The sequence below is a fragment of the Colius striatus genome, chromosome 1, assembly GCF_028858725.1.
Source record: "Colius striatus isolate bColStr4 chromosome 1, bColStr4.1.hap1, whole genome shotgun sequence".
In the NCBI taxonomy this organism is placed as follows: domain Eukaryota; kingdom Metazoa; phylum Chordata; class Aves; order Coliiformes; family Coliidae; genus Colius; species Colius striatus.
Window position 1 is genome coordinate 158451 of NC_084759.1, and position 121896 is coordinate 280346.

At 51.3% G+C, this 121896-nt stretch overlaps 8 protein-coding genes across 14 annotated transcripts; all 8 read right to left on the reverse strand.

The window, feature by feature from the left end:
- Window positions 1-26336: 26336 nt before the first annotated feature.
- Window positions 26337-31863, reverse strand: LOC133629616 (SUN domain-containing protein 3-like). The gene is made up of 10 exons (XM_062020305.1): window positions 31417-31863; window positions 30926-31029; window positions 30644-30719; window positions 30216-30295; window positions 29602-29663; window positions 29039-29114; window positions 28364-28479; window positions 27811-27978; window positions 27365-27454; window positions 26337-26672 (listed from the first exon to the last, which is right to left on the reverse strand). Exons 1-10 carry the CDS (start codon window positions 31509-31511, stop codon window positions 26559-26561), a joined length of 981 nt encoding a protein of 326 aa, XP_061876289.1. The 5' UTR covers window positions 31512-31863; the 3' UTR covers window positions 26337-26558.
- An 8452-nt stretch (window positions 31864-40315) lies between these two features.
- On the reverse strand, window positions 40316-45680 carry LOC133624866 (uncharacterized). Of its 2 annotated transcripts, XM_061989654.1 has the most exons (9): window positions 44907-45680; window positions 44625-44700; window positions 44197-44276; window positions 43583-43644; window positions 43020-43095; window positions 42345-42460; window positions 41792-41959; window positions 41343-41432; window positions 40316-40651 (listed from the first exon to the last, which is right to left on the reverse strand). In XM_061989654.1, exons 1-9 carry the CDS (start codon window positions 45490-45492, stop codon window positions 40538-40540), a joined length of 1368 nt encoding a protein of 455 aa, XP_061845638.1. In that variant the 5' UTR covers window positions 45493-45680; the 3' UTR covers window positions 40316-40537. The 2 variants fall into 2 exon arrangements, with proteins under 2 accessions (XP_061845638.1, XP_061845646.1); XM_061989662.1 differs by lacking the exons at window positions 40316-40651; window positions 41343-41432 and adding an exon at window positions 41577-41628.
- A 3132-nt stretch (window positions 45681-48812) lies between these two features.
- On the reverse strand, window positions 48813-54583 carry LOC133624873 (sperm-associated antigen 4 protein-like). Of its 2 annotated transcripts, XM_061989674.1 has the most exons (8): window positions 53386-54583; window positions 52934-53115; window positions 52157-52218; window positions 51594-51669; window positions 50919-51034; window positions 50367-50534; window positions 49918-50007; window positions 48813-49197 (listed from the first exon to the last, which is right to left on the reverse strand). In XM_061989674.1, the coding sequence occupies exons 1-8, from the start codon at window positions 53478-53480 to the stop codon at window positions 49093-49095; spliced, it is 894 nt and encodes a 297-aa protein (XP_061845658.1). In that variant the 5' UTR covers window positions 53481-54583; the 3' UTR covers window positions 48813-49092. The 2 variants fall into 2 exon arrangements, with proteins under 2 accessions (XP_061845658.1, XP_061845667.1); XM_061989683.1 differs by lacking the exons at window positions 48813-49197; window positions 49918-50007 and adding an exon at window positions 50152-50203.
- A 5767-nt stretch (window positions 54584-60350) lies between these two features.
- LOC133629617 (uncharacterized) lies at window positions 60351-72877 on the reverse strand. The gene is made up of 16 exons (XM_062020306.1): window positions 72804-72877; window positions 72560-72639; window positions 71946-72007; window positions 71383-71458; window positions 70784-70823; window positions 70155-70260; window positions 69701-69795; window positions 64722-64942; window positions 64440-64515; window positions 64012-64091; window positions 63398-63459; window positions 62835-62910; window positions 62160-62275; window positions 61607-61774; window positions 61158-61247; window positions 60351-60464 (listed from the first exon to the last, which is right to left on the reverse strand). Exons 1-16 carry the CDS (start codon window positions 72875-72877, stop codon window positions 60351-60353), a joined length of 1536 nt encoding a protein of 511 aa, XP_061876290.1.
- A 109-nt stretch (window positions 72878-72986) lies between these two features.
- On the reverse strand, window positions 72987-89724 carry LOC133629618 (uncharacterized). Its single transcript, XM_062020307.1, has 15 exons — window positions 89685-89724; window positions 89042-89103; window positions 88479-88554; window positions 87804-87919; window positions 87251-87418; window positions 86797-86891; window positions 81818-82038; window positions 81536-81611; window positions 81108-81187; window positions 80494-80555; window positions 79931-80006; window positions 79256-79371; window positions 78703-78870; window positions 78254-78343; window positions 72987-73063 (listed from the first exon to the last, which is right to left on the reverse strand). The coding sequence occupies exons 2-15, from the start codon at window positions 89063-89065 to the stop codon at window positions 73058-73060; spliced, it is 1374 nt and encodes a 457-aa protein (XP_061876291.1). The 5' UTR covers window positions 89066-89103; window positions 89685-89724; the 3' UTR covers window positions 72987-73057.
- Window positions 89725-90082: 358 nt separating this feature from the next.
- LOC133624874 (sperm-associated antigen 4 protein-like) lies at window positions 90083-104447 on the reverse strand. Of its 3 annotated transcripts, none has more exons than XM_061989699.1 (10): window positions 104347-104447; window positions 103898-103987; window positions 98632-98707; window positions 98204-98283; window positions 97590-97651; window positions 97027-97102; window positions 96352-96467; window positions 95799-95966; window positions 95350-95439; window positions 90083-90159 (listed from the first exon to the last, which is right to left on the reverse strand). In XM_061989699.1, the coding sequence occupies exons 3-10, from the start codon at window positions 98703-98705 to the stop codon at window positions 90154-90156; spliced, it is 672 nt and encodes a 223-aa protein (XP_061845683.1). In that variant the 5' UTR covers window positions 98706-98707; window positions 103898-103987; window positions 104347-104447; the 3' UTR covers window positions 90083-90153. The 3 variants fall into 3 exon arrangements, with proteins under 3 accessions (XP_061845683.1, XP_061845690.1, XP_061845699.1); XM_061989706.1 differs by lacking the exon at window positions 104347-104447 and adding an exon at window positions 104075-104115; XM_061989715.1 differs by lacking the exons at window positions 90083-90159; window positions 95350-95439 and adding an exon at window positions 95584-95635.
- LOC133629619 (uncharacterized) lies at window positions 102802-108172 on the reverse strand. Its single transcript, XM_062020308.1, has 10 exons — window positions 108096-108172; window positions 107454-107674; window positions 107172-107247; window positions 106744-106823; window positions 106130-106191; window positions 105567-105642; window positions 104892-105007; window positions 104347-104514; window positions 103898-103987; window positions 102802-102831 (listed from the first exon to the last, which is right to left on the reverse strand). The coding sequence occupies exons 1-10, from the start codon at window positions 108170-108172 to the stop codon at window positions 102802-102804; spliced, it is 996 nt and encodes a 331-aa protein (XP_061876292.1).
- Window positions 108173-109746: 1574 nt separating this feature from the next.
- Window positions 109747-120785, reverse strand: LOC133624876 (SUN domain-containing protein 3-like). 3 transcript variants are annotated; one of them, XR_009818175.1, is made up of 9 exons: window positions 118245-120785; window positions 117793-117974; window positions 117016-117077; window positions 116453-116528; window positions 115778-115893; window positions 115233-115400; window positions 114784-114873; window positions 110472-112087; window positions 109747-109765 (listed from the first exon to the last, which is right to left on the reverse strand). XR_009818175.1 is itself a non-coding variant. In XM_061989727.1 (8 exons), exons 1-8 carry the CDS (start codon window positions 118337-118339, stop codon window positions 112073-112075), a joined length of 804 nt encoding a protein of 267 aa, XP_061845711.1. In that variant the 5' UTR covers window positions 118340-120785; the 3' UTR covers window positions 110172-112072. The 3 variants fall into 3 exon arrangements, 2 of the variants coding, with proteins under 2 accessions (XP_061845711.1, XP_061845725.1); XM_061989727.1 differs by lacking the exon at window positions 109747-109765 and having other exon boundaries at window positions 110172-112087; XM_061989741.1 differs by lacking the exons at window positions 109747-109765; window positions 110472-112087; window positions 114784-114873 and adding an exon at window positions 115018-115069.
- Between the last annotated feature and the right edge of the window lie 1111 nt (window positions 120786-121896).

Below are 121896 nucleotides of genomic sequence, written 5' to 3' on the forward strand. Positions count from 1 at the left end.
ACACAATATAAAATCAGTCAAATCTTCCAATTGTCAGTCGAATCCTTTCAGTTTCAGAAAGCTACCTCTAATAAATTCAGAAGAATACTCCAATTCTTTGGAAAGAATTCTATATCTTTATACTGTGTACACAAATATATTCCACCAAGCCTTCCAATTATCAGCCAAATTCTGTAACTTTTAGATATATACCAACATTAAATTCAGAGGAGTAGTCTAGTTATCTGGCACTAATTCGGTATGACTAAGTCTGTGTATACTGTAAAATCAATCAAGTCTTCCAATTACCAGTCAAATCTTTTAGTTTCAGAAAGCTACCTGTAATAAATTCAGAAGAATACTCCAATTCTCTGGAAAGAATTCTGTATCTTTATACTGTGTGCACAAAGTACAATTAAACAAGCCTTCCAATTATCAGCCAAATTCTGTAACTTTCCGATATATATCAGCATTAAATTCAGAGGAGTAGTCTAGTTATTGGGCACTAATTCTATATTTCTAAGTCTATGCACACTGTAAAATCAATCAAGTCTTCCATTTATCAGTCAAATCCTTTCAGTTTCAAAAACCTACCTGTAATAAATTCAGAAGAATACTCCAATTCTCCGGAAAGAATTCTATATATTTATACTCCGTGCACAAAGTACATTCAACCAAGCCCTCCAATTATCAGCCAAATTCCGTAACTTTGAGATATATACCAGCATTAAATTCAGAAGAGTAGTCTAGCTACCAGGCACAAATTCTGTATGTTTACATCTGTGTACACTGTGAAATCAATCAATTCTTCCAATTATCAGCCAAATTCTGTAACTTTGAGATATATACCAGCATTAAATTCAGAAGAGTAGTCTAGTTACCAGGCACAAATTCTGTATGTTTACATCTGTGTACACTGTGAAATCAATCAAGTCTTCAAATTATCAGCCAAATTCTGTAACTTTCAGATATATACTAGCATTCAATTCAGAGGAGTAGTCTAGTTATTTGGCACTGATTCTGTATGTCTAAGTCTGTGCACACTGTAAAATAAATCAATTCTTCTAATTATCAGTCAAAACCATTCAGTTTAAAAAGCTACCTGTAAAAAATTCAGAAGAATACTCCAATTCTCTGGAAAGAATTCTGTATCTTTACAATGTGTGCACAAAGTATATTTAAACAAGCCCTCCAATTATCAGCCAAATTCTGTAATTATCAGATATATACAAGCATTAAATTAACAGGAGTAGTCTAGTTACCAGATGCAATTTCTGTTTGTCTAAATCTGTGCACAGTATAAAATCAGTCAAATCTTCCAATTATCAGTCGAATCCTTTCAGTTTCATAAAGCTACCTGTAATAAAATCAGAAGAATACTCCAATTCTCTGGAAAGAATTCTATATATTTATACTGTGTGCACAAATATATTCCACCAAGCCCTCCAATTATCAGCCAAATTCTGTAACTTTGAGATATATACCAACATTAAATTCAGAGGAGCAGTTTAGTTACCAGGCACAAATTCTATATTTCTAAGTCTATGCACACTGTAAAATCAATCAAGTCTTCCAATTATCAGTCAAATCCTTTCAGTTTCAGAAAGCTACCTATAATAAATTCAGAATACACCAATTCTCAGACAAGAAGTCTAAGTCATTATACTGTGTGCACAAAGTATATTTAAACAAGCCCTCCAATTATCAGCCAAATTCTGTAACTTTCAGATGTATACCAGCATTAAATTCTGAGAAGTAGTCTAATCATGAGGCACTAATTTGGTATGTCTAAGTCTGTGTACACTGTGAAATCAATCAAGTCTTCCAATTATCAGTCGAATCCTTTCAGTTTCAGAAACCTACCTTTAATAAATTCAAAAGAATACTCCAATTCTCTTGAAAGAATTCTACATCTTTATACTGTGTACACAAATTAAATTTAAACAAGCCCTCCAATTATCAGCCAAATTCTGTAACTTTCAGATGTATACCAGCATTAAATTCAGAGTAGTCTAGATATGAGGCACTAATTTGGTATGTCTAAGTCTGTGTACACTGTAAAATCAATCAAGTCTTCCAACTATCAGTCAAATACTATCACTTTAAGAAAGCTACCTGTGATAAATCCAGAAGAATACTCCAATTCTCTGGAAAGTATTCTGTATCTTAACACTGTGTTCACAAAATATATTTAAACAAGCCCTCCAATTATCAGCCAAATTCTGTAATTTTCAGATATTTACCAGCATTAAATGCAGAGGAGTAGTCTAGTTATCAGGCAGTAATTCTGTATGTCTAAGTCTGTGTACACTGTAAAATCAATCAACTCTTCTAATTATCAATCAAATCCTTTCAGTTTAAAAAGCTACCTCTAATAAATTCAGAAGAATACTCCAATTCTCTGGAAAGAATTCTATATCTTTATACTGTGTGCACAAATATATTCCACCAATCCCTCCAATTATCAGCCACATTCTGTAACTTTCAGATATATACCAGCATTAAATTCAGAGGAATAATCTAGTTATCAGGCACCAATTCTGTATGTCTAAGTCTGTGCACACTGTAAAATCAATCAAGTCTTCCAATTATCACTCCAATCCTTTCAGATTCAGAAACCTACCTCTAATAGATTCACAAGAATACACCAATTCTCAAACAAGTCTGTATCTTTATACTTTGTGCACAAAGTACATTCAACAAAGCCCTCCAATTATCAGCCAAATTATGTAACTTTCAGATATATACCAGCATTAAATGCAGAGGAGTAGTCTAGTTATCAGGTACTAATTTGATATGTCTAAGTCTGTGCACAATTTAAAATCAATCAAGTCTTCTAATTATCAGTCAAATCCTTTCAGTTTAAAAAGCTACCTGTAATAAATTCAGAAGAATACTCCAATTCTCTGGAAAGAATTCTATATCTTTATACTGTGTGCACGAATTAAATTTTAACAAGCCCTGCAATTATTTTATTATTTAAACAAGCCGTCCAATTATCAGCCAAATTCTGTAACTTTCAGATGTATACTAGCATTAAATTCAGAGAAGTAGTCTAGTTATGAGGCACTAATTTGGTATGTTTACATCTGTGTACACTGTAAAATCAATCAAGTCTTCCAATTATCAGTCAAATACTATCATTTTAAGAAAGCTATCTGTAATAAATTCAGAAGAATACTCCAATTCTCTGGAAAGAATTCTGTATCTTTACACTGTGTGCACAAAATATATTTAAACAAGCCCTCCAATTATCAGCCAAATTCTATAATTTTCAGATATATACCAGCATTAAATTCACAGGAGTAGTTTAGTTACCAGGCACAATTTCTGTATGTCTAAATCTGTGCACAATATAAAATCAGTCAAATCTTCCAATTGTCAGTCGAATCCTTTCAGTTTCAGAAAGCTACCTGTAATAAATTCAGAAGAATACTCCAATTCTCTGGAAAGAATTCTATATCTTTATACTGTGTACACAAAGTACATTCCACCAATCCCTAAAATTATCACCCAAATTCTGTAACTTTGAGATATATACCAGCATTAAATTCAGAGTAGTTTAGTTACCAGGCACAAATTTTCTGTCGACATCTGTGTACACTGTGAAATCAATCAAGTCTTCCAATTATCAGTTACATCCTTTCAGTTTCAGAAAAGTACCTGTAAAAAATTCAGAAGGATACACCAATTCTCAAACAACAAGTCTGTATCTTTATACTGTGTGCACAAAGTACATTCCACCAATCCCTAAAATTATCACCCAAATTCTGTAACTTTGAGATATATACCAGCATTAAATTCAGAGTAGTCTAGATATGAGGCACTAATTTGGTATGTCTAAGTCTGTGTACACTGTAAAATCAATCAAGTCTTCCAACTATCAGTCAAATACTATCACTTTAAGAAAGCTACCTGTGATAAATCCAGAAGAATACTCCAATTCTCTGGAAAGTATTCTGTATCTTAACACTGTGTTCACAAAATATATTTAAACAAGCCCTCCAATTATCAGCTAAATTCTGTAATTTTCTGATATATGCCAACATTAAATTCACAGGAGTAGTCTAGTTATCAGGCACTAATTTGCTATGACTAAGTGTGTATATACTGTAAAATCAATCAAGTCTTCTAATTATCAGTGAAATCATTTAGTTTCAGAAAGCTACCTGTAATAAATTCAGAAGAATACTCCAATTCTCTGGAAAGAACTCTGTATCTTTATACTGTGTGCACAAAGTACAATTAAACAAGCCCTCCAATTATCAGCCAAACTCTGTCACTTTCAGATATATTTCAGCATTAAATTCAAAAGAGTAGTCTAGTTACCAGGCACAAATTCTGTATGTTTACATCTGTGTACACTGTGAAATCAATCAATTCTTCCAATTATCAGTCAAATCATTTCAGTTTCAGAAACCTACCTTTAATAAATTTAAAAGAATACTCCAATTCTCTGGAAAGAATTCTATATCTTTATACTTTGTGCACAAAGTACATTCAACAAAGCCCTCCAATTATCAGCAAAATTCTGTCACTTTCAGATATATACCAGCATTAAATTCAGAGGAGTATTCTAGTTATCAGGCACTAATTCTGTATGTTTAAGTCTGTGCACACTGTAAAATAAATCAAGGCTTCTAATTATCAGTCAAAACCTTTCAGTTTAAAAAGCTACCTGTAATAAATTCAGAAGAATACTACAATTCTCTGGAAAGAATTCTATATATTTATACTCCGTGCACAAAGTACATTCAACCAAGCCCTCCAATTATCAGCCAAATTCTGTAACTTTGAGATATATACCAGCATTAAATTCAGAAGAGTAGTCTAGCTACCAGGCACAAATTCTGTATGTTTACATCTGTGTACACTGTGAAATCAATCAAGTCTTCCAATTATCAGTCAAATCCTTTCAGTTTCAGAAACCTACCTTTAATAAATTCAAAACAATCCTCCAATTCTCTGGAAAGAATTCTATATATTTTTACTGTGTGCACAAATACATTCCACCAATCCCTCCAATTATCAGCCAACTTCTGTAACATTCAGATGTATACCAGCATTAAATTCAGAGAAGTATTCTAGTTATCAGGCACTAATTTGGTATGTCTAAGTCTGTGTACACTGTAAAATCAATCAAGTCTTCCAAATATCAGTCAAATCCTTTCAGATTCAAAAAGCTTCTTCTAATAAATTCAGAGGAATACACCAATTCTCAAACAACATTTCTGTATCTTTATACTGTGTGCAAAAGGTACATTCCACCAATCCCTCCAATTATCAGCCAATTTCTGTAACTTTCAGATATATACCAGCATTAAATTCAGAGGAATAATCTAGTTATCAGGCACCAATTCTGTATGTCTAAGTCTGTGCACACTGTAAAATAAATCAATTCTTCTAATTATCAGTCAAAAACCTTTCAGTTTAAAAAGCTACCTCTAATAAATTCAGAAGAATACTCCAATTCTCTGGAAAGAATTCTATATCTTTATACTGTGTGCACAAATATATTCCACCAAGCCCTCCAATTATCAGCCAAATTCTGTAACTTTGAGATATATACCAACATTAAATTCAGAGTAGTAGTCTAGTTATCGGGCACTAATTCGGTATGACTAAGTCTGTGTATACTGTAAAATCAATCAAGTCTTCCAATTATCAGTCAAATCTTTTAGTTTCAGAAAGCTACCTGTAATAAATTCAGAAGATTACTCCAATTCTCTGGAAAGAATTCTGTATCTTTATACTGTGTGCACAAAGTACAATTAAACAAGCCCTCCAATTATCAGCCAAACTCTGTCACTTTCAGATATATTTCAGCATTAAATTCAAAAGAGTAGTCTAGTTACCAGGCACAAATTCTGTATGTTTACATCTGTGTACACTGTGAAATCAATCAAGTCTTCCAATTTTCAGTCAAATCCTTTCAGTTTCAGAAACATACCTTTAATAAATTCAAAAGAATACTCCAATTTTCTGGAAAGAATTCTATATTTTTATACTGTGTGCACAAATTAAATTTAAACAAGCCCTCCAATTATCAGCCAAATTCTGTAACTTTCAGATGTATGTCAGCATTAAATTCAGAGAAGTAGTCTAGTTATCAGGCACTAATTTGGTATGTCTAAGTCTCTGTACACTGTAAAATCAATCAAATCTTCCAATTATCTGTCAAATCCTTTCAGATTCACAAAGCTACTTCTAATAAATTCAGAGGAATACACCAATTCTCAAACAACATTTCTGTATCTTTATACTGTGTGCACAAAGTACATTCCACCAATCCCTCCAATTATCAGCCAAATTCTGTAACTTTCAGATATATACCAGCATTAAATTCAGAGGAATAATCTAGTTATCAGGCACCAATTCTGTATGTCTAAGTCTGTGAACACTGTAAAATCAATCAAGTCTTCCAATTATCAGTCAAATCCTTTCAGTTTCAGAAAGCTACCTATAATAAATTCAGAATACACCAATCCTCAGACAAGAAGTCTAAGTCATTATACTGTGTGCACAAAGTACATTCAACCAAGCCCTCCAATTATCAGCCAAATTCTGTAACTTTCAGATATATACTAGCATTCAATTCAGAGGAGTAGTCTAGTTATTTGGCACTGATTCTGTATGTCTAAGTCTGTGCACACTGCAAAATAAATCAATTCTTCTAATTATCAGTCAAAACCTTTCAGTTTAAAAAGCTACCTGTAAAAAATTCAGAAGAATACTCCAATTCTCTGGAAAGAATTCTGTATCTTTACAATGTGTGCACAAAGTATATTTAAACAAGCCCTCCAATTATCAGCCAAATTCTGTAATTATCAGATATATACAAGCATTAAATTAACAGGAGTAGTCTAGTTACCAGATGCAATTTCTGTATGTCTAAATCTGTGCACAATATAAAATCAGTCAAATCTTCCAATTATCAGTCGAATCCTTTCAGTTTCATAAAGCTACCTGTAATAAACTCAGATGTATACTCCAATTCTCTGTAAAGAATTCTGTATCTTTATACTGTGTGCACAAAGTACAATTAAACAAGCCCTCCAATTATCAGTGAAATTCTGTAACTTTCAGATATATACCAGCATTAAATTCAGAGGAGTAGTCTAGTTACCAGGAAAAAATTCTATACATATAAGTCTGTGCACATTGTAAAATCAATCAAGACTTCCAATTATCAGTCAAATCCTTTCAGATTCAGAAAGATACCTCTAATAAATTCAGAGGAATACACCAATTCTCAAACAACATGTCTGTATCTTTACACTATGTGCACAATGTACATTCAACCAAGCCCTCCAATTATCAGCAAAATTCTGTAATTTTCAGATATATACCAGCATTAAATTCACAGGAGTAGTCTAGTTATCAGGCACTAATTCTGTATGTCTAAGTCTGTGCACAATGTAAAATCAATCAAGTCTTCTAATTATTGGTCAAATCCTTTAAGATTAAAAAGCTACCTGTAATAAATTCAGAAGAATACTCCAATTCTCTGGAAAGAATTCTGTATCTTTATATTGTGTGCACAAAGTACAATTAAACAAGCCCTCCAATTATCAGCCACATTCTGTAACTTTCAGGTATATACCAGCATTAAATTCAGAGGAATAGTGTAGTTATCAGGCACTAATTCTATATTTCTAAGTCTATGCACAATGTAAAATCAATCAAGTCTTCCAAATATCAGTCAAATACTTTCAGATTCAGAAAGCTACCTCTAATAAATTCAGAAGAATACATCAATTCTCAAACAACAAGTCTGTATCTTTATACTGTGTGCACAAAGTACAAATAGTGTAGTTATCAGGCACTGATTCTGTATGTCTAAGTCTGTGCACACTGTAAAATCAATCAAGTCTTCCAATTATCAGTCAAATCCTTTCAGTTTCAGAAAGCTACCTGTAATAAATTCAGAATACTCCAATTCTCAGACAAGAAGTCTTAGTCATTATACTGTGTGCACAAAGTACATTAAACCAAGCCCTCCAATTATCAGCCAAACTCTGTAACTTTCATATATATACCAGCATTAAATTCAGAGGAGTAGTCTAGTTACCAGGGACTGATTCTGTATGTCTAAATCTGTGCACACTGTAAAATCAATCAAGTCTTCCAATTATCACTCCAATCCTTTCAGATTCAGAAACCTACCTGTAATAAATTCAGAAGAATACACCAATTCTCAAACAAGAAGTCTGTATCTTTATACTGTGTGCACAAATTAAATTTAAATAAGCCCTCCAATTATCAGCCAAATTCTGTCACTTTCAGATATATACCAGCATTAAATTCAGAGGAGTAGTCTAGTTATCAGGCACTAATTCTGAATGTCTAAGTCTGTGCACACTGTAAAATCAATCAAGACTTCCAAATATCAGTCAAATCCTTTCAGATTCAGAAAGCTACCTCTAATAAATTCAGAAGAATACTCCAATTCTCTGCAAAGAATTCTATATCTCTAAACTGTGTGCACAAAGTACATTTAAACAAGACCTCCAATTATCAGTGAAATTCTGTAACTTTCAGATATATACCAGCATTAAATTCACAGGAATACTCTAGTCACCAGGAAAAAATTCTATACATATAAGTCTGTGCGCACTGTAAAATCAATCAAGTCTTCCAATTATCAGTCAAATCCTTTCAGATTCAGAAAGCTACCTCTAAAAAATTCAGAGGAATACACCAATTCTCAAACAACAAGTCTGTATCTTTACACTGTGTGCACAAAGTACATTCAACCAAGCCCTCCAATTATCAGCCAAACTCTGTAATTTTCAGATATACACCAGCATTAAATTCAGAGGAGTGGTCTAGTTATCAGGCACTAATTCTGTATGTCTAAGTCTTTGCACAATGTGAAATCAATCAAGTCTTCTAATTATCAGTCAAAACCTTTCAGTTTAAAAAGCTACCTGTAATAAATTCAGAAGAATACTCCAATTCTCTGGAAAGAATTCTGTATATTTACACTGTGTGCACAAAATATATTTAAACAAGCCCTCCAATTATCAGCCATATTCTGTAATTTTCAGATATATACAAGCATTAAATTCACAGGAGTTATTTAGTTACCAGGCACAATTTCTGTATGTCTAAATCTGTGCACAATATATAATCAGTCAAATCTTCCAATTGTCAGTCGATTCCTTTCAGTTTCAGAAAGCTACCTGTAAAAAATTCAGAAGAATACTCCAATTCTCTGGAAAGAATTCTATATCTTTATACTGTGTGCACAAATATATTCCACCAAGCCCTCCAATTATCAGCCAAATTCCGTAACTTTCAGATATATACCAGCATTAAATTCAGAGAAGTAGTCTAGTTATCAGGCACTAATTCTGAATGTCTAAGTCTGTGCACACTGTAAAATCAATCAAGACTTCCAAATATCAGTCAAATCCTTTCAGATTCAGAAAGCTACCTCTAATAAATTCAGAAGAATACTCCAATTCTCTGCAAAGAATTCTATATCTCTAAACTGTGTGCACAAAGTACAATTAAACAAGCCCTCCAATTATCAGTGAAATTCTGTAACTTTCAGATATATACCAGCATTAAATTCAGAGGAGTAGTCTAGTTACCAGGAAAAAATTCTATACATATAAGTCTGTGCACATTGTAAAATCAATCAAGACTTCCAATTATCAGTCAAATCCTTTCAGATTCAGAAAGATACCTCTAATAAATTCAGAGGAATACACCAATTCTCAAACAACATGTCTGTATCTTTACACTATGTGCACAATGTACATTCAACCAAGCCCTCCAATTATCAGCAAAATTCTGTAATTTTCAGATATATACCAGCATTAAATTCACAGGAGTAGTCTAGTTATCAGGCACTAATTCTGTATGTCTAAGTCTGTGCACAATGTAAAATCAATCAAGTCTTCTAATTATCGGTCAAATCCTTTAAGATTAAAAAGCTACCTGTAATAAATTCAGAAGAATACTCCAATTCTCTGGAAAGAATTCTGTATCTTTATATTGTGTGCACAAAGTACAATTAAACAAGCCCTCCAATTATCAGCCACATTCTGTAACTTTCAGGTATATACCAGCATTAAATTCAGAGGAATAGTGTAGTTATCAGGCACTAATTCTATATTTCTAAGTCTATGCACAATGTAAAATCAATCAAGTCTTCCAAATATCAGTCAAATACTTTCAGATTCAGAAAGCTACCTCTAATAAATTCAGAAGAATACATCAATTCTCAAACAACAAGTCTGTATCTTTATACTGTGTGCACAAAGTACAAATAGTGTAGTTATCAGGCACTGATTCTGTATGTCTAAGTCTGTGCACACTGTAAAATCAATCAAGTCTTCCAATTATCAGTCAAATCCTTTCAGTTTCAGAAAGCTACCTGTAATAAATTCAGAATACTCCAATTCTCAGACAAGAAGTCTTAGTCATTATACTGTGTGCACAAAGTACATTAAACCAAGCCCTCCAATTATCAGCCAAACTCTGTAACTTTCATATATATACCAGCATTAAATTCAGAGGAGTAGTCTAGTTACCAGGGACTGATTCTGTATGTCTAAATCTGTGCACACTGTAAAATCAATCAAGTCTTCCAATTATCACTCCAATCCTTTCAGATTCAGAAACCTACCTGTAATAAATTCAGAAGAATACACCAATTCTCAAACAAGAAGTCTGTATCTTTATACTGTGTGCACAAATTAAATTTAAATAAGCCCTCCAATTATCAGCCAAATTCTGTCACTTTCAGATATATACCAGCATTAAATTCAGAGGAGTAGTCTAGTTATCAGGCACTAATTCTGAATGTCTAAGTCTGTGCACACTGTAAAATCAATCAAGTCTTCCAATTATCAGTCAAATCCTTTCAGATTCAGAAAGCTACCTCTAAAAAATTCAGAGGAATACACCAATTCTCAAACAACAAGTCTGTATCTTTACACTGTGTGCACAAAGTACATTCAACCAAGCCCTCCAATTATCAGCCAAACTCTGTAATTTTCAGATATACACCAGCATTAAATTCAGAGGAGTGGTCTAGTTATCAGGCACTAATTCTGTATGTCTAAGTCTTTGCACAATGTAAAATCAATCAAGTCTTCTAATTATCAGTCAAAACCTTTCAGTTTAAAAAGCTACCTGTAATAAATTCAGAAGAATACTCCAATTCTCTGGAAAGAATTCTGTATCTTTACACTGTGTGCACAAAATATATTTAAACAAGCCCTCCAATTATCAGCCATATTCTGTAATTTTCAGATATATACAAGCATTAAATTCACAGGAGTTATTTAGTTACCAGGCACAATTTCTGTATGTCTAAATCTGTGCACAATATATAATCAGTCAAATCTTCCAATTGTCAGTCGATTCCTTTCAGTTTCAGAAAGCTACCTGTCATAAATTCAGAAGAATACTCCAATTCTCTGGAAAGAATTCTATATCTTTATACTGTGTGCACAAATATATTCCACCAAGCCCTCCAATTATCAGCCAAATTCCGTAACTTTCAGATATATACCAGCATTAAATTCAGAGAAGTAGTCTAGTTATCAGGCACAAATTCTGTATCTCTAAGTCTGTGCACACTGTAAAATCAATCAAGTCTTCCAATTATCAGTCAAATCCTTTCAGTTTCAGAAAGCTATCGGTAATAAATTCAGAAGAATACTCCAATTCTCTGGAAAGAATTCTGTATCTTTATACTGTGTGCACAAAGTACATTTAAACAAGTACTCCAATTATCAGCCAAATTCTGTAACTTTCAGATATACACCAGCATTAAATTCAGAGGAGGAGTCTAATTATCAGGCACTGATTCTGTATTTCTAAGTCTGTGCACACTGTAAAATAAATCAAGTCTTCCAATTATCAGTCAAATCCTTTCAGTTTCAGAAATCTACCTGTAATAAATTCAAAAGAATACTCCAATTCTCATACGAGAATTCTGTATCTTTATACTGTGTGCACAAAGTACATTGAACCAAGCCCTCCAATTATAAGCCAAATTCTTTAACTTTCAGATATATACCAGCATTAAATTCAGAGGAGTAGTCTAATTACCAGGAACAAATTCTGTACATCTAAGTCTGTGCACACTGTAAAATCAATCAACTCTTCCAATTATCACTCAAATCCTTTCAGTTTAAAAAGCTACCTGTAATAAACTCAGAAGAATACTCCAATTCTCTGGAAAGAATTCTATATCTTTATACTGTGTACAAAGTACATTTAAACAAGTCCTCCAATTATCTGCCAAATTCTGTAACTTTCAGATATATACCAGCATTAAATTCAGAGAAGTCTAGTTACCAGGCTGTAATTCTGTATGTCTAAGTCTGTGCACACTGTAAAATCAATCAAGTCTTCCAAATATCACTCAAATCTTTCAGATTCAGAAAGCTACCTGTACTAAATTCAGAAGAATACTCCAATTCTCTGGAAAGAATTCTGTATCTTTATACTGTGTGCAAAAAGTACATTCAACCAAGCCCTCAATTATCAGCCAAATTCTGTAAATTTCAGATGTATTCCAGCATTAAATTCAGAGGAGTAGTCTAGTTATCAGGAAAAAATTCTGTATGTCTAAGTCTGTGCACACTGTAAAATCAATCAAGTCTTCCAATTATTACTGAAATCCTTTCAGTTTCAGAAAGCTACCTCTAATAAATTCAGAAGAATACTCCAATTCTCTGGAAAGAATTCTGTATCTTTAAACTGTGTGCACAAAGTACATTTAAACAAGCCCTCCAATTATCAGCCAAATTCTTTAACTTTCAGATATATACCAGCATTAAATTCAGAGGAGGAGTCTAGTTATCAAATTCTGTATGTTTTATTGTTTGCACACAGTAAAATCATTTCAGTCCTCCAATTACCAGTCAAATCCTTTCACTTTCCGATACCTGCCAGTATTAAATTCAGAACAATAGACTAGTTATCAGTAAAAAAATCTCTACGTTTTAATGTGTACACAGAAAATTCAACGGAATTATCCAATTATCAGTCAAATTATTTCAGTTTCAGGTATCTTCCCGAAATAAATTCAGAAGAATAGTACAATTCTCCGACGAGAATTCTGTAAGTTTATACTGAGTGCACAAAATACATTCAACCAAGCCCTCCAATTTTCAGATAAATTCTGTAACTTTCAGATATATACCAGCATTAACTTCGCAAGAGTTGTTCAATTATCAGGTAAAAATTCTGCATGTTTAACTCCTAGCACTTAATAAATTCAACAGAGTCCTCCAATTTTCAGTCACACTCTATCACTTTCAGACAGCTACCAGCTATGAAGTCAGAAGATATGTCTAAGTATCAGCCTAAAATTCTGTATGTTTCAATGTGTGAACACAGTAAATTCAATCACATCCTCCAGTTATCAGTCAACTCCTTTCACATTCAGATACCTGCCACTATTTAAGTCTGAACAGTGGACTAGTTATCATTCAAGTATTCTCTATGTTTTATTGTGCACACACAGTAAATTCAACCAAATCCTCCAATTATCAGTCTTATCCTTTCAGTTTCAGGCATCTACCTGAAATAAATAATAGTTCTCCAATTCTCAGGCATATATTCTGTATGTTTCACTGTTTGCACAGCATAAAGTCAACCACGTCCTCCAATTATCAGTCAAGTCATGTCAGTGTCTTTGCTCTACCAGCATTAACTTCAGAAGAGTGATCCAATTATCAGGTAAAAATTCTGATTGTTTAACTCTAAGCACATATTAAATACCACAGACTCCTCCAATTTTCAGTCACATTCTATCAGTTTCAGACAGCTACCAGCTATCAAGTCAGAATACATGTCTAATTATCAGTCTACAATTCTGTATGTTTTAATGTGTGCACACAGTAAATTCAACCACGTCCTCCAATTATCAGTCAAATTCTTTCAGTTTCAGACAACTACCAGCATTATCTTCAGAAGATTTTTCCAATTATCAGCCAAAAATTTTGCATGTTTAACTCTCAGCACACAATAAATTCAACAGAGTCCTCAAATTCTCAGTCACATTCTATCAGTTTCAGATAGATACCAACTATAACTTCCAATATTCAGTCGAATCCTTTCAGTTTCAGATAACTATCTGCAATAAGTTCAGCAGACTACTCCAACTCTCAGGCAAAAATTCTGTATGTTTAAATGTGTGCATACAATAAATTCAACTGAGTCCTCCAATTATCATTAAATTGTCTCATTTTCATTACTGCAACAACTTAAGTAGAGTACTACAATACTCAGGCAAAAATTCTACATGTTTAACTGTGTGCACAAAATATATTCAAAGGAATACTCTTTCAGACAGAAATTTCTTAATATTTAGATATCTGAACACAATAAATTTACCGGACTACTGCAATCTTCAGACAAATTTGCTGTATATTTAAATCTTTGCACACAATATACTAAAAGGAGTACTCGATCTGACATACATTCTTGTAAATTTCAAATGTGTGCTGAACACAAATTCTACAGATCGCTCCAATTTTCAGACAGAAAATCTCGACATTTTAGATGCCTGCACTCCATAAATTCAGCAGACAAATTCTCAGACTGATATTCTGTATCTTTATCTGTGTGCACACTATATATTAAAGGGAGTAACCTATCAGATAGAAGTTATATAAGTTTCAGGTGTGCTCAAAATATATTCATTTTTATATATTCATATATTCATTTCAGAGAGAATACCTTTGAGATACCTGAACACAATTAATACAAAAGTCTACCCTAATTATCTGACAGAAAGGCCGTATATTTAACTGTAAGCACACAATAAATTCAATTGAGTCCTCAAATTATCTGTCAAATCCTTTCAGTTTCACATATCTACCAGAAATAAATTAAGAAGAGTAGTCTAATTATCTGGCAAAAATCTGAATTATTATCTTTGTGCACACAATAAATTCAACAGAGTCCTCCAATTATCAGTCAAATCTTTTCAATTTTAGATATCTACCTGTATTATATTCAGAAGAGTACTCCAATTATCAGGAAAAAATTCTCTATGTTTAACTATGTGCTCACAGTAAATTCTGTTCTCCAATTATGGGACGGAAATTCTTCAAAGTTTAAGATGTGTGCTCACAATAAATCCAACAGAATACTCCAAATATCAAAAAGAAAATCTTAAACTCTCAGATATGTGGAAAAAATAATTTCAGCAGATTGCTACAATCCTTGGACAAAAATTCTGTATGTTTAACTGTGTGCACACACTAAACCCAACAGAGTCCTCCAATTATCAGACTAATCCTTTAGGTTCGAGATGTATGTAGACAAGAAAGTTAGCAGACCGCTCCAATTTTCAGACAGTAGTGCGCCATGTTTAACTCTGTACACACAATATATCAAAGGAGTCCTGTATCAGGCACAAGTCTTAAAAGTTTCAGATTTGCTCAAAATATATTCAACAGAGTGCTCCAATTTTCACACAGAACATCTTTAAGTTTCAGGTATGTGCACATAATAAATTCAGCACATTACTCCAAATCTCAGACAAAAATTTCTGTACCTTTAACTGTGTGCACACAACAAATTCAGCACACTACTCCCATTATCCCACAGAAATGCTGTATGCGTTGCAATGGTGCAAGCAATATTCATTCAAAGATGTAGAGAAGCTAGGTAATGCACGTACAGAGATGTATGCAGACAACATAGCGCAACGAACAGAGTTGACTCAAAGCCACCCTGCGTTTGCTAGCTACTTACTTATATGCTGCTTCCACCTATGTGATCACTCAGAACCAAACTGATTAACTTGCAGCACCTGTTTCTGATAATTGGAAGTAGCTTGCCAGCTTCATTAACTTGTCCCTACCATGTTTATTCAAGCTGGCTGGTCAAAGTCATATTTGTATCTACAATTCCCTCCTTTTTTCTTTTTGGACCAGCCAGCCTTCAGCCACACATTTCAAAATTAAAGGTACATGAAGAAACTATAAGTATTTTTACCCATGGCCATTAGTTTACAACAAAATGTCATAACAGCTACATCACTGAACAATATAACACAGAAATCCGTAAATTCAAAATAAACATAATCTGATATTTGTTGCTAGGAGGGACGCACACTGGTGAGAAGGGATGAGTTCTCTGTACTTCAACTGATGTTTCTGTTTCCTGAATGCAGTTTCGGATTTTTCTTCAACTTCTTTAGCATGCTTATCTGTGAGCATTATCTGTGAGTTGGAAATATCTCTTCATCTGTAAAAACACACCATTTTTGCTTTCAAGTTTCCATTGGCCGTCTTGTTAAGTTCTTCCATTCTTCTAATGAGATACAGATTGCCAGAGGAATTTACAACATACGTGGTACCACCATTGACAGGTTTTACATTTTAATAGGGTGATGGATTGAGGGTGGATCATTTGGGGGATTGTTTTTTCCATTGGTCTTACAGTCATTAAGTCCTTTTGGTTGATATGGCTTGATCCACTTTGCCAGATTCCACCGGGGACCTTGATCTGTAACAACACAAGCATAGCCTCTTCCACACGTTAACAGATCTGCAGGTCCTTGCCACTCTCCAGTAGCGGGATTCTTATACCAAACTTTAGGTTTATTAGTAAAATCCATTAATCCTGACTTGTTTGGGCAAAATGTGTTAATGCTGGTGGTTCATTCTGGTTTGCCACGATTCTTAGATGATGCATTGTATTAATGGCTTTCATAAGTCTACCTTGAGGGTTCACCCCCTCTTCCCTCGGTTTTTTTTTTTCTAGCAGTCCTTTTAAAGTTTGATGAGTACATTTGATAACGGCTTGACTGGTAGAATTGCCTGGGATTCCAGTAGTATGTTTGACACCCCATAAGTTTAGAAATGTATGTGTTATACTGGTTATATGTCCCGAGTCATTATCAGGTTTTCTCTCTCGTGGAATGCCGAGGACTGCGAAAGAACTTCTCCAATGTCTTATAACATCTGGAGCACTGTCGCTCATTAAGGTAACATCTTTAACTCTGTGCACATAATATATTAAAAGGAATACTATATCAGACAGAAATTCCTTAAGGTGTAGATATGTGCACACAATAAATTCAGTAGTTCTCCAATTATCAGAGAGAAATTCTTTAAGATAAATGTACACACTAAGCTCAGTATTCTATCAGACTCACCAAAACTGCTGCAAATCTGCTGGGGAAGAAAAACTTATCTACACAAAGTGAGAAAGTAGAGACATCCTTAATTTGACGATGCACACTGAAGAGAGGGGATCACTCCCAAAGAATGGCTGACAAGGTATTAGAATTAACAAATATTTATCCTCAATATTCTTTTTTTCTTTATTACTCTGCATAAAAGCCCGCTTAGAATTGTTCATTAAATTTACCCTTTACCTTGATTGGTTATTTGTTACTTTTACACATTATATCGCTCTAATCGATTGGTCCCTTATTACACAAGCTAAACCTATTCATAAATATTTCAAAAATGTAGATATGCAAGACCCAAAAAAAAACCCCAAGGGAAGTCTAACAGGACAACTAGAAAATGAGACAAAACAGGAGGGCCGGGTGATGCCGAACCTGCCTTCATGCCCACGGATTTTTTCCGGCCTTCAACTGAGCCCCCATGGATGCTCCAGTATTCTGCACCCTTGCTCTCCCCAAAGCCCAACTCCAACTTGAATAGTCTCACATGTGAGAATATCCCAGAAGGAAAGAAACATCTGGCTTGAATCTTCCCTATGAAGAACATCAGAATCGCTGCCCAATCGCGTCTCACCACATTGCTCGGTACCCATGCTCTTACCTCAGCCTTCACTGGAGCTCAGAATATTCTGCACGTGCAACTCGGAAGCCTCCAAACCCACCATCAGAACACACACCCAGAAGAGTCCCAGGAGCAGAATGAACTCCCAGTGGAGCAGCTGTGGCTCATATACCCCTGGTCACACCTGGCCTTTACCACCCACACTTGAGCAGGGGAGGAGTAAGCTCTGAACTTTGAACCTGGCTGTCCCTCTTCTTGGTTTGTTTTGGGTTTTTTGATCCATTACCTCACCCTCCTCACTTTTAAAACCTTATTTTTACATTTACTTTCTTCCCTTTGATGCCTTTTAATTATTCCTTCACTCAGTGTGCTCACTGCTTTGACTTTCTCTGCAAACATTTTACTCTGTCATTGCTTTCTTTCATTGTTTCTGTTTATTTCAGGCATTAAAATAATTCTATAAAACATCAGATGGGAGCTGTGCAAAATCAGGACTAATTCAGATTGGCTACAAACCATATTGTGGCACACAAACACAGCCATATTTTATGGGGGCAAAAAGCTCTTTTTAAGACAAATAATTTGATCTTATGGTAAAAAAAAAAAAATCTACCCTATGTTAAGAATAAAACCACCCTACTTTCCATTTATGGCAAAAACCCCTTATCTACTGCTGTCGTGTTTTCGGACAAAGAGCCGCTCAGCTACTGGCCATGTACTCCCACCCAGCAGGGATGGGGAGGGGAATCCTGAGAAAGATGTAAAGACTACGGGGATGGGATAAGAAAAATGTTATCATCTTCCATCCCCAGGAGAGAAGACACAGGCTGGGGAAACTTCACACTCAGCTTCCTCCTGTACCCTGAGCAATGTGTGAGACATGGGGTGACATTTACTCCGTTCCAGACAAACTGTCAGGGTTTAGGCGCATCAGGGGACAAAGAACCACTATTAGACCCAAGTACCAAAGGGCAGGGAGGACTTAATTGACGCTTATGGTCCAGGACAAAACAGACCAGGCTACTCATCTTGGGGAAGAAAACAGAAAATAATTTAATCCAACACCCACTAAAACATAACCAACACAGAAAAATACAGAGTGGTACAATGATGAAGAGTACAACCAGCCCTTTGAGACCACCTTCTCCCCACGCCCCCCCTTCTTGGGCTCAGAGCACTGATCCCAGTGTCTTTATCTCCTCCCCTGCCATGAACGGCTCAGGGGGGCAGGGAATGGGGGTTTCAGTCGGTCAGTTCCTGATGGCTTCTCCAGTTCATCTCTCAGGGCAGGCAGGCTCCACACCAGTCCTCCCTGTACCTCTGCGGAGTCTCTCACACACACGGCAGCCCTGAAAGGACAGATCCAATGCAACGGGCAGAGACTGAGCAAGGATAACGGCTACGTGGGGCTGCAGCAACCAGGGGCGCGGCTGTCAAAGCACCACCATCAAGCGCCGCCGTCATAAAGCACGAAGTGAAAACAGCAGTGATGAAAGGACGAAACAATGAAAGGCCAGAATAACAAAAACACTTGTGTTACAAGAGTAGAAATGAGAGGAGTGAAAAGAGTAGTGATGAATGAATAAAAAAAATGGGCAAAGGGGAAGAGGAGGAGAAAAGCAAGCAAAAAGGCAGCAGAAAAGCAATAAAGCAATCAGAAAAGCAGCAGAAATGAAGTAAATCAAGGGGCAAGGTAGCAGAAATGGAGCAAGGCAGAAAAGCAGCAGAGAAGGAGTAAAATGTGTGAAGCGCTGCCCCTGCACAGCCACTCGTGACCTGCCGGCGCCAGACCTTAAGGCACCAGGGGCTGCACGTGCCACAACTGAGGCGACTGGAGACCACAGGACAGCAGCTACAACCACCTGTCAGGGCAGCGGCCATTGCGCATGCACAGCCGGAGCCCCAAAGGGCCGTGTCCGGTACCCGCAGGCGGCGGGCACTTTGTGGGGGGCGCAGATTGTGCGGAGCTGCGGGCACCTCTGCGCATGCGCAGATGAAGCCCCAAAGGCATGTCACACACCGGGAGGCGCAGACATCACTCTGCAGCGCCGTCTGGAGGAAACTGCACACGGCAGGGGGCAGGGACTGGCGGCACTAAAGGCACCTTCGTGCATACGCAGATGCTGCATCTGGGGGTGGCACCAACAACTGCAGGGGCGAGGCGGACCCACCAAGGGGCAGGGGGGCAGCGCCAGCAGAACCATGCCTGCCACGGAGAAGTTGGGGTCGGGGGAAGGGGGGGGGGGGGGGGGGGGAGTGATAAACCTGCCCAGCCTTGTCCAGCATTGCTTCAGGCCCTTGCCACAAAACCAGCCTTACAGCAGGCACTGCTGCTGCTCCGTACGAAAATGAGGGCTCCTTTGCCAGACAGCTGCTTCCAGCCTGGTGCCCCTGGCTTTCTCAGGAGCCACATACCACTTACCAACTGGGAAAAAGTCTCCATTTGCAGGTGGCTGCACCACACCGGGCTGGACACAGGGGAAAGGAAAGCCGCAGCTTCTGAACATGCTTTCCTTGCTTCAAGATCAAGGCCTTCAGGGACAGGGAGGACTTTTTAAATCCTTGTTATGAAACACAGCTTCCGGCCTATGACAACTCAGGGGTGGGACCATAACAACAGGGTTAAAGTACTCCCAACAGCAGAGAGGTGTGAAGTGCGTACAGTGCGTAAATAGCAGGAGAAAAGCAGAACGGCAGCAAAAAAGGAGAAAAATAGCAGGAGCAAGGCAGCAGAAAAAGAGGAGCAAGGCAGCAGAAAAAGAGGAGCAAGGCAGCAGAAAAAGAGGAGCAAGGCAGAAAGGCGGCAGAAAAGGAGCAGCTGGTTGCACGCTGCTGCTTCTCAAGTGCCTCCCTTGGACCATGCCCCTGACCCCACTGAAGGTACCCCCACGCGTCAATGCAGCGCCCGCCAGAAACGCGGCTCGGTGCTGCCGCCTGGCGGACACAGGCCACGGCGTGCTCAGCGCTGCCTCCCGATGGTGACAGGCGGTATTGCAGCCAGGGAGCCACACTTGTGCAGATGTACTCGTTTGTGTGTGTCCCCCCTACCGTGAGCAAAGGAGAAAGGCGGCAGCAAAGGAGCAAGGCAGAAAGGCGGCAGCAAAGGAGCAAGGCAGAAAGGCGGCAGCAAAGGAGCAAGGCAGTGAGGAAAGCTCGTTAGGTGAAGGAAAGAAGGCAAGCCAGTAAAATGCAGAGGCAACAAACTCCAACGAACATAAGAGTGAAAAATTAATACCGTTGGGTCTCTGGGAAGACCAGAGATGTTCAAAAAAAGAAGAGGTATGGATAAAAGCAAACTGGCTGTTACTAGTGGGCAGAGCAATGAAAGCCATTGGGCGGAATCAGCGGTACCGCAACTGCCGCTGTGCATGCGAAAGGGGCGTGACCACGTGCAATGAGGGCCGGAACCACTTGCGCTGGGGAGGGTGGGCACGGAGTGTGATGCTCCCTTCGCTTCTGAGGTTTTCTTAGGGCTTTTCCCCAAGGTAATAACTTCGGCCATTTCTCCTTTGGCACATGAGAACGAGAGCTGGCCTGCTGGACAGCTACCCCCAGCCAGGGGCATCCGACTTCCCGGGAGCCCCACAGCAGCAAGGCAGAGTCAATGTGAATACAGCGGCGGGCATTACACTTTTTCCCAGTTCGCGTTCACTCTCGGGGCAGCTGCAGCTCTGGGCTCGCCCCGGTTCCTCGCTCACCTTCTGCCGAGGAGCAGAAGTCTGACTCTCCACGGCTCCCAAGGGCAGGGAAGCAGCGGCCCTTAGGAGAGTCAGCCGCCATCATTACATGGGACTCTGCACATGCACCGCTTCCGAGCGTCGTGTCGGGTTTTGGTCACCTGGCAACAGCACCGGGGAGGAGCTAAACAGACATACGCCTCCGCGCGTGCGCAGTTGCGCGCTACAATACCGCATTTTGACCACTTGGTGACAGCATCGAGCATCCGAGGGTGCAGTGCTCGGTTTTGACCACAGAGTGGCAGCAACGTCATTAAACCAGCGCTGCAATGCCGACATTTCACCACCTGATGGCGCAATGGAGCCGCCGAGCTGCTGTACCCGAGTGTGGCCACGGGGCGGCAGCACCGAGCCGCGTCCTGCGGGCGGGGGCGGGGGCAGCAGCGCCAACTAAACGGGAACAAATAAAATCAATTACTGAAAGAATGAATTAGTATGTTCCAATTTGCACTGGGGGCTGAAGGATGTGAAGGGCAAAAATTAAAAATAGAGACAGCAAAAATTACAACTGAGATGAAAGAAGATGTAAAAAGTGACTGTGCTCATTGAATATGACAAATAAGATAAATACAGGGACTTTAAAAGCAACGGTGATAAATGAAAAAGCAAAAACTGGAGGCATCACACTGAAATGGATACAATAACGGGCGTGTCAAATTGAGGAGAGTATGTAAAGGCCAGACACTCAAACAATAAAGGGGACTGCAGACCAGCCACATGGAATAAGGAAATAATTTCTTAACACTGGCAGCTCCCTAAAAAGGAGACCTAGTAGGATGTGTGAAAACATGGAAGCACTAAGGAATAAGAAGAAATCAACACAAATAAAGCCACAGAAATGGGGAGGAGACATCAAAAGAACCTTTCAAAAGCAAGAGGCTTTTAGGGAAATGAAAGGGCAAGATTCTGAAACCAGGCAGCAGAGTAAAAAACAGGCAAAAATTTAAATAGAGTGGCACAAACAAAAGGAAAAAAAATTCATTTTAACAAAACAGAGAATACAATTAGGCATAGAAAGAACATTTAGAACCTGATGAGCTGATTGAGGAACTAATTAAGAGAGAGGAAAAAATAGGAAATAATGCCAGCAAAATAAAAGGTGTAGAAAAAGGACTTTTCAAAGAGGTAGTAATAAAGGAAGCAAGAACTAATTAAGACAGTGAACTAAAATGCCAATTGTCTGTGGCAATGCAAAGCCACAGACAAAAAAATCCGGAGCTCTATTTCCCATTTAGGAGTGTGATTTAGAGCCCAACTCCCACCTAACATTAAAGAAAAACTCCTAATATTAGGCCTTACATGGAAGTCCTCTGACCTTTGACGTTCTATCTGCTTTACTGTTGCTGAACCACTCCACCTCAAAGGGTGACAGTGCAGACAGCAGCTCCAGGAAAATGAAACGCGTCTGGAACAAAAGAGAAAGATTTACCATTAAACTCTCTTGTCACTCCTCTACACAAAACAGCTGAACTTAAAAAAAATGTGCATTCAAATCTGCTTTCTACTAGATACTGTGCTTAACCTTGAGCAGTCCTGAAGCTCTGACCTCAGCCAGCCACCGCTGCTTTCCTAAACATCAAAATGCACCTGCCCAAACTGCTTAACCTCGCCTCAGCAATCAACAGAGGGACAGGTAGAGCCCCAACTCCAAAACAGCCCAGGACGAAAATAAGCTCCCTTACTAGAGGCTGTGGCTCATATACCCCGGCTCATAATCACTGCTCTTATCACAAACACCTGGGAAAGGACAGAGGCAGCTACAGGGAGCCACAAAGGCTTCCAGGGGAGCAGCAATCAGGCTTCTCCTCTGCCTCAGGCTTACTGTGTGGAAAGGGTGGGATGGAAAAAGCCATCCTGCCTGGAAAGGAGGACATTGCTCTTGCAGTGCAAACACATCTCTAGGATTGGCAATGTGAACAGATTAAGATTTAAACAGAGCTGTTCTAGGGTAGAGACAGAAAAAGATGGAGAAGCTGTATTTAAGCAGTTTCTTTACATTACACAATTCAACCCAATGCCATTCCTAATAGAGCTGTAACCCTGATACTGAACCAAATCCAGATGAATTGCAGGATGATCTCTAAAGGTCCCTTCCAACCCCTACTATTCTATGATTCTATGACTCTGTGATCTTCACCCTGCCCTTCCCTTCCACCTCCTCCTCTGCACTGCAAATTCCTCCTTAACTCGCACTGCACAGGCACCAGATTGGCCCAGCCAGGCTGGAGGTGGGTCCAAACCAAACCCCAGAGCTGAGGGATGGTCTGAGAAATCTTTACTGAGCCTGCACTGGGTGTTTCAGTGAGGGCTGTGGGGTGTGAAATGTGTGCCTGGCACTGACCACTGCTCTGGGCTCAGGACTGGCATTTCCTTGGCAGTGCCATGGACAGACATTTGTAGCTGCTTCTTTCTGCCCAGAGCCATTTGAGTGTCTTGCACGTTAAGCTTCAGCACAGAAAGTTTGGGGGAGATGTGGCAAAGGCATAGCTAGAAATCCTGAAGGGTTCACTGGCTGAGTTCCATGGAGGTGCTGAGCTGGTGCTGTGGTTCTAAGCAGTGTAGTCCATCATCAGTGTGGTCTGCAACACAACGTGATGTGCTTGCTGATGAAGAGCTGAGACTCACCATGGTGTCAGCCATTGCCAAGCCTGCAGAGTAAGTCTCTGTTAATTATTTTGAATCCTCTGAAGAGTTGCCTTCACTGGACTGAAATATCCCTGTTCCTGGTTGCTGGGTGGAAAGGTAACCTTTCTAAATAGTGCAGACACATCTGCAGTGGGTTTCAGCTTAGAGAGAGGGAAATCCACAAAACATTTCTGTTACCTTGTTTTGGGAAAGTGTCTGTACCAGAAGCCAGAAGCACAGCTCTGTAGGCTAGGAAGGAGCTGCTTCTCCAGATCTCTGTGATACAGGGACAGCTTGGAAGACTTGAGAGAGGTTGAAATGACTCAGAGTGGTCCTGTGAGAATGATTCTCACTTAGAAAAGTACATTGCAGCCAATATTTTTACATAAACACAAATGTGTGAATGGCTTTTTTCCATAATCATTTTAAGGTGATAGAAAACTGGAATCCAGGTCTCCTCTGTGTGAACAATGCCCTTAGTGTGCATTCACACACTGGATGGGGATATTTCATTACTGCAGTGTGTGTGGGGTGCCTGTCCCAAGGCAGCTCACCCTGCTCCCAAAACCATCAATAATTATATGCACAAGTTTTACATCTTTGATATTAGTAAAAATTTCTTCAGCTAGCATGAAAACGAGCACCCATGCCATGGGTGAGAGCCCGGTTCTATACACAGGAGTGCAGTGCTGTGCGCAGGATCCACTCCAGTATGGCAGCTGCAGCAGCAGCACTGCAGTGCAGGTGCAGGGGGCCACAGCCCACACTCCCCTCCCTGTCCTCTTTCTCCTGGTGACCCTGCTAGCTCTTCTCCAGGAAGCTGCCAATGATCATTTTGCAGCGCGCACATTAAGTGGAACGATGCCCCGTGCAACCAGTGCTGTGATAAAGGAATGTCTGCTTCCCTGAGAGGGTTGTCAGCCCCTGTGCCAGGCTTCCCAGGGAGCTGGGGGAAGGCCCAGCCCTGGAGGGATCCCAAAGCTGTGGGGCTGAGGTGCTGAGGGCCAGGGGTTAGTGGAGGCTGTGGCAGGGTGAGGACAGGGTTGGACTCCAGGAGCTTCCCGGGCTTCTCCAACCCAAATGATTCTGTGGTTCTAATGGTACTTTGGCCTTGAGGAGTCTGTTCCCGATTTCAGTGACACCTGAAAGGCCGCTGCTGCCTTTCCCTGCTCTCGCTCCGTGCTGCGGCTCCGCAACTGGCGCCTGGCCTGAGCCCGGGGCACAGCCAGCCCAGCTCTGCCACCGCTCACCCACAGAGCCCCGCCGGCAAACAGCCAGGCCAGGAGCAGCCCCAGGAGCCGTGGGGCCAGGGCCGAGGGGCCACTTTGTCACTCGGGGTTGCAGCCGCACACACACAGCCCCCCCGCTCCCAGCTTTCCCTGGCAAAGGGAGACAAGCGGGGCAGAGACGGGCTGGGTGACACGGAAATAGTGGGCTGAACAGAAACAGAAGGTTCTAGAAACCCCCGTGATGAGGGAAGGAAGAAAAACACGGAAACGTAGCCAATGGAACAAAATGGCCTCAGAAAGCCCTGTGGATGGGTGCAGCGAGCATTTGGAGACCCTGTCCCAGCAACTGGGGAGTCCCACGCAGTGGGTCCACTCCTAGGGGAGGTCTCCAAAGGCACCGCAAGAGGGTCCAGCTCTTTTCAAATCAACAATGTCACATCACTTCAATGTGAAAGAACACCTTTCATACGAGGAAAGACTGCGGGAACTGGGGCTGTTTATTCTGGAGCAGAGGAGACTGAGGGGGGATCTTATTAACATTTATAAATATCTAAAGAGTGGGTGTCAGGAGGTTGGGACATCCCCCTTTTCTATAGTAGCCGACAACAGGACAAGGGGTGATGGGATGAAGCTGGAACACAAAAAGTGCCACTTAAACATAAGAAAACACTATTTCAGCATGAGAGTGACGGAGCCCTGGCACAGGCTGTCCAGGGGCGTTGTGGAGGCTCCTTCCTTGGAGGGCTTCAAGACCCGCCTGGACGTGTTCCTATGCGGCCTGGTCTAGGTGAACCTGCTTCTGCAGGGGGGTTGGACTAGATGATCTCTAAAGGTCCCTTCCAACCCCACCATTCTATGAATGTGGGAGCATCTGGTTTCAGACGCCGTTGAGATCCCTGGAGCTTGGCCAAGGCTCAGGGAGGAACCAAGGGAGTCTCTTGACCTACTGGGCTTTGATCATCTATTTTCACACATGGCCTTGACAGTCTGCCCCCAAACAAGCACAAGAATACGTTCTCACGGCATTTATCTTCACTAATAATTTTATTCTGTCTAACCGACATCTGTCACTAATATAATCCTACATTTAGGTAATAGCCATAAAGGCATTGCCTCTTGTTCTTCAGTCCATTTCTGCTTATCTCTCGCAGCTACAATTTATGTCCCAAGAGCTGGAGATGGTGGACTGGGGCTCTATGAAACCCTGGAACCTTTCCAGTTTCTGCCTTCTATCCGGGTCTCTCTTGTTATGCCATCCTCCCATGAACCCAGACTCGAGAAATGCACGTGTACTTTGGGCTTCCCCAGTTGCTCATCACAAGAAGTTTGATGGAGGAAAAAGCTCTGGAGATCTGTGTGTTCTGTGAAGAAAGAAAAGGAAACGGAGGTGTTCAGAGCAACAGTGTAGCCACATCTCCCCCTGCCAGCCCTGCTCCTGCTCAGGAACAGGCTCCCCAAAGCAGCTGGGCATCCTCTGCATGCCATTCTTGGGACTGCATCTCCTTCCCTCGGCCCTCTGCCTCTGCTGCTTGTTCTGTGCTGACAGAGAGGCCCAGGAGGGGCTGTGATGCGTAGGGCAGCTGCTGGGCAACTCCACGACGCTCCCCTTGTCCCCTCAGCTCGCCTTCCCCTGGCAGCACGAGGGCAGGGGAGAGAAGGGGCTATGCTGGGAGGAGAGGACACTGTCCCATCCGCCACAGGCCACAAGACAGAGTGCTGGGGCTGCCCAAGGGCTTTTGGCACCGGCCACCCCTCTTTCTGCAGGGCACAAAGGCCTTGCTCTGGTGCAGCGTCTGCGTGTGCAGCTGGCTCCGCTGAAGGCAGCGGCTGCAGCCAGGGATCTCTCGGAGCTTGTGCTCCCACCTGCCTGGTCCTGCCCGTGTTGTCCTTTTGCTGCCACTACCACACGCTGCTCAGCCCTCACAACCCCACACCAGGTCTCTCTCAAAGCAAGCCAGTGCCCAGGGAGACAGCATTCACATCCTCCCTGCTGTGGACTTGCAGGCAAACCTCTTTTGCTCCGTGCCACCTCCCCCCCATGCCCAGACCGTACCTTCAGAGAGAAGGGCTGAATGGACTCTTTTGCCACATCATAGATGAACGAACCGAGCCAAGTTTCCTCTTCACTTTCAGCCTCAAATCCCTCGGGAGCAAAACAGGAGAGAGCTCAGACTCAAGTCGACAAAAAAGGAACGTTTGTACGTGCTGCACCAGCCCTGCTACCTACCCAGCCTCTCCCGGGCAATAACCACAGCCTGGTGCTGGCTGGGGATGGGCTCAGTCTCCACCTTGAGCTTTGGTCAAGAACCCAAGAGGGGCTTTGGCCACAATAAGTCCTGAGAGGGTGAAACCTCCTGAGCCCTTGAAGCAAATGGCTAGAGCACTGCAGTGCTCAGGAAAGAGCGAGGCAGCAGCCTCAGAGGGGGCACAAAAGCAGGAGAGTCCCTGCCACGTCCTCGTAGGGCCAGATGCAGCCAGAAGCCCCCAGCACACACTTACATAGACAGCCAGGCCTTTGGGAGCACTGCTGGCAGCCACAGACAAAGAGTCTTCCTCAACGATGTGCTGCACAGCGATGGCAGTCAGGTGGACTCGGGCTGGCAGCCTGATGACAACGTGGCCAGAATGCCCTGGGAAACACCAGCGCTTGCCCTGGGAGACATCCATCTGCAAAGCAGCACAGGAGAGAAACGAAACAGGAGTGAGTGCTGGGGCCAGCACAGCTGCTCGTCTGGCCTGGAGCACAGGAGCTGTGTGCCTGGGGCTCTGCTCCAGCTCCAGGAGGAGGTGCCTGCCAGGAAACGGACAGGAGCAGGAGGCATCTTCCCTGCCTGCCAAAGGGGCTCTGCCTCTTAGGGAAAAAAAGCAGAAACATGGGCTATGAAACCCTCCTGGTCAGGGCCCCCGCCTCACGCCTCCTGAAACAGCAGCAGTAGGTTTCCAGCAAGCCCTGCCCCGTGTTGGAGCTCTGGCTTCAGGAACCTCATCAATGCTGTGGGCCTCCACAGTACCACAGGCAGGCAAGCAGCACTGATGGCTTCTGCTACAGTACCTGCAAGATGGTGTCAGGCTCATCCTCAGTGCACCTTCTGTTCAGCAAAAGACTGTAGCCCCACTTCCATCCGCACCTGTAGGTGGGGGAAGTTCTCTTCATGTCAATGGTGGCACCTGTGAGGAAGGGAGAGCAGCTGACTGCGAGAGCCACAAACCAGGATGCCTCGGTGCTCCTACATCATTCTGAGGCAGCTGAGCAGCTCCAAGCCTGTCACTCCTGTCCCTGTGGCCACAGTGGTGAGGTCCCCCTGCTGCACAGGGCACTGCCAGCAGCCATGTCCCTGGTGACTGCTTCTCTCCCAGCAGCCCAAGGACAAAGTCTGAAGGTGCTGGGAGACAGCAGGCGCCCATGTGGGTGTCAGCAGACCAAAGCTGAGGGCCTGCTGCACTGGCAGCAAAGGATGACCCAGCCAGTCCCCTTCCAACTGCCCTGGAGAGGAGCAGAGTCCCTCCATCAGCACAGGAACTTGTGTGGGGGCAGCAGCAGGGGCACACACGGGCTGAGGGCAGCAGCGGGAGGGAGTCCGAGAGCCACGCTGCCACAGCCTTCCTCTTGGTCTGCAGAGAGCATATCAGCTCCCCTACTTTTGATAGCAGTGCCTGGAGCACAGCCTCCCTGGAGCTTGCTGCAGCCAGGCACGGGGCAAGGAGACGGGGCTACTTGTGTCCTTACCCAAGTTCTTCAGAGCCCATTGAGAATTCATCATGTTGACATGAAAAGACTTCTCCAGTGCTCCCTTGTCATCTTCCTGGGAAAGCCATGAAGGAACACAGACAAGAACCACATCAGCAGGCTGCTCAGCGTGCCTCCTGGCACCCAGAGATGCAAAAGGTCAGTGTCAGCAAATGCGAGGCAAGCCTTGTCCACGGAGCTGACAGACTCACTGCTGCTGACTGGTGCCACAAAGGCTGAGAAACTCTGTCTGAGGCTGTGAGGTGGGTTGACAAGGGTCCCCACACCCTCGTGGTCACCCTCCACACTCTCCAGGTTAGCTAGGAGACGTGCTCAGGCCCTGCAAGCTATGGCTGGCCCTCTGAGCATGGCTGGCTCTCACCCCTGCCTCAGGGGCACAGCCAGAGCACCAGCACTACAAGGGAAAGGACGTCAGGAGTCCCGCACTGGCCTGCAGCAGCCCATTAAACTGGGCCTGCAGAAGGGCCTGTGCAGGGCAGAAGCTCAGCCAGCAAGGCCCCAGCTGCTCCCTTGCAGGTGTCCATCCCATCAGTGTCACCAACCTCTGTGCCTGCCTTCGCCTGCATCCTCCACGCTGACAGCAGAGTCCCACAGTAAATGCCAACTGCAATTGACATCAGCAAGACATAGTTATTTGCCTGGGGTTGCAAGCAGTCCTGCACTCACCTTATCTCCTCCCTGTTGCTCTGGGCTGGGACAGCAGGTTGGCTGGGGAGGTGGGGAACGAGGGCTGCAGAGAGGGGCCACGTGCCTCTGCCCGGGAGCCATCAGCCCAGGCTTCAGGGGCTGTACAGCTCTGGGCTCCAGGTGTGCTCAGGGCCCCATTTCCCCATCCACTGAGACCAGGCTGCAGGGGCCAGGAGAGGTACCTCTCCATCACTCCCCTGCACGGCCCCTCTGGCAATCTCTAGTTCAGGCTTGGACATACATAGGCCCTTCACTCCCAGACACAGGCTGAGCCCTCTGGCTTGCTGGCCAGAGCAGCGGCATGCCAGGCACATCCTTTCCCTGCCTTAGTGGCAGTCCAAAACCCAGTCCCAGTCAAGGACATGCTCAGAAAGAATTTGGGCCCCAGAATTACCACACATAAACCCAAAAGCTGGCCATCTGAAGGCTGCCGTGCAGCACAGACAAGCGTTTGCTCACGCCAACTCACCCAGAAGCACTACGAGCAGCACCAAGAACCTGTTTTCCAGGGCTGCCTTGAACCTCTGGTTCTCCAGGGATGTCTTCAGCCTGAAACAGAGGGAGTCTTGTGGCCGTCAGTGAGCCAAGGCTGGAGCTAAACTCTTCACAAGCAGGTTTCCCTTTCCAGGCTGAAAAGCCAGTGTTTTGAAAGCCTGCTGCTGACACAGAGAGCTGGCAGAGCAGCACTCCGGAGGAACACATTCTGTCCTCACCCTTCAGCAGTGCCAGCAGCTCTTCCCCAAAGGAAGGGCTCCAGGAGCACCTTCCAAAAGCCATTGGCAATCATGCTGGGAAGCAAAGAAGTCAAGCAAACGTGGAGAGTGCTTTTCAGCAGTCTTTCTGCTGTGGACTTTGCTCTGTCTCTGGCAGGCCCCAGCAGAACCATGTAGCACATACCTAGCAAAGGGGTGTGTGTGTTGCAGCCAGTTCCACAGGCAGACTGCCAGTGTGCAGGCGAGGCTGAAGATCATCCCTGGGCAAAGAAACCAGAGAAAAGTCAGGCCTGTCTCTTGAGGCCTCTTCTCATGGATAAGACAGTGTTTTGTCTCCCTCTGGGGATATGGGCAGAAGACAAAGGCACAAAGGGCAGGCGAGAGTGCGCTTCTCCTGCCACTGGCACAGTGCAGCTCTCCCACCTCAGCCCAAGGACCCGACAGCAAGCAGCACTGCTGAGCTTACCTGCATCTTCTTGGGCTCTGTGGCACTCTGCCGCCGGCTGCTCTGGAGCAGTGTCCGAGCTGGGAGCTAGTGGCAAGCTGACTTGGGTCTCTACACTGACGAACCTACGTGGCAAGATGACTTCTGCCTCTACATTGCTCACCCTAGGTGGCAAGCTGAGTTCTGCCTCTACATTGCTGACCCTGGGTGGCAAGCTGAGTTCTGCCTCTACATTGATGACCCTATGGCAGGAGGAAAAAAACAGGTTCCAGTTGCCCACTGTCCCCAGGCTGTGTGAGCCAAGGCCTTTGCCAGAAGCTGGCCTCTGGAAGCCTCCCAAGAGCACATCCCAGCTGTAGAAGAGAGAGGGCAGCAAGGCTGGGCTGCTTCCAGGGCTCTCCCCTCTCCTTTCCCCATCCTTAGCTTTACGGGTCTGCAGTGGGAGGAGAGGAACCAAAGCGACAGCAGCCCAGCCCCATTCTCCCCTCATCCCTCTCTGCTCCCCCTCGTACCTGCTCTCCTGGCAGGGGGTTGGCTCCACTACTTCCTTCCCTGGCTTCCAGTTGAGACATCGGCATCTTGTCGCACGTACCCTCCTTCCTGGCATCTCTGGGCAGAGGTAGGCTACCTGCTCACACCTCCCTCCTCAGTCCCAGTCCTTGCCTGGTCAGGCGAAAGCAGCTCTCCAGAAGCAACTGCCCCAGAAAACTGCCGAACAGGGCTACTTCCCTCGTCACCATGGACGGAGAACTGTGACATCACAGTGGGGCTCCCTGGGCATCACAGCTGCCTTCTGCCTGGCACAAAGGTGTCACTGACATCGGGAACAGACTCCTCAAGGCCAAAGGCCCATTAGAGCCACAGAATCATTTGGGTTGGAAGAGGTCTTTGAGCTCCTGGAGTCCAACCCTGTCCTCACCCTGCCATGGCCACCACTAACCCCTGGCCCTCAGCATCTCAGCCCCACGGCTTTGGGATCCCTCCAGGGCTGGGCCTTCCCCCAGCTCCCTGGGCAGCCTGGCACAGGGGCTGACAACCCTCTCAGGGAAGCAGACATTCCTTTATCGCAGCACTGGGTGCACGGGGCATCGTTCCACTTAATGTGGGCACTGCAAAATGAAAGAACACTCCTTATATACATCAGAGGAATTAAGTGATTCTCTTTTTGTGGGTAATCCAGCCTCAATGAAACTGTTTTGAAGTTGTTTTTCTGCTCTGTTGTAAGGTTCTCTCCCTCACTGGCCCCCTAGACTGAATTCAAAGGCCTCAGCTCACAGGTGTCTGCACAACAGAGAAGGGGCCTTTGGTGCTTTTAACCCTGTGCTTGCAATTCTCTTATCATTCAACTCCAAGTCCAAATCATGTGTGTATAAAATAGCAAGTGAGGATAGGAATTTGAAGTCTATGAATGAGAAATCTCTCAAGTCTGGTATCATAGAGACTCCCAACAACAGCAGTGAGGTCTAGAATGGGGATATTCATGAGGGGAGTAATGGGGTTTCTGACAGGTCCCTCAGATAGGCTCCCCCTCCCATTTTATGGGAATGGAGCCTCTCCCCCTCCATTACCAATGTTAACTAATGCATTGCTTGTTGTGACACTCTCCAGGTCAGCTAGGAGACGTGCTCAGGCCCTGCCAGCGGTGGCTGGCCCTCTGAGCATGGCTGGTGGTGTCAGCAGGCAGGGAGCTGGGCACGGCCCCCGCCAGCAACAGAAACCAGTGTGGTTTGGAGCATAAAAGGAGGGCTTGGAGCATAACAATGATGGTTTGGGCACTCAAGGTGTGGTGTGGTGTAGGGGAATGGTTAATAAAAAGAGGGCATGGCCTGGTTGAGGGCTTGGACAATCCAGGCCTCAAAATGGTTGAAAGTCCTTGAACCAACCCACAATATGGCAGTTCACAGTGTTACAGGCAGCGTGATCTCAGTGTTCTAGCCAATGGGCTTAGTAGTTGGGGCGTGTGGACAAGGCATTGCAACCAATCAGAATGCTTCCCCAGGTCACGTGAGCAGCCATGAATCGTATAAATAGCCACGTACCACAGCCATAAAGTGAGCAAGAGTTTGAGCTCACATTGGGTGTACGTCTTGACTCTGGCCAATTTCCTACAGCGTGGACCCTAAATACCAACAGCTGGGCCCTTAAAATGATGCTTTGGACCCTGAGGGCTGTCTTTGCTGGGCTCCCAGGACTTCCTCCTGTTCCTCCCCCAAGCACTGGGTCAGACAGGTGATGGCCCACCAGCCACCCACGTGCTCTCCCACCAGCCCCAGCTGGAGACGGCCCTGGGGAGCAGTTCTTACAGGGAAGGACTGAGGCTCACGGACACTCCACCTGAAAGGGAAGAAATGGTACAACCGTGGCTGAAGAGAGGAGGGCTGCTGGGGGAAGATGCTGCTGCAGATGAGGCAGGAGGACTCACGGAAATAGTGGGCTGAACAGAAACAGAAGGTTCTAGAAACCCCCGTGATGAGGGAAGGAAGAAAAGCACGGAAACGTAGCCAATGGAACAAAATGGCCCCAGAAAGAACAATGACAAAAAACAATGCGTGTCAGGGAAGTAGAGAGAAAAAGGGATGAAAGGAGAACAAAAACCACGGGCACAGCAAGAATCGCTCTGCTAGGAGCGGGGCCAGCACCAAGGACACAGCCATCGAGGCAAAAGGAAACAGGAGGATTTTTATTTTTGTCTGAAACACTGAGAGAACAAGTGAAATAAAAACAACAAATTGAGCCAAGCAGCAAAATAAGGAAGGCAGTGCTCCTAACTTTTACTACATAGAGTTAATCATAGAAATTAAGGAAAAATACATGAGCAACGGCCAGAGTTATCATCACCCAGACCCGCAGTGGATGGGGAGCCCTGTGGATGGGTGCAGCGAGCATTTGGAGACCCTGTCTCCAGGCTGGGCTGCTTCCAGGGCTCTCCCCTCTCCTTTCCCCATCCTTAGCTTTACGGGTCTGCAGTGGGAGGAGAGGAACCAAAGCGACAGCAGCCCAGCCCCATTCTCCCCTCATCCCTCTCTGCTCCCCCTCGTACCTGCTCTCCTGGCAGGGGGTTGGCTCCACTACTTCCTTCCCTGGCTTCCAGTTGAGACATTGGCATCTTGTCGCACGTACCCTCCTTCCTGGCATCTCTGGACAGAGGTAGGCTGCCTGCTCACACCTCCGTCCTCAGTCCCAGTCCTTGCCTGGTCAGGCGAAAGCAGCTCTCCAGAAGCAACTGCCCCAGGCAACTGCTGAACAGGGCTACTTCCCTCGTCACCATGGACGGAGAACTGTGACTCACAGTGGGGCTCCCTGGGCAACACAGCTGCCTTCTGCCTGGCACAAAGGTGTCACTGACATCGGGAACAGACTCCTCAAGGCCAAAGGCCCATTAGAGCCACAGAATCATCTCTCCAGCCTGCCTGCAGTGAAGCATCCTCGCTACCCAGCTCCATCTGTGGGGATGCATCCATCTTCCGCAGGACATTGTCTATCTGAGCCAGGCAAAAATTCTGTACTTTTTAAGATATGCACACAGTAAATTCAAACGAATCTTCCAATTATCAGTCTAATCCTTCCAGATTCTGATATTTACATGAAATAAATTCAGAAGAGTATTCCAATTCTCAGACAAAAATTCTGAATTTTCACTGTGTGCACAGCGTCAATTCAGCCACAAACTCCAACTATCAGTCAAATCCTTTCAGGTTCACAAAGCTGTCTGTAATAAATTCAGAATAACACTCCAATTCTCAGACGAGAATTCTGTGTGCACAAAGTACATTCAACCAAGCCCTCCCATTATCAGCCAAATTCTGTAACTTTCAGACATATACCAGCATTAAATTCACAGGAGTAGTCTAGTTATCAGGCACAAATTCTGGATGTTTAACTGTGTGCACACAGTAAAATCAACCGAATCCTCCAATTATCAGTCAAATCCTTTCACTTTCCAGTACCTGTCAGTATTAAATTCAGAACAATGAACAAATTCTCAGGCAAAAATTCTCTAAATTTAAACGTATGCAAACAGTAAATTCAACCGAATCCTCAATTGTCAGTCAAATCCTTTCAGATATCTACCTGAAATAAATTCAGAATGGTACCCCAATTCTCAAAAGAATATTCACTGTGTTCACACAGTAAATTCAACCACGTCCTCCAATTATCAGTCAAATCCTTTCAGTTTCGGAAAGCTACCTGTAATAAATTCAGAATAACACTCCAATTCTCAGACGAGAATTCTGTGTGCACAAAGTACATTCAACCAAGGCCTCCCATTATCAGCCAAATTCTGTAACTTTCAGACATATACCAGCATTAAATTCACAGGAGTAGTCTAGTTATCAGGCACAAATTCTGGATGTTTAACTGTGTGCACACAGGAAATTCATCCGAGTCCTCCAAATATCAGACAAATTCTTTCCGTTTCAAATAGCTACCTGCAACAATTCAGAAGAGTATTCCAACTCTCAGGCAAAAATTCTGTATGTTTGTGTGCACACAGTAAATATAACCAAGTTCTCCAATTCTAAGTCAAATCCTTTCAGTTTCAGATAGCTGCCTGCGATAGATTCAGTAAAGTACGCAGGCAAAAATTCTGTATGTTTAACAGTGTGTACAAAATCAATTGAACTGAAACCTCTAATAATCATTCAAATAATTTCAATTTCAAATACATACCAACATTAACTTCAGAAGATATCTCCACTTCTCAGGCAAATCTTCTGTATGTTTAACTGTGTGCACATGGTAAATTCAACCGAGTCCTCCAATTATCTGTCAAATGCTTTCAGTTTCAGATAGGTACCAGCAATAAATTCAGTAGAGTACTCCAATTCTCAGGCAAAAATGCTGTATGTTTAACTACGTTCTCACTGCAAATTTAACTGAGCCCTCCAATTATCAATCGGATTCTTTCAGTTTCAAATAGCTACCAGGATAAAATTCAGAAGAGTACTCTAACTCTCGGGAAAAAATTCAGTATGTTTAACTATGTGCACAACATAAATTCAACCAAGTCCTCCAATTATCACTCAAATCCTTTCAATTTCAGATATCTAACTGCAATACATTCAGAAGAGTACTCCAATCCTCAGATGAAAATTCTGTATGTTTAAATATGTGCACAACGTAAATTCAACCAAGTCCTCCAATTATCAGTCAAATTCTTTAACTTTTAGATACATATACCCGTATTAAACTCAGAAGAGGAGCCGGGTCAACCGGCAAAAATTCTATATGTTTAACTATGTGCACACAGTAAATTCAACCGTATCTTCAATCATCTTTCAGTTTTAGATAGCTACCTGCAATAAATTCAGCAGAGTACTCCAATTCTCTGAATAAAATGCCATATGTTTAACTCTGTGCTCACAATAAACCCATAGAGTCCTACAATTATCAGTCAAATCCTTGCCGTTTCACATAGCTACCAGTACTGAATTCAGAAAAATAGTCCAGTTATCAGGCAAAAATTCTGTATGTTTAACTGTGTATCAGTCAAATTCTTTCCGTTTCAAATAGCTAACTGCAACACATTCGGAAGCGTATTCCAATACTCAGGAAAAAATTCTGTACATACAATACTCTATCAGACAGAAATGTCTTAATATTGACAGATCTGCACACAGTAAATTCACCAGACTGCTCCAATTATCGGACAAATTTGCTGTATATTTAAATCTTTGCACACAACATACTAAAAGGAGTACTCGGTCAGACAGACATTCTGTAAGTTTCAAATGTGTGTTCAAAATAAATTCTACAGAGCGCTCCAATTTTCAGACAGAAAATCTCGACATTTTAGATGCTTGCACTCCATAAATTCAGCAGACAGTTTCTCAGGCTGATATTCTGTATCTTTAACTGTGTGCACACCATACATTAAAGGGAGTAACCGATCAGACAGAAGTTCTATAAGTTTCAGGTTTGCTCAAAATATATTAAATGGAGTGATCCAAATTTTCAGAGAGAATACCTTTAAGTTTGAGATACCTAAACACAATGAATGCAAAAGACTACCCTAATTATCTGACAGAAAGGTTGTATAGTTAACTGTAAGCACACAATACATTCAAAACAGTACTCCATTTATCAGATGAATCCTCTAAGATTCTACCTGCAGTTCATTCAGAAAAGTACTCCAATTCACAGGAAAAAAAGAATTCTGTATGTTTGGCTCTGTGCACACAATAAATTCCACCTTAAAGTCCTCAAATTATCTGTCAAATCTTTTCAGTTTCATATATCTACCAGCAATAAATTCAGAAGACTAGTCCAATTATCAGGCAAAAATCTGAATTATTCCCTTTGTGCACACAATAAATTCAACAGAGTCCTCCAATTAACAGTCAAATCTTTTCAGTTTTAGATAGCTACCTGTAATATATTGTCCTGGTTTAGGCCCCTCAGGGAACAAAGACCACGATTAGCCTCGAGTAGGGAAGAGGCTGAGAATTGCTCAAGGGCAGGGAGAGCTTAATTGCCGCTTAAGGTTCAGGACAAAGCAGACCAGGCCACTCGGTTTGGGGAAGAAAACAGAGAAACAATTTAACGCAACATCGACTAAAACAAACCCCAAAAAACCCCAAAACATAACCAAAATGAAACAACACAGAGTGATACATCAATGAAGAGTCCAACCAGCCTTTTGAAGAACACCTTCTTGCCACCCCTCCCCTCTTCCCGGGCTCAGAGCCCTGATCCCGGGGCTTTTACCCTGTCCCCCCCGAACGGTTCGGGGGGGCAGGCAGTGGGGGTTTCAGTTAGCCTGTTCCCGATAGCTTCTGCCGTTTGTCCCTCCTCAGGACGGGTGAACTCCACACCAGTCCTCCCTGCGAGTCCGTGGGGTAACTCACACGCATGGCAGCCCTGCACGGGCTGCTCCGATGCCCACTGACTCCAAAGGCTGCAGCTCGTCTCTGCCTCTCGTGTGGGGCTGCCCTGCGGCGTGCAGGCTCTCCAGCACGGCCTGGGCCATGGCCCCTCCCCACACAGTCCCTCTCCCGTCCGGGCTCACTCACACGGAGCTGCTGGGAACTCTCGCTCCTGCCATGGATCTCCAGAGGCTGCAGGGGCACAGCTGCATTCTCGCCACGGCTTGCAGAGGGGTCTCTGGTCTGTTGCTTCTCCTTCCTTCCTCCTTCTCTGGCTGAAGGGTCCGCGTGGTCGCCTCCATCTCGTGTCACTCTTACACCTCCTGCCTCGCATTTCAAACTCCCGTCCCCTTGTCGTGGCTTTGCCCAGCCGGAGCAAAGGGGAAGAAAACCGCGACTCCTCCCCCTCCCCTTCTCGACGGAATGCGGAGGGGATCGAAGAGGGAGGAAAAAAAAAGTAAAAGAGCCCGCGTAAGTTGAAATAAGAACAGTTTACTGGGGAAATTGAAGAGTAACAACTATAACAAAGACAAGGGAATATTACAAAGAAAACTGGTGAGTGATACAGTTGCTCACCACCCGGGACCAGACGTAAGCGACCGCTCCCGACCGGCGACCGAGCGCCCGCGCGCCCCCCCGGAAGCTTATACCGGGGCAAGAGCTTATTCCGGCCAGCCCCCACCTGTACCCTGGGCATGACGGTTAGGATGGTATCGAATACCTGCTGGCCAGCCTGGGTCAGCTGTTTAGGCTCTGCCCCTTTCCTGGTTCCTCACGGGAATTAACTCTATCCTGGCTCAAACCAGGACACCCCTAAATAACGATCGCAGAGGCGCCAGATTGGCCCAGCCGGGCCGGAGCAGTTCTTACAGGGAAGGACTGAGGCTCACGGACACTCCACCTGAAAGGGAAGAAATGGTACAACCGTGGCTGAAGAGAGGAGGGCTGCTGGGGGAAGATGCTGCTGCAGATGAGGCAGGAGGACTCATCACTGCCTCTGGGATTAGTGCAATGGCAGCGCTCAGCCTGGAGGAGGCTGAGGGGAGCCAGGAGCACTCTCTGCCACTCCCTGCCAGGAGGCTGCAGGGAGCTGGGGGTCGGGCTCTGCTCCCCAGCCATGAGCAACAGCCCAAGAGGAAAGGGGCTGGAGCTGCCCCAGGGGAGCTTGAGGCTGGAGCTGAGGCACAACTGTGTCTCTGAGAGGGGTGTCAGCCCCTGTGCCAGGCTGCCCAGGGAGCTGGGGGAAGGCCCAGCCCTGGAGGGATCCCAAAGCTGTGGGGCTGAGGTGCTGAGGGCCAGGGGTTAGTGGAGGCTGTGGCAGGGTGAGGACAGGGTTGGACTCCAGGAGCTTCCCCGGCTTCTCCAACCCAAATGATTCTGTGGTTCTAATGGTACTTTGGCCTTGAGGAGTCTGTTCCCGATTTCAGTGACACCTGAAAGGCCGCTGCTGCCTTTCCCTGCTCTCGCTCCGTGCTGCGGCTCCGCAACTGGCGCCTGGCCTGAGCCCGGGGCACAGCCAGCCCAGCTCTGCCACCGCTCACCCACAGAGCCCCGCCGGCAAACAGCCAGGCCAGGAGCAGCCCCAGGAGCCGTGGGGCCAGGGCCGAGGGGCCACTTTGTCACTCGGGGTTGCAGCCGCACACACACAGCCCCCCCGCTCCCAGCTTTCCCTGGCAAAGGGAGACAAGCGGGGCAGAGACGGGCTGGGTGACACGGAAATAGTGGGCTGAACAGAAACAGAAGGTTCTAGAAACCCCCGTGATGAGGGAAGGAAGAAAAACACGGAAACGTAGCCAATGGAACAAAATGGCCTCAGAAAGCCCTGTGGATGGGTGCAGCGAGCATTTGGAGACCCTGTCCCAGCAACTGGGGAGTCCCACGCAGTGGGTCCACTCCTAGGGGAGGTCTCCAAAGGCACCGCAAGAGGGTCCAGCTCTTTTCAAATCAACAATGTCACATCACTTCAATGTGAAAGAACACCTTTCATACGAGGAAAGACTGCGGGAACTGGGGCTGTTTATTCTGGAGCAGAGGAGACTGAGGGGGGATCTTATTAACATTTATAAATATCTAAAGAGTGGGTGTCAGGAGGTTGGGACATCCCCCTTTTCTATAGTAGCCGACAACAGGACAAGGGGTGATGGGATGAAGCTGGAACACAAAAAGTGCCACTTAAACATAAGAAAACACTATTTCAGCATGAGAGTGACGGAGCCCTGGCACAGGCTGTCCAGGGGCGTTGTGGAGGCTCCTTCCTTGGAGGGCTTCAAGACCCGCCTGGACGTGTTCCTATGCGGCCTGGTCTAGGTGAACCTGCTTCTGCAGGGGGGTTGGACTAGATGATCTCTAAAGGTCCCTTCCAACCCCACCATTCTATGAATGTGGGAGCATCTGGTTTCAGACGCCGTTGAGATCCCTGGAGCTTGGCCAAGGCTCAGGGAGGAACCAAGGGAGTCTCTTGACCTACTGGGCTTTGATCATCTATTTTCACACATGGCCTTGACAGTCTGCCCCCAAACAAGCACAAGAATACGTTCTCACGGCATTTATCTTCACTAATAATTTTATTCTGTCTAACCGACATCTGTCACTAATATAATCCTACATTTAGGTAATAGCCATAAAGGCATTGCCTCTTGTTCTTCAGTCCATTTCTGCTTATCTCTCGCAGCTACAATTTATGTCCCAAGAGCTGGAGATGGTGGACTGGGGCTCTATGAAACCCTGGAACCTTTCCAGTTTCTGCCTTCTATCCGGGTCTCTCTTGTTATGCCATCCTCCCATGAACCCGGACTCGAGAAATGCACGTGTACTTTGGGCTTCCCCAGTTGCTCATCACAAGAACTTTGACAGAAGAAAAAGCTCTGGAGATCTGTGTGTTCTGTGAAGAAAGAAAAGGAAACGGAGGTGTTCAGAGCAACAGTGCAGCCACATCTCCCCCTGCCAGCCCTGCTCCTGCTCAGGAGAGGCTCCCCAAAGCAGCTGGGCATCCTCTGCATGCCATCCTTGGGACTGTATCTCCTTCCCTCGGCCCTCTGCCTCTGCTGCTTGTTCTGTGCTGACAGGGAGGCCCAGGAGGGGCTGTGATGCGTAGGGCAGCTGCTGGGCAACTCCACGACGCTCCCCTTGTCCCCTCGGCTCGCCTTCCCCTGGCAGCACGAGGGCAGGGGAGAGAAGGGGCTATGCTGGGAGGAGAGGACACTGTCCCACCCGCCACAGGCCACAAGACAGAGCGCTGGGGCTGCCCAAGGGCTTTTGGCACCGGCCACCCCTCTTTCTGCAGGGCATAAAGGCCTTGCTCTGGTGCAGTGTCTGCGTGTGCAGCTGGCTCCGCTGAAGGCAGCGGCTGCAGCCAGGGATCTCTCGGAGCTTGTGCTCCCACCTGCCTGGTCCTGCCCGTGTTGTCCTTTTGCTGCCACTACCACACGCTGCTCAGCCCTCACAACCCCACACCAGGTCTCTCTCAAAGCAAGCCAGTGCCCAGGGAGACAGCATTCACACCCTCCCTGCTGTGGACTTGCAGGCAAACCTCTTTTGCTCCGTGCCACCTCCCCCCCATGCCCAGACCGTACCTTCAGAGAGAAGGGCTGAATGGACTCTTTTGCCACATCATAGATGAACGAACCGAGCCAAGTTTCCTCTTCACTTTCAGCCTCAAATCCCTCGGGAGCAAAACAGAAGGAGAGAGCTCAGACTCAAGTCGACAAAAAAGGAACGTTTGTATGTGCTGCACCAGCCCTGCTACCTACCCAGCCTCTCCCGGGCAATAACCACAGCCTGGTGCTGGCTGGGGATGGGCTCAGTCTCCACCTTGAGCTTTGGTCAAGAACCCAAGAGGGGCTTTGGCCACAATAAGTCCTGAGAGGGTGAAACCTCCTGAGCCCTTGAAGCAAATGGCTAGGGCACTGCAGTGCTCAGGAAAGAGCGAGGCAGCAGCCTCAGACGGGGCACAAAAGCAGGAGAGTCCCTGCCACGTCCTCGTAGGGCCAGATGCAGCCAGAAGCCCCCAGCACACGCTTACATAGACAGCCAGGCCTTTGGGAGCACTGCTGGCAGCCACAGACAAGGAGTCTTCCTCAACGATGTGCTGCACAGCGATGGCAGTCAGGTGGACTCGGGCTGGCAGCCTGATGACAACGTGGCCAGAATGCCCTGGGAAACACCAGCGCTTGCCCTGGGAGACATCCATCTGCAAAGCAGCACAGGAGAGCAACGAAACAGGAGTGAGTGCTGGGGCCAGCACAGCTGCTCGTCTGGCCTGGAGCACAGGAGCTGTGTGCCTGGGGCTCTGCTCCAGCTCCAGGAGGAGGTGCCTGCCAGGAAACGGACAGGAGCAGGAGGCATCTTCCCTGCCTGCCAAAGGGACTCTGCCTCTTAGGGAAAAAAAGCAGAAACCTGGGCTATGAAACCCTCCTGGTCAGGGCCCCCGCCTCATGCCTCCTGAAACAGCAGCAGTAGGTTTCCAGCAAGCCCTGCCCCGTGTTGGAGCTCTGGCTTAAGGAACCTCATCAATGCTGTGGGCCTCCACAGTACCACAGGCAGGCAAGCAGCACTGATGGTTTCTGCTACAGTACCTGCAAGATGGTGTCAGGCTCATCCTCAGTGCACCTTCTGTTCAGCAAAAGACTGTAGCCCCACTTCCATCCGCACCTGTAGGTGGGGGAAGTTCTCTTCATGTCAATGGTGGCACCTGTGAGGAAGGGAGAGCAGCTGACTGCGAGAGCCACAAACCAGGATGCCTCGGTGATTCTAAATCATTCTGAGGCAGCTGAGCAGCTCCAAGCCTGTCACTCCTGTCCCTGTGGCCACGGTGGTGAGGTCCCCCTGCTGCACAGGGCACTGCCAGCAGCCATGTCCCTGGTGACTGCTTCTCTCCCAGCAGCCCAAGGACAAAGTCTGAAGGTGCTGGGAGACAGCAGGCGCCCATGTGGGTGTCAGCAGACCAAAGCTGAGGGCCTGCTGCACTGGCAGCAAAGGATGACCCAGCCAGTCCCCTTCCAACTGCCCTGGAGAGGAGCAGAGTCCCTCCATCAGCACAGGAACTTGTGTGGGGGCAGCAGCAGGGGCACACACGGGCTGAGGGCAGCAGCGGGAGGGAGTCCGAGAGCCACGCTGCCACAGCCTTCCTCTTGGTCTGCAGAGAGCATATCAGCTCCCCTACTTTTGATAGCAGTGCCTGGAGCACAGCCTCCCTGGAGCTTGCTGCAGCCAGGCACGGGGCAAGGAGACGGGGCTGCTTGTGTCCTTACCCAAGCTTTTCAGGGCCCAGTCAGAATTCATCATGTTGACATGAAAAGACATCTCCAGTGCTCCCTTGTCATCTTCCTGGGAAAGCCATGAAAGAACACAGAAAGGAACCACATCAGTAGACTGCTCAGCATGCCTCCTGGCACCCAGAGATGCAAAAGGTCAGTGTCAGCAAATGTGAGGCAAGCCTTGTCCACGGAGCTGACGGACTCACTGCTGCTGACTGGTGCCACAAAGGCTGAGAAACTCTGTCTGAGGCTGTGAGGTGGGTTGACAAGAGGCCTCACACCCTCGTGGTCACCCTCCACACTCTCCAGGTCAGCTAGGAGACGTGCTCAGGCCCTGCAAGCTATGGCTGGCCCTCTGAGCATGGCTGGCTCTCACCCCTGCCTCAGGGGCACAGCCAGAGCACCAGCACTACAAGGGAAAGGACGTCAGGAGTCCCGCACTGGCCTGCAGCAGCCCATTAAACTAGGCCTGCAGAAGGGCCTGTGCAGGGCAGAAGCTCAGCCAGCAAGGCCCCAGCTGCTCCCTTGCAGGTGTCCATCCCATCAGTGTCACCAACCTCTGTGCCTGCCTTCGCCTGCATCCTCCACGCTGACAGCAGAGTCCCACAGTAAATGCCAACTGCAATTGACATCAGCAAGACATAGTTATTTGCCTGGGGTTGCAAGCAGTCCTGCACTCACCTTATCTCCTCCCTGTTGCTCTGGGCTGGGACAGCAGGTTGGCTGGGGAGGTGGGGAACGAGGGCTGCAGAGAGGGGCCACGTGCCTCTGCCCGGGAGCCATCAGCCCAGGCTTCAGGGGCTGTACAGCTCTGGGCTCCAGGTGTGCTCAGGGCCCCATTTCCCCATCCACTGAGACCAGGCTGCAGGGGCCAGGAGAGGTACCTCTCCATCACTCCCCTGCACGGCCCCTCTGGCAATCTCTAGTTCAGGCTTGGACATACATAGGCCCTTCACTCCCAGACACAGGCTGAGCCCTCTGGCTTGCTGGCCAGAGCAGCGGCATGCCAGGCACATCCTTTCCCTGCCTTAGTGGCAGTCCAAAACCCAGTCCCAGTCAAGGACATGCTCAGAAAGAATTTGGGCCCCAGAATTACCACACATAAACCCAAAAGCTGGCCATCTGAAGGCTGCCGTGCAGCACAGACAAGCGTTTGCTCACGCCAACTCACCCAGAAGCACTACGAGCAGCACCAAGAACCTGTTTTCCAGGGCTGCCTTGAACCTCTGGTTCTCCAGGGATGTCTTCAGCCTGAAACGGAGGGAGTCTTGTGGCCGTCAGTGAGCCAAGGCTGGAGCAAAACTCTTCACAAGCAGGTTTCCCTTTCCAGGCTGAAAAGCCAGTGTTTTGAAAGCCTGCTGCTGACACAGAGAGCTGGCAGAGCAGCACTCGGGAGGAACACATTCTGTCCTCACCCTTCAGCAGTGCCAGCAGCTCTTCCCCAAAGGAAGGGCTCCAGGAGCACCTTCCAAAAGCCATTGGCAATCATGCTGGGAAGCAAAGAAGTCAAGCAAACATGGAGAGTGCTTTTCAGCAGTCTTTCTGCTGTGGACTTTGCTCTGTCTCTGGCAGGCCCCAGCAGAACCATGTAGCACATACCTAGCAAAGGGGTGTGTGTGTTGCAGCCAGTTCCACAGGCAGACTGCCAGTGTGCAGGCGAGGCTGAAGATCATCCCTGGGCAAAGAAACCAGAGAAAAGTCAGGCCTGTCTCTTGAGGCCTCTTCTCATGGATAAGACAGTGTTTTGTCTCCCTCTGGGGATATGGGCAGAAGACAAAGGCACAAAGGGCAGGCGAGAGTGCGCTTCTCCTGCCACTGGCACAGCGCAGCTCTCCCACCTCAGCCCAAGGACCCGACAGCAAGCAGCACTGCTGAGCTTACCTGCATCTTCCTGGGCTCTGTGGCACTCTGCCACCGGCTGCTCTGGAGCAGTGTCCGAGCTGGGAGCTAGTGGCAAGCTGACTTGGGTCTCTACACTGACGAACCTACGTGGCAAGATGACCTCTGCCTCTACATTGCTGACCCTAGGTGGCAAGCTGAGTTCTGCCTCTACATTGCTGACCCTGGGTGGCAAGCTGAGTTCTGCCTCTACATTGATGACCCTATGGCAGGAGGAAAAAAACAGGTTCCAGTTGCCCACTGTCCCCAGGCTGTGTGAGCCAAGGCCTTTGCCAGAAGCTGGCCTCTGGAAGCCTCCCAAGAGCACATCCCAGCTGTAGAAGAGAGAGGGCAGCAAGGCTGGGCTGCTTCCAGGGCTCTCCCCTCTCCTTTCCCCATCCTTAGCTTTACGGGTCTGCAGTGGGAGGAGAGGAACCAAAGCGACAGCAGCCCAGCCCCATTCTCCCCTCATCCCTCTCTGCTCCCCCTCGTACCTGCTCTCCTGGCAGGGGGTTGGCTCCACTACTTCCTTCCCTGGCTTCCAGTTGAGACATTGGCATCTTGTCGCACGTACCCTCCTTCCTGGCATCTCTGGGCAGAGGTAGGCTACCTGCTCACACCTCCCTCCTCAGTCCCAGTCCTTGCCTGGTCAGGCGAAAGCAGCTCTCCAGAAGCAACTGCCCCAGGCAACTGCTGAACAGGGCTACTTCCCTCGTCACCATGGACGGAGAACTGTGACTCACAGTGGGGCTCCCTGGGCAACACAGCTGCCTTCTGCCTGGCACAAAGGTGTCACTGACATCGGGAACAGACTCCTCAAGGCCAAAGTACCATTAGAACCACAGAATCATTTGGGTTGGAAGAGGTCTTTGAGCTCCTGGAGTCCAACCCTGTCCTCACCCTGCCATGGCCACCACTAACCCCTGGCCCTCAGTATCTCAGCCCCATGGCTTTGGGATCCCTCCAGGGCTGGGCCTTCCCCCAGCTCCCTGGGCAGCCTAGCACAGGGGCTGACAACCCTCTCAGGGAAGCAGACATTCCTTTATCGCAGCACTGGGTGCACAGGGCATCGTTCCACTTAATGTGGGCACTGCAAAATGAAAGAACACTCCTTATATACATCAGAGGAATTAAGTGATTCTCTTTTTGTGGGTAATCCAGCCTCAATGAAACTGTTTTGAAGTTGTTTTTCTGCTCTGTTGTAAGGTTCTCTCCCTCACTGGCCCCCTAGACTGAATTCAAAGGCCTCAGCTCACAGGTGTCTGCACAACAGAGAAGGGGCCTTTGGTGCTTTTAACCCTGTGCTTGCAATTCTCTTATCATTCAACTCCAAGTCCAAATCATGTGTGTATAAAATAGCAAGTGAGGATAGGAATTTGAAGTCTATGAATGAGAAATCTCTCAAGTCTGGTATCATAGAGACTCCCAACAACAGCAGTGAGGTCTAGAATGGGGATATTCATGGGGGGAGTAATGGGGTTTCTGACAGGTCCCTCAGATAGGCTCCCCCTCCCATTTTATGGGAATGGAGCCTCTCCCCCTCCATTACCAATGTTAACTAATGCATTGCTTGTTGTGACACTCTCCAGGTCAGCTAGGAGACGTGCTCAGGCCCTGCCAGCGGTGGCTGGCCCTCTGAGCATGGCTGGTGGTGTCAGCAGGCAGGGAGCTGGGCACGGCCCCCGCCAGCAACAGAAACCAGTGTGGTTTGGAGCATAAAAGGAGGGCTTGGAGCATAACAATGATGGTTTGGGCACTCAAGGTGTGGTGTGGTGTAGGGGAATGGTTAATAAAAAGAGGGCATGGCCTGGTTGAGGGCTTGGACAATCCAGGCCTCAAAATGGTTGAAAGTCCTTGAACCAACCCACAATATGGCAGTTCACAGTGTTACAGGCAGCGTGATCTCAGTGTTCTAGCCAATGGGCTTAGTAGTTGGGGCGTGTGGACAAGGCATTGCAACCAATCAGAATGCTTCCCCAGGTCACGTGAGCAGCCATGAATCGTATAAATAGCCACGTACCACAGCCATAAAGTGAGCAAGAGTTTGAGCTCACATTGGGTGTACGTCTTGACTCTGGCCAATTTCCTACAGCGTGGACCCTAAATACCAACAGCTGGGCCCTTAAAATGATGCTTTGGACCCTGAGGGCTGTCTTTGCTGGGCTCCCAGGACTTCCTCCTGTTCCTCCCCCAAGCACTGGGTCAGACAGGTGATGGCCCACCAGCCACCCACGTGCTCTCCCACCAGCCCCAGCTGGAGACGGCCCTGGGGAGCAGTTCTTACAGGGAAGGACTGAGGCTCACGGACACTCCACCTGAAAGGGAAGAAATGGTACAACCGTGGCTGAAGAGAGGAGGGCTGCTGGGGGAAGATGCTGCTGCAGATGAGGCAGGAGGACTCATCACTGCCTCTGGGATTAGTGCAATGGCAGCGCTCAGCCTGGAGGAGGCTGAGGGGAGCCAGGAGCACTCTCTGCCACTCCCTGCCAGGAGGCTGCAGGGAGCTGGGGGTCGGGCTCTGCTCCCCAGCCATGAGCAACAGCCCAAGAGGAAAGGGGCTGGAGCTGCCCCAGGGGAGCTTGAGGCTGGAGCTGAGGCACAACTGTGTCTCTGAGAGGGGTGTCAGCCCCTGTGCCAGGCTGCCCAGGGAGCTGGGGGAAGGCCCAGCCCTGGAGGGATCCCAAAGCTGTGGGGCTGAGGTGCTGAGGGCCAGGGGTTAGTGGAGGCTGTGGCAGGGTGAGGACAGGGTTGGACTCCAGGAGCTTCCCCGGCTTCTCCAACCCAAATGATTCTGTGGTTCTAATGGTACTTTGGCCTTGAGGAGTCTGTTCCCGATTTCAGTGACACCTGAAAGGCCGCTGCTGCCTTTCCCTGCTCTCGCTCCGTGCTGCGGCTCCGCAACTGGCGCCTGGCCTGAGCCCGGGGCACAGCCAGCCCAGCTCTGCCACCGCTCACCCACAGAGCCCCGCCGGCAAACAGCCAGGCCAGGAGCAGCCCCAGGAGCCGTGGGGCCAGGGCCGAGGGGCCACTTTGTCACTCGGGGTTGCAGCCGCACACACACAGCCCCCCCGCTCCCAGCTTTCCCTGGCAAAGGGAGACAAGCGGGGCAGAGACGGGCTGGGTGACACGGAAATAGGGGGCTGAACAGAAACAGAAGGTTCTAGAAACCCCCGTGATGAGGGAAGGAAGAAAAACACGGAAACGTAGCCAATGGAACAAAATGGCCTCAGAAAGCCCTGTGGATGGGTGCAGCGAGCATTTGGAGACCCTGTCCCAGCAACTGGGGAGTCCCACGCAGTGGGTCCACTCCTAGGGGAGGTCTCCAAAGGCACCGCAAGAGGGTCCAGCTCTTTTCAAATTAACAATGTCACATCACTTCAATGTGAAAGAACACCTTTCATACGAGGAAAGACTGCGGGAACTGGGGCTGTTTATTCTGGAGCAGAGGAGACTGAGGGGGGATCTTATTAACATTTACAAATATCTAAAGGGTGGGTGTCAGGAGGTTGGGACATCCCCCTTTTCTATAGTAGCCGGCAACAGGACAAGGGGTGATGGGATGAAGCTGGAACACAAAAAGTGCCACTTAAACATAAGAAAACACTATTTCAGCATGAGAGTGACGGAGCCCTGGCACAGGCTGTCCAGGGGCGTTGTGGAGGCTCCTTCCTTGGAGGTCTGCAAGACCCGCCTGGACGTGTTCCTATGCGGCCTGGTCTAGGTGAACCTGCTTCTGCAGGGGGGTTGGACTAGATGATCTCTAAAGGTCCCTTCCAACCCCACCATTCTATGATTCTATGAATGTGGGAGTATCTGGTTTCAGACGCCGTTGAGATCCCCGGAGCTTGGCCAGGGCTCAGGGAAGAACCAAGGGAGTCTCTCGACCTACTGGGCTTTGATCATCTATTTTCACACATGGCCTTGACAGTCTGCCCCCAAACAAGCACAAGAATACGTTCTCACGGCATTTATCTTCACTAATAATTCTATTCTGTCTAACCGACATCTGTCACTAATATAATCCTACATTTAGGTAATAGCCATAAAGGCATTGCCTCTTGTTCTTCAGTCCATTTCTGCTTATCTCTCGCAGCTACAATTTATGTCCCAAGAGCTGGAGATGGTGGACTGGGGCTCTATGAAACCCTGGAACCTTTCCAGTTTCTGCCTTCTATCCGGGTCTCTCTTGTTATGCCATCCTCCCATGAACCCGGACTCGAGAAATGCACGTGTACTTTGGGCTTCCCCAGTTGCTCATCACAAGAACTTTGACGGAGGAAAAAGCTCTGGAGATCTGTGTGTTCAGTGAAGAAAGAAAAGGAAACGGAGGTGTTCAGAGCAACAGTGCAGCCACATCTCCCCCTGCCAGCCCTGCTCCTGCTCAGGAACAGGCTCCCCAAAGCAGCTGGGCATCCTCTGCATGCCATCCTTGGGACTACATCTCATCCTTGGCACTGCATCTCCTTTTCTCGGCCCTCTGCCTCTGCTGCTTGTTCTGTGCTGACAGAGAGGCCCAGGAGGGGCTGTGATGCGTAGGGCAGCTGCTGGGCAACTCCACGACGCTCCCCTTGTCCCCTCGGCTCGCCTTCCCCTGGCAGCACGAGGGCAGGGGAGAGAAGGGGCTATGCTGGGAGGAGAGGACACTGTCCCATCCGCCACAGGCCACAAGATGGAGCGCTGGGGCTGCCCAAGGGCTTTTGGCACCGGCCACCCCTCTTTCTGCAGGGCACAAAGGCCTTGCTCTGGTGCAGTGTCTGCGTGTGCAGCTGGCTCCGCTGAAGGCAGCGGCTGCAGCCAGGGATCTCTCGGAGCTTGTGCTCCCACCTGCCTGGTCCTGCCCGTGTTGTCCTTTTGCTGCCACTACCACACGCTGCTCAGCCCTCACAACCCCACACCAGGTCTCTCTCAAAGCAAGCCAGTGCCCAGGGAGCCAGCATTCACACCCTCCCTGCTGTGGACTTGCAGGCAAACCTCTTTTGCTCCGTGCCACCTCCCCCCCATGCCCAGACCGTACCTTCAGAGAGAAGGGCTGAATGGACTCTTTTGCCACATCATAGATGAACGAACCGAGCCAAGTTTCCTCTTCACTTTCAGCCTCAAATCCCTCGGGAGCAAAACAGAAGGAGAGAGCTCAGACTCAAGTCGACAAAAAAGGAACGTTTGTATGTGCTGCACCAGCCCTGCTACCTACCCAGCCTCTCCCGGGCAATAACCACAGCCTGGTGCTGGCTGGGGATGGGCTCAGTCTCCACCTTGAGCTTTGGTCAAGAACCCAAGAGGGGCTTTGGCCACAATAAGTCCTGAGAGGGTGAAACCTCCTGAGCCCTTGAAGCACCTGGCTAGGGCACTGCAGTGCTCAGGAAAGAGCGAGGCAGCAGCCTCAGACGGGGCACAAAAGCAGGAGAGTCCCTGCCACGTCCTCGTAGGGCCAGATGCAGCCAGAAGCCCCCAGCACACGCTTACATAGACAGCCAGGCCTTTGGGAGCACTGCTGGCAGCCACAGACAAGGAGTCTTCCTCAACGATGTGCTGCACAGCGATGGCAGTCAGGTGGACTCGGGCTGGCAGCCTGATGACAATGTAGCCAGAATGCCCTGGGAAACACCAGCGCTTGCCCTGGGAGACATCCATCTGCAAAGCAGCACAGGAGAGCAACGAAAAAGGAGTGAGTGCTGGGGCCAGCACAGCTGCTCGTCTGGCCTGGAGCACAGGAGCTGTGTGCCTGGGGCTCTGCTCCAGCTCCAGGAGGAGGTGCCTGCCAGGAAACGGACAGGAGCAGGAGCCATCTTCCCTGCCTGCCAAAGGGGCTCTGCCTCTTAGGGGAAAAAGCAGAAACATGGGCTATGAAACCCTCCTGGTCAGGGCCCCCGCCTCACGCCTCCTGAAACAGCAGCAGTAGGTTTCCAGCAAGCCCTGCCCTGTGTTGGAGCTTTGGCTTCAGGAACCTCATCAATGCTGTGGGCCTCCACAGTACCACAGGCAGGCAAGCAGCACTGATGGTTTCTGCTACAGTACCTGCAAGATGGTGTCAGGCTCATCCTCAGTGCACCTTCTGTTCAGCAAAAGACTGTAGCCCCACTTCCATCCGCACCTGTAGGTGGGGGAAGTTCTCTTCATGTCAATGGTGGCACCTGTGAGGAAGGGAGAGCAGCTGACTGCGAGAGCCACAAACCAGGATGCCTCGGTGCTCCTACATCATTCTGAGGCAGCTGAGCAGCTCCAAGCCTGTCACTCCTGTCCCTGTGGCCACAGTGGTGAGGTCCCCCTGCTGCACAGGGCACTGCCAGCAGCCATGTCCCTGGTGACTGCTTCTCTCCCAGCAGCCCAAGGACAAGGTCTGAAGGTGCTGGGAGACAGCAGGCGCCCATGTGGGTGTCAGCAGACCAAAGCTGAGGGCCTGCTGCACTGGCAGCAAAGGATGACCCAGCCAGTCCCCTTCCAACTGCCCTGGAGAGGAGCAGAGTCCCTCCATCAGCACAGGAACTTGTGTGGGGGCAGCAGCAGGGGCACACACGGGCTGAGGGCAGCAGCGGGAGGGAGTCCGAGAGCCACGCTGCCACAGCCTTCCTCTTGGTCTGCAGAGAGCGTATCAGCTCCCCTACTTTTGATAGCAGTGCCTGGAGCACAGCCTCCCTGGAGCTTGCTGCAGCCAGGCACGGGGCAAGGAGACGGGGCTGCTTGTGTCCTTACCCAAGCTTTTCAGGGCCCATTGAGAATTCATCATGTTGACATGAAAAGACATCTCCAGTGCTCCCTTGTCATCTTCCTGGGAAAGCCATGAAGGAACACAGACAAGAACCACATCAGCAGGCTGCTCAGCGTGCCTCCTGGCACCCAGAGATGCAAAAGGTCAGTGTCAGCAAATGTGAGGCAAGCCTTGTCCACGGAGCTGACGGACTCACTGCTGCTGACTGGTGCCACAAAGGCTGAGAAACTCTGTCTGAGGCTGTGAGGTGGGTTGACAAGGGTCCCCACACCCTCGTGCCCACCCTCCACACTCTCCAGGTCAGCTAGGAGACGTGCTCAGGCCCTGCAAGCTATGGCTGGCCCTCTGAGCATGGCTGGCTCTCACCCCTGCCTCAGGGGCACAGCCAGAGCACCAGCACTACAAGGGAAAGGACGTCAGGAGTCCCGCACTGGCCTGCAGCAGCCCATTAAACTAGGCCTGCAGAAGGGCCTGTGCAGGGCAGAAGCTCAGCCAGCAAGGCCCCAGCTGCTCCCTTGCAGGTGTCCATCCCATCAGTGTCACCAACCTCTGTGCCTGCCTTCGCCTGCATCCTCCACGCTGACAGCAGAGTCCCACAGTAAATGCCAACTGCAATGGACATCAGCAAGACATAGTTATTTGCCTGGGGTTGCAAGCAGTCCTGCACTCACCTTATCTCCTCCCTGTTGCTCTGGGCTGGGACAGCAGGTTGGCTGGGGAGGTGGGGAACGAGGGCTGCAGAGAGGGGCCACGTGCCTCTGCCCGGGAGCCATCAGCCCAGGCTTCAGGGGCTGTACAGCTCTGGGCTCCAGGTGTGCTCAGGGCCCCATTTCCCCATCCACTGAGACCAGGCTGCAGGGGCCAGGAGAGGTAGGTACCTCTCCATCACTCCCCTGCACGGCCCCTCTGGCAATCTCTAGTTCAGGCTTGGACATACATAGGCCCTTCACTCCCAGACACAGGCTGAGCCCAGCACCAAGAACCTGTTTTCCAGGGCTGCCTTGAACCTCTGGTTCTCCAGGGATGTCTTCAGCCTGAAACAGAGGGAGTCTTGTGGCCGTCAGTGAGCCAAGGCTGGAGCAAACAAGCGGGTTTCCCTTTCCAGGCTGAAAAGCCAGTGTTTTTAAAGCCTGCTGCTGACAGAGAGAGCTGACAGAGCAGCACTCAGGAGGAACACATTCTGTCCTCACCCTTCAGCAGTGCCAGCAGCTCTTCCCCAAAGGAAGGGCTCCAGGAGCACCTTCCAAAAGCCATTGGCAATCATGCTGGGAAGCAAAGAGGTCAAGCAAACGTGGAGAGTGCTTTTCAGCACTGCTGAGCTTACCTGCATCTTCCTGGGCTCTGTGGCACTCTGCCACCGGCTGCTCTGGAGCAGTGTCCGAGCTGGGAGCTAGTGGCAAGCTGACTTGGGTCTCTACACTGATGAACCTACGTGGCAAGATGACTTCTGCCTCTACATTGCTTACCCTAGGTGGCAAGTCGAGTTCAGTCTCTACGTTGATGACCCTATGGCAGGAGGAAAAAAACAGGTTCAAGTTGCCCACTGTCCCCAGGCTGTGTGAGCCAAGGCCTTTGCCAGAAGCTGGCCTCTGGAAGCCTCCCAAGAGCACATCCCAGCTGTAGAAGAGAGAGGGCAGCAAGGCTGGGCTGCTTCCAGGGCTCTCCCCTCTCCTTTCCCCATCCTTAGCTTTACGGGTCTGCAGTGGGAGGAGAGGAACCAAAGCGACAGCAGCCCAGCCCCATTCTCCCCTCATCCCTCTCTGCTCCCCCTCGTACCTGCTCTCCTGGCAGGGGGTTGGCTCCACTACTTCCTTCCCTGGCTTCCAGTTGAGACATTGGCATCTTGTCGCACGTACCCTCCTTCCTGGCATCTCTGGGCAGAGGTAGGCTACCTGCTCACACCTCCCTCCTCAGTCCCAGTCCTTGCCTGGTCAGGCGAAAGCAGCTCTCCAGAAGCAACTGCCCCAGGCAACTGCCGAACAGGGTGGGGCTCCCTGGGCAACACAGCTGCCTTCTGCCTGGCACAAAGGTGTCACTGACATCGGGAACAGACTCCTCAAGGCCAAAGGCCCATTAGAACCACAGAATCATCTCTCCAGCCTGCCTGCAGTGAAGCATCCTCGCTACCCAGCTCCATCTGTGGGGATGCATCCATCTTCTGCAGGACATTGTCTATCTGAGCCAGGCAAAAATTCTGTACTTTTTAAGGTATGCACACAGTAAATTCAAACGAATCTTCCAATTATCAGTCTAATCCTTCCAGATTCTGATATTTACATGAAATAAATTCAGAAGAGTATTCCAATTCTCAGACAGAAATTCTGAATTTTCACTGTGTGCACAGCGTCAATTCAGCCACAAACTCCAACTATCAGTCAAATCCTTTCAGGTTCACAAAGCTGTCTGTAACAAATTCAGAATAACACTCCAATTCTCAGACGAGAATTCTGTGTGCACAAAGTACATTCAACCAAGCCCTCCCATTATCAGCCAAATTCTGTAACTTTCAGATATATACCAGCATTAAATTCACAGGAGTAGTCTAGTTATCAGGCACAAATTCTGGATGTTTAACTGTGTGCACACAGTAAAATCAACCGAATCCTCCAATTATCAGTCAAATCCTTTCACTTTCCAGTACCTGTCAGTATTAAATTCAGAACAATGAACAAATTCTCAGGCAAAAATTCTCTAAATTTAAACGTATGCAAACAGTAAATTCAACCGAATCCTCAATTGTCAGTCAAATCCTTTCAGATATCTACCTGAAATAAATTCAGAATGGTACCCCAATTCTCAAAAGAATATTCACTGTGTTCACACAGTAAATTCAACCACGTCCTCCAATTATCAGTCAAATCCTTTCAGTTTCAGAAAGCTACCTGCAATAAATTCAGAAGAATACTCCAATGCTCTGACGAGAACTCTCTATCTTTATACTGTGTGCACAAAGTACATTCAACCAAGGCCTCCCATTATCAGCCAAATTCTGTAACTTTCAGACATATACCAGCATTAAATTCACAGGAGTAGTCTAGTTATCAGGCACAAATTCTGGATGTTTCACTGTGTGCACACAGGAAATTCATCCGAGTCCTCTAAATATCAGACAAATTCTTTCCGTTTCAAATAGCTACCTGCAACAATTCAGAAGAGTATTCCAACTCTCAGGCAAAAATTCTGTATGTTTGTGTGCACACAGTAAATATAACCAAGTTCTCCAATTCTAAGTCAAATCCTTTCAGTTTCAGATAGCTACCTGCGATAGATTCAGTAAAGTACGCAGGCAAAAATTCTGTATGTTTAACAGTGTGTACAAAATCAATTGAACTGAAACCTCTAATAATCATTCAAATAATTTCAATTTCAAATACATACCAACATTATCTTCAGAAGATATCTCCACTTCTCAGGCAAATCTTCTGTATGTTTAACTGTGTGCACATGGTAAATTCAACCGAGTCCTCCAATTATCTGTCAAATGCTTTCAGTTTCAGATAGGTACCAGCAATAAATTCAGTAGAGTACTCCAATTCTCAGACAAAAATGCTGTATGTTTAACTACGTTCTCACTGCAAATTTAACTGAGCCCTCCAATTATCAATTGGATTCTTTCAGTTTCAAATAGCTACCAGAATAAAATGCAGAAGAGTACTCTAACTCTCGGGAAAAAATTCAGTATGTTTAACTATGTGCACAACATGAATTCAACCAAGTCCTCCAATTATCACTCAAATCCTTTCCATTTCAGATATCTAACTGCAATACATTCAGAAGAGTACTCCAATCCTCAGATGAAAATTCTGTATGTTTAAATATGTGCACAACATAAATTCAACCAAGTCCTCCAATTATCAGTCAGATTCTTCAGCTTTTAGATACATATACCCGTATTAAACTCAGAAGAGGAGTCGGGTTATCCGGCAAAAATTCTATATGTTTAACTATGTGCACACAGTAAATTCAACCGTATCTTCAATCATCTTTCAGTTTTAGATAGCTACCTGCAATAAATTCAGCAGAGTACTCCAATTCTCTGAATAAAATGCCATATGTTTAACTCTGTGCTCACAATAAACCCATAGAGTCTTACAATTATCAGTCAAATCCTTGCCGTTTCACATAGCTACCAGTACTGAATTCAGAAAAATAGTCCAGTTATCAGGCAAAAATTCTGTATGTTTAACTGTGTATCAGTCAAATTCTTTCCGTTTCAAATAGCTAACTGCAACACATTCGGAAGCGTATTCCAATACTCAGGAAAAAACTCTGTACATATAACTATGTGCACACAGTAAATTCAAGAAGTCTTCCAATTATCAGTCAAATCCTTTCAGTTTCATATAGCTATCTGCAATACATGCAGTAGACTACTCCAACTCTCAGGCAAAAATTCTGTATGTTTAAATGTGTGCACACAATAAATGCAACTGAGTCCTCCAATTATCATTAAATTGTCGCATTTTCATATAGCTACCTGCAACAAATTCAGTACAGTACTGCAATACTCAGGCAAAAATTCTGCATGTTCATCTGTGTGCACATAGTAAATATAACCAAGTCCTCCAACTATAAGTCAAATCCTTTCCGTTTCAGATAGCTGCCTGCGATAAATTCAGAAGAGTACCCCAATTCTCAGGCAAAAATTCAATGTGTTTATGCACAAAATATATTCAAAACAATACTCTATCAGACAGAAATGTCTTAATATTGACAGATCTGCACACAGTAAATTCACCAGACTGCTCCAATTATCGGACAAATTTGCTGTATATTTAAATCTTTGCACACAACATACTAAAAGGAGCACTCGGTCAGACAGACATTCTGTAAGTTTCAAATGTGTGTTCAAAATAAATTCTACAGAGCGCTCCAATTTTCAGACAGAAAATCTCGACATTTTAGATGCTTGCACTCCATAAATTCAGCAGACAGTTTCTCAGGCTGATATTCTGTATCTTTAACTGTGTGCACACCATACATTAAAGGGAGTAACCGATCAGACAGAAGTTCTATAAGTTTCAGGTTTGCTCAAAATATATTAAATGGAGTGATCCAAATTTTCAGAGAGAATACCTTTAAGTTTGAGATACCTAAACACAATGAATGCAAAAGACTACCCTAATTATCTGACAGAAAGGTTGTATAGTTAACTGTAAGCACACAATACATTCAAAACAGTATTCCATTTATCAGATGAATCCTCTAAGATTCTACCTGCAGTTCATTCAGAAAAGTACTCCAATTCACAGGAAAAAAAGAATTCTGTATGTTTGGCTCTGTGCACACAATAAATTCCACCTCAAAGTCCTCAAATTATCTGTCAAATCTTTTCAGTTTCATATATCTACCAGCAATAAATTCAGAAGACTAGTCCAATTATCAGGCAAAAATCTGAATTATTCCCTTTGTGCACACAATAAATTCAACAGAGTCCTCCAATTAACAGTCAAATCTTTTCAGTTTTAGATAGCTACCTGTAATATATTGTCCTGGTTTAGGCCCCTCAGGGAACAAAGACCACGATTAGCCTCGAGTAGGGAAGAGGCTGAGAATTGCTCAAGGGCAGGGAGAGCTTAATTGCCGCTTAAGGTTCAGGACAAAGCAGACCAGGCCACTCGGTTTGGGGAAGAAAACAGAGAAACAATTTAACGCAACATCGACTAAAACAAACCCCAAAAAACCCCAAAACATAACCAAAATGAAACAACACAGAGTGATACATCAATGAAGAGTCCAACCAGCCTTTTGAAGAACACCTTCTTGCCACCCCTCCCCTCTTCCCGGGCTCAGAGCCCTGATCCCGGGGCTTTTACCCTGTCCCCCCCGAACGGTTCGGGGGGGCAGGCAGTGGGGGTTTCAGTTAGCCTGTTCCCGATAGCTTCTGCCGTTTGTCCCTCCTCAGGACGGGTGAACTCCACACCAGTCCTCCCTGCGAGTCCGTGGGGTAACTCACACGCATGGCAGCCCTGCACGGGCTGCTCCGATGCCCACTGACTCCAAAGGCTGCAGCTCGTCTCTGCCTCTCGTGTGGGGCTGCTCTGCGGCGTGCAGGCTCTCCAGCACGGCCTGGGCCATGGCCCCTCCCCACACAGTCCCTCTCCCGTCCGGGCTCACTCACACGGAGCTGCTGGGAACTCTCGCTCCTGCCATGGATCTCCAGAGGCTGCAGGGGCACAGCTGCATTCTCGCCACGGCTTGCAGAGGGGTCTCTGGTCTGTTGCTTCTCCTTCCTTCCTCCTTCTCTGGCTGAAGGGTCCGCGTGGTCGCCTCCATCTCGTGTCACTCTTACACCTCCTGCCTCGCATTTCAAACTCCCGTCCCCTTGTCGTGGCTTTGCCCAGCCGGAGCAAAGGGGAAGAAAACCGCGACTCCTCCCCCTCCCCTTCTCGACGGAATGCGGAGGGGATCGAAGAGGGAGGAAAAAAAAAGTAAAAGAGCCCGCGTAAGTTGAAATAAGAACAGTTTACTGGGGAAATTGAAGAGTAACAACTATAACAAAGACAAGGGAATATTACAAAGAAAACTGGTGAGTGATACAGTTGCTCACCACCCGGGACCAGACGTAAGCGACCGCTCCCGACCGGCGACCGAGCGCCCGCGCGCCCCCCCGGAAGCTTATACCGGGGCAAGAGCTTATTCCGGCCAGCCCCCACCTGTACCCTGGGCATGACGGTTAGGATGGTATCGAATACCTGCTGGCCAGCCTGGGTCAGCTGTTCAGGCTCTGCCCCTTTCCTGGTTCCTCACGGGAATTAACTCTATCCTGGCTCAAACCAGGACACCCCTAAATAACGATCGCAGAGGCGCCAGATTGGCCCAACCGGGCCGGAGCAGTTCTTACAGGGAAGGACTGAGGCTCACGGACACTCCACCTGAAAGGGAACAAATGGTACAACCGTGGCTGAAGAGAGGAGGGCTGCTGGGGGAAGATGCTGCTGCAGATGAGGCAGGAGGACTCATCACTGCCTCTGGGATTAGTGCAATGGCAGCGCTCAGCCTGGAGGAGGCTGAGGGGAGCCAGGAGCACTCTCTGCCACTCCCTGCCAGGAGGCTGCAGGGAGCTGGGGGTCGGGCTCTGCTCCCCAGCCATGAGCAACAGCCCAAGAGGAAAGGGGCTGGAGCTGCCCCAGGGGAGCTTGAGGCTGGAGCTGAGGCACAACTGTGTCTCTGAGAGGGGTGTCAGCCCCTGTGCCAGGCTGCCCAGGGAGCTGGGGGAAGGCCCAGCCCTGGAGGGATCCCAAAGCTGTGGGGCTGAGGTGCTGAGGGCCAGGGGTTAGTGGAGGCTGTGGCAGGGTGAGGACAGGGTTGGACTCCAGGAGCTTCCCCGGCTTCTCCAACCCAAATGATTCTGTGGTTCTAATGGTACTTTGGCCTTGAGGAGTCTGTTCCCGATTTCAGTGACACCTGAAAGGCCGCTGCTGCCTTTCCCTGCTCTCGCTCCGTGCTGCGGCTCCGCAACTGGCGCCTGGCCTGAGCCCGGGGCACAGCCAGCCCAGCTCTGCCACCGCTCACCCACAGAGCCCCGCCGGCAAACAGCCAGGCCAGGAGCAGCCCCAGGAGCCGTGGGGCCAGGGCCGAGGGGCCACTTTGTCACTCGGGGTTGCAGCCGCACACACACAGCCCCCCCGCTCCCAGCTTTCCCTGGCAAAGGGAGACAAGCGGGGCAGAGACGGGCTGGGTGACACGGAAATAGTGGGCTGAACAGAAACAGAAGGTTCTAGAAACCCCCGTGATGAGGGAAGGAAGAAAAACACGGAAACGTAGCCAATGGAACAAAATGGCCTCAGAAAGCCCTGTGGATGGGTGCAGCGAGCATTTGGAGACCCTGTCCCAGCAACTGGGGAGTCCCACGCAGTGGGTCCACTCCTAGGGGAGGTCTCCAAAGGCACCGCAAGAGGGTCCAGCTCTTTTCAAATCAACAATGTCACATCACTTCAATGTGAAAGAACACCTTTCATACGAGGAAAGACTGCGGGAACTGGGGCTGTTTATTCTGGAGCAGAGGAGACTGAGGGGGGATCTTATTAACATTTATAAATATCTAAAGAGTGGGTGTCAGGAGGTTGGGACATCCCCCTTTTCTATAGTAGCTGGCAACAGGACAAGGGGTGATGGGATGAAGCTGGAACACAAAAAGTGCCACTTAAACATAAGAAAACACTATTTCAGCATGAGAGTGACGGAGCCCTGGCACAGGCTGTCCAGGGGCGTTGTGGAGGCTCCTTCCTTGGAGGTCTGCAAGACCTGCCTGGACGTGTTCCTATGCGGCCTGGTCTAGGTGAACCTGCTTCTGCAGGGGGGTTGGACTAGATGATCTCTAAAGGTCCCTTCCAACCCCACCATTCTATGAATCTGGGAACATCTGGTTTCAGACGCCGTTGAGATCCCCAGAGCTTGGCCAGGGCTCAGGGAGGAACCAAGGGAGTCTCTTGACCTACTGGGCTTTGATCATCTATTTTCACACATGGCCTTGACAGTCTGCCCCCAAACAAGCACAAGAATGCGTTCTCACGGCATTTATCTTCACTAATAATTCTATTCTGTCTAACCGACATCTGTCACTAATATAATCCTACATTTAGGTAATAGCCATAAAGGCATTGCCTCTTGTTCTTCAGTCCATTTCTGCTTATCTCTCGCAGCTACAATTTATGTCCCAAGAGCTGGAGATGGTGGACTGGGGCTCTATGAAACCCTGGAACCTTTCCAGTTTCTGCCTTCTATCCGGGTCTCTCTTGTTATGCCATCCTCCCATGAACCCGGACTCGAGAAATGCACGTGTACTTTGGGCTTCCCCAGTTGCTCATCACAAGAACTTTGATGGAGGAAAAAGCTCTGGAGATCTGTGTGTTCTGTGAAGAAAGAAAAGGAAACGGAGGTGTTCAGAGCAACAGTGCAGCCACATCTCCCCCTGCCAGCCCTGCTCCTGCTCAGGAACAGGCTCCCCAAAGCAGCTGGGCATCCTCTGCATGCCATCCTTGGGACTGTATCTCCTTCCCTCGGCCCTCTGCCTCTGCTGCTTGTTCTGTGCTGACAGAGAGGCCCAGGAGGGGCTGTGATGCGTAGGGCAGCTGCTGGGCAACTCCACGACGCTCCCCTTGTCCCCTCGGCTCGCCTTCCCCTGGCAGCACGAGGGCAGGGGAGAGAAGGGGCTATGCTGGGAGGAGAGGACACTGTCCCATCCGCCACAGGCCACAAGATGGAGCGCTGGGGCTGCCCAAGGGCTTTTGGCACCGGCCACCCCTCTTTCTGCAGGGCACAAAGGCCTTGCTCTGGTGCAGTGTCTGCGTGTGCAGCTGGCTCCGCTGAAGGCAGCGGCTGCAGCCAGGGATCTCTCGGAGCTTGTGCTCCCACCTGCCTGGTCCTGCCCGTGTTGTCCTTTTGCTGCCACTACCACACGCTGCTCAGCCCTCACAACCCCACACCAGGTCTCTCTCAAAGCAAGCCAGTGCCCAGGGAGACAGCATTCACACCCTCCCTGCTGTGGACTTGCAGGCAAACCTCTTTTACTCCGTGCCACCTCCCCCCCCATGCCCAGACCGTACCTTCAGAGAGAAGGGCTGAATGGACTCTTTTGCCACATCATAGATGAACGAACCGAGCCAAGTTTCCTCTTCACTTTCAGCCTCAAATCCCTCGGGAGCAAAACAGAAGGAGAGAGCTCAGACTCAAGTCGACAAAAAAGGAACGTTTGTATGTGCTGCACCAGCCCTGCTACCTACCCAGCCTCTCCCGGGCAATAACCACAGCCTGGTGCTGGCTGGGGATGGGCTCAGTCTCCACCTTGAGCTTTGGTCAAGAACCCAAGAGGGGCTTTGGCCACAATAAGTCCTGAGAGGGTGAAACCTCCTGAGCCCTTGAAGCACCTGGCTAGGGCACTGCAGTGCTCAGGAAAGAGCGAGGCAGCAGCCTCAGACGGGGCACAAAAGCAGGAGAGTCCCTGCCACGTCCTCGTAGGGCCAGATGCAGCCAGAAGCCCCCAGCACACGCTTACATAGACAGCCAGGCCTTTGGGAGCACTGCTGGCAGCCACAGACAAGGAGTCTTCCTCAACGATGTGCTGCACAGCGATGGCAGTCAGGTGGACTCGGGCTGGCAGCCTGATGACAACGTGGCCAGAATGCCCTGGGAAACACCAGCGCTTGCCCTGGGAGACATCCATCTGCAAAGCAGCACAGGAGAGCAACGAAACAGGAGTGAGTGCTGGGGCCAGCACAGCTGCTCGTCTGGCCTGGAGCACAGGAGCTGTGTGCCTGGGGCTCTGCTCCAGCTCCAGGAGGAGGTGCCTGCCAGGAAACGGACAGGAGCAGGAGGCATCTTCCCTGCCTGCCAAAGGGACTCTGCCTCTTAGGGAAAAAAAGCAGAAACCTGGGCTATGAAACCCTCCTGGTCAGGGCCCCCGCCTCATGCCTCCTGAAACAGCAGCAGTAGGTTTCCAGCAAGCCCTGCCCCGTGTTGGAGCTCTGGCTTAAGGAACCTCATCAATGCTGTGGGCCTCCACAGTACCACAGGCAGGCAAGCAGCACTGATGGTTTCTGCTACAGTACCTGCAAGATGGTGTCAGGCTCATCCTCAGTGCACCTTCTGTTCAGCAAAAGACTGTAGCCCCACTTCCATCCGCACCTGTAGGTGGGGGAAGTTCTCTTCATGTCAATGGTGGCACCTGTGAGGAAGGGAGAGCAGCTGACTGCGAGAGCCACAAACCAGGATGCCTCGGTGATTCTAAATCATTCTGAGGCAGCTGAGCAGCTCCAAGCCTGTCACTCCTGTCCCTGTGGCCACGGTGGTGAGGTCCCCCTGCTGCACAGGGCACTGCCAGCAGCCATGTCCCTGGTGACTGCTTCTCTCCCAGCAGCCCAAGGACAAGGTCTGAAGGTGCTGGGAGACAGCAGGCGCCCATGTGGGTGTCAGCAGACCAAAGCTGAGGGCCTGCTGCACTGGCAGCAAAGGATGACCCAGCCAGTCCCCTTCCAACTGCCCTGGAGAGGAGCAGAGTCCCTCCATCAGCACAGGAACTTGTGTGGGGGCAGCAGCAGGGGCACACACGGGCTGAGGGCAGCAGCGGGAGGGAGTCCGAGAGCCACGCTGCCACAGCCTTCCTCTTGGTCTGCAGAGAGCATATCAGCTCCCCTACTTTTGATAGCAGTGCCTGGAGCACAGCCTCCCTGGAGCTTGCTGCAGCCAGGCACGGGGCAAGGAGACGGGGCTGCTTGTGTCCTTACCCAAGCTTTTCAGGGCCCAGTCAGAATTCATCATGTTGACATGAAAAGACATCTCCAGTGCTCCCTTGTCATCTTCCTGGGAAAGCCATGAAAGAACACAGAAAGGAACCACATCAGTAGACTGCTCAGCATGCCTCCTGGCACCCAGAGATGCAAAAGGTCAGTGTCAGCAAATGTGAGGCAAGCCTTGTCCACGGAGCTGACGGACTCACTGCTGCTGACTGGTGCCACAAAGGCTGAGAAACTCTGTCTGAGGCTGTGAGGTGGGTTGACAAGAGGCCTCACACCCTCGTGGTCACCCTCCACACTCTCCAGGTCAGCTAGGAGACGTGCTCAGGCCCTGCAAGCTATGGCTGGCCCTCTGAGCATGGCTGGCTCTCACCCCTGCCTCAGGGGCACAGCCAGAGCACCAGCACTACAAGGGAAAGGACGTCAGGAGTCCCGCACTGGCCTGCAGCAGCCCATTAAACTAGGCCTGCAGAAGGGCCTGTGCAGGGCAGAAGCTCAGCCAGCAAGGCCCCAGCTGCTCCCTTGCAGGTGTCCATCCCATCAGTGTCACCAACCTCTGTGCCTGCCTTCGCCTGCATCCTCCACGCTGACAGCAGAGTCCCACAGTAAATGCCAACTGCAATTGACATCAGCAAGACATAGTTATTTGCCTGGGGTTGCAAGCAGTCCTGCACTCACCTTATCTCCTCCCTGTTGCTCTGGGCTGGGACAGCAGGTTGGCTGGGGAGGTGGGGAACGAGGGCTGCAGAGAGGGGCCACGTGCCTCTGCCCGGGAGCCATCAGCCCAGGCTTCAGGGGCTGTACAGCTCTGGGCTCCAGGTGTGCTCAGGGCCCCATTTCCCCATCCACTGAGACCGGGCTGCAGGGGCCAGGAGAGGTACCTCTCCATCACTCCCCTGCACGGCCCCTCTGGCAATCTCTAGTTCAGGCTTGGACATATATAGGCCCTTCACTCCCAGACACAGGCTGAGCCCTCTGGCTTGCTGGCCAGAGCAGCGGCATGCCAGGCACATCCTTTCCCTGCCTTAGTGGCAGTCCAAAACCCAGTCCCAGTCAAGGACATGCTCAGAAAGAATTTGGGCCCCAGAATTACCACACATAAACCCAAAAGCTGGCCATCTGAAGGCTGCCGTGCAGCACAGACAAGCGTTTGCTCACGCCAACTCACCCAGAAGCACTACGAGCAGCACCAAGAACCTGTTTTCCAGGGCTGCCTTGAACCTCTGGTTCTCCAGGGATGTCTTCAGCCTGAAACAGAGGGAGTCTTGTGGCCGTCAGTGAGCCAAGGCTGGAGCAAAACTCTTCACAAGCAGGTTTCCCTTTCCAGGCTGAAAAGCCAGTGTTTTGAAAGCCTGCTGCTGACACAGAGAGCTGGCAGAGCAGCACTCGGGAGGAACACATTCTGTCCTCACCCTTCAGCAGTGCCAGCAGCTCTTCCCCAAAGGAAGGGCTCCAGGAGCACCTTCCAAAAGCCATTGGCAATCATGCTGGGAAGCAAAGAAGTCAAGCAAACATGGAGAGTGCTTTTCAGCAGTCTTTCTGCTGTGGACTTTGCTCTGTCTCTGGCAGGCCCCAGCAGAACCATGTAGCACATACCTAGCAAAGGGGTGTGTGTGTTGCAGCCAGTTCCACAGGCAGACTGCCAGTGTGCAGGCGAGGCTGAAGATCATCCCTGGGCAAAGAAACCAGAGAAAAGTCAGGCCTGTCTCTTGAGGCCTCTTCTCATGGATAAGACAGTGTTTTGTCTCCCTCTGGGGATATGGGCAGAAGACAAAGGCACAAAGGGCAGGCGAGAGTGCGCTTCTCCTGCCACTGGCACAGCGCAGCTCTCCCACCTCAGCCCAAGGACCCGACAGCAAGCAGCACTGCTGAGCTTACCTGCATCTTCTTGGGCTCTGTGGCACTCTGCCGCCGGCTGCTCTGGAGCAGTGTCCGAGCTGGGAGCTAGTGGCAAGCTGACTTGGGTCTCTACACTGACGAACCTACGTGGCAAGATGACTTCTGCCTCTACATTGCTCACCCTAGGTGGCAAGCTGAGTTCTGCCTCTACATTGCTGACCCTGGGTGGCAAGCTGAGTTCTGCCTCTACATTGATGACCCTATGGCAGGAGGAAAAAAACAGGTTCCAGTTGCCCACTGTCCCCAGGCTGTGTGAGCCAAGGCCTTTGCCAGAAGCTGGCCTCTGGAAGCCTCCCAAGAGCACATCCCAGCTGTAGAAGAGAGAGGGCAGCAAGGCTGGGCTGCTTCCAGGGCTCTCCCCTCTCCTTTCCCCATCCTTAGCTTTACGGGTCTGCAGTGGGAGGAGAGGAACCAAAGCGACAGCAGCCCAGCCCCATTCTCCCCTCATCCCTCTCTGCTCCCCCTCGTACCTGCTCTCCTGGCAGGGGGTTGGCTCCACTACTTCCTTCCCTGGCTTCCAGTTGAGACATTGGCATCTTGTCGCACGTACCCTCCTTCCTGGCATCTCTGGGCAGAGGTAGGCTACCTGCTCACACCTCCCTCCTCAGTCCCAGTCCTTGCCTGGTCAGGCGAAAGCAGCTCTCCAGAAGCAACTGCCCCAGGCAACTGCTGAACAGGGCTACTTCCCTCGTCACCATGGACGGAGAACTGTGACTCACAGTGGGGCTCCCTGGGCAACACAGCTGCCTTCTGCCTGGCACAAAGGTGTCACTGACATCGGGAACAGACTCCTCAAGGCCAAAGGCCCATTAGAGCCACAGAATCATTTGGGTTGGAAGAGGTCTTTGAGCTCCTGGAGTCCAACCCTGTCCTCACCCTGCCATGGCCACCACTAACCCCTGGCCCTCAGCATCTCAGCCCCACGGCTTTGGGATCCCTCCAGGGCTGGGCCTTCCCCCAGCTCCCTGGGCAGCCTGGCACAGGGGCTGACAACCCTCTCAGGGAAGCAGACATTCCTTTATCGCAGCACTGGGTGCACAGGGCATCGTTCCACTTAATGTGGGCACTGCAAAATGAAAGAACACTCCTTATATACATCAGAGGAATTAAGTGATTCTCTTTTTGTGGGTAATCCAGCCTCAATGAAACTGTTTTGAAGTTGTTTTTCTGCTCTGTTGTAAGGTTCTCTCCCTCACTGGCCCCCTAGACTGAATTCAAAGGCCTCAGCTCACAGGTGTCTGCACAACAGAGAAGGGGCCTTTGGTGCTTTTAACCCTGTGCTTGCAATTCTCTTATCATTCAACTCCAAGTCCAAATCATGTGTGTATAAAATAGCAAGTGAGGATAGGAATTTGAAGTCTATGAATGAGAAATCTCTCAAGTCTGGTATCATAGAGACTCCCAACAACAGCAGTGAGGTCTAGAATGGGGATATTCATGGGGGGAGTAATGGGGTTTCTGACAGGTCCCTCAGATAGGCTCCCCCTCCCATTTTATGGGAATGGAGCCTCTCCCCCTCCATTACCAATGTTAACTAATGCATTGCTTGTTGTGACACTCTCCAGGTCAGCTAGGAGACGTGCTCAGGCCCTGCCAGCGGTGGCTGGCCCTCTGAGCATGGCTGGTGGTGTCAGCAGGCAGGGAGCTGGGCACGGCCCCCGCCAGCAACAGAAACCAGTGTGGTTTGGAGCATAAAAGGAGGGCTTGGAGCATAACAATGATGGTTTGGGCACTCAAGGTGTGGTGTGGTGTAGGGGAATGGTTAATAAAAAGAGGGCATGGCCTGGTTGAGGGCTTGGACAATCCAGGCCTCAAAATGGTTGAAAGTCCTTGAACCAACCCACAATATGGCAGTTCACAGTGTTACAGGCAGCGTGATCTCAGTGTTCTAGCCAATGGGCTTAGTAGTTGGGGCGTGTGGACAAGGCATTGCAACCAATCAGAATGCTTCCCCAGGTCACGTGAGCAGCCATGAATCGTATAAATAGCCACGTACCACAGCCATAAAGTGAGCAAGAGTTTGAGCTCACATTGGGTGTACGTCTTGACTCTGGCCAATTTCCTACAGCGTGGACCCTAAATACCAACAGCTGGGCCCTTAAAATGATGCTTTGGACCCCGAGGGCTGTCTTTGCTGGGCTCCCAGGACTTCCTCCTGTTCCTCCCCCAAGCACTGGGTCAGACAGGTGATGGCCCACCAGCCACCCACGTGCTCTCCCACCAGCCCCAGCTGGAGACGGCCCTGGGGAGCAGTTCTTACAGGGAAGGACTGAGGCTCACGGACACTCCACCTGAAAGGGAAGAAATGGTACAACCGTGGCTGAAGAGAGGAGGGCTGCTGGGGGAAGATGCTGCTGCAGATGAGGCAGGAGGACTCATCACTGCCTCTGGGATTAGTGCAATGGCAGCGCTCAGCCTGGAGGAGGCTGAGGGGAGCCAGGAGCACTCTCTGCCACTCCCTGCCAGGAGGCTGCAGGGAGCTGGGGGTCGGGCTCTGCTCCCCAGCCATGAGCAACAGCCCAAGAGGAAAGGGGCTGGAGCTGCCCCAGGGGAGCTTGAGGCTGGAGCTGAGGCACAACTGTGTCTCTGAGAGGGGTGTCAGCCCCTGTGCCAGGCTGCCCAGGGAGCTGGGGGAAGGCCCAGCCCTGGAGGGATCCCAAAGCTGTGGGGCTGAGGTGCTGAGGGCCAGGGGTTAGTGGAGGCTGTGGCAGGGTGAGGACAGGGTTGGACTCCAGGAGCTTCCCGGGCTTCTCCAACCCAAATGATTCTGTGGTTCTAATGGTACTTTGGCCTTGAGGAGTCTGTTCCCGATTTCAGTGACACCTGAAAGGCCGCTGCTGCCTTTCCCTGCTCTTGCTCCGTGCTGCGGCTCCGCAACTGGCGCCTGGCCTGAGCCCGGGGCACAGCCAGCCCAGCTCTGCCACCGCTCACCCACAGAGCCCCGCCGGCAAACAGCCAGGCCAGGAGCAGCCCCAGGAGCCGTGGGGCCAGGGCCGAGGGGCCACTTTGTCACTCGGGGTTGCAGCCGCACACACACAGCCCCCCCGCTCCCAGCTTTCCCTGGCAAAGGGAGACAAGCGGGGCAGAGACGGGCTGGGTGACACGGAAATAGTGGGCTGAACAGAAACAGAAGGTTCTAGAAACCCCCGTGATGAGGGAAGGAAGAAAAACACGGAAACGTAGCCAATGGAACAAAATGGCCTCAGAAAGCCCTGTGGATGGGTGCAGAGAGCATTTGGAGACCCTGTCCCAGCAACTGGGGAGTCCCACGCAGTGGGTCCACTCCTAGGGGAGGTCTCCAAAGGCACCGCAAGAGGGTCCAGCTCTTTTCAAATCAACAATGTCACATCACTTCAATGTGAAAGAACACCTTTCATACGAGGAAAGACTGCTGGAACTGGGGCTGTTTATTCTGGAGCAGAGGAGACTGAGGGGGGATCTTATTAACATTTATAAATATCTAAAGAGTGGGTGTCAGGAGGTTGGGACATCCCCCTTTTCTATAGTAGCCGACAACAGGACAAGGGGTGATGGGATGAAGCTGGAACACAAAAAGTGCCACTTAAACATAAGAAAACACTATTTCAGCATGAGAGTGACGGAGCCCTGGCACAGGCTGTCCAGGGGCGTTGTGGAGGCTCCTTCCTTGGAGGGCTTCAAGACCCACCTGGACATGTTCCTATGCAGCCTGGTCTAGGTGAACCTGCTTCTGCAGGGGGGTTGGACTAGATGATCTCTAAAGGTCCCTTCCAACCCCACCATTCTATGAATCTGGGAACATCTGGTTTCAGACGCCGTTGAGATCCCCAGAGCTTGGCCAGGGCTCAGGGAGGAACCAAGGGAGTCTCTTGACCTACTGGGCTTTGATCATCTATTTTCACACATGGCCTTGACAGTCTGCCCCCAAACAAGCACAAGAATGCGTTCTCACGGCATTTATCTTCACTAATAATTCTATTCTGTCTAACCGACATCTGTCACTAATATAATCCTACATTTAGGTAATAGCCATAAAGGCATTGCCTCTTGTTCTTCAGTCCATTTCTGCTTATCTCTCGCAGCTACAATTTATGTCCCAAGAGCTGGAGATGGTGGACTGGGGCTCTATGAAACCCTGGAACCTTTCCAGTTTCTGCCTTCTATCCGGGTCTCTCTTGTTATGCCATCCTCCCATGAACCCGGACTCGAGAAATGCACGTGTACTTTGGGCTTCCCCAGTTGCTCATCACAAGAACTTTGATGGAGGAAAAAGCTCTGGAGATCTGTGTGTTCAGTGAAGAAAGAAAAGGAAACGGAGGTGTTCAGAGCAACAGTGCAGCCACATCTCCCCCTGCCAGCCCTGCTCCTGCTCAGGAACAGGCTCCCCAAAGCAGCTGGGCATCCTCTGCATGCCATCCTTGGGACTGCATCTCCTTCCCTCGGCCCTCTGCCTCTGCTGCTTGTTCTGTGCTGACAGAGAGGCCCAGGAGGGGCTGTGATGCGTAGGGCAGCTGCTGGGCAACTCCACGACGCTCCCCTTGTCCCCTCGGCTCGCCTTCCCCTGGCAGCACGAGGGCAGGGGAGAGAAGGGGCTATGCTGGGAGGAGAGGACACTGTCCCACCCGCCACAGGCCACAAGACAGAGTGCTGGGGCTGCCCAAGGGCTTTTGGCACCGGCCACCCCTCTTTCTGCAGGGCACAAAGGCCTTGCTCTGGTGCAGCGTCTGCGTGTGCAGCTGGCTCCGCTGAAGGCAGCGGCTGCAGCCAGGGATCTCTCGGAGCTTGTGCTCCCACCTGCCTGGTCCTGCCCGTGTTGTCCTTTTGCTGCCACTACCACACACTGCTCAGCCCTCACAACCCCACACCAGGTCTCTCTCAAAGCAAGCCAGTGCCCAGGGAGCCAGCATTCACACCCTCCCTGCTGTGGACTTGCAGGCAAACCTCTTTTGCTCCGTGCCACCTCCCCCCCATGCCCAGACCGTACCTTCAGAGAGAAGGGCTGAATGGACTCTTTTGCCACATCATAGATGAACGAACCGAGCCAAGTTTCCTCTTCACTTTCAGCCTCAAATCCCTCGGGAGCAAAACAGAAGGAGAGAGCTCAGACTCAAGTCGACAAAAAAGGAACGTTTGTATGTGCTGCACCAGCCCTGCTACCTACCCAGCCTCTCCCGGGCAATAACCACAGCCTGGTGCTGGCTGGGGATGGGCTCAGTCTCCACCTTGAGCTTTGGTCAAGAACCCAAGAGGGGCTTTGGCCACAATAAGTCCTGAGAGGGTGAAACCTCCTGAGCCCTTGAAGCACCTGGCTAGGGCACTGCAGTGCTCAGGAAAGAGCGAGGCAGCAGCCTCAGACGGGGCACAAAAGCAGGAGAGTCCCTGCCACGTCCTCGTAGGGCCAGATGCAGCCAGAAGCCCCCAGCACACGCTTACATAGACAGCCAGGCCTTTGGGAGCACTGCTGGCAGCCACAGACAAGGAGTCTTCCTCAACGATGTGCTGCACAGCGATGGCAGTCAGGTGGACTCGGGCTGGCAGCCTGATGACAACGTGGCCAGAATGCCCTGGGAAACACCAGCGCTTGCCCTGGGAGACATCCATCTGCAAAGCAGCACAGGAGAGCAACGAAACAGGAGTGAGTGCTGGGGCCAGCACAGCTGCTCGTCTGGCCTGGAGCACAGGAGCTGTGTGCCTGGGGCTCTGCTCCAGCTCCAGGAGGAGGTGCCTGCCAGGAAACGGACAGGAGCAGGAGGCATCTTCCCTGCCTGCCAAAGGGACTCTGCCTCTTAGGGAAAAAAAGCAGAAACCTGGGCTATGAAACCCTCCTGGTCAGGGCCCCCGCCTCATGCCTCCTGAAACAGCAGCAGTAGGTTTCCAGCAAGCCCTGCCCCGTGTTGGAGCTCTGGCTTAAGGAACCTCATCAATGCTGTGGGCCTCCACAGTACCACAGGCAGGCAAGCAGCACTGATGGTTTCTGCTACAGTACCTGCAAGATGGTGTCAGGCTCATCCTCAGTGCACCTTCTGTTCAGCAAAAGACTGTAGCCCCACTTCCATCCGCACCTGTAGGTGGGGGAAGTTCTCTTCATGTCAATGGTGGCACCTGTGAGGAAGGGAGAGCAGCTGACTGCGAGAGCCACAAACCAGGATGCCTCGGTGCTCCTACATCATTCTGAGGCAGCTGAGCAGCTCCAAGCCTGTCACTCCTGTCCCTGTGGCCACAGTGGTGAGGTCCCCCTGCTGCACAGGGCACTGCCAGCAGCCATGTCCCTGGTGACTGCTTCTCTCCCAGCAGCCCAAGGACAAAGTCTGAAGGTGCTGGGAGACAGCAGGCGCCCATGTGGGTGTCAGCAGACCAAAGCTGAGGGCCTGCTGCACTGGCAGCAAAGGATGACCCAGCCAGTCCCCTTCCAACTGCCCTGGAGAGGAGCAGAGTCCCTCCATCAGCACAGGAACTTGTGTGGGGGCAGCAGCAGGGGCACACACGGGCTGAGGGCAGCAGCGGGAGGGAGTCCGAGAGCCACGCTGCCACAGCCTTCCTCTTGGTCTGCAGAGAGCGTATCAGCTCCCCTACTTTTGATAGCAGTGCCTGGAGCACAGCCTCCCTGGAGCTTGCTGCAGCCAGGCACGGGGCAAGGAGACGGGGCTGCTTGTGTCCTTACCCAAGCTTTTCAGGGCCCAGTCAGAATTCATCATGTTGACATGAAAAGACATCTCCAGTGCTCCCTTGTCATCTTCCTGGGAAAGCCATGAAAGAACACAGAAAAGAACCACATCAGTAGACTGCTCAGCATGCCTCCTGGCACCCAGAGATGCAAAAGGTCAGTGTCAGCAAATGCGAGGCAAGCCTTGTCCACGGAGCTGACGGACTCACTGCTGCTGACTGGTGCCACAAAGGCTGAGAAACTCTGTCTGAGGCTGTGAGGTGGGTTGACAAGAGGCCTCACACCCTCGTGGTCACCCTCCACACTCTCCAGGTCAGCTAGGAGACGTGCTCAGGCCCTGCAAGCTATGGCTGGCCCTCTGAGCATGGCTGGCTCTCACCCCTGCCTCAGGGGCACAGCCAGAGCACCAGCACTACAAGGGAAAGGACGTCAGGAGTCCCGCACTGGCCTGCAGCAGCCCATTAAACTGGGCCTGCAGAAGGGCCTGTGCAGGGCAGAAGCTCAGCCAGCAAGGCCCCAGCTGCTCCCTTGCAGGTGTCCATCCCATCAGTGTCACCAACCTCTGTGCCTGCCTTCGCCTGCATCCTCCACGCTGACAGCAGAGTCCCACAGTAAATGCCAACTGCAATGGACATCAGCAAGACATAGTTATTTGCCTGGGGTTGCAAGCAGTCCTGCACTCACCTTATCTCCTCCCTGTTGCTCTGGGCTGGGACAGCAGGTTGGCTGGGGAGGTGGGGAACGAGGGCTGCAGAGAGGGGCCACGTGCCTCTGCCCGGGAGCCATCAGCCCAGGCTTCAGGGGCTGTACAGCTCTGGGCTCCAGGTGTGCTCAGGGCCCCATTTCCCCATCCACTGAGACCGGGCTGCAGGGGCCAGGAGAGGTACCTCTCCATCACTCCCCTGCACGGCCCCTCTGGCAATCTCTAGTTCAGGCTTGGACATATATAGGCCCTTCACTCCCAGACACAGGCTGAGCCCTCTGGCTTGCTGGCCAGAGCAGCGGCATGCCAGGCACATCCTTTCCCTGCCTTAGTGGCAGTCCAAAACCCAGTCCCAGTCAAGGACATGCTCAGAAAGAATTTGGGCCCCAGAATTACCACACATAAACCCAAAAGCTGGCCATCTGAAGGCTGCCGTGCAGCACAGACAAGCGTTTGCTCACGCCAACTCACCCAGAAGCACTACGAGCAGCACCAAGAACCTGTTTTCCAGGGCTGCCTTGAACCTCTGGTTCTCCAGGGATGTCTTCAGCCTGAAACAGAGGGAGTCTTGTGGCCGTCAGTGAGCCAAGGCTGGAGCAAAACTCTTCACAAGCAGGTTTCCCTTTCCAGGCTGAAAAGCCAGTGTTTTGAAAGCCTGCTGCTGACAGAGAGAGCTGGCAGAGCAGCACTCGGGAGGAACACATTCTGTCCTCACCCTTCAGCAGTGCCAGCAGCTCTTCCCCAAAGGAAGGGCTCCAGGAGCACCTTCCAAAAGCCATTGGCAATCATGCTGGGAAGCAAAGAAGTCAAGCAAACGTGGAGAGTGCTTTTCAGCAGTCTTTCTGCTGTGGACTTTGCTCTGTCTCTGGCAGGCCCCAGCAGAACCATGTAGCACATACCTAGCAAAGGGGTGTGTGTGTTGCAGCCAGTTCCACAGGCAGACTGCCAGTGTGCAGGCGAGGCTGAAGATCATCCCTGGGCAAAGAAACCAGAGAAAAGTCAGGCCTGTCTCTTGAGGCCTCTTCTCATGGATAAGACAGTGTTTTGTCTCCCTCTGGGGATATGGGCAGAAGACAAAGGCACAAAGGGCAGGCGAGAGTGCGCTTCTCCTGCCACTGGCACAGCGCAGCTCTCCCACCTCAGCCCAAGGACCCGACAGCAAGCAGCACTGCTGAGCTTACCTGCATCTTCTTGGGCTCTGTGGCACTCTGCCGCCGGCTGCTCTGGAGCAGTGTCCGAGCTGGGAGCTAGTGGCAAGCTGACTTGGGTCTCTACACTGACGAACCTACGTGGCAAGATGACTTCTGCCTCTACATTGCTCACCCTAGGTGGCAAGCTGAGTTCTGCCTCTACATTGCTGACCCTGGGTGGCAAGCTGAGTTCTGCCTCTACATTGATGACCCTATGGCAGGAGGAAAAAAACAGGTTCCAGTTGCCCACTGTCCCCAGGCTGTGTGAGCCAAGGCCTTTGCCAGAAGCTGGCCTCTGGAAGCCTCCCAAGAGCACATCCCAGCTGTAGAAGAGAGAGGGCAGCAAGGCTGGGCTGCTTCCAGGGCTCTCCCCTCTCCTTTCCCCATCCTTAGCTTTACGGGTCTGCAGTGGGAGGAGAGGAACCAAAGCGACAGCAGCCCAGCCCCATTCTCCCCTCATCCCTCTCTGCTCCCCCTCGTACCTGCTCTCCTGGCAGGGGGTTGGCTCCACTACTTCCTTCCCTGGCTTCCAGTTGAGACATTGGCATCTTGTCGCACGTACCCTCCTTCCTGGCATCTCTGGGCAGAGGTAGGCTACCTGCTCACACCTCCCTCCTCAGTCCCAGTCCTTGCCTGGTCAGGCGAAAGCAGCTCTCCAGAAGCAACTGCCCCAGGCAACTGCTGAACAGGGCTACTTCCCTCGTCACCATGGACGGAGAACTGTGACTCACAGTGGGGCTCCCTGGGCAACACAGCTGCCTTCTGCCTGGCACAAAGGTGTCACTGACATCGGGAACAGACTCCTCAAGGCCAAAGTCCCATTAGAACCACAGAATCATTTGGGTTGGAAGAGGTCTTTGAGCTCCTGGAGTCCAACCCTGTCCTCACCCTGCCATGGCCACCACTAACCCCTGGCCCTCAGTATCTCAGCCCCATGGCTTTGGGATCCCTCCAGGGCTGGGCCTTCCCCCAGCTCCCTGGGCAGCCTAGCACAGGGGCTGACAACCCTCTCAGGGAAGCAGACATTCCTTTATCGCAGCACTGGGTGCACAGGGCATCGTTCCACTTAATGTGGGCACTGCAAAATGAAAGAACACTCCTTATATACATCAGAGGAATTAAGTGATTCTCTTTTTGTGGGTAATCCAGCCTCAATGAAACTGTTTTGAAGTTGTTTTTCTGCTCTGTTGTAAGGTTCTCTCCCTCACTGGCCCCCTAGACTGAATTCAAAGGCCTCAGCTCACAGGTGTCTGCACAACAGAGAAGGGGCCTTTGGTGCTTTTAACCCTGTGCTTGCAATTCTCTTATCATTCAACTCCAAGTCCAAATCATGTGTGTATAAAATAGCAAGTGAGGATAGGAATTTGAAGTCTATGAATGAGAAATCTCTCAAGTCTGGTATCATAGAGACTCCCAACAACAGCAGTGAGGTCTAGAATGGGGATATTCATGGGGGGAGTAATGGGGTTTCTGACAGGTCCCTCAGATAGGCTCCCCCTCCCATTTTATGGGAATGGAGCCTCTCCCCCTCCATTACCAATGTTAACTAATGCATTGCTTGTTGTGACACTCTCCAGGTCAGCTAGGAGACGTGCTCAGGCCCTGCCAGCGGTGGCTGGCCCTCTGAGCATGGCTGGTGGTGTCAGCAGGCAGGGAGCTGGGCACGGCCCCCGCCAGCAACAGAAACCAGTGTGGTTTGGAGCATAAAAGGAGGGCTTGGAGCATAACAATGATGGTTTGGGCACTCAAGGTGTGGTGTGGTGTAGGGGAATGGTTAATAAAAAGAGGGCATGGCCTGGTTGAGGGCTTGGACAATCCAGGCCTCAAAATGGTTGAAAGTCCTTGAACCAACCCACAATATGGCAGTTCACAGTGTTACAGGCAGCGTGATCTCAGTGTTCTAGCCAATGGGCTTAGTAGTTGGGGCGTGTGGACAAGGCATTGCAACCAATCAGAATGCTTCCCCAGGTCACGTGAGCAGCCATGAATCGTATAAATAGCCACGTACCACAGCCATAAAGTGAGCAAGAGTTTGAGCTCACATTGGGTGTACGTCTTGACTCTGGCCAATTTCCTACAGCGTGGACCCTAAATACCAACAGCTGGGCCCTTAAAATGATGCTTTGGACCCCGAGGGCTGTCTTTGCTGGGCTCCCAGGACTTCCTCCTGTTCCTCCCCCAAGCACTGGGTCAGACAGGTGATGGCCCACCAGCCACCCACGTGCTCTCCCACCAGCCCCAGCTGGAGACGGCCCTGGGGAGCAGTTCTTACAGGGAAGGACTGAGGCTCACGGACACTCCACCTGAAAGGGAAGAAATGGTACAACCGTGGCTGAAGAGAGGAGGGCTGCTGGGGGAAGATGCTGCTGCAGATGAGGCAGGAGGACTCATCACTGCCTCTGGGATTAGTGCAATGGCAGCGCTCAGCCTGGAGGAGGCTGAGGGGAGCCAGGAGCACTCTCTGCCACTCCCTGCCAGGAGGCTGCAGGGAGCTGGGGGTCGGGCTCTGCTCCCCAGCCATGAGCAACAGCCCAAGAGGAAAGGGGCTGGAGCTGCCCCAGGGGAGCTTGAGGCTGGAGCTGAGGCACAACTGTGTCTCTGAGAGGGGTGTCAGCCCCTGTGCCAGGCTGCCCAGGGAGCTGGGGGAAGGCCCAGCCCTGGAGGGATCCCAAAGCTGTGGGGCTGAGGTGCTGAGGGCCAGGGGTTAGTGGAGGCTGTGGCAGGGTGAGGACAGGGTTGGACTCCAGGAGCTTCCCGGGCTTCTCCAACCCAAATGATTCTGTGGTTCTAATGGTACTTTGGCCTTGAGGAGTCTGTTCCCGATTTCAGTGACACCTGAAAGGCCGCTGCTGCCTTTCCCTGCTCTCGCTCCGTGCTGCGGCTCCGCAACTGGCGCCTGGCCTGAGCCCGGGGCACAGCCAGCCCAGCTCTGCCACCGCTCACCCACAGAGCCCCGCCGGCAAACAGCCAGGCCAGGAGCAGCCCCAGGAGCCGTGGGGCCAGGGCCGAGGGGCCACTTTGTCACTCGGGGTTGCAGCCGCACACACACAGCCCCCCCGCTCCCAGCTTTCCCTGGCAAAGGGAGACAAGCGGGGCAGAGACGGGCTGGGTGACACGGAAATAGTGGGCTGAACAGAAACAGAAGGTTCTAGAAACCCCCATGATGAGGCAAGGAAGAAAAACACGGAAACGTAGCCAATGGAACAAAATGGCCTCAGAAAGCCCTGTGGATGGGTGCAGAGAGCATTTGGAGACCCTGTCCCAGCAACTGGGGAGTCCCACGCAGTGGGTCCACTCCTAGGGGAGGTCTCCAAAGGCACCGCAAGAGGGTCCAGCTCTTTTCAAATCAACAATGTCACATCACTTCAATGTGAAAGAACACCTTTCATACGAGGAAAGACTGCTGGAACTGGGGCTGTTTATTCTGGAGCAGAGGAGACTGAGGGGGGATCTTATTAACATTTATAAATATCTAAAGAGTGGGTGTCAGGAGGTTGGGACATCCCCCTTTTCTATAGTAGCTGGTAACAGGACAAGGGGTGATGGGATGAAGCTGGAACACAAAAAGTGCCACTTAAACATAAGAAAACACTATTTCAGCATGAGAGTGACGGAGCCCTGGCACAGGCTGTCCAGGGGCGTTGTGGAGGCTCCTTCCTTGGAGGGCTTCAAGACCCGCCTGGACGTGTTCCTATGCGGCCTGGTCTAGGTGAACCTGCTTCTGCAGGGGGGTTGGACTAGATGATCTCTAAAGGTCCCTTCCAACCCCACCATTCTATGAATCTGGGAACATCTGGTTTCAGACGCCGTTGAGATCCCCAGAGCTTGGCCAGGGCTCAGGGAGGAACCAAGGGAGTCTCTTGACCTACTGGGCTTTGATCATCTATTTTCACACATGGCCTTGACAGTCTGCCCCCAAACAAGCACAAGAATGCGTTCTCACGGCATTTATCTTCACTAATAATTCTATTCTGTCTAACCGACATCTGTCACTAATATAATCCTACATTTAGGTAATAGCCATAAAGGCATTGCCTCTTGTTCTTCAGTCCATTTCTGCTTATCTCTCGCAGCTACAATTTATGTCCCAAGAGCTGGAGATGGTGGACTGGGGCTCTATGAAACCCTGGAACCTTTCCAGTTTCTGCCTTCTATCCGGGTCTCTCTTGTTATGCCATCCTCCCATGAACCCGGACTCGAGAAATGCACGTGTACTTTGGGCTTCCCCAGTTGCTCATCACAAGAACTTTGATGGAGGAAAAAGCTCTGGAGATCTGTGTGTTCAGTGAAGAAAGAAAAGGAAACGGAGGTGTTCAGAGCAACAGTGCAGCCACATCTCCCCCTGCCAGCCCTGCTCCTGCTCAGGAACAGGCTCCCCAAAGCAGCTGGGCATCCTCTGCATGCCATCCTTGGGACTGCATCTCCTTCCCTCGGCCCTCTGCCTCTGCTGCTTGTTCTGTGCTGACAGAGAGGCCCAGGAGGGGCTGTGATGCGTAGGGCAGCTGCTGGGCAACTCCACGACGCTCCCCTTGTCCCCTCGGCTCGCCTTCCCCTGGCAGCACGAGGGCAGGGGAGAGAAGGGGCTATGCTGGGAGGAGAGGACACTGTCCCACCCGCCACAGGCCACAAGACAGAGTGCTGGGGCTGCCCAAGGGCTTTTGGCACCGGCCACCCCTCTTTCTGCAGGGCACAAAGGCCTTGCTCTGGTGCAGCGTCTGCGTGTGCAGCTGGCTCCGCTGAAGGCAGCGGCTGCAGCCAGGGATCTCTCGGAGCTTGTGCTCCCACCTGCCTGGTCCTGCCCGTGTTGTCCTTTTGCTGCCACTACCACACACTGCTCAGCCCTCACAACCCCACACCAGGTCTCTCTCAAAGCAAGCCAGTGCCCAGGGAGCCAGCATTCACACCCTCCCTGCTGTGGACTTGCAGGCAAACCTCTTTTGCTCCGTGCCACCTCCCCCCCATGCCCAGACCGTACCTTCAGAGAGAAGGGCTGAATGGACTCTTTTGCCACATCATAGATGAACGAACCGAGCCAAGTTTCCTCTTCACTTTCAGCCTCAAATCCCTCGGGAGCAAAACAGAAGGAGAGAGCTCAGACTCAAGTCGACAAAAAAGGAACGTTTGTATGTGCTGCACCAGCCCTGCTACCTACCCAGCCTCTCCCGGGCAATAACCACAGCCTGGTGCTGGCTGGGGATGGGCTCAGTCTCCACCTTGAGCTTTGGTCAAGAACCCAAGAGGGGCTTTGGCCACAATAAGTCCTGAGAGGGTGAAACCTCCTGAGCCCTTGAAGCACCTGGCTAGGGCACTGCAGTGCTCAGGAAAGAGCGAGGCAGCAGCCTCAGACGGGGCACAAAAGCAGGAGAGTCCCTGCCACGTCCTCGTAGGGCCAGATGCAGCCAGAAGCCCCCAGCACACGCTTACATAGACAGCCAGGCCTTTGGGAGCACTGCTGGCAGCCACAGACAAGGAGTCTTCCTCAACGATGTGCTGCACAGCGATGGCAGTCAGGTGGACTCGGGCTGGCAGCCTGATGACAACGTGGCCAGAATGCCCTGGGAAACACCAGCGCTTGCCCTGGGAGACATCCATCTGCAAAGCAGCACAGGAGAGCAACGAAACAGGAGTGAGTGCTGGGGCCAGCACAGCTGCTCGTCTGGCCTGGAGCACAGGAGCTGTGTGCCTGGGGCTCTGCTCCAGCTCCAGGAGGAGGTGCCTGCCAGGAAACGGACAGGAGCAGGAGGCATCTTCCCTGCCTGCCAAAGGGACTCTGCCTCTTAGGGAAAAAAAGCAGAAACCTGGGCTATGAAACCCTCCTGGTCAGGGCCCCCGCCTCATGCCTCCTGAAACAGCAGCAGTAGGTTTCCAGCAAGCCCTGCCCCGTGTTGGAGCTCTGGCTTAAGGAACCTCATCAATGCTGTGGGCCTCCACAGTACCACAGGCAGGCAAGCAGCACTGATGGTTTCTGCTACAGTACCTGCAAGATGGTGTCAGGCTCATCCTCAGTGCACCTTCTGTTCAGCAAAAGACTGTAGCCCCACTTCCATCCGCACCTGTAGGTGGGGGAAGTTCTCTTCATGTCAATGGTGGCACCTGTGAGGAAGGGAGAGCAGCTGACTGCGAGAGCCACAAACCAGGATGCCTCGGTGATTCTAAATCATTCTGAGGCAGCTGAGCAGCTCCAAGCCTGTCACTCCTGTCCCTGTGGCCACGGTGGTGAGGTCCCCCTGCTGCACAGGGCACTGCCAGCAGCCATGTCCCTGGTGACTGCTTCTCTCCCAGCAGCCCAAGGACAAGGTCTGAAGGTGCTGGGAGACAGCAGGCGCCCATGTGGGTGTCAGCAGACCAAAGCTGAGGGCCTGCTGCACTGGCAGCAAAGGATGACCCAGCCAGTCCCCTTCCAACTGCCCTGGAGAGGAGCAGAGTCCCTCCATCAGCACAGGAACTTGTGTGGGGGCAGCAGCAGGGGCACACACGGGCTGAGGGCAGCAGCGGGAGGGAGTCCGAGAGCCACGCTGCCACAGCCTTCCTCTTGGTCTGCAGAGAGCATATCAGCTCCCCTACTTTTGATAGCAGTGCCTGGAGCACAGCCTCCCTGGAGCTTGCTGCAGCCAGGCACGGGGCAAGGAGACGGGGCTGCTTGTGTCCTTACCCAAGCTTTTCAGGGCCCAGTCAGAATTCATCATGTTGACATGAAAAGACATCTCCAGTGCTCCCTTGTCATCTTCCTGGGAAAGCCATGAAAGAACACAGAAAGGAACCACATCAGTAGACTGCTCAGCATGCCTCCTGGCACCCAGAGATGCAAAAGGTCGGTGTCAGCAAATGTGAGGCAAGCCTTGTCCACGGAGCTGACGGACTCACTGCTGCTGACTGGTGCCACAAAGGCTGAGAAACTCTGTCTGAGGCTGTGAGGTGGGTTGACAAGAGGCCTCACACCCTCGTGGTCACCCTCCACACTCTCCAGGTCAGCTAGGAGACGTGCTCAGGCCCTGCAAGCTACGGCTGGCCCTCTGAGCATGGCTGGCTCTCACCCCTGCCTCAGGGGCACAGCCAGAGCACCAGCACTACAAGGGAAAGGACGTCAGGAGTCCCGCACTGGCCTGCAGCAGCCCATTAAACTGGGCCTGCAGAAGGGCCTGTGCAGGGCAGAAGCTCAGCCAGCAAGGCCCCAGCTGCTCCCTTGCAGGTGTCCATCCCATCAGTGTCACCAACCTCTGTGCCTGCCTTCGCCTGCATCCTCCACGCTGACAGCAGAGTCCCACAGTAAATGCCAACTGCAATTGACATCAGCAAGACATAGTTATTTGCCTGGGGTTGCAAGCAGTCCTGCACTCACCTTATCTCCTCCCTGTTGCTCTGGGCTGGGACAGCAGGTTGGCTGGGGAGGTGGGGAACGAGGGCTGCAGAGAGGGGCCACGTGCCTCTGCCCGGGAGCCATCAGCCCAGGCTTCAGGGGCTGTACAGCTCTGGGCTCCAGGTGTGCTCAGGGCCCCATTTCCCCATCCACTGAGACCAGGCTGCAGGGGCCAGGAGAGGTACCTCTCCATCACTCCCCTGCACGGCCCCTCTGGCAATCTCTAGTTCAGGCTTGGACATACATAGGCCCTTCACTCCCAGACACAGGCTGAGCCCTCTGGCTTGCTGGCCAGAGCAGCGGCATGCCAGGCACATCCTTTCCCTGCCTTAGTGGCAGTCCAAAACCCAGTCCCAGTCAAGGACATGCTCAGAAAGAATTTGGGCCCCAGAATTACCACACATAAACCCAAAAGCTGGCCATCTGAAGGCTGCCGTGCAGCACAGACAAGCGTTTGCTCACGCCAACTCACCCAGAAGCACTACGAGCAGCACCAAGAACCTGTTTTCCAGGGCTGCCTTGAACCTCTGGTTCTCCAGGGATGTCTTCAGCCTGAAACAGAGGGAGTCTTGTGGCCGTCAGTGAGCCAAGGCTGGAGCAAAACTCTTCACAAGCAGGTTTCCCTTTCCAGGCTGAAAAGCCAGTGTTTTGAAAGCCTGCTGCTGACAGAGAGAGCTGGCAGAGCAGCACTCGGGAGGAACACATTCTGTCCTCACCCTTCAGCAGTGCCAGCAGCTCTTCCCCAAAGGAAGGGCTCCAGGAGCACCTTCCAAAAGCCATTGGCAATCATGCTGGGAAGCAAAGAAGTCAAGCAAACATGGAGAGTGCTTTTCAGCAGTCTTTCTGCTGTGGACTTTGCTCTGTCTCTGGCAGGCCCCAGCAGAACCATGTAGCACATACCTAGCAAAGGGGTGTGTGTGTTGCAGCCAGTTCCACAGGCAGACTGCCAGTGTGCAGGCGAGGCTGAAGATCATCCCTGGGCAAAGAAACCAGAGAAAAGTCAGGCCTGTCTCTTGAGGCCTCTTCTCATGGATAAGACAGTGTTTTGTCTCCCTCTGGGGATATGGGCAGAAGACAAAGGCACAAAGGGCAGGCGAGAGTGCGCTTCTCCTGCCACTGGCACAGCGCAGCTCTCCCACCTCAGCCCAAGGACCCGACAGCAAGCAGCACTGCTGAGCTTACCTGCATCTTCTTGGGCTCTGTGGCACTCTGCCGCCGGCTGCTCTGGAGCAGTGTCCGAGCTGGGAGCTAGTGGCAAGCTGACTTGGGTCTCTACACTGACGAACCTACGTGGCAAGATGACTTCTGCCTCTACATTGCTCACCCTAGGTGGCAAGCTGAGTTCTGCCTCTACATTGCTGACCCTGGGTGGCAAGCTGAGTTCTGCCTCTACATTGATGACCCTATGGCAGGAGGAAAAAAACAGGTTCCAGTTGCCCACTGTCCCCAGGCTGTGTGAGCCAAGGCCTTTGCCAGAAGCTGGCCTCTGGAAGCCTCCCAAGAGCACATCCCAGCTGTAGAAGAGAGAGGGCAGCAAGGCTGGGCTGCTTCCAGGGCTCTCCCCTCTCCTTTCCCCATCCTTAGCTTTACGGGTCTGCAGTGGGAGGAGAGGAACCAAAGCGACAGCAGCCCAGCCCCATTCTCCCCTCATCCCTCTCTGCTCCCCCTCGTACCTGCTCTCCTGGCAGGGGGTTGGCTCCACTACTTCCTTCCCTGGCTTCCAGTTGAGACATTGGCATCTTGTCGCACGTACCCTCCTTCCTGGCATCTCTGGGCAGAGGTAGGCTACCTGCTCACACCTCCCTCCTCAGTCCCAGTCCTTGCCTGGTCAGGCGAAAGCAGCTCTCCAGAAGCAACTGCCCCAGGCAACTGCTGAACAGGGCTACTTCCCTCGTCACCATGGACGGAGAACTGTGACTCACAGTGGGGCTCCCTGGGCATCACAGCTGCCTTCTGCCTGGCACAAAGGTGTCACTGACATCGGGAACAGACTCCTCAAGGCCAAAGTCCCATTAGAACCACAGAATCATTTGGGTTGGAAGAGGTCTTTGAGCTCCTGGAGTCCAACCCTGTCCTCACCCTGCCATGGCCACCACTAACCCCTGGCCCTCAGTATCTCAGCCCCATGGCTTTGGGATCCCTCCAGGGCTGGGCCTTCCCCCAGCTCCCTGGGCAGCCTAGCACAGGGGCTGACAACCCTCTCAGGGAAGCAGACATTCCTTTATCGCAGCACTGGGTGCACAGGGCATCGTTCCACTTAATGTGGGCACTGCAAAATGAAAGAACACTCCTTATATACATCAGAGGAATTAAGTGATTCTCTTTTTGTGGGTAATCCAGCCTCAATGAAACTGTTTTGAAGTTGTTTTTCTGCTCTGTTGTAAGGTTCTCTCCCTCACTGGCCCCCTAGACTGAATTCAAAGGCCTCAGCTCACAGGTGTCTGCACAACAGAGAAGGGGCCTTTGGTGCTTTTAACCCTGTGCTTGCAATTCTCTTATCATTCAACTCCAAGTCCAAATCATGTGTGTATAAAATAGCAAGTGAGGATAGGAATTTGAAGTCTATGAATGAGAAATCTCTCAAGTCTGGTATCATAGAGACTCCCAACAACAGCAGTGAGGTCTAGAATGGGGATATTCATGGGGGGAGTAATGGGGTTTCTGACAGGTCCCTCAGATAGGCTCCCCCTCCCATTTTATGGGAATGGAGCCTCTCCCCCTCCATTACCAATGTTAACTAATGCATTGCTTGTTGTGACACTCTCCAGGTCAGCTAGGAGACGTGCTCAGGCCCTGCCAGCGGTGGCTGGCCCTCTGAGCATGGCTGGTGGTGTCAGCAGGCAGGGAGCTGGGCACGGCCCCCGCCAGCAACAGAAACCAGTGTGGTTTGGAGCATAAAAGGAGGGCTTGGAGCATAACAATGATGGTTTGGGCACTCAAGGTGTGGTGTGGTGTAGGGGAATGGTTAATAAAAAGAGGGCATGGCCTGGTTGAGGGCTTGGACAATCCAGGCCTCAAAATGGTTGAAAGTCCTTGAACCAACCCACAATATGGCAGTTCACAGTGTTACAGGCAGCGTGATCTCAGTGTTCTAGCCAATGGGCTTAGTAGTTGGGGCGTGTGGACAAGGCATTGCAACCAATCAGAATGCTTCCCCAGGTCACGTGAGCAGCCATGAATCGTATAAATAGCCACGTACCACAGCCATAAAGTGAGCAAGAGTTTGAGCTCACATTGGGTGTACGTCTTGACTCTGGCCAATTTCCTACAGCGTGGACCCTAAATACCAACAGCTGGGCCCTTAAAATGATGCTTTGGACCCCGAGGGCTGTCTTTGCTGGGCTCCCAGGACTTCCTCCTGTTCCTCCCCCAAGCACTGGGTCAGACAGGTGATGGCCCACCAGCCACCCACGTGCTCTCCCACCAGCCCCAGCTGGAGACGGCCCTGGGGAGCAGTTCTTACAGGGAAGGACTGAGGCTCACGGACACTCCACCTGAAAGGGAAGAAATGGTACAACCGTGGCTGAAGAGAGGAGGGCTGCTGGGGGAAGATGCTGCTGCAGATGAGGCAGGAGGACTCATCACTGCCTCTGGGATTAGTGCAATGGCAGCGCTCAGCCTGGAGGAGGCTGAGGGGAGCCAGGAGCACTCTCTGCCACTCCCTGCCAGGAGGCTGCAGGGAGCTGGGGGTCGGGCTCTGCTCCCCAGCCATGAGCAACAGCCCAAGAGGAAAGGGGCTGGAGCTGCCCCAGGGGAGCTTGAGGCTGGAGCTGAGGCACAACTGTGTCTCTGAGAGGGGTGTCAGCCCCTGTGCCAGGCTGCCCAGGGAGCTGGGGGAAGGCCCAGCCCTGGAGGGATCCCAAAGCTGTGGGGCTGAGGTGCTGAGGGCCAGGGGTTAGTGGAGGCTGTGGCAGGGTGAGGACAGGGTTGGACTCCAGGAGCTTCCCGGGCTTCTCCAACCCAAATGATTCTGTGGTTCTAATGGTACTTTGGCCTTGAGGAGTCTGTTCCCGATTTCAGTGACACCTGAAAGGCCGCTGCTGCCTTTCCCTGCTCTTGCTCCGTGCTGCGGCTCCGCAACTGGCGCCTGGCCTGAGCCCGGGGCACAGCCAGCCCAGCTCTGCCACCGCTCACCCACAGAGCCCCGCCGGCAAACAGCCAGGCCAGGAGCAGCCCCAGGAGCCGTGGGGCCAGGGCCGAGGGGCCACTTTGTCACTCGGGGTTGCAGCCGCACACACACAGCCCCCCCGCTCCCAGCTTTCCCTGGCAAAGGGAGACAAGCGGGGCAGAGACGGGCTGGGTGACACGGAAATAGTGGGCTGAACAGAAACAGAAGGTTCTAGAAACCCCCGTGATGAGGGAAGGAAGAAAAACACGGAAACGTAGCCAATGGAACAAAATGGCCTCAGAAAGCCCTGTGGATGGGTGCAGAGAGCATTTGGAGACCCTGTCCCAGCAACTGGGGAGTCCCACGCAGTGGGTCCACTCCTAGGGGAGGTCTCCAAAGGCACCGCAAGAGGGTCCAGCTCTTTTCAAATCAACAATGTCACATCACTTCAATGTGAAAGAACACCTTTCATACGAGGAAAGACTGCTGGAACTGGGGCTGTTTATTCTGGAGCAGAGGAGACTGAGGGGGGATCTTATTAACATTTATAAATATCTAAAGAGTGGGTGTCAGGAGGTTGGGACATCCCCCTTTTCTATAGTAGCCGACAACAGGACAAGGGGTGATGGGATGAAGCTGGAACACAAAAAGTGCCACTTAAACATAAGAAAACACTATTTCAGCATGAGAGTGACGGAGCCCTGGCACAGGCTGTCCAGGGGCGTTGTGGAGGCTCCTTCCTTGGAGGGCTTCAAGACCCACCTGGACATGTTCCTATGCAGCCTGGTCTAGGTGAACCTGCTTCTGCAGGGGGGTTGGACTAGATGATCTCTAAAGGTCCCTTCCAACCCCACCATTCTATGAATCTGGGAACATCTGGTTTCAGACGCCGTTGAGATCCCCAGAGCTTGGCCAGGGCTCAGGGAGGAACCAAGGGAGTCTCTTGACCTACTGGGCTTTGATCATCTATTTTCACACATGGCCTTGACAGTCTGCCCCCAAACAAGCACAAGAATGCGTTCTCACGGCATTTATCTTCACTAATAATTCTATTCTGTCTAACCGACATCTGTCACTAATATAATCCTACATTTAGGTAATAGCCATAAAGGCATTGCCTCTTGTTCTTCAGTCCATTTCTGCTTATCTCTCGCAGCTACAATTTATGTCCCAAGAGCTGGAGATGGTGGACTGGGGCTCTATGAAACCCTGGAACCTTTCCAGTTTCTGCCTTCTATCCGGGTCTCTCTTGTTATGCCATCCTCCCATGAACCCGGACTCGAGAAATGCACGTGTACTTTGGGCTTCCCCAGTTGCTCATCACAAGAACTTTGATGGAGGAAAAAGCTCTGGAGATCTGTGTGTTCAGTGAAGAAAGAAAAGGAAACGGAGGTGTTCAGAGCAACAGTGCAGCCACATCTCCCCCTGCCAGCCCTGCTCCTGCTCAGGAACAGGCTCCCCAAAGCAGCTGGGCATCCTCTGCATGCCATCCTTGGGACTGCATCTCCTTCCCTCGGCCCTCTGCCTCTGCTGCTTGTTCTGTGCTGACAGAGAGGCCCAGGAGGGGCTGTGATGCGTAGGGCAGCTGCTGGGCAACTCCACGACGCTCCCCTTGTCCCCTCGGCTCGCCTTCCCCTGGCAGCACGAGGGCAGGGGAGAGAAGGGGCTATGCTGGGAGGAGAGGACACTGTCCCACCCGCCACAGGCCACAAGACAGAGTGCTGGGGCTGCCCAAGGGCTTTTGGCACCGGCCACCCCTCTTTCTGCAGGGCACAAAGGCCTTGCTCTGGTGCAGCGTCTGCGTGTGCAGCTGGCTCCGCTGAAGGCAGCGGCTGCAGCCAGGGATCTCTCGGAGCTTGTGCTCCCACCTGCCTGGTCCTGCCCGTGTTGTCCTTTTGCTGCCACTACCACACACTGCTCAGCCCTCACAACCCCACACCAGGTCTCTCTCAAAGCAAGCCAGTGCCCAGGGAGCCAGCATTCACACCCTCCCTGCTGTGGACTTGCAGGCAAACCTCTTTTGCTCCGTGCCACCTCCCCCCCATGCCCAGACCGTACCTTCAGAGAGAAGGGCTGAATGGACTCTTTTGCCACATCATAGATGAACGAACCGAGCCAAGTTTCCTCTTCACTTTCAGCCTCAAATCCCTCGGGAGCAAAACAGAAGGAGAGAGCTCAGACTCAAGTCGACAAAAAAGGAACGTTTGTATGTGCTGCACCAGCCCTGCTACCTACCCAGCCTCTCCCGGGCAATAACCACAGCCTGGTGCTGGCTGGGGATGGGCTCAGTCTCCACCTTGAGCTTTGGTCAAGAACCCAAGAGGGGCTTTGGCCACAATAAGTCCTGAGAGGGTGAAACCTCCTGAGCCCTTGAAGCACCTGGCTAGGGCACTGCAGTGCTCAGGAAAGAGCGAGGCAGCAGCCTCAGACGGGGCACAAAAGCAGGAGAGTCCCTGCCACGTCCTCGTAGGGCCAGATGCAGCCAGAAGCCCCCAGCACACGCTTACATAGACAGCCAGGCCTTTGGGAGCACTGCTGGCAGCCACAGACAAGGAGTCTTCCTCAACGATGTGCTGCACAGCGATGGCAGTCAGGTGGACTCGGGCTGGCAGCCTGATGACAACGTGGCCAAAATGCCCTGGGAAACACCAGCGCTTGCCCTGGGAGACATCCATCTGCAAAGCAGCACAGGAGAGCAACGAAACAGGAGTGAGTGCTGGGGCCAGCACAGCTGCTCGTCTGGCCTGGAGCACAGGAGCTGTGTGCCTGGGGCTCTGCTCCAGCTCCAGGAGGAGGTGCCTGCCAGGAAACGGACAGGAGCAGGAGGCATCTTCCCTGCCTGCCAAAGGGACTCTGCCTCTTAGGGAAAAAAAGCAGAAACCTGGGCTATGAAACCCTCCTGGTCAGGGCCCCCGCCTCATGCCTCCTGAAACAGCAGCAGTAGGTTTCCAGCAAGCCCTGCCCCGTGTTGGAGCTCTGGCTTAAGGAACCTCATCAATGCTGTGGGCCTCCACAGTACCACAGGCAGGCAAGCAGCACTGATGGTTTCTGCTACAGTACCTGCAAGATGGTGTCAGGCTCATCCTCAGTGCACCTTCTGTTCAGCAAAAGACTGTAGCCCCACTTCCATCCGCACCTGTAGGTGGGGGAAGTTCTCTTCATGTCAATGGTGGCACCTGTGAGGAAGGGAGAGCAGCTGACTGCGAGAGCCACAAACCAGGATGCCTCGGTGCTCCTACATCATTCTGAGGCAGCTGAGCAGCTCCAAGCCTGTCACTCCTGTCCCTGTGGCCACAGTGGTGAGGTCCCCCTGCTGCACAGGGCACTGCCAGCAGCCATGTCCCTGGTGACTGCTTCTCTCCCAGCAGCCCAAGGACAAAGTCTGAAGGTGCTGGGAGACAGCAGGCGCCCATGTGGGTGTCAGCAGACCAAAGCTGAGGGCCTGCTGCACTGGCAGCAAAGGATGACCCAGCCAGTCCCCTTCCAACTGCCCTGGAGAGGAGCAGAGTCCCTCCATCAGCACAGGAACTTGTGTGGGGGCAGCAGCAGGGGCACACACGGGCTGAGGGCAGCAGCGGGAGGGAGTCCGAGAGCCACGCTGCCACAGCCTTCCTCTTGGTCTGCAGAGAGCGTATCAGCTCCCCTACTTTTGATAGCAGTGCCTGGAGCACAGCCTCCCTGGAGCTTGCTGCAGCCAGGCACGGGGCAAGGAGACGGGGCTGCTTGTGTCCTTACCCAAGCTTTTCAGGGCCCAGTCAGAATTCATCATGTTGACATGAAAAGACATCTCCAGTGCTCCCTTGTCATCTTCCTGGGAAAGCCATGAAAGAACACAGAAAGGAACCACATCAGTAGACTGCTCAGCGTGCCTCCTGGCACCCAGAGATGCAAAAGGTCAGTGTCAGCAAATGCGAGGCAAGCCTTGTCCACGGAGCTGACGGACTCACTGCTGCTGACTGGTGCCACAAAGGCTGAGAAACTCTGTCTGAGGCTGTGAGGTGGGTTGACAAGAGGCCTCACACCCTCGTGGTCACCCTCCACACTCTCCAGGTCAGCTAGGAGACGTGCTCAGGCCCTGCAAGCTATGGCTGGCCCTCTGAGCATGGCTGGCTCTCACCCCTGCCTCAGGGGCACAGCCAGAGCACCAGCACTACAAGGGAAAGGACGTCAGGAGTCCCGCACTGGCCTGCAGCAGCCCATTAAACTGGGCCTGCAGAAGGGCCTGTGCAGGGCAGAAGCTCAGCCAGCAAGGCCCCAGCTGCTCCCTTGCAGGTGTCCATCCCATCAGTGTCACCAACCTCTGTGCCTGCCTTCGCCTGCATCCTCCACGCTGACAGCAGAGTCCCACAGTAAATGCCAACTGCAATGGACATCAGCAAGACATAGTTATTTGCCTGGGGTTGCAAGCAGTCCTGCACTCACCTTATCTCCTCCCTGTTGCTCTGGGCTGGGACAGCAGGTTGGCTGGGGAGGTGGGGAACGAGGGCTGCAGAGAGGGGCCACGTGCCTCTGCCCGGGAGCCATCAGCCCAGGCTTCAGGGGCTGTACAGCTCTGGGCTCCAGGTGTGCTCAGGGCCCCATTTCCCCATCCACTGAGACCGGGCTGCAGGGGCCAGGAGAGGTACCTCTCCATCACTCCCCTGCACGGCCCCTCTGGCAATCTCTAGTTCAGGCTTGGACATATATAGGCCCTTCACTCCCAGACACAGGCTGAGCCCTCTGGCTTGCTGGCCAGAGCAGCGGCATGCCAGGCACATCCTTTCCCTGCCTTAGTGGCAGTCCAAAACCCAGTCCCAGTCAAGGACATGCTCAGAAAGAATTTGGGCCCCAGAATTACCACACATAAACCCAAAAGCTGGCCATCTGAAGGCTGCCGTGCAGCACAGACAAGCGTTTGCTCACGCCAACTCACCCAGAAGCACTACGAGCAGCACCAAGAACCTGTTTTCCAGGGCTGCCTTGAACCTCTGGTTCTCCAGGGATGTCTTCAGCCTGAAACAGAGGGAGTCTTGTGGCCGTCAGTGAGCCAAGGCTGGAGCAAAACTCTTCACAAGCAGGTTTCCCTTTCCAGGCTGAAAAGCCAGTGTTTTGAAAGCCTGCTGCTGACAGAGAGAGCTGGCAGAGCAGCACTCGGGAGGAACACATTCTGTCCTCACCCTTCAGCAGTGCCAGCAGCTCTTCCCCAAAGGAAGGGCTCCAGGAGCACCTTCCAAAAGCCATTGGCAATCATGCTGGGAAGCAAAGAAGTCAAGCAAACGTGGAGAGTGCTTTTCAGCAGTCTTTCTGCTGTGGACTTTGCTCTGTCTCTGGCAGGCCCCAGCAGAACCATGTAGCACATACCTAGCAAAGGGGTGTGTGTGTTGCAGCCAGTTCCACAGGCAGACTGCCAGTGTGCAGGCGAGGCTGAAGATCATCCCTGGGCAAAGAAACCAGAGAAAAGTCAGGCCTGTCTCTTGAGGCCTCTTCTCATGGATAAGACAGTGTTTTGTCTCCCTCTGGGGATATGGGCAGAAGACAAAGGCACAAAGGGCAGGCGAGAGTGCGCTTCTCCTGCCACTGGCACAGCGCAGCTCTCCCACCTCAGCCCAAGGACCCGACAGCAAGCAGCACTGCTGAGCTTACCTGCATCTTCTTGGGCTCTGTGGCACTCTGCCGCCGGCTGCTCTGGAGCAGTGTCCGAGCTGGGAGCTAGTGGCAAGCTGACTTGGGTCTCTACACTGACGAACCTACGTGGCAAGATGACTTCTGCCTCTACATTGCTCACCCTAGGTGGCAAGCTGAGTTCTGCCTCTACATTGCTGACCCTGGGTGGCAAGCTGAGTTCTGCCTCTACATTGATGACCCTATGGCAGGAGGAAAAAAACAGGTTCCAGTTGCCCACTGTCCCCAGGCTGTGTGAGCCAAGGCCTTTGCCAGAAGCTGGCCTCTGGAAGCCTCCCAAGAGCACATCCCAGCTGTAGAAGAGAGAGGGCAGCAAGGCTGGGCTGCTTCCAGGGCTCTCCCCTCTCCTTTCCCCATCCTTAGCTTTACGGGTCTGCAGTGGGAGGAGAGGAACCAAAGCGACAGCAGCCCAGCCCCATTCTCCCCTCATCCCTCTCTGCTCCCCCTCGTACCTGCTCTCCTGGCAGGGGGTTGGCTCCACTACTTCCTTCCCTGGCTTCCAGTTGAGACATTGGCATCTTGTCGCACGTACCCTCCTTCCTGGCATCTCTGGGCAGAGGTAGGCTACCTGCTCACACCTCCCTCCTCAGTCCCAGTCCTTGCCTGGTCAGGCGAAAGCAGCTCTCCAGAAGCAACTGCCCCAGGCAACTGCTGAACAGGGCTACTTCCCTCGTCACCATGGACGGAGAACTGTGACTCACAGTGGGGCTCCCTGGGCAACACAGCTGCCTTCTGCCTGGCACAAAGGTGTCACTGACATCGGGAACAGACTCCTCAAGGCCAAAGTCCCATTAGAACCACAGAATCATTTGGGTTGGAAGAGGTCTTTGAGCTCCTGGAGTCCAACCCTGTCCTCACCCTGCCATGGCCACCACTAACCCCTGGCCCTCAGTATCTCAGCCCCATGGCTTTGGGATCCCTCCAGGGCTGGGCCTTCCCCCAGCTCCCTGGGCAGCCTAGCACAGGGGCTGACAACCCTCTCAGGGAAGCAGACATTCCTTTATCGCAGCACTGGGTGCACAGGGCATCGTTCCACTTAATGTGGGCACTGCAAAATGAAAGAACACTCCTTATATACATCAGAGGAATTAAGTGATTCTCTTTTTGTGGGTAATCCAGCCTCAATGAAACTGTTTTGAAGTTGTTTTTCTGCTCTGTTGTAAGGTTCTCTCCCTCACTGGCCCCCTAGACTGAATTCAAAGGCCTCAGCTCACAGGTGTCTGCACAACAGAGAAGGGGCCTTTGGTGCTTTTAACCCTGTGCTTGCAATTCTCTTATCATTCAACTCCAAGTCCAAATCATGTGTGTATAAAATAGCAAGTGAGGATAGGAATTTGAAGTCTATGAATGAGAAATCTCTCAAGTCTGGTATCATAGAGACTCCCAACAACAGCAGTGAGGTCTAGAATGGGGATATTCATGGGGGGAGTAATGGGGTTTCTGACAGGTCCCTCAGATAGGCTCCCCCTCCCATTTTATGGGAATGGAGCCTCTCCCCCTCCATTACCAATGTTAACTAATGCATTGCTTGTTGTGACACTCTCCAGGTCAGCTAGGAGACGTGCTCAGGCCCTGCCAGCGGTGGCTGGCCCTCTGAGCATGGCTGGTGGTGTCAGCAGGCAGGGAGCTGGGCACGGCCCCCGCCAGCAACAGAAACCAGTGTGGTTTGGAGCATAAAAGGAGGGCTTGGAGCATAACAATGATGGTTTGGGCACTCAAGGTGTGGTGTGGTGTAGGGGAATGGTTAATAAAAAGAGGGCATGGCCTGGTTGAGGGCTTGGACAATCCAGGCCTCAAAATGGTTGAAAGTCCTTGAACCAACCCACAATATGGCAGTTCACAGTGTTACAGGCAGCGTGATCTCAGTGTTCTAGCCAATGGGCTTAGTAGTTGGGGCGTGTGGACAAGGCATTGCAACCAATCAGAATGCTTCCCCAGGTCACGTGAGCAGCCATGAATCGTATAAATAGCCACGTACCACAGCCATAAAGTGAGCAAGAGTTTGAGCTCACATTGGGTGTACGTCTTGACTCTGGCCAATTTCCTACAGCGTGGACCCTAAATACCAACAGCTGGGCCCTTAAAATGATGCTTTGGACCCTGAGGGCTGTCTTTGCTGGGCTCCCAGGACTTCCTCCTGTTCCTCCCCCAAGCACTGGGTCAGACAGGTGATGGCCCACCAGCCACCCACGTGCTCTCCCACCAGCCCCAGCTGGAGACGGCCCTGGGGAGCAGTTCTTACAGGGAAGGACTGAGGCTCACGGACACTCCACCTGAAAGGGAAGAAATGGTACAACCGTGGCTGAAGAGAGGAGGGCTGCTGGGGGAAGATGCTGCTGCAGATGAGGCAGGAGGACTCATCACTGCCTCTGGGATTAGTGCAATGGCAGCGCTCAGCCTGGAGGAGGCTGAGGGGAGCCAGGAGCACTCTCTGCCACTCCCTGCCAGGAGGCTGCAGGGAGCTGGGGGTCGGGCTCTGCTCCCCAGCCATGAGCAACAGCCCAAGAGGAAAGGGGCTGGAGCTGCCCCAGGGGAGCTTGAGGCTGGAGCTGAGGCACAACTGTGTCTCTGAGAGGGGTGTCAGCCCCTGTGCCAGGCTGCCCAGGGAGCTGGGGGAAGGCCCAGCCCTGGAGGGATCCCAAAGCTGTGGGGCTGAGGTGCTGAGGGCCAGGGGTTAGTGGAGGCTGTGGCAGGGTGAGGACAGGGTTGGACTCCAGGAGCTTCCCCGGCTTCTCCAACCCAAATGATTCTGTGGTTCTAATGGTACTTTGGCCTTGAGGAGTCTGTTCCCAATTTCAGTGACACCTGAAAGGCCGCTGCTGCCTTTCCCTGCTCTCGCTCCGTGCTGCGGCTCCGCAACTGGCGCCTGGCCTGAGCCCGGGGCACAGCCAGCCCAGCTCTGCCACCGCTCACCCACAGAGCCCCGCCGGCAAACAGCCAGGCCAGGAGCAGCCCCAGGAGCCGTGGGGCCAGGGCCGAGGGGCCACTTTGTCACTCGGGGTTGCAGCCGCACACACACAGCCCCCCCGCTCCCAGCTTTCCCTGGCAAAGGGAGACAAGCGGGGCAGAGACGGGCTGGGTGACACGGAAATAGTGGGCTGAACAGAAACAGAAGGTTCTAGAAACCCCCGTGATGAGGGAAGGAAGAAAAACACGGAAACGTAGCCAATGGAACAAAATGGCCTCAGAAAGCCCTGTGGATGGGTGCAGCGAGCATTTGGAGACCCTGTCCCAGCAACTGGGGAGTCCCACGCAGTGGGTCCACTCCTAGGGGAGGTCTCCAAAGGCACCGCAAGAGGGTCCAGCTCTTTTCAAATCAACAATGTCACATCACTTCAATGTGAAAGAACACCTTTCATACGAGGAAAGACTGCTGGAACTGGGGCTGTTTATTCTGGAGCAGAGGAGACTGAGGGGGGATCTTATTAACATTTATAAATATCTAAAGAGTGGGTGTCAGGAGGTTGGGACATCCCCCTTTTCTATAGTAGCCGGTAACAGGACAAGGGGTGATGGGATGAAGCTGGAACACAAAAAGTGCCACTTAAACATAAGAAAACACTATTTCAGCATGAGAGTGACGGAGCCCTGGCACAGGCTGTCCAGGGGCGTTGTGGAGGCTCCTTCCTTGGAGGGCTTCAAGACCCACCTGGACATGTTCCTATGCAGCCTGGTCTAGGTGAACCTGCTTCTGCAGGGGGGTTGGACTAGATGATCTCTAAAGGTCCCTTCCAACCCCACCATTCTATGAATCTGGGAACATCTGGTTTCAGACGCCGTTGAGATCCCCAGAGCTTGGCCAGGGCTCAGGGAGGAACCAAGGGAGTCTCTTGACCTACTGGGCTTTGATCATCTATTTTCACACATGGCCTTGACAGTCTGCCCCCAAACAAGCACAAGAATGCGTTCTCACGGCATTTATCTTCACTAATAATTCTATTCTGTCTAACCGACATCTGTCACTAATATAATCCTACATTTAGGTAATAGCCATAAAGGCATTGCCTCTTGTTCTTCAGTCCATTTCTGCTTATCTCTCGCAGCTACAATTTATGTCCCAAGAGCTGGAGATGGTGGACTGGGGCTCTATGAAACCCTGGAACCTTTCCAGTTTCTGCCTTCTATCCGGGTCTCTCTTGTTATGCCATCCTCCCATGAACCCGGACTCGAGAAATGCACGTGTACTTTGGGCTTCCCCAGTTGCTCATCACAAGAACTTTGATGGAGGAAAAAGCTCTGGAGATCTGTGTGTTCAGTGAAGAAAGAAAAGGAAACGGAGGTGTTCAGAGCAACAGTGCAGCCACATCTCCCCCTGCCAGCCCTGCTCCTGCTCAGGAACAGGCTCCCCAAAGCAGCTGGGCATCCTCTGCATGCCATCCTTGGGACTGCATCTCCTTCCCTCGGCCCTCTGCCTCTGCTGCTTGTTCTGTGCTGACAGAGAGGCCCAGGAGGGGCTGTGATGCGTAGGGCAGCTGCTGGGCAACTCCACGACGCTCCCCTTGTCCCCTCGGCTCGCCTTCCCCTGGCAGCACGAGGGCAGGGGAGAGAAGGGGCTATGCTGGGAGGAGAGGACACTGTCCCACCCGCCACAGGCCACAAGACAGAGTGCTGGGGCTGCCCAAGGGCTTTTGGCACCGGCCACCCCTCTTTCTGCAGGGCACAAAGGCCTTGCTCTGGTGCAGCGTCTGCGTGTGCAGCTGGCTCCGCTGAAGGCAGCGGCTGCAGCCAGGGATCTCTCGGAGCTTGTGCTCCCACCTGCCTGGTCCTGCCCGTGTTGTCCTTTTGCTGCCACTACCACACACTGCTCAGCCCTCACAACCCCACACCAGGTCTCTCTCAAAGCAAGCCAGTGCCCAGGGAGACAGCATTCACACCCTCCCTGCTGTGGACTTGCAGGCAAACCTCTTTTGCTCCGTGCCACCTCCCCCCCATGCCCAGACCGTACCTTCAGAGAGAAGGGCTGAATGGACTCTTTTGCCACATCATAGATGAACGAACCGAGCCAAGTTTCCTCTTCACTTTCAGCCTCAAATCCCTCGGGAGCAAAACAGAAGGAGAGAGCTCAGACTCAAGTCGACAAAAAAGGAACGTTTGTATGTGCTGCACCAGCCCTGCTACCTACCCAGCCTCTCCCGGGCAATAACCACAGCCTGGTGCTGGCTGGGGATGGGCTCAGTCTCCACCTTGAGCTTTGGTCAAGAACCCAAGAGGGGCTTTGGCCACAATAAGTCCTGAGAGGGTGAAACCTCCTGAGCCCTTGAAGCACCTGGCTAGGGCACTGCAGTGCTCAGGAAAGAGCGAGGCAGCAGCCTCAGACGGGGCACAAAAGCAGGAGAGTCCCTGCCACGTCCTCGTAGGGCCAGATGCAGCCAGAAGCCCCCAGCACACGCTTACATAGACAGCCAGGCCTTTGGGAGCACTGCTGGCAGCCACAGACAAGGAGTCTTCCTCAACGATGTGCTGCACAGCGATGGCAGTCAGGTGGACTCGGGCTGGCAGCCTGATGACAACGTGGCCAGAATGCCCTGGGAAACACCAGCGCTTGCCCTGGGAGACATCCATCTGCAAAGCAGCACAGGAGAGCAACGAAACAGGAGTGAGTGCTGGGGCCAGCACAGCTGCTCGTCTGGCCTGGAGCACAGGAGCTGTGTGCCTGGGGCTCTGCTCCAGCTCCAGGAGGAGGTGCCTGCCAGGAAACGGACAGGAGCAGGAGGCATCTTCCCTGCCTGCCAAAGGGACTCTGCCTCTTAGGGAAAAAAAGCAGAAACCTGGGCTATGAAACCCTCCTGGTCAGGGCCCCCGCCTCATGCCTCCTGAAACAGCAGCAGTAGGTTTCCAGCAAGCCCTGCCCCGTGTTGGAGCTCTGGCTTAAGGAACCTCATCAATGCTGTGGGCCTCCACAGTACCACAGGCAGGCAAGCAGCACTGATGGTTTCTGCTACAGTACCTGCAAGATGGTGTCAGGCTCATCCTCAGTGCACCTTCTGTTCAGCAAAAGACTGTAGCCCCACTTCCATCCGCACCTGTAGGTGGGGGAAGTTCTCTTCATGTCAATGGTGGCACCTGTGAGGAAGGGAGAGCAGCTGACTGCGAGAGCCACAAACCAGGATGCCTCGGTGATTCTAAATCATTCTGAGGCAGCTGAGCAGCTCCAAGCCTGTCACTCCTGTCCCTGTGGCCACGGTGGTGAGGTCCCCCTGCTGCACAGGGCACTGCCAGCAGCCATGTCCCTGGTGACTGCTTCTCTCCCAGCAGCCCAAGGACAAGGTCTGAAGGTGCTGGGAGACAGCAGGCGCCCATGTGGGTGTCAGCAGACCAAAGCTGAGGGCCTGCTGCACTGGCAGCAAAGGATGACCCAGCCAGTCCCCTTCCAACTGCCCTGGAGAGGAGCAGAGTCCCTCCATCAGCACAGGAACTTGTGTGGGGGCAGCAGCAGGGGCACACACGGGCTGAGGGCAGCAGCGGGAGGGAGTCCGAGAGCCACGCTGCCACAGCCTTCCTCTTGGTCTGCAGAGAGCATATCAGCTCCCCTACTTTTGATAGCAGTGCCTGGAGCACAGCCTCCCTGGAGCTTGCTGCAGCCAGGCACGGGGCAAGGAGACGGGGCTGCTTGTGTCCTTACCCAAGCTTTTCAGGGCCCAGTCAGAATTCATCATGTTGACATGAAAAGACATCTCCAGTGCTCCCTTGTCATCTTCCTGGGAAAGCCATGAAAGAACACAGAAAGGAACCACATCAGTAGACTGCTCAGCATGCCTCCTGGCACCCAGAGATGCAAAAGGTCAGTGTCAGCAAATGTGAGGCAAGCCTTGTCCACGGAGCTGACGGACTCACTGCTGCTGACTGGTGCCACAAAGGCTGAGAAACTCTGTCTGAGGCTGTGAGGTGGGTTGACAAGAGGCCTCACACCCTCGTGGTCACCCTCCACACTCTCCAGGTCAGCTAGGAGACGTGCTCAGGCCCTGCAAGCTATGGCTGGCCCTCTGAGCATGGCTGGCTCTCACCCCTGCCTCAGGGGCACAGCCAGAGCACCAGCACTACAAGGGAAAGGACGTCAGGAGTCCCGCACTGGCCTGCAGCAGCCCATTAAACTGGGCCTGCAGAAGGGCCTGTGCAGGGCAGAAGCTCAGCCAGCAAGGCCCCAGCTGCTCCCTTGCAGGTGTCCATCCCATCAGTGTCACCAACCTCTGTGCCTGCCTTCGCCTGCATCCTCCACGCTGACAGCAGAGTCCCACAGTAAATGCCAACTGCAATGGACATCAGCAAGACATAGTTATTTGCCTGGGGTTGCAAGCAGTCCTGCACTCACCTTATCTCCTCCCTGTTGCTCTGGGCTGGGACAGCAGGTTGGCTGGGGAGGTGGGGAACGAGGGCTGCAGAGAGGGGCCACGTGCCTCTGCCCGGGAGCCATCAGCCCAGGCTTCAGGGGCTGTACAGCTCTGGGCTCCAGGTGTGCTCAGGGTCCCATTTCCCCATCCACTGAGACCAGGCTGCAGGGGCCAGGAGAGGTACCTCTCCATCACTCCCCTGCACGGCCCCTCTGGCAATCTCTAGTTCAGGCTTGGACATACATAGGCCCTTCACTCCCAGACACAGGCTGAGCCCTCTGGCTTGCTGGCCAGAGCAGCGGCATGCCAGGCACATCCTTTCCCTGCCTTAGTGGCAGTCCAAAACCCAGTCCCAGTCAAGGACATGCTCAGAAAGAATTTGGGCCCCAGAATTACCACACATAAACCCAAAAGCTGGCCATCTGAAGGCTGCCGTGCAGCACAGACAAGCGTTTGCTCACGCCAACTCACCCAGAAGCACTACGAGCAGCACCAAGAACCTGTTTTCCAGGGCTGCCTTGAACCTCTGGTTCTCCAGGGATGTCTTCAGCCTGAAACGGAGGGAGTCTTGTGGCCGTCAGTGAGCCAAGGCTGGAGCAAAACTCTTCACAAGCAGGTTTCCCTTTCCAGGCTGAAAAGCCAGTGTTTTGAAAGCCTGCTGCTGACACAGAGAGCTGGCAGAGCAGCACTCGGGAGGAACACATTCTGTCCTCACCCTTCAGCAGTGCCAGCAGCTCTTCCCCAAAGGAAGGGCTCCAGGAGCACCTTCCAAAAGCCATTGGCAATCATGCTGGGAAGCAAAGAAGTCAAGCAAACATGGAGAGTGCTTTTCAGCAGTCTTTCTGCTGTGGACTTTGCTCTGTCTCTGGCAGGCCCCAGCAGAACCATGTAGCACATACCTAGCAAAGGGGTGTGTGTGTTGCAGCCAGTTCCACAGGCAGACTGCCAGTGTGCAGGCGAGGCTGAAGATCATCCCTGGGCAAAGAAACCAGAGAAAAGTCAGGCCTGTCTCTTGAGGCCTCTTCTCATGGATAAGACAGTGTTTTGTCTCCCTCTGGGGATATGGGCAGAAGACAAAGGCACAAAGGGCAGGCGAGAGTGCGCTTCTCCTGCCACTGGCACAGCGCAGCTCTCCCACCTCAGCCCAAGGACCCGACAGCAAGCAGCACTGCTGAGCTTACCTGCATCTTCCTGGGCTCTGTGGCACTCTGCCGCCGGCTGCTCTGGAGCAGTGTCCGAGCTGGGAGCTAGTGGCAAGCTGACTTGGGTCTCTACACTGACGAACCTATGTGGCAAGATGACTTCTGCCTCTACATTGCTGACCCTAGGTGGCAAGCTGAGTTCTGCCTCTACATTGCTGACCCTGGGTGGCAAGCTGAGTTCTGCCTCTACATTGATGACCCTATGGCAGGAGGAAAAAAACAGGTTCCAGTTGCCCACTGTCCCCAGGCTGTGTGAGCCAAGGCCTTTGCCAGAAGCTGGCCTCTGGAAGCCTCCCAAGAGCACATCCCAGCTGTAGAAGAGAGAGGGCAGCAAGGCTGGGCTGCTTCCAGGGCTCTCCCCTCTCCTTTCCCCATCCTTAGCTTTACGGGTCTGCAGTGGGAGGAGAGGAACCAAAGCGACAGCAGCCCAGCCCCATTCTCCCCTCATCCCTCTCTGCTCCCCCTCGTACCTGCTCTCCTGGCAGGGGGTTGGCTCCACTACTTCCTTCCCTGGCTTCCAGTTGAGACATTGGCATCTTGTCGCACGTACCCTCCTTCCTGGCATCTCTGGGCAGAGGTAGGCTACCTGCTCACACCTCCCTCCTCAGTCCCAGTCCTTGCCTGGTCAGGCGAAAGCAGCTCTCCAGAAGCAACTGCCCCAGGCAACTGCTGAACAGGGCTACTTCCCTCGTCACCATGGACGGAGAACTGTGACTCACAGTGGGGCTCCCTGGGCAACACAGCTGCCTTCTGCCTGGCACAAAGGTGTCACTGACATCGGGAACAGACTCCTCAAGGCCAAAGTCCCATTAGAACCACAGAATCATTTGGGTTGGAAGAGGTCTTTGAGCTCCTGGAGTCCAACCCTGTCCTCACCCTGCCATGGCCACCACTAACCCCTGGCCCTCAGTATCTCAGCCCCATGGCTTTGGGATCCCTCCAGGGCTGGGCCTTCCCCCAGCTCCCTGGGCAGCCTAGCACAGGGGCTGACAACCCTCTCAGGGAAGCAGACATTCCTTTATCGCAGCACTGGGTGCACAGGGCATCGTTCCACTTAATGTGGGCACTGCAAAATGAAAGAACACTCCTTATATACATCAGAGGAATTAAGTGATTCTCTTTTTGTGGGTAATCCAGCCTCAATGAAACTGTTTTGAAGTTGTTTTTCTGCTCTGTTGTAAGGTTCTCTCCCTCACTGGCCCCCTAGACTGAATTCAAAGGCCTCAGCTCACAGGTGTCTGCACAACAGAGAAGGGGCCTTTGGTGCTTTTAACCCTGTGCTTGCAATTCTCTTATCATTCAACTCCAAGTCCAAATCATGTGTGTATAAAATAGCAAGTGAGGATAGGAATTTGAAGTCTATGAATGAGAAATCTCTCAAGTCTGGTATCATAGAGACTCCCAACAACAGCAGTGAGGTCTAGAATGGGGATATTCATGGGGGGAGTAATGGGGTTTCTGACAGGTCCCTCAGATAGGCTCCCCCTCCCATTTTATGGGAATGGAGCCTCTCCCCCTCCATTACCAATGTTAACTAATGCATTGCTTGTTGTGACACTCTCCAGGTCAGCTAGGAGACGTGCTCAGGCCCTGCCAGCGGTGGCTGGCCCTCTGAGCATGGCTGGTGGTGTCAGCAGGCAGGGAGCTGGGCACGGCCCCCGCCAGCAACAGAAACCAGTGTGGTTTGGAGCATAAAAGGAGGGCTTGGAGCATAACAATGATGGTTTGGGCACTCAAGGTGTGGTGTGGTGTAGGGGAATGGTTAATAAAAAGAGGGCATGGCCTGGTTGAGGGCTTGGACAATCCAGGCCTCAAAATGGTTGAAAGTCCTTGAACCAACCCACAATATGGCAGTTCACAGTGTTACAGGCAGCGTGATCTCAGTGTTCTAGCCAATGGGCTTAGTAGTTGGGGCGTGTGGACAAGGCATTGCAACCAATCAGAATGCTTCCCCAGGTCACGTGAGCAGCCATGAATCGTATAAATAGCCACGTACCACAGCCATAAAGTGAGCAAGAGTTTGAGCTCACATTGGGTGTACGTCTTGACTCTGGCCAATTTCCTACAGCGTGGACCCTAAATACCAACAGCTGGGCCCTTAAAATGATGCTTTGGACCCCGAGGGCTGTCTTTGCTGGGCTCCCAGGACTTCCTCCTGTTCCTCCCCCAAGCACTGGGTCAGACAGGTGATGGCCCACCAGCCACCCACGTGCTCTCCCACCAGCCCCAGCTGGAGACGGCCCTGGGGAGCAGTTCTTACAGGGAAGGACTGAGGCTCACGGACACTCCACCTGAAAGGGAAGAAATGGTACAACCGTGGCTGAAGAGAGGAGGGCTGCTGGGGGAAGATGCTGCTGCAGATGAGGCAGGAGGACTCATCACTGCCTCTGGGATTAGTGCAATGGCAGCGCTCAGCCTGGAGGAGGCTGAGGGGAGCCAGGAGCACTCTCTGCCACTCCCTGCCAGGAGGCTGCAGGGAGCTGGGGGTCGGGCTCTGCTCCCCAGCCATGAGCAACAGCCCAAGAGGAAAGGGGCTGGAGCTGCCCCAGGGGAGCTTGAGGCTGGAGCTGAGGCACAACTGTGTCTCTGAGAGGGGTGTCAGCCCCTGTGCCAGGCTGCCCAGGGAGCTGGGGGAAGGCCCAGCCCTGGAGGGATCCCAAAGCTGTGGGGCTGAGGTGCTGAGGGCCAGGGGTTAGTGGAGGCTGTGGCAGGGTGAGGACAGGGTTGGACTCCAGGAGCTTCCCCGGCTTCTCCAACCCAAATGATTCTGTGGTTCTAATGGTACTTTGGCCTTGAGGAGTCTGTTCCCAATTTCAGTGACACCTGAAAGGCCGCTGCTGCCTTTCCCTGCTCTCGCTCCGTGCTGCGGCTCCGCAACTGGCGCCTGGCCTGAGCCCGGGGCACAGCCAGCCCAGCTCTGCCACCGCTCACCCACAGAGCCCCGCCGGCAAACAGCCAGGCCAGGAGCAGCCCCAGGAGCCGTGGGGCCAGGGCCGAGGGGCCACTTTGTCACTCGGGGTTGCAGCCGCACACACACAGCCCCCCCGCTCCCAGCTTTCCCTGGCAAAGGGAGACAAGCGGGGCAGAGACGGGCTGGGTGACACGGAAATAGTGGGCTGAACAGAAACAGAAGGTTCTAGAAACCCCCGTGATGAGGGAAGGAAGAAAAACACGGAAACGTAGCCAATGGAACAAAATGGCCTCAGAAAGCCCTGTGGATGGGTGCAGCGAGCATTTGGAGACCCTGTCCCAGCAACTGGGGAGTCCCACGCAGTGGGTCCACTCCTAGGGGAGGTCTCCAAAGGCACCGCAAGAGGGTCCAGCTCTTTTCAAATCAACAATGTCACATCACTTCAATGTGAAAGAACACCTTTCATACGAGGAAAGACTGCTGGAACTGGGGCTGTTTATTCTGGAGCAGAGGAGACTGAGGGGGGATCTTATTAACATTTATAAATATCTAAAGAGTGGGTGTCAGGAGGTTGGGACATCCCCCTTTTCTATAGTAGCTGGTAACAGGACAAGGGGTGATGGGATGAAGCTGGAACACAAAAAGTGCCACTTAAACATAAGAAAACACTATTTCAGCATGAGAGTGACGGAGCCCTGGCACAGGCTGTCCAGGGGCGTTGTGGAGGCTCCTTCCTTGGAGGGCTTCAAGACCCACCTGGACATGTTCCTATGCAGCCTGGTCTAGGTGAACCTGCTTCTGCAGGGGGGTTGGACTAGATGATCTCTAAAGGTCCCTTCCAACCCCACCATTCTATGAATCTGGGAACATCTGGTTTCAGACGCCGTTGAGATCCCCAGAGCTTGGCCAGGGCTCAGGGAGGAACCAAGGGAGTCTCTTGACCTACTGGGCTTTGATCATCTATTTTCACACATGGCCTTGACAGTCTGCCCCCAAACAAGCACAAGAATGCGTTCTCACGGCATTTATCTTCACTAATAATTCTATTCTGTCTAACCGACATCTGTCACTAATATAATCCTACATTTAGGTAATAGCCATAAAGGCATTGCCTCTTGTTCTTCAGTCCATTTCTGCTTATCTCTCGCAGCTACAATTTATGTCCCAAGAGCTGGAGATGGTGGACTGGGGCTCTATGAAACCCTGGAACCTTTCCAGTTTCTGCCTTCTATCCGGGTCTCTCTTGTTATGCCATCCTCCCATGAACCCGGACTCGAGAAATGCACGTGTACTTTGGGCTTCCCCAGTTGCTCATCACAAGAACTTTGATGGAGGAAAAAGCTCTGGAGATCTGTGTGTTCAGTGAAGAAAGAAAAGGAAACGGAGGTGTTCAGAGCAACAGTGCAGCCACATCTCCCCCTGCCAGCCCTGCTCCTGCTCAGGAACAGGCTCCCCAAAGCAGCTGGGCATCCTCTGCATGCCATCCTTGGGACTGCATCTCCTTCCCTCGGCCCTCTGCCTCTGCTGCTTGTTCTGTGCTGACAGAGAGGCCCAGGAGGGGCTGTGATGCGTAGGGCAGCTGCTGGGCAACTCCACGACGCTCCCCTTGTCCCCTCGGCTCGCCTTCCCCTGGCAGCACGAGGGCAGGGGAGAGAAGGGGCTATGCTGGGAGGAGAGGACACTGTCCCACCCGCCACAGGCCACAAGACAGAGTGCTGGGGCTGCCCAAGGGCTTTTGGCACCGGCCACCCCTCTTTCTGCAGGGCACAAAGGCCTTGCTCTGGTGCAGCGTCTGCGTGTGCAGCTGGCTCCGCTGAAGGCAGCGGCTGCAGCCAGGGATCTCTCGGAGCTTGTGCTCCCACCTGCCTGGTCCTGCCCGTGTTGTCCTTTTGCTGCCACTACCACACACTGCTCAGCCCTCACAACCCCACACCAGGTCTCTCTCAAAGCAAGCCAGTGCCCAGGGAGACAGCATTCACACCCTCCCTGCTGTGGACTTGCAGGCAAACCTCTTTTGCTCCGTGCCACCTCCCCCCCATGCCCAGACCGTACCTTCAGAGAGAAGGGCTGAATGGACTCTTTTGCCACATCATAGATGAACGAACCGAGCCAAGTTTCCTCTTCACTTTCAGCCTCAAATCCCTCGGGAGCAAAACAGAAGGAGAGAGCTCAGACTCAAGTCGACAAAAAAGGAACGTTTGTATGTGCTGCACCAGCCCTGCTACCTACCCAGCCTCTCCCGGGCAATAACCACAGCCTGGTGCTGGCTGGGGATGGGCTCAGTCTCCACCTTGAGCTTTGGTCAAGAACCCAAGAGGGGCTTTGGCCACAATAAGTCCTGAGAGGGTGAAACCTCCTGAGCCCTTGAAGCACCTGGCTAGGGCACTGCAGTGCTCAGGAAAGAGCGAGGCAGCAGCCTCAGACGGGGCACAAAAGCAGGAGAGTCCCTGCCATGTCCTCGTAGGGCCAGATGCAGCCAGAAGCCCCCAGCACACACTTACATAGACAGCCAGGCCTTTGGGAGCACTGCTGGCAGCCACAGACAAGGAGTCTTCCTCAACGATGTGCTGCACAGCGATGGCAGTCAGGTGGACTCGGGCTGGCAGCCTGATGACAAGGTAGCCAGAATGCCCTGGGAAACACCAGCGCTTGCCCTGGGAGACATCCATCTGCAAAGCAGCACAGGAGAGCAACGAAACAGGAGTGAGTGCTGGGGCCAGCACAGCTGCTCGTCTGGCCTGGAGCACAGGAGCTGTGTGCCTGGGGCTCTGCTCCAGCTCCAGGAGGAGGTGCCTGCCAGGAAACGGACAGGAGCAGGAGGCATCTTCCCTGCCTGCCAAAGGGACTCTGCGTCTTAGGGGAAAAAGCAGAAACATGGGCTATGAAACCCTCCTGGTCAGGGCCCCCGCCTCATGCCTCCTGAAACAGCAGCAGTAGGTTTCCAGCAAGCCCTGCCCCGTGTTGGAGCTCTGGCTTCAGGAACCTCATCAATGCCTCCACAGTACCACAGGCAGGCAAGCAGCACTGATGGTTTCTGCTACAGTACCTGCAAGATGGTGTCAGGCTCATCCTCAGTGCACCTTCTGTTCAGCAAAAGACTGTAGCCCCACTTCCATCCGCACCTGTAGGTGGGGGAAGTTCTCTTCATGTCAATGGTGGCACCTGTGAGGAAGGGAGAGCAGCTGACTGCGAGAGCCACAAACCAGGATGCCTCGGTGCTCCTACATCATTCTGAGGCAGCTGAGCAGCTCCAAGCCTGTCACTCCTGTCCCTGTGGCCACAGTGGTGAGGTCCCCCTGCTGCACAGGGCACTGCCAGCAGCCATGTCCCTGGTGACTGCTTCTCTCCCAGCAGCCCAAGGACAAAGTCTGAAGGTGCTGGGAGACAGCAGGCGCCCATGTGGGTGTCAGCAGACCAAAGCTGAGGGCCTGCTGCACTGGCAGCAAAGGATGACCCAGCCAGTCCCCTTCCAACTGCCCTGGAGAGGAGCAGAGTCCCTCCATCAGCACAGGAACTTGTGTGGGGGCAGCAGCAGGGGCACACACGGGCTGAGGGCAGCAGCGGGAGGGAGTCCGAGAGCCACGCTGCCACAGCCTTCCTCTTGGTCTGCAGAGAGCGTATCAGCTCCCCTACTTTTGATAGCAGTGCCTGGAGCACAGCCTCCCTGGAGCTTGCTGCAGCCAGGCACGGGGCAAGGAGACGGGGCTGCTTGTGTCCTTACCCAAGCTTTTCAGGGCCCAGTCAGAATTCATCATGTTGACATGAAAAGACATCTCCAGTGCTCCCTTGTCATCTTCCTGGGAAAGCCATGAAAGAACACAGAAAGGAACCACATCAGTAGACTGCTCAGCGTGCCTCCTGGCACCCAGAGATGCAAAAGGTCAGTGTCAGCAAATGCGAGGCAAGCCTTGTCCACGGAGCTGACGGACTCACTGCTGCTGACTGGTGCCACAAAGGCTGAGAAACTCTGTCTGAGGCTGTGAGGTGGGTTGACAAGAGGCCTCACACCCTCGTGCCCACCCTCCACACTCTCCAGGTCAGCTAGGAGACGTGCTCAGGCCCTGCAAGCTATGGCTGGCCCTCTGAGCATGGCTGGCTCTCACCCCTGCCTCAGGGGCACAGCCAGAGCACCAGCACTACAAGGGAAAGGACGTCAGGAGTCCCGCACTGGCCTGCAGCAGCCCATTAAACTAGGCCTGCAGAAGGGCCTGTGCAGGGCAGAAGCTCAGCCAGCAAGGCCCCAGCTGCTCCCTTGCAGGTGTCCATCCCATCAGTGTCACCAACCTCTGTGCCTGCCTTCGCCTGCATCCTCCACGCTGACAGCAGAGTCCCACAGTAAATGCCAACTGCAATGGACATCAGCAAGACATAGTTATTTGCCTGGGGTTGCAAGCAGTCCTGCACTCACCTTATCTCCTCCCTGTTGCTCTGGGCTGGGACAGCAGGTTGGCTGGGGAGGTGGGGAACGAGGGCTGCAGAGAGGGGCCACGTGCCTCTGCCCGGGAGCCATCAGCCCAGGCTTCAGGGGCTGTACAGCTCTGGGCTCCAGGTGTGCTCAGGGCCCCATTTCCCCATCCACTGAGACCGGGCTGCAGGGGCCAGGAGAGGTACCTCTCCATCACTCCCCTGCACGGCCCCTCTGGCAATCTCTAGTTCAGGCTTGGACATATATAGGCCCTTCACTCCCAGACACAGGCTGAGCCCTCTGGCTTGCTGGCCAGAGCAGCGGCATGCCAGGCACATCCTTTCCCTGCCTTAGTGGCAGTCCAAAACCCAGTCCCAGTCAAGGACATGCTCAGAAAGAATTTGGGCCCCAGAATTACCACACATAAACCCAAAAGCTGGCCATCTGAAGGCTGCCGTGCAGCACAGACAAGCGTTTGCTCACGCCAACTCACCCAGAAGCACTACGAGCAGCACCAAGAACCTGTTTTCCAGGGCTGCCTTGAACCTCTGGTTCTCCAGGGATGTCTTCAGCCTGAAACAGAGGGAGTCTTGTGGCCGTCAGTGAGCCAAGGCTGGAGCAAAACTCTTCACAAGCAGGTTTCCCTTTCCAGGCTGAAAAGCCAGTGTTTTGAAAGCCTGCTGCTGACAGAGAGAGCTGGCAGAGCAGCACTCGGGAGGAACACATTCTGTCCTCACCCTTCAGCAGTGCCAGCAGCTCTTCCCCAAAGGAAGGGCTCCAGGAGCACCTTCCAAAAGCCATTGGCAATCATGCTGGGAAGCAAAGAAGTCAAGCAAACGTGGAGAGTGCTTTTCAGCAGTCTTTCTGCTGTGGACTTTGCTCTGTCTCTGGCAGGCCCCAGCAGAACCATGTAGCACATACCTAGCAAAGGGGTGTGTGTGTTGCAGCCAGTTCCACAGGCAGACTGCCAGTGTGCAGGCGAGGCTGAAGATCATCCCTGGGCAAAGAAACCAGAGAAAAGTCAGGCCTGTCTCTTGAGGCCTCTTCTCATGGATAAGACAGTGTTTTGTCTCCCTCTGGGGATATGGGCAGAAGACAAAGGCACAAAGGGCAGGCGAGAGTGCGCTTCTCCTGCCACTGGCACAGCGCAGCTCTCCCACCTCAGCCCAAGGACCCGACAGCAAGCAGCACTGCTGAGCTTACCTGCATCTTCTTGGGCTCTGTGGCACTCTGCCGCCGGCTGCTCTGGAGCAGTGTCCGAGCTGGGAGCTAGTGGCAAGCTGACTTGGGTCTCTACACTGACGAACCTACGTGGCAAGATGACTTCTGCCTCTACATTGCTCACCCTAGGTGGCAAGCTGAGTTCTGCCTCTACATTGCTGACCCTGGGTGGCAAGCTGAGTTCTGCCTCTACATTGATGACCCTATGGCAGGAGGAAAAAAACAGGTTCCAGTTGCCCACTGTCCCCAGGCTGTGTGAGCCAAGGCCTTTGCCAGAAGCTGGCCTCTGGAAGCCTCCCAAGAGCACATCCCAGCTGTAGAAGAGAGAGGGCAGCAAGGCTGGGCTGCTTCCAGGGCTCTCCCCTCTCCTTTCCCCATCCTTAGCTTTACGGGTCTGCAGTGGGAGGAGAGGAACCAAAGCGACAGCAGCCCAGCCCCATTCTCCCCTCATCCCTCTCTGCTCCCCCTCGTACCTGCTCTCCTGGCAGGGGGTTGGCTCCACTACTTCCTTCCCTGGCTTCCAGTTGAGACATTGGCATCTTGTCGCACGTACCCTCCTTCCTGGCATCTCTGGGCAGAGGTAGGCTACCTGCTCACACCTCCCTCCTCAGTCCCAGTCCTTGCCTGGTCAGGCGAAAGCAGCTCTCCAGAAGCAACTGCCCCAGGCAACTGCTGAACAGGGCTACTTCCCTCGTCACCATGGACGGAGAACTGTGACTCACAGTGGGGCTCCCTGGGCAACACAGCTGCCTTCTGCCTGGCACAAAGGTGTCACTGACATCGGGAACAGACTCCTCAAGGCCAAAGTCCCATTAGAACCACAGAATCATTTGGGTTGGAAGAGGTCTTTGAGCTCCTGGAGTCCAACCCTGTCCTCACCCTGCCATGGCCACCACTAACCCCTGGCCCTCAGTATCTCAGCCCCATGGCTTTGGGATCCCTCCAGGGCTGGGCCTTCCCCCAGCTCCCTGGGCAGCCTAGCACAGGGGCTGACAACCCTCTCAGGGAAGCAGACATTCCTTTATCGCAGCACTGGGTGCACAGGGCATCGTTCCACTTAATGTGGGCACTGCAAAATGAAAGAACACTCCTTATATACATCAGAGGAATTAAGTGATTCTCTTTTTGTGGGTAATCCAGCCTCAATGAAACTGTTTTGAAGTTGTTTTTCTGCTCTGTTGTAAGGTTCTCTCCCTCACTGGCCCCCTAGACTGAATTCAAAGGCCTCAGCTCACAGGTGTCTGCACAACAGAGAAGGGGCCTTTGGTGCTTTTAACCCTGTGCTTGCAATTCTCTTATCATTCAACTCCAAGTCCAAATCATGTGTGTATAAAATAGCAAGTGAGGATAGGAATTTGAAGTCTATGAATGAGAAATCTCTCAAGTCTGGTATCATAGAGACTCCCAACAACAGCAGTGAGGTCTAGAATGGGGATATTCATGGGGGGAGTAATGGGGTTTCTGACAGGTCCCTCAGATAGGCTCCCCCTCCCATTTTATGGGAATGGAGCCTCTCCCCCTCCATTACCAATGTTAACTAATGCATTGCTTGTTGTGACACTCTCCAGGTCAGCTAGGAGACATGCTCAGGCCCTGCCAGCGGTGGCTGGCCCTCTGAGCATGGCTGGTGGTGTCAGCAGGCAGGGAGCTGGGCACGGCCCCCGCCAGCAACAGAAACCAGTGTGGTTTGGAGCATAAAAGGAGGGCTTGGAGCATAACAATGATGGTTTGGGCACTCAAGGTGTGGTGTGGTGTAGGGGAATGGTTAATAAAAAGAGGGCATGGCCTGGTTGAGGGCTTGGACAATCCAGGCCTCAAAATGGTTGAAAGTCCTTGAACCAACCCACAATATGGCAGTTCACAGTGTTACAGGCAGCGTGATCTCAGTGTTCTAGCCAATGGGCTTAGTAGTTGGGGCGTGTGGACAAGGCATTGCAACCAATCAGAATGCTTCCCCAGGTCACGTGAGCAGCCATGAATCGTATAAATAGCCACGTACCACAGCCATAAAGTGAGCAAGAGTTTGAGCTCACATTGGGTGTACGTCTTGACTCTGGCCAATTTCCTACAGCGTGGACCCTAAATACCAACAGCTGGGCCCTTAAAATGATGCTTTGGACCCCGAGGGCTGTCTTTGCTGGGCTCCCAGGACTTCCTCCTGTTCCTCCCCCAAGCACTGGGTCAGACAGGTGATGGCCCACCAGCCACCCACGTGCTCTCCCACCAGCCCCAGCTGGAGACGGCCCTGGGGAGCAGTTCTTACAGGGAAGGACTGAGGCTCACGGACACTCCACCTGAAAGGGAAGAAATGGTACAACCGTGGCTGAAGAGAGGAGGGCTGCTGGGGGAAGATGCTGCTGCAGATGAGGCAGGAGGACTCACGGAAATAGTGGGCTGAACAGAAACAGAAGGTTCTAGAAACCCCCGTGGTGAGGGAAGGAAGAAAAACACGGAAACGTAGCCAATGGAACAAAATGGCCCCAGAAAGAACAATGACAAAAAACAATGCGTGTCAGGGAAGTAGAGAGAAAAAGGGATGAAAGGAGAACAAAAACCACGGGCACAGCAAGAATCGCTCTGCTAGGAGCGGGGCCAGCACCAAGGACACAGCCATCGAGGCAAAAGGAAACAGGAGGATTTTTATTTTTGTCTGAAACACTGAGAGAACAAGTGAAATAAACACAACAAATTGAGCCAAGCAGCAAAATAAGGAAGGCAGTGCTCCTAACTTTTACTACATAGAGTTAACCATAGAAATTAAGGAAAATTACATGAGCAATGGCCAGAGTTATCATCACCCAGACCCGCAGTGGATGGGGAGCCCTGTGGATGGGTGCAGCGAGCATTTGGAGACCCTGTCTCCAGGCTGGGCTGCTTCCAGGGCTCTCCCGTCTCCTTTCCCCATCCTTAGCTTTACGGGTCTGCAGTGGGAGGAGAGGAACCAAAGCGACAGCAGCCCAGTCCCATTCTCCCCTCATCCCTCTCTGCTCCCCCTCGTACCTGCTCTCCTGGCAGGGGGTTGGCTCCACTACTTCCTTCCCTGGCTTCCAGTTGAGACATTGGCATCTTGTCGCACGTACCCTCCTTCCTGGCATCTCTGGGCAGAGGTAGGCTGCCTGCTCACACCTCCCTCCTCAGTCCCAGTCCTTGCCTGGTCAGGCGAAAGCAGCTCTCCAGAAGCAACTGCCCCAGGCAACTGCTGAACAGGGCTACTTCCCTCGTCACCATGGACGGAGAACTGTGACTCACAGTGGGGCTCCCTGGGCAACACAGCTGCCTTCTGCCTGGCACAAAGGTGTCACTGACATCGGGAACAGACTCCTCAAGGCCAAAGGCCCATTAGAACCACAGAATCATCTCTCCAGCCTGCCTGCAGTGAAGCATCCTCGCTACCCAGCTCCATCTGTGGGGATGCATCCATCTTCTGCAGGACATTGTCTATCTGAGCCAGGCAAAAATTCTGTACTTTTTAAGGTATGCACACAGTAAATTCAAACGAATCTTCCAATTATCAGTCTAATCCTTCCAGATTCTGATATTTACATGAAATAAATTCAGAAGAGTATTCCAATTCTCAGACAGAAATTCTGAATTTTCACTGTGTGCACAGCGTCAATTCAGCCACAAACTCCAACTATCAGTCAAATCCTTTCAGGTTCACAAAGCTGTCTGTAACAAATTCAGAATAACACTCCAATTCTCAGACGAGAATTCTGTGTGCACAAAGTACATTCAACCAAGCCCTCCCATTATCAGCCAAATTCTGTAACTTTCAGATATATACCAGCATTAAATTCACAGGAGTAGTCTAGTTATCAGGCACAAATTCTGGATGTTTAACTGTGTGCACACAGTAAAATCAACCGAATCCTCCAATTATCAGTCAAATCCTTTCACTTTCCAGTACCTGTCAGTATTAAATTCAGAACAATGAACAAATTCTCAGGCAAAAATTCTCTAAATTTAAACGTATGCAAACAGTAAATTCAACCGAATCCTCAATTGTCAGTCAAATCCTTTCACATTCAGATATCTACCTGAAATAAATTCAGAATGGTACCCCAATTCTCAAAAGAATATTCACTGTGTTCACACAGTAAATTCAACCACGTCCTCCAATTATCAGTCAAATCCTTCAAGTTTCAGAAAGCTACCTGTAATAAATTCAGAAGAATACTCCAATGCTCTGACGAGAACTCTCTATCTTTATACTGTGTGCACAAAGTACATTCAACCAAGTCCTCCAATTATCAGCCAAATTCTGTAACTTTCAGACATATACCAGCATATACCACACAGTCCCTCGCCCGTCCGGGCTCAATCACACGGAGCTGCTGGTAACTCTCGGTCCTGCCATGGATCTCCATAGGCTGCAGGGGCACAGCTGCATTCTCACCACGGCTTGCAGAGGGGTCTCTGGTCTGTTGCTTCTCCTTCCTTCCTCCTTCTCTGGCTGAAGGGTCCGCGTGGTCGCCTCCATCTCGTGTCACTCTTACAGCTCCTGCCTCGCATTTCAAATTCCCGTCCCCTAAATAGTGCTGGCAGAGGCGCCAGATTGGCCCAGCCGGGCCAGAGCAGTTCTTACAGGGAAGGACGGAGGCTCACGGACACTCCACCTGAAAGGGAAGAAATGGTACAACCGTGGCTGAAGAGAGGAGGGCTGCTGGGGGAAGATGCTGCTGCAGATGAGGCAGGAGGACTCATCACTGCCTCTGGGATTAGTGCAATGGCAGCGCTCAGCCTGGAGGAGGCTGAGGGGAGCCAGGAGCACTCTCTGCCACTCCCTGCCAGGAGGCTGCAGGGAGCTGGGGGTCGGGCTCTGCTCCCCAGCCATGAGCAACAGCCCAAGAGGAAAGGGGCTGGAGCTGCCCCAGGGGAGCTTGAGGCTGGAGCTGAGGCACAACTGTGTCTCTGAGAGGGGTGTCAGCCCCTGTGCCAGGCTGCCCAGGGAGCTGGGGGAAGGCCCAGCCCTGGAGGGATCCCAAAGCTGTGGGGCTGAGGTGCTGAGGGCCAGGGGTTAGTGGAGGCTGTGGCAGGGTGAGGACAGGGTTGGACTCCAGGAGCTTCCCGGGCTTCTCCAACCCAAATGATTCTGTGGTTCTAATGGTACTTTGGCCTTGAGGAGTCTGTTCCCGATTTCAGTGACACCTGAAAGGCCGCTGCTGCCTTTCCCTGCTCTCGCTCCGTGCTGCGGCTCCGCAACTGGCGCCTGGCCTGAGCCCGGGGCACAGCCAGCCCAGCTCTGCCACCGCTCACCCACAGAGCCCCGCCGGCAAACAGCCAGGCCAGGAGCAGCCCCAGGAGCCGTGGGGCCAGGGCCGAGGGGCCACTTTGTCACTCGGGGTTGCAGCCGCACACACACAGCCCCCCCGCTCCCAGCTTTCCCTGGCAAAGGGAGACAAGCGGGGCAGAGACGGGCTGGGTGACACGGAAATAGGGGGCTGAACAGAAACAGAAGGTTCTAGAAACCCCCGTGATGAGGGAAGGAAGAAAAACACGGAAACGTAGCCAATGGAACAAAATGGCCTCAGAAAGCCCTGTGGATGGGTGCAGCGAGCATTTGGAGACCCTGTCCCAGCAACTGGGGAGTCCCACGCAGTGGGTCCACTCCTAGGGGAGGTCTCCAAAGGCACCGCAAGAGGGTCCAGCTCTTTTCAAATCAACAATGTCACATCACTTCAATGTGAAAGAACACCTTTCATACGAGGAAAGACTGCGGGAACTGGGGCTGTTTATTCTGGAGCAGAGGAGACTGAGGGGGGATCTTATTAACATTTATAAATATCTAAAGAGTGGGTGTCAGGAGGTTGGGACATCCCCCTTTTCTATAGTAGCCGGCAACAGGACAAGGGGTGATGGGATGAAGCTGGAACACAAAAAGTGCCACTTAAACATAAGAAAACACTATTTCAGCATGAGAGTGACGGAGCCCTGGCACAGGCTGTCCAGGGGCGTTGTGGAGGCTCCTTCCTTGGAGGTCTTCAAGACCCGCCTGGACGTGTTCCTATGCGGCCTGGTCTAGGTGAACCTGCTTCTGCAGGGGGGTTGGACTAGATGATCTCTAAAGGTCCCTTCCAACCCCACCATTCTATGATTCTATGAATGTGGGAGTATCTGGTTTCAGACGCCGTTGAGATCCCCGGAGCTTGGCCAGGGCTCAGGGAAGAACCAAGGAAGTCTCTCGACCTACTGGGCTTTGATCATCTATTTTCACACATGGCCTTACAGTCTGCCCCCAAACAAGCACAAGAATACGTTCTCACGGCATTTATCTTCACTAATAACTCTATTCTGTCTAACCGACATCTGTCACTAATATAATCCTACATTTAGGTAATAGCCATAAAGGCATTGCCTCTTGTTCTTCAGTCCATTTCTGCTTATCTCTCGCAGCTACAATTTATGTCCCAAGAGCTGGAGATGGTGGACTGGGGCTCTATGAAACCCTGGAACCTTTCCAGTTTCTGCCTTCTATCCGGGTCTCTCTTGTTATGCCATCCTCCCATGAACCCAGACTCGAGAAATGCACGTGTACTTTGGGCTTCCCCAGTTGCTCATCACAAGAACTTTGACGGAGGAAAAAGCTCTGGAGATCTGTGTGTTCAGTGAAGAAAGAAAAGGAAACGGAGGTGTTCAGAGCAACAGTGCAGCCACATCTCCCCCTGCCAGCCCTGCTCCTGCTCAGGAACAGGCTCCCCAAAGCAGCTGGGCATCCTCTGCATGCCATCCTTGGGACTACATCTCATCCTTGGCACTGCATCTCCTTTTCTCGGCCCTCTGCCTCTGCTGCTTGTTCTGTGCTGACAGAGAGGCCCAGGAGGGGCTGTGATGCGTAGGGCAGCTGCTGGGCAACTCCACGACGCTCCCCTTGTCCCCTCGGCTCGCCTTCCCCTGGCAGCACGAGGGCAGGGGAGAGAAGGGGCTATGCTGGGAGGAGAGGACACTGTCCCATCCGCCACAGGCCACAAGATGGAGCGCTGGGGCTGCCCAAGGGCTTTTGGCACCGGCCACCCCTCTTTCTGCAGGGCACAAAGGCCTTACTCTGGTGCAGTGTCTGCGTGTGCAGCTGGCTCCGCTGAAGGCAGCGGCTGCAGCCAGGGATCTCTCGGAGCTTGTGCTCCCATCTGCCTGGTCCTGCCCGTGTTGCCCTTTTGCTGCCACTACCACACGCTGCTCAGCCCTCAAAACCCCACCAGGTCTCTCTCAAAGCAAGCCAGTGCCCAGGGAGCCAGCATTCACACCCTCCCTGCTGTGGACTTGCAGGCAAACCTCTTTTGCTCCGTGCCACCTCCCCCCCATGCCCAGACCGTACCTTCAGAGAGAAGGGCTGAATGGACTCTTTTGCCACATCATAGATGAACGAACCGAGCCAAGTTTCCTCTTCACTTTCAGCCTCAAATCCCTCGGGAGCAAAACAGAAGGAGAGAGCTCAGACTCAAGTCGACAAAAAAGGAACGTTTGTATGTGCTGCACCAGCCCTGCTACCTACCCAGCCTCTCCCGGGCAATAACCACAGCCTGGTGCTGGCTGGGGATGGGCTCAGTCTCCACCTTGAGCTTTGGTCAAGAACCCAAGAGGGGCTTTGGCCACAATAAGTCCTGAGAGGGTGAAACCTCCTGAGCCCTTGAAGCACCTGGCTAGGGCACTGCAGTGCTCAGGAAAGAGCGAGGCAGCAGCCTCAGAGGGGGCACAAAAGCAGGAGAGTCCCTGCCACGTCCTCGTAGGGCCAGATGCAGCCAGAAGCCCCCAGCACACACTTACATAGACAGCCAGGCCTTTGGGAGCACTGCTGGCAGCCACAGACAAGGAGTCTTCCTCAACGATGTGCTGCACAGCGATGGCAGTCAGGTGGACTCGGGCTGGCAGCCTGATGACAACGTGGCCAGAATGCCCTGGGAAACACCAGCGCTTGCCCTGGGAGACATCCATCTGCAAAGCAGCACAGGAGAGCAACGAAACAGGAGTGAGTGCTGGGGCCAGCACAGCTGCTCGTCTGGCCTGGAGCACAGGAGCTGTGTGCTCTGCTCCAGCTCCAGGAGGAGGTGCCTGCCAGGAAACGGACAGGAGCAGGAGGCATCTTCCCTGCCTGCCAAAGGGACTCTGCCTCTTAGGGGAAAAAGCAGAAACATGGGCTATGAAACCCTCCTGGTCAGGGCCCCCGCCTCACGCCTCCTGAAACAGCAGCAGTAGGTTTCCAGCAAGCCCTGCCCTGTGTTGGAGCTTTGGCTTCAGGAACCTCATCAATGCTGTGGGCCTCCACAGTACCACAGGCAGGCAAGCAGCACTGATGGCTTCTGCTACAGTACCTGCAAGATGGTGTCAGGCTCATCCTCAGTGCACCTTCTGTTCAGCAAAAGACTGTAGCCCCACTTCCATCCGCACCTGTAGGTGGGGGAAGTTCTCTTCATGTCAATGGTGGCACCTGTGAGGAAGGGAGAGCAGCTGACTGCGAGAGCCACAAACCAGGATGCCTCGGTGCTCCTACATCATTCTGAGGCAGCTGAGCAGCTCCAAGCCTGTCACTCCTGTCCCTGTGGCCACAGTGGTGAGGTCCCCCTGCTGCACAGGGCACTGCCAGCAGCCATGTCCCTGGTGACTGCTTCTCTCCCAGCAGCCCAAGGACAAAGTCTGAAGGTGCTGGGAGACAGCAGGCGCCCATGTGGGTGTCAGCAGACCAAAGCTGAGGGCCTGCTGCACTGGCAGCAAAGGATGACCCAGCCAGTCCCCTTCCAACTGCCCTGGAGAGGAGCAGAGTCCCTCCATCAGCACAGGAACTTGTGTGGGGGCAGCAGCAGGGGCACACACGGGCTGAGGGCAGCAGCGGGAGGGAGTCCGAGAGCCACGCTGCCACAGCCTTCCTCTTGGTCTGCAGAGAGCGTATCAGCTCCCCTACTTTTGATAGCAGTGCCTGGAGCACAGCCTCCCTGGAGCTTGCTGCAGCCAGGCACGGGGCAAGGAGACGGGGCTGCTTGTGTCCTTACCCAAGCTTTTCAGGGCCCAGTCAGAATTCATCATGTTGACATGAAAAGACATCTCCAGTGCTCCCTTGTCATCTTCCTGGGAAAGCCATGAAGGAACACAGACAAGAACCACATCAGCAGGCTGCTCAGCGTGCCTCCTGGCACCCAGAGATGCAAAAGGTCAGTGTCAGCAAATGCGAGGCAAGCCTTGTCCACGGAGCTGACGGACTCACTGCTGCTGACTGGTGCCACAAAGGCTGAGAAACTCTGTCTGAGGCTGTGAGGTGGGTTGACAAGGGTCCCCACACCCTCGTGCCCACCCTCCACACTCGCCAGGTCAGCTAAGAGACGTGCTCAGGCCCTGCAAGCTATGGCTGGCCCTCTGAGCATGGCTGGCTCTCACCCCTGCCTCAGGGGCACAGCCAGAGCACCAGCACTACAAGGGAAAGGACGTCAGGAGTCCCGCACTGGCCTGCAGCAGCCCATTAAACTAGGCCTGCAGAAGGGCCTGTGCAGGGCAGAAGCTCAGCCAGCAAGGCCCCAGCTGCTCCCTTGCAGGTGTCCATCCCATCAGTGTCACCAACCTCTGTGCCTGCCTTCGCCTGCATCCTCCACGCTGACAGCAGAGTCCCACAGTAAATGCCAACTGCAATGGACATCAGCAAGACATAGTTATTTGCCTGGGGTTGCAAGCAGTCCTGCACTCACCTTATCTCCTCCCTGTTGCTCTGGGCTGGGACAGCAGGTTGGCTGGGGAGGTGGGGAACGAGGGCTGCAGAGAGGGGCCACGTGCCTCTGCCCGGGAGCCATCAGCCCAGGCTTCAGGGGCTGTACAGCTCTGGGCTCCAGGTGTGCTCAGGGCCCCATTTCCCCATCCACTGAGACCAGGCTGCAGGGGCCAGGAGAGGTAGGTACCTCTCCATCACTCCCCTGCACGGCCCCTCTGGCAATCTCTAGTTCAGGCTTGAACATACATAGGCCCTTCACTCCCAGACACAGGCTGAGCCCAGCACCAAGAACCTGTTTTCCAGGGCTGCCTTGAACCTCTGGTTCTCCAGGGATGTCTTCAGCCTGAAACAGAGGGAGTCTTGTGGCCGTCAGTGAGCCAAGGCTGGAGCAAACAAGCAGGTTTCCCTTTCCAGGCTGAAAAGCCAGTGTTTTTAAAGCCTGCTGCTGACAGAGAGAGCTGGCAGAGCAGCACTCAGGAGGAACACATTCTGTCCTCACCCTTCAGCAGTGCCAGCAGCTCTTCCCCAAAGGAAGGGCTCCAGGAGCACCTTCCAAAAGCCATTGGCAATCATGCTGGGAAGCAAAGAGGTCAAGCAAACGTGGAGAGTGCTTTTCAGCACTGCTGAGCTTACCTGCATCTTCCTGGGCTCTGTGGCACTCTGCCACCGGCTGCTCTGGAGCAGTGTCCGAGCTGGGAGCTAGTGGCAAGCTGACTTGGGTCTCTACACTGATGAACCTACGTGGCAAGATGACTTCTGCCTCTACATTGCTTACCCTAGGTGGCAAGTCGAGTTCAGTCTCTACGTTGATGACCCTATGGCAGGAGGAAAAAAACAGGTTCAAGTTGCCCACTGTCCCCAGGCTGTGTGAGCCAAGGCCTTTGCCAGAAGCTGGCCTCTGGAAGCCTCCCAAGAGCACATCCCAGCTGTAGAAGAGAGAGGGCAGCAAGGCTGGGCTGCTTCCAGGGCTCTCCCCTCTCCTTTCCCCATCCTTAGCTTTACGGGTCTGCAGTGGGAGGAGAGGAACCAAAGCGACAGCAGCCCAGCCCCATTCTCCCCTCATCCCTCTCTGCTCCCCCTCGTACCTGCTCTCCTGGCAGGGGGTTGGCTCCACTACTTCCTTCCCTGGCTTCCAGTTGAGACATTGGCATCTTGTCGCACGTACCCTCCTTCCTGGCATCTCTGGGCAGAGGTAGGCTACCTGCTCACACCTCCCTCCTCAGTCCCAGTCCTTGCCTGGTCAGGCGAAAGCAGCTCTCCAGAAGCAACTGCCCCAGGCAACTGCCGAACAGGGTGGGGCTCCCTGGGCAACACAGCTGCCTTCTGCCTGGCACAAAGGTGTCACTGACATCGGGAACAGACTCCTCAAGGCCAAAGGCCCATTAGAACCACAGAATCATCTCTCCAGCCTGCCTGCAGTGAAGCATCCTCGCTACCCAGCTCCATCTGTGGGGATGCATCCATCTTCTGCAGGACATTGTCTATCTGAGCCAGGCAAAAATTCTGTACTTTTTAAGGTATGCACACAGTAAATTCAAACGAATCTTCCAATTATCAGTCTAATCCTTCCAGATTCTGATATTTACATGAAATAAATTCAGAAGAGTATTCCAATTCTCAGACAGAAATTCTGAATTTTCACTGTGTGCACAGCGTCAATTCAGCCACAAACTCCAACTATCAGTCAAATCCTTTCAGGTTCACAAAGCTGTCTGTAACAAATTCAGAATAACACTCCAATTCTCAGACGAGAATTCTGTGTGCACAAAGTACATTCAACCAAGCCCTCCCATTATCAGCCAAATTCTGTAACTTTCAGATATATACCAGCATTAAATTCACAGGAGTAGTCTAGTTATCAGGCACAAATTCTGGATGTTTAACTGTGTGCACACAGTAAAATCAACCGAATCCTCCAATTATCAGTCAAATCCTTTCACTTTCCAGTACCTGTCAGTATTAAATTCAGAACAATGAACAAATTCTCAGGCAAAAATTCTCTAAATTTAAACGTATGCAAACAGTAAATTCAACCGAATCCTCAATTGTCAGTCAAATCCTTTCAGATATCTACCTGAAATAAATTCAGAATGGTACCCCAATTCTCAAAAGAATATTCACTGTGTTCACACAGTAAATTCAACCACGTCCTCCAATTATCAGTCAAATCCTTTCAGTTTCAGAAAGCTACCTGCAATAAATTCAGAAGAATACTCCAATGCTCTGACGAGAACTCTCTATCTTTATACTGTGTGCACAAAGTACATTCAACCAAGTCCTCCAATTATCAGCCAAATTCTGTAACTTTCAGACATATACCAGCATTAAATTCACAGGAGTAGTCTAGTTATCAGGCAAAAATTCTGGATGTTTCACTGTGTGCACACAGGAAATTCATCCGAGTCCTCTAAATATCAGACAAATTCTTTCCGTTTCAAATAGCTACCTGCAACAATTCAGAAGAGTATTCCAACTCTCAGGCAAAAATTCTGTATGTTTGTGTGCACACAGTAAATATAACCAAGTTCTCCAATTCTAAGTCAAATCCTTTCAGTTTCAGATAGCTGCCTGCGATAGATTCAGTAAAGTACGCAGGCAAAAATTCTGTATGTTTAACAGTGTGTACAAAATCAATTGAACTGAAACCTCTAATAATCATTCAAATAATTTCAATTTCAAATACATACCAACATTAACTTCAGAAGATATCTCCACTTCTCAGGCAAATCTTCTGTATGTTTAACTGTGTGCACATGGTAAATTCAACCGAGTCCTCCAATTATCTGTCAAATGCTTTCAGTTTCAGATAGGTACCAGCAATAAATTCAGTAGAGTACTCCAATTCTCAGGCAAAAATGCTGTATGTTTAACTACGTTCTCACTGCAAATTTAACTGAGCCCTCCAATTATCAATTGGATTCTTTCAGTTTCAAATAGCTACCAGGATAAAATGCAGAAGAGTACTCTAACTCTCGGGAAAAAATTCAGTATGTTTAACTATGTGCACAACATGAATTCAACCAAGTCCTCCAATTATCACTCAAATCCTTTCCATTTCAGATATCTAACTGCAATACATTCAGAAGAGTACTCCAATCCTCAGATGAAAATTCTGTATGTTTAAATATGTGCACAACATAAATTCAACCAAGTCCTCCAATTATCAGTCAGATTCTTCAGCTTTTAGATACATATACCCGTATTAAACTCAGAAGAGGAGTCGGGTTATCCGGCAAAAATTCTATATGTTTAACTATGTGCACACAGTAAATTCAACCGTATCTTCAATCATCTTTCAGTTTTAGATAGCTACCTGCAATAAATTCAGCAGAGTACTCCAATTCTCTGAATAAAATGCCATATGTTTAACTCTGTGCTCACAATAAACCCATAGAGTCCTACAATTATCAGTCAAATCCTTGCCGTTTCACATAGCTACCAGTACTGAATTCAGAAAAATAGTCCAGTTATCAGGCAAAAATTCTGTATGTTTAACTGTGTATCAGTCAAATTCTTTCCGTTTCAAATAGCTAACTGCAACACATTCGGAAGCGTATTCCAATACTCAGGAAAAAACTCTGTACATATAACTATGTGCACACAGTAAATTCAAGAAGTCTTCCAATTATCAGTCAAATCCTTTCAGTTTCATATAGCTATCTGCAATACATGCAGTAGACTACTCCAACTCTCAGGCAAAAATTCTGTATGTTTAAATGTGTGCACACAATAAATGCAACTGAGTCCTCCAATTATCATTAAATTGTCACATTTTCTTATAGCTACCTGCAACAAATTCAGTACAGTACTGCAATACTCAGGCAAAAATTCTGCATGTTCATCTGTGTGCACATAGTAAATATAACCAAGTCCTCCAACTATAAGTCAAATCCTTTCCGTTTCAGATAGCTGCCTGCGATAAATTCAGAAGAGTACCCCAATTCTCAGGCAAAAATTCAATGTGTTTATGCACAAAATATATTCAAAACAATACTCTATCAGACAGAAATGTCTTAATATTGACAGATCTGCACACAGTAAATTCACCAGACTGCTCCAATTATCGGACAAATTTGCTGTATATTTAAATCTTTGCACACAACATACTAAAAGGAGCACTCGGTCAGACAGACATTCTGTAAGTTTCAAATGTGTGTTCAAAATAAATTCTACAGAGCGCTCCAATTTTCAGACAGAAAATCTCGACATTTTAGATGCTTGCACTCCATAAATTCAGCAGACAGTTTCTCAGGCTGATATTCTGTATCTTTAACTGTGTGCACACCATACATTAAAGGGAGTAACCGATCAGACAGAAGTTCTATAAGTTTCAGGTTTGCTCAAAATATATTAAATGGAGTGATCCAAATTTTCAGAGAGAATACCTTTAAGTTTGAGATACCTAAACACAATGAATGCAAAAGACTACCCTAATTATCTGACAGAAAGGTTGTATAGTTAACTGTAAGCACACAATACATTCAAAACAGTATTCCATTTATCAGATGAATCCTCTAAGATTCTACCTGCAGTTCATTCAGAAAAGTACTCCAATTCACAGGAAAAAAAGAATTCTGTATGTTTGGCTCTGTGCACACAATAAATTCCACCTCAAAGTCCTCAAATTATCTGTCAAATCTTTTCAGTTTCATATATCTACCAGCAATAAATTCAGAAGACTAGTCCAATTATCAGGCAAAAATCTGAATTATTCCCTTTGTGCACACAATAAATTCA

What these genes read in the sequence shown, in the direction of transcription:
- LOC133629616 (XM_062020305.1), bottom strand. Translation starts at nt 31,511, where the DNA reads ATGCCAGGAAGGAGGGTACGTGCGACAAGATGCCGATGTCTCAACTGG. An exon ending in AGCCTGACACCATCTTGCAG is followed by an intron (nt 27,979 to 28,363) that starts GTACTGTAGCAG and finishes GCTGCTTTGCAG; the next exon opens with ATGGATGTCTCCCAGGGCAA. An exon ending in TTCAGCCCTTCTCTCTGAAG is followed by an intron (nt 26,673 to 27,364) that starts GTACGGTCTGGG and finishes CTTTCTTCACAG; the next exon opens with AACACACAGATCTCCAGAGC.
- LOC133624866 (XM_061989654.1), bottom strand. Translation starts at nt 45,492, where the DNA reads ATGCCAGGAAGGAGGGTACGTGCGACAAGATGCCAATGTCTCAACTGG. An exon ending in CTGGGCCCTGAAAAGCTTGG is followed by an intron (nt 42,461 to 43,019) that starts GTAAGGACACAA and finishes CCTTCCTCACAG; the next exon opens with GTGCCACCATTGACATGAAG. An exon ending in CCAAAGGCCTGGCTGTCTAT is followed by an intron (nt 41,433 to 41,791) that starts GTAAGCGTGTGC and finishes TTTGCTCCCGAG; the next exon opens with GGATTTGAGGCTGAAAGTGA.
- LOC133624873 (XM_061989674.1), bottom strand. Translation starts at nt 53,480, where the DNA reads ATGCCAGGAAGGAGGGTACGTGCGACAAGATGCCAATGTCTCAACTGG. An exon ending in ACCCCCTGCCAGGAGAGCAG is followed by an intron (nt 53,116 to 53,385) that starts GTACGAGGGGGA and finishes CTCCTGCCATAG; the next exon opens with GGTCATCAACGTAGAGACTG. An exon ending in AGGCGAAGGCAGGCACAGAG is followed by an intron (nt 51,670 to 52,156) that starts GTTGGTGACACT and finishes TGGCTTTCCCAG; the next exon opens with GAAGATGACAAGGGAGCACT.
- LOC133629617 (XM_062020306.1), bottom strand. Translation starts at nt 72,877, where the DNA reads ATGATTGCCAATGGCTTTTGGAAGGTGCTCCTGGAGCCCTTCCTTTGG. An exon ending in CAGAGCCCAAGAAGATGCAG is followed by an intron (nt 64,516 to 64,721) that starts GTAAGCTCAGCA and finishes TTCTTTGCCCAG; the next exon opens with GGATGATCTTCAGCCTCGCC. An exon ending in AGGCGAAGGCAGGCACAGAG is followed by an intron (nt 62,911 to 63,397) that starts GTTGGTGACACT and finishes TGGCTTTCCCAG; the next exon opens with GAAGATGACAAGGGAGCACT.
- LOC133629618 (XM_062020307.1), bottom strand. Translation starts at nt 89,065, where the DNA reads ATGCAGGCGAAGGCAGGCACAGAG. An exon ending in CAGAGCCCAAGAAGATGCAG is followed by an intron (nt 81,612 to 81,817) that starts GTAAGCTCAGCA and finishes TTCTTTGCCCAG; the next exon opens with GGATGATCTTCAGCCTCGCC. An exon ending in AGGCGAAGGCAGGCACAGAG is followed by an intron (nt 80,007 to 80,493) that starts GTTGGTGACACT and finishes TGGCTTTCCCAG; the next exon opens with GAAGATGACAAGGGAGCACT.
- LOC133624874 (XM_061989699.1), bottom strand. Translation starts at nt 98,705, where the DNA reads ATGATCTTCAGCCTCGCCTGCACACTGGCAGTCTGCCTGTGGAACTGG. An exon ending in AGGCGAAGGCAGGCACAGAG is followed by an intron (nt 97,103 to 97,589) that starts GTTGGTGACACT and finishes TGGCTTTCCCAG; the next exon opens with GAAGATGACAAGGGAGCACT. An exon ending in CCAAAGGCCTGGCTGTCTAT is followed by an intron (nt 95,440 to 95,798) that starts GTAAGCGTGTGC and finishes TTTGCTCCCGAG; the next exon opens with GGATTTGAGGCTGAAAGTGA.
- LOC133629619 (XM_062020308.1), bottom strand. Translation starts at nt 108,172, where the DNA reads ATGGTGACGAGGGAAGTAGCCCTGTTCAGCAGTTGCCTGGGGCAGTTG. An exon ending in AGCTGCTTTCGCCTGACCAG is followed by an intron (nt 107,675 to 108,095) that starts GCAAGGACTGGG and finishes CTCCTGCCATAG; the next exon opens with GGTCATCAATGTAGAGGCAG. An exon ending in CACACACACCCCTTTGCTAG is followed by an intron (nt 106,824 to 107,171) that starts GTATGTGCTACA and finishes CCTCTGTTTCAG; the next exon opens with GCTGAAGACATCCCTGGAGA.
- LOC133624876 (XM_061989727.1), bottom strand. Translation starts at nt 118,339, where the DNA reads ATGCCAGGAAGGAGGGTACGTGCGACAAGATGCCAATGTCTCAACTGG. An exon ending in ACCCCCTGCCAGGAGAGCAG is followed by an intron (nt 117,975 to 118,244) that starts GTACGAGGGGGA and finishes CTCCTGCCATAG; the next exon opens with GGTCATCAACGTAGAGACTG. An exon ending in CCAAAGGCCTGGCTGTCTAT is followed by an intron (nt 114,874 to 115,232) that starts GTAAGTGTGTGC and finishes TTTGCTCCCGAG; the next exon opens with GGATTTGAGGCTGAAAGTGA.